Source organism: Pseudonaja textilis, chromosome 5 (assembly GCF_049901715.1).
Source record: "Pseudonaja textilis isolate UNSWEBS1 chromosome 5, rPseTex1.2, whole genome shotgun sequence".
Taxonomy (NCBI): Eukaryota; Metazoa; Chordata; class Lepidosauria; order Squamata; family Elapidae; genus Pseudonaja; species Pseudonaja textilis.
The window spans coordinates 74,982,377-75,113,453 of NC_141994.1; the positions used below are offsets into that span (position 1 = coordinate 74,982,377).

Consider the following 131,077-nt stretch of genomic DNA (forward strand, 5'->3'; position numbering starts at 1 on the left):
CAACGGGTTTAAAAAAGGCACGAAACAGCATCAGAGTCAGAGAAGAATTGGCGGTTTGGAACTTGTGGCACAAAGCACAGGCGATCCTTGACTTATGGCAGTTCATTTAGTGACTGAAGTGACAACAGCGCTGAAAAAATGGACGGCCATTTTTTTCACACTGAACGCCTGTTGCAGCATCCTCGGTCATGTGATCTACAGTCAGATGCTTCACCAACCGACTCGCATTTATGACGGTCACAGTGTTTCCGGCGGGGGTGGGTGGAGTCAAATGATTTCCCTTTTGGGACCTTCCAACGAGCAAAAGTCCACAGGGACACTTAATGACCGGGTGACTTAATCAGTGCTGCGATTTGCTTAATGGTAACGAGAAAGGTCGTAAAGCAGGGCAAAACTCTGTTATAAAATGTCTCCCCTAACGACGTAAATATGAGGCTCAGTTGCCGTAAGTTGAGGACTACCTGTACCGTGGATAGCCAGAGTGGAGATGCTGAATTACATAAAACCAGACACTCGAACCAGAAGCTAAAATCACCAGATTAAGTCCAGGGGTGCAATTCAGCTGGTTCGACCCGTTTGACCAAACCGGATGTTAAATTTACACCTGGTTCCCTGAACCAGTAGTTGAACTGACCAGCTGGCCCTGCCCGCCCTGCCCCTCCCCTCCCAGGAGTCTACAGGTGGCCCGTTCTGGATGCAGGTAAGTGCAGGATCCGTGCAGAGGCTCTGGAAGGGGGAAAAAATATGGGCCGACTCAGAAGTTCCAGAACTCCAGAAACGGGCCTGTTTCCTGCTTCCTGAGGGGCCTCCGGAGTCTGGGGGAGACCATTTTCACCCTCCCAGCGACCTGAGGAAAGCCTCCGGACTCTGGGGAAGGAGAGTAGCCACCCAGATGGCCACGCCCACACAGCAATTAGGTAGCGAACCAGTGGCTGCGATTTTTGAACCCCACCCCTGATGATGTCCGTTTACTTTGGACCGTGTCATGAATGCAAAATTCACCGGAAAAGTCAAGCGTTGCTAGGAATGGTTGGCGCAGGGGTCTCCAACTCCTGGGTCTGTGGACCACCACTGAGCCACGGCATGCCAGAAACCGGGCCACGCGAACGAGCGAAGCCCTATCCGTGGGATGCAGGCGGGACACGAAACCACGTCCCCCGCCCTCTGGTCCACGGGGGGGGGGGGACTCCACAGAACTGGTCCTCGGTGCCCAAAGAGTTGCGGAGGAGGGCGCGGAGTTAGTGGAGGAAGAAGAACGGGGGCGAGTGAAGACCACGCCGGCTGGATGGCACCCAAATGGATGCAAAAGTGGAACTTACGATGTCGATTGACAGGGTCGAGTGGAAGAAGATGCTAAGAATCGGACGCGGTTGGAACATTAAAATAACCAGCCTCAGTTGGATCCCAGGAGCCCTTGGCCTTCTGAGAGGGCCAAGTCCTCCTTGGGAGGGGGATGGTGGAAATAGGGGGGTCCAGCACATCTGGAGGGCAGCTGCTGCTAGTGCAGGGAAGAAGCTGGAGCAGGGGACCCAACGCCATTGAGGTCCATCACCAGTCCAGGTGGCCGGGACAGTACTTGGCTATCAAGCTTTCGTAGTAGGGCTTCAGCTGCTGCGGGTCCGGAAGCTGCTCACACTTGGTGTAGAGGTCAAATTTGCTGCAAGGGAGGGACAAAGAGTTGGGGAGGGGGTGTTATTGAAGAGGCGGGGCAGAGAGGTGGGGCTCCCTGTTATCCTGAAACCATACTGATGTTGGGTCTCTTCTGAACAGGATTTGATAAGCCAGGGAGAAGCCAACATTTTGCTCCAGACATCTCCCAAGGGCTTCTTGAGGCCACCAACGTGGAGGAGACTGAGACAGGAAGTGAAGCCTTAGCTAGAAAAAGGGCCAACAGGCCGTGTGGGAGGGAAGGAGGCGGCACCAGGCAAACTAACAACTATTAAACCAGCAATAAATCATTGTTGCAAATGATTACCTGCAAATCAGTGTTGCAAATGATTACCTGCAAATCAGTGTTGCAAATGATTATCTGCAAATCAGTGTTGCAAATGATTATCTGCAAATCATTGTTGCAAATGATTATCTGCAAATCATGGTTGCAAAGTTATCTGCTAAGCCAGGGGTCCCCAAACTTTTAAGGCTTGTGGACTTTAACTCCCAGAATTCCTCAGCCAGCTTTGGAATTCTGGGAGTTGAAGTCCGCACAAGTCTTAAAGTGGCCAAGCGTGGAGACCTCTGCGCTAAGCAGATGAGCTTCTCTGCACCTGAAATCTTGGTGCACAGGTACCTTCTTGAAGGTGTGAGACGGAGGTTGGGCGCTGCCATGCCTCCACTCTGGTCCAATGGAATAACAAGAATTGGGAGGGACCTTGGAGGTCTTCTAGTCCATCCCCAACTCAACCAGGAGACCCTATGCCATCCCAGACAAATGGCTGTCCAGTCTCTTCTTAAGAACCTCCAGTGATGGCGGCCTTCACAACTTCTGTCTCACCGATGAATTGTTCTCACTGTCCGGAAGTTTGAGGGTGGAGAAACAACGGCTGGAAATGGAGCAAGCAGAGAAGCCACCGGACAGTGAGAACAATTAACCAGTGGAACTGCTTGCGCCAGAAGTTGCGGGTGCTTCAATAATGGAAAGTTTTAAGAAGAGACCGGACAACCACTTGGGATGGGATGGGAGAAGGCAGAGATCTCCAAACTTGGCAACTTTAAGACTTCAACTCCCATAGCTGGCTGGAGAATTCTGGGAGTTGAAGTCCACAAGTCTTAAAAGTTGGCAAGTTTGGGGACCCCTGGTATAGGGGTTCCTGCTTGAGCAGGGGGTTGGACTAGATGACCTCCAAAGTCTCTTCTTGTTCTATGTTTCTCTCCTTGATGAGTCTCCACCTGTTGTTTCTTCTCCTGCCTTCAGAGGCTTTGGAGGATAGCTTGACTCTCTCGTCTTCGCTGGGGCGGCCCCTGAGATATCTGAACACCGCTATCCTGTCTCCCCTGGTCCTCCTCTTCCATAGACGAGCCATGGCCAGTTCCGGCCACCGTTCTTTATAAGTTTTAGCCTCCAGTCCCCTAATCAACCTTTGTTTCCCTTCTCTGCACTCTTTCTAGAATCTCAACCATCTTTTTAAATATCGCGGAGGCCGAAACTGGATGCCAATACTCCACGGGCGCCCTTACCAAAGCGGTACTAACCATTCTGGAAAAGTGCTGAAATGGCATTCCCCGCTCCCAACCCTGGTCTTTCGATCCCCTCCGCCCCCCCCCCACCCCCACCCAATGGCTTGGAGCTTCTTACTTGAACTCTTGCACCCAGGGTAACATCTGGAGATCCTTGGTGTTGCACAGGTGCATGTAGTCCCCTCCGGTGTGCCAGGGGTAGAAGGAGTGGAACCGCACCATGTAGTAGGCCTGCGGACAACAAGGAGAAACATTGCAAAGACCTGGGCAGGAGCTGATCCCACCTGGACCTATTACCAAGAAGTTGCTAAGAACGTACAACTCGATTGTCCAAAATCCACTGAGCAGCCGAGCATCCATCAGAACGTTGAATCTGGGTTCATAAAGACCCTTGGGGGGAATCTGTCCTGACTTTGAATCGCCGCTAAGCAAGTCCTATGTTGAGGATTACCTGTACGGCAAGGGACAATCGTGTGCCCCTGGGTTTGGGGGGGGATCTTGAGGTTTGCCGGCAGCAGGTGCCAAAGGCTGAGGTCTCGGAGAGCGAGGACTCAGATTCGGGGCCTGCGTGGGATGCAGGGATGGGGCCAGGACCTTCAGGGAGTGGAGTGCTGCCTTCGGAGGTGGTGGAGGCTGGCAGCAGTGAGGAAGAGGCCCCCGAGGAGCCTGTGCCCAGAGCATGTGTGCGCAGGGCTGCCCGAAGGAAAGAGCAGCTGCAGCAGCACGGGCAACTCGGGAGTAAGGCTGCAAGGTGATGGCCCCTCCCTTAAGGGATAAAAGCCAGCTGAGAAGCCAGAGTTCTGTGCAGGAAGCAAAGAAGTTTTTGCACTCAAGCCTTGTGGACATTTGAACGATCTTGATTGGTGTTTGGAGACTCTGTGTTTGAAATATTTCTTTGTAACTTTATCTAATGTTCTTGGCAGCCTTGCACAACCTTGGCAAGGCTCGTTCTTCTCAGAGTCTATTAGTTTGGAACAGCCTGGTAAGCCCAGGAGTAGCACAATCAGCTAGAAGGTAGGTTGCGACAAAGTGTGGTTCATACTTCGGTTGGGTTGAAAGCCACTGAACCACAGAAAAACCCGTTTATTTTTGGTGCAGGGGGCGTGTCTCCAGAGCATCCTTTGGCATCACGGGCACCAACTCAACACTTGTGCCAAGAATAGCGGGCTGGGCCACACCCTGCTGTCCTCTTTCTGCTAGATCCGTTCTTCCGTTCAGGGTGTGGGGGGGTGAGATTCTTCCGGTTCGGACCGGTTCTATAGAACCGATTATGATTCTGCACAGTTCAGAAAACCAGCAAATTGTGCCCCTGGCTGGCCCCGCCCCTCTCCTCTCCACCCAATCAGTCCTTATCACGCATGCACGACATCACTGACTGCATTCTCCCCTGCTCAGTCACTCCTTAAGGTATTTTCCCCTCTCTCCCAACGATCAGCTGTTCCAATGATCAGCTGTTCCAAGGATCAGCTGTGCCAACGATCAGCTGTGCCAACGATCAGCTGTGCCAACGATCAGCTGTGCCAATGATCAGCTGTGCCAATGATCAGCTGTTCCAATGATCAGTTGTGCCAACGATCAGCTGTGCCAACGATCAGCTGTGCCAACGATCAGCTGTTCCAACAATCAGCTGTTCCAACGATCAGCTGTTCCAACGATCAGCTGTTCCAATGATCAGCTGTGCCAGGATCCCCCTCTTCGCTGTCTTACTGCTTCACCCAGGAGGTTTCCCTAAGGCCCAGGAGGCAAAAAAAGTGGGGGGGGGGTTGCTGCAAAAAAGAAGCAACCACGCCCATACAGTCCCCTGGCCATGCCAACCTGGCCACACCCACCTGGCCATGCCCACCTTGTCATGCCCACAGAACTGGTTGGTAAAACAGGTTGGAATCCCAGCCATGTTTCTATCTTTGCAACTCCTCATCGGTGGTGGGTTCCCAAGCCCGAGATTTTAATCATCCTCAAGGATAGTTCAGTTGGACTCCTGCGCAAAGCCGGGAGTTGGGACCTCGAGGCCCGTCTTGGATATTTATGGACTTTGACAACACCGTCTCCTTTGAAGATGCCTCAATTCCCATCTTCTCTTGCTTGAGGATCTGAGATTCTTGGGCCTTCAGATATCCGAAAGGAGCTTTTCCAAAAGACAGTTGGACTTCCTTATTTATTTTTTTTCTTTGAAAACGTTTTCCCTACTCAACCAAGAAGCTTCTTCAGTTCTGAAGGACCAAAGGCCTTCTAGACCCCGAGGAAGCGGCTCGTAATGGACTTAGAGGTGTGAGCGTATTCTCCAAACGTGTGTAACTCTCTGCCACTACAACTGGACGCTTGATAGGGTTACCTATACAAGAGAACTGAAGAAGCTTCTTGGAGGAAAACTTTTTCAAGGGGGGAAACTTGAAACCAGAATCAAGTGAGTTGCCTTCTGGAAAAGCGCTTTTGAGACAGCCATGGCCTGCATGGTTGAGAATGTCTGTAGATATTTGGCCTTCAGGTAGTTTTGGGGTGAGATCAAAGCAACCTATCAAAGGTCAACCTGGATCAGGAGAAGGATAAATCTCCCAAAACACACGTTCACAGCCTCCCCATCTTGAGTGAGGCGAGTAAACTGCAGTGAAGGCGGCTGGAGACCTGAAATTCAGGTGGTGCCCTCGAAATCCCACCCCCAAGATAAAAGAAACTCTGGGGATTTGTTCCCCCACGTCCACCTCAAGGAGAATCAGGAAGTCGAGTGGCCTTCTCAGTCGCCTACCTCCTCTGGAAGGGCAAATTTATTTTTCTTCATCACTTGGTACATGTACTCTGGAGCAGGTAGGAAAGAAAGAGAGAGAGAGAGAGAGAGAGAGGATAGGAAGGGGAAGAAAGAAGGAGGGAGGGAGAAAGGAAGGAAGGAAGGAAAAGGAAGGAAGAACGGGAGAGGGAGGGAAGGAGGGAGAAGGAAGAGAGGAAGGGAGGGAGGGAGGGAGGGAGGGAGGAAAAGGAAGGAGGGGGAAGAAAGAGGGAGGGAGAAAGGAAGGAAGGAAAAGGAAGGAAGAACGGGAGAGGGAGGGAAGGAGAAGGAGAGAGAGGAAGGGAGGGAGGGAGGAAAGGAGGGGGAAGAAAGAGGAAGGGAGGGAGGGAAAAGGAAGGAAGGAAAGGAAGGAAGAACGGGAGAGGGAGGGAAGGAGGGAGAAGGAAGAGAGGAAGGGAGGGAGGGAGGAAGGAAAAGGAAGGAGGGGAAGAAAGAGGAAGAGAGGGAGGGAGAAAGGAAGGAAGGAAAAGGAAGGAAGAACGGGAGAGGGAGGGAAGGAGGGAGAAGGAAAAGAGGAAGGGAGGGAGGGAAGGAGGGGGAAGAAAGAGGAAGGGAGGGAGGGAGAAAGGAAGGAAGAACGGGAGAGGGAGGGAAGGAGGGAGAAGGAAGAGAGGAAGGGAGGGAGGGAGGAAAGGAGGGGGAAGAAAGAGGAAGGGAGGGAGGGAGAAAGGAAGGAAGGAAAAGGAAGGAAGAATGGGAGGGGAGGAAGGAGGGAGAAGGAAGAGAGGAAGGGAGGGAGGAAGGAAAAGGAAGGAGGGGAAGAAAGAGGAAGAGAGGGAGGGAGAAAGGAAGGAAGGAAAAGGAAGGAAGAATGGGAGGGGAGGGAAGGAGGGAGAAGGAAGAGAGGAAGGGAGGGAGGAAGGAAAAGGAAGGAGGGGAAGAAAGAGGAAGAGAGGGAGGGAGAAAGGAAGGAAGGAAAAGGAAGGAAGAACGGGAGAGGGAGAAGGAAGAGAGGGAGGGAGGGAGGAAGGAAAAGGAAGGAGGGGGAAGAAAGAGGAAGGGAGGGAGGGAGAAAGGAAGGAAGAAAAAGAAAGAAAGAAAAAGAAAGAAAAAAAAGGGTAGAGAGTTATTTGCAGAATTGCAAACTGCCAATGTGAACCACCCAATGTGATGTCCAGGTAAGTTGGACTTCAACTCCCACAATTCCTCTGATTTTGTAGCATGAGGAAAACACCCAATCAGAGAAGGCAGAAGTTGCAGTCTAGCCTCAACCGCCTTCCTCATTGCTCATTCATCTGTCTTACTGCATTGCAGCCTCTACAGAATATCCAAGTTGGAAGGGACCTCGGAGGTCTTCTAGTCCAACCCCCTGCTCAAAAAGCAGACCCTATACAGTTTCAGATAAATCGTTGCCCGGTCTCTTTCTGGAAGCCTCCAGTGACGGAGCACCTACAACTTGGGTGCAACCATAACCTGGATGACTGTGACAGTCATCCGTGGACAAACAAGGATCTGTTTTGGCTTCCACTTAGGGGTGTGTTGGTGGGTGTGTTCTCTGAGTGGAGGGCTTACCATCGTGACCCCAGGACATCAGGACATTTTCCAAGCCACAGTGGGGCTGATACATCCCGTACTTGGTCCTGAGGAGGTAAAAAGGGAGAACGTCTCAGCTGGAATTCTGTGGAAACTTCTGGAATTCTGTGGAAACTTTAGCAAGAGGGAAGAAGCGGGAAGAGCCGGTGTCTCTCATTGGCATTTGGAAGAAGGTGACGAGAGTTTGGAGGGCCACCTGCAAGTGGAATATCAGGCATTGGCCAAGTCTTTGACAAATGCCAACGGTAGACATCCTTCATGCCTCTGGTTTCACAGGCAAACGTGGTGGAGCCTGGTTGTAGGTCCAAGGAGATGCAGAGAACAGTACTGGTACAATGGCTAGTAACCCTCACTAGATATTGTCCCAAATGTGCTTGTTTTCCCCCAAGAGGCAACTGGACTTTCTGATGTTTCTCTGAAGACATTCCGCTTCTCATCCAAGAAGCTTCTTCAGTTCTGACTGAATGGCGGAAGGATTTATGTTCCTTGCAAGTCCTCTGGGCGTTAGCGCGCTTTCTGAGAGTCGTTGAGGCCACTCGGAGTCCCAAAGGGGCAAAGACAACCTTGCTTTTTCAGGAGGCAACTGGACTTTCTGGTTTGTCTTCGAAGACGTTTTACTTCCCACCCAGAAGCTTCTTCAGCTCTGACTGAATGGTGGAGGATGGAAGGATTGATGCTCCTTGCAGACAGCTGGTCATTTGCATCCTTTTAGCAAGTCGTTGAGGCCACTTGGAGGTTTCTCTGTGTCCTCGAGATCACACCTGTGTGATGCAAATAGGTGTGAAGCCTTCTTGGAACTGTTGAACGGACTGTGTTGCAGACTGGAGATGGATGATGTCATATCCCTCCCCCTCTGTTGAGAGAGAGCTGTTCGGTGTTGACATAGATGGCCTCTATGACCCCTCTTTCAAACCAGCTATCTTCTATGTACCAAAATGTGGACTTTGCTGTCTTCAAAAGAGTGACCTTTGTCCGGCTTGGCAGAGGAGAGGAGAGGTAGAACAAGGAAGAGGGAATTTGGAGGAAGACTCAGGCCCACCCCCTCTTCATCCTAGGGCAAGCAGGGAGGAACGGAGAAAGGAGCAACCTGGGTTGCATGGCTTACGGGGGAGGAAAGGGCCCTGATTCCCTTCATTAGCCACACCTGGGAATGAGAGCTTACAAGAAATGCAGGATGCGTGTGGCAGCTGCTGGGAACAAATGTGAGTTTATCTTGTGTTGACTTTGGTTATCTGCATTCCTGGCTTCCTCCCAACCATGTTGAATTACTGCCATTCCTTCACATCTGGAATTTTTGTCCCTGCCCTGTCGAACTAATGACCTCATTTTGCTTGGGCTTATAGTTACAGTTTTTGTGGACCATGTTTTGGACTGAATTTCCTCCACTTAAAGGCTGTTCCTGGGAGAGTTTTTCTCTAGCCCAGAAGGTAACCTGGACATTGGGGGCAAAGTTGGAGATAGTCAAGGGACTCTTCTTGCTTATCTGACTGTGTTGCCTTTGTGCCACGCCCCTTGGGGTCATCACAATTGCTGTCTGGGTGTTTTGCCTGTTTTACCATTTCCCCAACCATCCAGTCAGAGGGGAAGAAGCTCCTTGGATGGAGAAGCGAAACGCTTTCAAAGAAAAACCAGAAAGTCCAGTTGCCTCTTGAAGAAGCACCTTGGCAACAACCATGACCTGATGGATGACTGACAACCTCCATAGACACCTCGGCGGATAAGTTCTTCCATCAGAGATGGAGAGGCCACTGTGGAAGGAGGACCGGGGAGACTAGGAGCCAAACTTCTGCTGATCTCAGGGTCAAGAGAATCGGCCTTGCTGTCAGGATTCCAGCGATCGCCCTCATTCAATCAGGATCCTTGAGCCAAACTTCAACAACCTTCAGAGAATTCATGAGGCGTGACATACTGGCGTGACCCGTATGAAGCCGATTCTGGCATACGAAATTACAGTCCCCGGTGACTCTGTTTTTCCCCCTTTCCTCCCTGGGTGTGTCATAAATCAGTTTCTCCAATTAAGCACATAAACAGGCGAGGCATCATCCATCACATTCTCCAATTAAAGTTTTTTCCTTGGCAAAAGCTTCAGTCACTTAGCTACAATCTTTTTAAAGATAAAGTTGGAATGTGCTTCTAAGTCCATTTGCCACATACTTCTCCAGTCTTTCCCCCCGCCCTCCTTTCTTATGCCAACTTGGGGACAAGTGTAGGAATGTTTTACAAATTGACACTCAGCTCCACATGTCCTACCTACTAGCCCTCTACGTCAATGACGGGATTCAATTTTTTCTTTACTACCATGGCTTGGTGGGCGTGGCAGGGGAAGGATACTGTAAAATCTCCAGCCAGAGGTGGTGTTTACCGGTTCTCCAAACTACTCAACCTTTCTGCTACCGGTTCTCCTGAACTGGTCAGAACCTGCTGAATAACCACCTCTGTTCTACATCCATCCAAGGGTGGCCTCCAACGTCAAGCAAGGTCAAGCCAGAACTTACGTGTACAGAGGATTCCTTGTGTCCGGATTGTCGTGGAACGTGGAGTCCCTGAAAACGATGGAGTCCTCCAGCTTGCAACCCACTGGGAAGGTGTCTCCTACCACAGCCCACTGTAGGAACAACCAAGATCAGAACACCCCGTAACACCTCGGTTCCTCTTTGTTTGATACGGTTGTCCTTGGACCGAACCACGTTTTTCTATCCTCGGTATCGGCAAGCGTGCAACCAAACCCCCATTTCATTTAGTGCAGGTGGTCTCCAAACTTGGCAATTTTAAAACTTGTGGACTTCCACTCCCAGAATCTAAGTGTTCTGACCCAGCTCCCCAAACGCAACAAACCCTCTGTATTTAAATCAACGGTTCCTTTGTTAGGAGTTCCTGGCAAAACGTTTTTCAATGCAGGTTAAAAAAAGTCTGTCCATCCAGAAGATGATTAGTTGTCTGTCACATCTATTCATCTCCGTCCCCTGCCTTTTATCCCCAGAGCTCAAGTAGGGCTTCTCTAGCAGTGGTGGCTCTTCCGTCCCGAGGGCCGGCCCATAGATTTCCATTGCTCTCCTCTCCTCTCTGCCTTTTGCACATCCACGCGTCAGGCATTGGACCCGGCTGTTCCTCCTCTTCCCCTTCAGCCACCTCCAGACCTGGGGGCTGTTGACTCTCCATCTGAGGGTTGATGGACAGCCCAGGCTCCACCCCCCCCTCTGACAGCTCCACCCCCTCTTCCTCCTTGTAGCTCCCAGGTTGCCTTGGTGCTGACCTTGACTCCCACACCTCCTCCTCCTCCTCCAATTCAGCTGCTGGAGGGGCTGGTGGCCAACAGACCACAACATAAAGGTGCCAAGTTTGGAGACCCTTGATTTAGGGATTCCTCAATGTGTATCGATTAGAGATCCCAGGACTTTAGGTTCTTCACCCACCCATGAGCATAATTCTCATTTTTTCTGCCCCCCCAATAAAGACTGGATATTAAGGGGCAGGGCTTGGGAATGTGGAGACTCTTCCACAACCCTTGTTCTTCATCTCACCTGTGGTTCGCCAGACAGGGCCAGAATTTTCCCCAAATCATGGAGCAGTCCGACCAGGTGGAACCAATCTAGAGTGGGACCAGAGAGAGCGAGAATCTGTTTCTTGTCCTTGTCAGGTCCCTCCGACCTCAGTTGGGACTTTCCGCTTAGGCACCCGGTGCCTCATGGAACCTCTTGATGCCAGGATCAGAGCCTGACCTAACTAGGTGGAAGATCTGGAGGGCGAGGAGGAAAGGGAATCTCACAGAGAAACATCCAGCTGAGCATTGTCCTTTCCTGGTGATAACAAGGGGTGCTGATGGCTCCCTGGAAAACATCTCTACTCTGCTTGAGGTCTTCATGTGTTGAAGACACACTGAGATGGCGTCGCTCAATGATCACCAATGGACCCAGAGCACCTCCTGCCGTGATAGATGGGGAGTTATGGATGATGGACTCCATCATCTCTTGGAATTGGAAGCTAGACATGACCTGACATCCAAGTAATTTGATCCTCCTAATTTCTGCAGGACCCCAAACCGCCTCCTTTGACTGTCATCTTCTGCATCTGTATAGAAGTGGGGAGAGCCTCTTGTCCTCCTAGGGACTATAGTTCTAACCAAGGAGTTCACCTTTCTCTGGATGTTTCTCCCGAATCCCCTCTGCTGTCTGGTAGGCGTGGTAGGAGTTGGGGAAGTCCACATCGGGGTCCGATTCATCCACCACGTTGTCCAGCAACTCCAGGGCCTCCATGATGGTCATCTGACGGAGGTTGCAGCCACCATATTGCTCGTTCTAGGGAGAGGGAACTGTGAGGACACTAGGATGGGACTAGAGCTATGATGCCCTCTTCAAACTTGAGGGAACTAGGTAAGTCTAGTCCAAGTGTTGGCAACCCGCAGCTCTGGAGCTGCATGCGGCTCTTTGGTCCCTCTGCTGTGGCTCTCCGTTGGGCGATCCCACCATTGGATGGCCACGCCCCTCACCCTCCCCTCCCAGTCACTCCTCGCAATACCTGAGAAGGTATTGTCTGGGGTGTGTGTCATGTGACTGGGTGGGAGTGGCATTGAGTTGGCCACGGCCACTCAGGTTTTGTGGCTCGCGATGTTTTATTTTCTGTGGGAAACGGGTCCAAATGGCCGTCAGGTTTCCAAGCTGCATATAAGTCAATTTCGGGTGTGACAATGGCTCTTTCAGTGTTTAAGGTTGGAGAGCCCTGGTCTAGTTTAATGAGTACTAGGTAGGATATGGCGACAGTCTTCCAAAACTTGAGGGGCTGCCACAAGGAAGAAGGGGCCAACCCTTGAAGGCAGGACAAGAAGCAACGGATGGAAACTAACCAAGGAGAGAAGCAACCTAGAACTAAGGAGGAATTTCCTGAGGGTGAGGACAATTAACCAGTGGAACTGCTTGCCACCAGAGGTTATGTGTTCTCCATCACCGGAGGCTTTCAAGAAGAGACTGGACAACCACTTGTCTGGAATGACATAGGGTCTCCTGCTCAAGCAGAGGGTTGGACTAGAGGACCTCCAAGATCCCTTTCAAGCCTATGGTTCTATATTCTGTTAAGGAGAATGAAGGAGAAATTTCCTTTGAGCGAGAACAATTAATCAGTGGGACCGCTTGCCTCCAGAAATTGTGGGTGCTCCAGACACACTTACCCAGGTTTTGTGGCTCCCGGTGTTTCTCTCTCTCTCTCTCATTCTCTGGTTTGGAGCAGCGGGTTGGACTAGAAGACCTCCAAGGTTCCTCCAACCCTATTATTCTATGTTCTAACTCAGGGCTCTTCAAACTTGACTTGACTTTAAGACGTGTGGACTTCCACTCCCAGAATTCCTCTTCCAGTCATGTTAGCTCAGGAATTCTGGGAGTTGGAAGTCCACACGTCTTCAACTGGCCAAGATTGAAGTCCCTTGTTCTAACGGTTTCGGCAAATTTTGAAAACGAGGCAGGATCTTAGGAGGAGCAACTCATTTGAGACTAAAATGGCGGGAAACCCAGCAGGTATTCTTTGGGAGGGAGGGACGGGGGGAACAGGCTATTGCTGGCAACACTTGATATCCATCGCAGAAGTGGGAATTCAGTTCTGACCAGTTCTGGAGAACCGGTAGCGGAAATTTTGAGCAGTTCGGAGAACCAGCCAATCCCGCCTCTGACTGGCCCCGCTAACCCCATCTCTCTTCTCTACCTCCCGTTGAGTCCCCGCTGATCGGCTGGGTCTCCTTTGGTTGCCCTGCCCAGGAGAACGGAGCTGGAAAGCAGGTTAGCGGGGTGGGGGGAGAAGGGGGATTTTGCAGTATATCCTGACCCTGCCACGCCCACCAAGCCACGCCCACAGAACCAGGAGTAAACGTTTCTGAATCCCACCACTGATCCACACAGCCTCCAAAGAACTGGAGATAGGCCTCTCTTGTTGCTGGCATCACCTGGATGTATGGAGCCATGCTTGGTGCCCAAGAGACCTTCCCCAGAGGAGAGGTGGGCTCTACCTGGGCAAACGCACCTTCTTCTGCACAAATTCCACCGTCTGGTTGGTGTGCATGAGCAGGTAAGTGTGGTAGACTCGGTCAACCAGCGCCCCCTCCTGAAATGACAATTCCGAAGTATTGCGGCGAGTGACCATCATTAATCCAAGGCAGAGGTTGGCTTCCCCACTGCCCCCCAACTTCAAGATGGGTGGGCTTCCATTCCCAGAAGAGGTGTTGTCCCAAAATGCTCGAGAATTTCCCGGAAGCCGGGCACTCGGACAAACTGACCATCAACAGGCGCAGAGAGTGAAACAACAGCTACCTACCATTCGAAAGAGGCGATCGCAAAGCTAAAAGAGCACAACGCCTCCTGACCGGCCATCTATATATCCTGATAATCAGAGTTTAACACCAACTGGTAAGCAAGGCCTCCATCAAGAAACTACCAATTCAGTAAAGGACAGATTAACCAAGGAATGACCAAGAATACTCCCACCAACACGAACAGGGTAAGCCACTAGTATATAAGCAACAATCCCTTCTAGCACTGATGATGTTCCCTAGTTGGGTCAGAAAACATCTGCAAGGAAACCAACGTGGTCAGGGAGCACTAAGGACCCCACGGTTCCCCTCCTCCTGCTCCTGCTCCTCCTCCTCCCTTCCTTTTCCTCTCCTCCTCCTCCATCCCTTCTCCTTTTCATCCTCTTCCTTCTCATCTTCCTTCTATCCTCCTCTTCTTCTCTTCCCCCTTCTCATTTCCTTCCTCTCCTCCTCCCTTCCTTTTCCTCTACTTTTCCTGCTCCATCCCTTCTCATCTTCCTCCTTCTCATCTTCCTCTATCCTCTTCTTCCCTTTCCCCTTTCCCCATTCTCATTTCCTCCTCCTCCTCCTCCTCCTCCTCCTCCTGCTCCTCCTCCTCCTCCTCTCTCTCCTCCTCCTTTAGCACTGATGATGTTACTGAATTGGGTCAGGAAAACCATCAAGCTCAGAAAGCACCAGTCTTTCTTCCTCCTCCTCCTCCTCCTCCTCCTCCTCCTCCTCCTCCTGCTCCTCCTCCTCCTGCTCCTCCTCTCCTCCTCTCCTCCTTTAGCACTGATGATGTTACTGAATTGGGTCAGGAAAACCATCACGCTCAGAAAGCACCAGTCTTCCTCCTCCTCCTCCCTCCTCCTCCTCCTCCTCCTCCTCCTCCTCCTCCTCCTCCTCCTCCTCCTCCTCCTCCTCCTCCTCCTCCTCCCCCCTCAACCTCTGGTTCTCCGTCTCAGAACAGACTTTACACACTTTTGCACTACGGGCGGCCTCTAAAGTATGAAATGTTTTCAAAATATGTTCATAGTTTTCACTCCAATCTCCTACCCAGCATTTTTTTCCTCCTGGTCCTCTGGGACAAAATAGAGACACGGTCCATCTGCCCCTGGATTTCACTGACCTTGAAATTCCTGAAGTTTTCTTTGGACTTTGGGTTCTCCAGAGGATCATCAGCCCGCGGAGGTTCTGAAGACTGACATGCCTGAGGGGAAAAAGGGTCTCGGAGAGGTTAGCTGGACCAGCACATCCTTGGTTTGCTATAATACAACATCAATCAGAGTAGAGCTGGAAGGTACCCTTGAGGTCTTCCAGTCCAACCCCCCTGCTTAAGCAGGAGATCCTATGCCATTCCAGACAAATGGCTGTCCAGTCTCTTCTTAAAAACCTCCAGTGACGGAGCAGCCACACCTTTGGGAGGCGAGCTATTCCATCTATCCACTTTTTGTCTGTATATTTTATCTCTCTTTCTCTCTCCCTCTCCAGTATCTATATTTTATTTATTTTATTTAATTTGTCAATTATTTACAAGATAATAAGTATAAGTGTATACATAGTTATGAATACATGAAATGGGTACATATAAGAAAAAGAAAAGAAACAATAGGACAGGGATGGTAAGCATGTTGGTGTGCTTATGCACGCCCCCTACAGTCCTCTTAGGAAAGGGGTGAGGTCAATAGTAGACAGTCTAAGGTGAAAGTTTTTGGGGTTTGGGGAAGAAAGTACAGAGTCAGGTAGAGGATTCCAGACATTGACCCCTCTGTGGCTGAAGTCGTATTTCCTGCAATCAAGCTTGGTGCGGTTAACCTTGAGTTTGTATCTGTTGTGTGCTCTTGTGTTGTTATGGTTGAAGCTGAAGTATTCATTGACAGGTAGGACATTGCAAGGTATGATTTTATATACCATGCTTAAGTCAGACCGAAGACGGTGTAATTCAAGGTTTTCTAGTTCTAGAATTTCAAGTCTGGATCCATCTATCCATCCATCCATCCATCCATCCATCCATCGATCATATGTATCTTAAGTGGCTTCAGTAGCTGCTACCACAATTTTGGGGTCAATGATAGGGACACAGGAGGCCTTGTTCTGCTGCCATGACTTGTCACCATTAACCATCCCCTTGCAAAAAAAGAAGCTTTAGGAAGGGGTGAGATGCTTTCACGGTTTGATAATAAGACTTTATACTGCGTTTCTAAGACCACCCTTGGAATATTTCATCTGATTTTGGCCACCATGATGTAAAAAAAGGTGTTGAAATCCCAGAAGGGGCGTGCAGAGAAGAGCAACGAAGATGATTAGAGAGCTGGAGGCTAAAATGAATGAAGAAGGGTGGCAGGAGTCGGGCAGGTTTAGTTTAAAGACAAGAAGGACATGTTTGCAGTCTTTCAGTCTTTGAGGGGCTGCCCCAAAGAAGAAGGGGGGTCCATCTATTCTCCAGAGCCCCAGAAGGCAGGACAAGAAGCAACAGGTGGAATCAAGGAGAGGATCAACCTAGAAATAAGGAGAAATTTCCGGACCCTGAGACCGATGAACCCGTGGAATAGCTCCCCTCCGGAAGCTGTGGGTGCTCTTATCACTGGAGGTTTTCAAGAAGAGGTTGGGCAGCCATTGGTCTGGAATGGTGTGTAGGGCCTCCTGCTTGAGCAGGGGGTTGGACTAGATGACCTCCAAGGTCCCTTCCAACACTTTTTTTTAAAAAAAAATAAATTGTATTAATGTTCTATTTATTACATTTCTTAGTGCTTAATAAACACCGTGTTGTCTGAATATTAGAAAAATTTTAAAGCTGTGCTAAATGGAAGAGTAAAGCAACAACGTGGGAACTAACGGAAGCAATAAAAAGACAGAAAAATGATAAAAAACCCAGGCCCAGGACGGGCTCCCGGCGGAATTAAGGGGCGTGCATAAGTGCCCCATCGTTGTCCCCATTTATTCGTACCTATTTCCTGTATTCTTACTCATGTTTATACTTATACCTATTATCTTGTAAGCGATTGACAAATCAAATAAATAAATAAAATAAAGGAAGGAAGGAAGGAAGGAAGGAAGGAGAAGGAAGGAAGGAAAAGGAAGGAATGGAGGGAGGAGAGAAAAGAAGGGAGGGAGGGGGAGGAAGGAAGGAAAGGAAGGAAAGGAAGGAAAGGAAAGGAAAGGAAAGGAAAGGAAAGGAAAGGAGAGAATACGCATTCTTAAGAGGTCTGTAAGGGGTGTGCATAAGTGCCCAATCGTGCCTATCGTCGCTGTCCTATTGTCCCCATTTATTCGTACGTATTTCCTGTATTCTTACTCATGTTTATATTTATATCTATTATCTTGTAAGCGATTGACAAATCAAATAAATAAATAAAATAAATAAAGGAAGGAAGGGGGAAGGAAGGAGAACAGAGAAGGGGAAGGAAGGAAGGAAGGGGGAAGGAAGGAGAACAGGGAAGGAGAAGGAAGGAAGGCGAGAAAAGAATGGAGGGAGGAGAGAAAAGAAGGGAGGGAGTGGGAGGAAGGACGGAAGGAAGGAAAGGAAGGGAGAGAATATGCATTCCTAAGAGGTCTGCAAGGGACCTCCCTAAGTGCCCCCTCCTGCCTCCCGTCCCTGTCCTATTGTCCCCATTTATTCATACCTATTTCCTGTATTCTTACTCATGTTTATACTTATACCTATTATCTTGTAAGAGATTGACAAATCAAATAAATAAATAAAATAAATAAAAAAAAGGAAGGAAGGGGGAAGGAAGGAGAACAGGGAAGGAGAAGGAAGGAAGGAAGGAGGGAAAAGGGAGGGAGGGAGAGGGAGGGAGGGTGGAAGGAAAGAAGGAAGGAAGGGGGAAGGAAGGAGGAAGGGGAAGGAGGGAAGGAAAGAAGGAAGGAGAGAAAAGGAAGGGAGGGAGGGAGGAAAGAAGGAAGGGAGCAAGGGGGAAGGAAGGAGAACAGGGAAGGGGAAGGAAGGAACAAAGGAGAGAAAAGAAGGGAGGGAGTGGGAGAAAGGAAGGAAAGGAAAGGAAAGGAAAGGAAAGGAAAGGAAAGGAAAGGAAAGGAAAGGAAGGGAGAGAATATGCATTCCTAAGAGGTCTGTAAGGGGCCTCCCTAAGTGCCCCCTCCTGCCTCCCGTCCCTGTCCTATTGTCCCCATCTATTCGTACCTATTTCCTGTATTCTTACTCATGTTTATACTTATATTTATTACCTTGTAAGTGACTAATAAATCAAATAAATAAATAAAATAAAAAAAGGAAGGAAGGGGGAAGGAAGGAGAACAGGGAAGGAGAAGGAAGGAAGGAGAGAAAAGAAGGGAGGGAGGAGAGAAAAGAAGGGAGGGAGTGGGAGAAAGGAAGGAAAGGAAGGAAAGGAAAGGAAAGGAAAGGAAAGGAAAGGAGAGAATACACATTCCTAAGAGGTCTGCAAGGGGCGTGCATAAGCGCACCATTGTGCCTCCCGTCCCTGTCCTATTGTCCCCATCTATTCGTACCTATTTCCTGAACTCTTATTCATGTTTATACTTATATCTGTTACCTTGTAAGCGACTAATAAATCAAATAAATAAATAAATCCAATAAATGTTTTTTAGACACCTTAAGCCCACCACTGAAGATCTCCTCCAACACGGGTTATTCTACGTTCTCTAAGTTTACCAAGCTGCGTGGTCCAGCACATTGTACGAACGCTGCCTCTTGTTACCCAACCGGGATCCTTCCTTTCCTCTTACTGTGACTTCTACACCAGAGACTTGTGTGTGTGTGTGTGTGTGTGTGTGTGTGTGTGTGAGAGAGAGAGAGAGAGAGAGAGAGAGAGAGACTTACTGAGCCAAGGACCTTCATCCTTGCAGCTGGGGGAAGAGGCACAGGAAGGCAGCTGTCTTAGGAAAGACTCTATCTGTTTGCCTGCTTGCTTTTCTGGGGTTTACAATGCTTGGTTTTATGCAAGAGAAGCCGGTGTTAACGGGACAATAAGTCATTCGTTAACCCACCGGGGCCAAACTCCTCTTGGGCGTGGGTCCCTGAGCAAACGATTAATGCCTGACATTTACTAGAAGGAGAAAGGCTCCACAGGAGACCCTCCTTGCCCCCGGGATTTGAGCCATGGCTACCTCCAAGCCAAGCCAAGGTCGGGACTCGGTCACTGCCTTCGCCAGGGCACGGGGCAACCAAAGGAGCATGACCAAGGCCTCCGTCCATGAGGCTGGACTGGGTTCAGGTGTTATTTACTCCATGTAGGTCAAGGGGGTGCAGTTTAGAGGAGGAAAACAGGACAAAATTCACCAAGCCACCAAAGAGTCTTCCAAGAAGACCAGATTCACGTAGTGTGTTGTGCTGAAGGGAGGTTGGGCCATTGGTGGAAAACTTCATGAGGACATCACATGAAACCAGGATTTCCATCGTGGGGGGACAGCAATGTTGCTTTGCTAATTTTGTGGGAACCCAGAGGAAGGTCCTCACCGCGGCCCAGATGCTTCCGTGGAAAGAAATTTATTTGATTTAGGGGTCCTTTGGTGCTCTCTGAGCTTGGTTGCTTTCTTGCAGACATTTCATGGTCCAACAAGATACCAGCATCGGTGCTAGAAAAAAGGGGGTTTGCAAAGAGGAGGAGGACAGATTACAGATAATCAGAGTGGGAAGGGACCTTGTAGGTCATCTAGTCCAACCCCCTGCCCAAACAGGAGACCCTACACCATTTCTGACAAATGGCAGTCCAATCTCTTCTTGGAAGCTTCCAGTGATGTTGCTCCCACAACTTCCGAGGGCAACATCTGTTCCATGGGTTGATTGTTCTCACTGTCAGAAAGTTTCTCCTTATTTCCAATCTCTCCTTGTTACGTTTCCATCCATTATTCCTTATCTGATCTACAGGTGCTTATAAAATAGCTTGACCCCTTCCTCCTCCTCTCTGGGGCAGCCCCTCAAATATTGGAAGATGCTCTCCTGTCTCCCCTGGTCCTTCTCTTCCCTAGACCAGCCAGGCCCAGTTCCTGCAACTGTTCATCATAGGTTTTAGCCTCCAGTCCCCTAATCATCCTGGTTGCTCTTCTCTGCACTCTTTCTAGAGTCTCAACATCTTTTTTAGAGTGTGGTGACAACTGTGGCGTCCTTGGTGGTCTCTGAGCTTGGTTGCTTTCTTGAAGATATTTCATTTACCAAACTAGATAATATCATCAATGCTAGAAAGAAGTGGCAGAAGACTTTTAAGCGCTGATGATGGTCCTTTGGTAGGGAAGGCTGGTCACAAATACTATAGGTCTTAGCATATGCGCTGATATGGGCTTTGGGATTTTCTGCTAGAAAGGATCCATCACCAACAGCATCTGTTATGGTCTCTGGAGTCCCGAGTACTGCAAAACGGTGGCCATCTGCTGAACGAATGTGTCACAAGGTCTCAATCTTGTGGCTGAGAACACTAAATAAAACTCACATTCTCCTTCCTGTTGATGCTTTTGTCAAATGTAGAGAGAGTGGTTATTTTAACGCAGAATGTTCAGAGTTCAGATTATGAAACCGGGTGTAATTTGTTCCAGAGTTTACTTTTTTGGATTAGAGGTTTCCTCGCGCTGGTTCCTGACCCTTCGGTGTATTTTCTGAAAGAAAGACCTGTATTTCCTGTGCCAACCAGAATCTTTGGAGATGAAAGTATGCCATAATATTTTGACAAACGCCTGGATTTTCTCCAAGAGGCCTCCAGCCAGCAGAAATAATGGATGCCGTGAAGCAAAAAACAACAGTGGAAGTAGATCTTTAATTTTAATTCCAACTTTAGTATTAAGGGAAAGTTGAATTTAGCAGGATGAAGAACCTCCAGACTGCAAGATCTAATCTTAGATCATCTAGACCAGAGTTTTTCAAACACAGTGACTTTGAGATGTGTGGATTTCAGCTCCCAGGAATTGCTTCAATGGGAAATTCTGGTTGTTGAGGTGGTCTTCTTCTTCTTCTTCTTCTTCTTCTTCTTCTTCTTCTCTTCTTCTTCTTCTTCTTCTTCTTCTTCTTCTTCTTCTTCTTCTTCTTCTTCTTCTTCTTCTTCTTCTTCTTCTTCTTCTTCCTCTTCCTCTTCCTCTTCTTCATTTCCCTTCCTCCTTCCACTTCTTCCTCCTCCTCTCCTCTTCTTCTTCTTCTTCTTCTTCTTCTTCTTCTCTTTTCTTTCTTCTTCCTCCTCTCCCTCCCTCCCTTTCCTCCTCCCTCTCCCGCTCTTTCTCTTTTTTCCTTCTTTCCCTCCCTTCCTCCTCCTTTCTTCCTCCTCCTCCTCTCCCTCTCTTTCCTCCTCCCCCTCTTTCTCCTCTTCCTCTCTTCTTCTTTCTTCTCCTTCTCTCCCTCCCTCCCTCTTCCTCTTCTTCCTCCTTGCTGGCAAAATCTGGGAATCGAACCCCCCATCCATTTAACCTAATCATTCAAAAATCTGGCATATTTACTTAATTTTAACCTCTCTTGAGCTTGGGTCTGTTTATTTAAAATGGGTTTATGCAGTTGGGTACTTAGCCAATTTATGCCTCAACAGATTGGGTGATCCCAGAAAACGGGATAATTTCAGGGATGAGGATAAGGGCGGGTTGTACAACAGCTGCTTTGGAGATTGACAGGGACACTGTGGGAGAAATTAGCTTTGAAGAGAAGTCACTGAAAGTGGGAAGAGAAGAAGCCAACAGAGGTCTATTCTGAGTTGCTTTGTCGATGGCTCCTTCCCAAAATGGCTTCCCTTAAGACAACTGCAACAGAGGCAGGATCATCCACGTAGGCCTGTTGGCTGATTCTTCAGCTCCAAACTGTCCCCCACCCCACCCCTGTGAATGGCTAATAAATCACTCTGCAATGAGGAAAACAAATCTTTTTTCTCTCTCCAGCTGCTTATTTCTGCAGAAGCCTCACATGCTTGGGACAGGAGTCCATCCCAAACTCAGCACATAAAAGCTGGCTCAGATATTTATTAAAGGAAATTTTGTTATTTACACCCTGCCGATCTTTGCGATTGGTTGCACAAGATTTGTGTTCACACTCGGTCAATTTCCTTTGCCATGTTTGAGCCAAAATTGCATTTGCCCTCCTTGGTACAAGATGATTCACAGCCGGCCTTTGAAAACTTACTAATCTGACCGATGGCATTACCGAAGGTTTCCTGATGCCTGTTTTTGTGTCTTAGTTGTTGTCAGTTTCACAAGGAAGCTGGCAAAGAGAGGGGAGCCCAGTCAATCATTTCTAATTTTTGCTGGCTTCTTGGTACATGTTTTGATTAATACCTGGCTGACTTGGTGTTGAAAATGTTGTTTGTGAACTTTTATAGTAATCAATGTGATTCTTTTCCTATAGAATAGAATAGAATAGAAATTGGAATGAAGAATAGGATAGGATAGGATAGGATAGAATACTAATAGAATAGAATGGAACAGAACAGAATTGAATATAGGGATAGAATAGAATAGAATAGAATAGAATAGAATAGAATAGAATAGAATAGAATAGAAATTGGAATGAAGAATAGGATAGGATATAATAGAATAGAATACTAATAGAATAGAACGGAACAGAACAGACTTGAATATAGGAATAGAACAGAATAGAATAGAATAGAATAGAATAGAATAGAATAGAATAGAATAGATATTGGAATGAAGAATAGGATAGGATAGGATATAATAGAATACTAATAGAATATAATGGAACAGAACAGAATTGAATATAGGGATAGAATAGAATAGAATAGAATAGAATAGAATAGATATTGGAATGAAGAATAGGATAGGATAGGATATAGTAGAATAAGAATAGAATAGAATACTAATAGAATAGAATGGAACAGAACAGAACAGAATTGAATATAGGAATAGAATAGAATAGAATAAAAAAATAGGAATAGAAATAGGATAAGATAAACTAGAAAGGAATAAAATGGAATGGAATAGAATAGAATAGATATTGGAATGAAGAATAGAATAGGATAGGATTTCATAGAATAATAATAGAATAGAATAATAATAGAATAGAATGGAACAGAACAGAACAGAATTGAATATAGGAATAGAATAGAAAATAGGAATAAAATGGAATGGAATGGTATGGAATGGAACGGAATAGAACAGATATTGGAATGAAGAATAGAATAGGATAGGATAGGATAAAAGAATAAGAATAGAATAGAACAAAATTGAATATAGGAATAGAGTAGACTAGAAAATAAGAATAGGAATAGGATAGGATAGAATAGAAAATAGGAATAAAATGAAATGGAACGGAACAGTTTCCACCCGTTGCTTTTTCTCCTGCCTTCAGGTGCCTTGGAAAATAGCCTGACCCCTTCCTCCTCCTCTCTGGGGCAGCCCCTCAAATATTGGAAGACGGCTCCCCTGCCCCCCCCCCCAGTCCTTCGATTCTCTAGACTGGCCCAACCCCTCCGCTTTAACTCCCATAGGTGTTGTGAGGATGGCCCGTGCAGCCACCTCCAGACTCCGTTCTGCTGCAAAACCCTGAGAATGACAGGCAGCACAGTATTTTAACCAGTAACCCGTATTTCCCGTTTTCTGGGCCCAGCTATGGTGAAAGTCCAGCGGACGGGGCAAAGGGGCAAAGTTAAGGAGAATTTGGGCCTGGATTAGTTCTGGCCAGACAGACAAGCCGGGACTGGTTTCCCTGCCTCAAGGACCCCCCGGCCCCCATTCTTTACTTCTTGGTGGCTTCCTGACCACCAAGTTGAATTTCTCTCCCTTCCAAACTTCCCTTTTCTCTGGTTTTTAATATTAAGTGTTTAAACTACAGGTGTGTTGTTGTTGTTTTTAAAAAAAATAAAAATTGGCCCCCTTTAAGATGGGTAGACATCATCTCCCAGAATTCCCCAGTTACGAGGACTTAGAGCGGGTGGTTCAGAAATCCAACCACCAAATTTCATTTCCCAGAGAATTTGGTGTGAAGAAGCAACTGTAGAAGCCACCTTGACCCATAAAGAAGAGCAAGACGGGGGGATTCTGGGAATCGAAGCCCACCCAGCTTCAAGTGGGCCAGGTTGAGGGGAATTCCCATCCCAAGACTGAGGAGGGTCTGCGTTTCAGAGGAGAAACCCCCCCTGGCCTGGGTCCAGCTGTTGAGTTCATTGGCTCTACATCTTTCCCCCCTCCTGTTCACACCTGGCGGAGTGGGTGGGGATGCGATGATGGACTACAACTCCCACCTGGCTGGGGATGTGGGAGGCATCTGTCTGGCACTGCCATGCGGAAGGTTGGCACTGGGAGAGGGTGTAAGGGAGGGGATGCTTGGTTTGTCGATAGAAGGTTGATTGACGCCTCCTCGTGTATGTTTGGAGTACGTGTGTGAGACAGTTCACGCCTGTGATTCTTTTATTTCTCTTTCCTCTTTTTGTTTCCTTCCTTTTTTCTCCCTCTATTCTTTCCTTTCCTCTTTCCCTTCCTTCCTATCCCTCTCCCACTTTTTCTCTTTTCCTTCTTTCTTTTTTCTCTCTCTTTCCTTCCTACTTTTCTTTTCCATCTCTTTTTTTTTTCTCCCTTTTCTTTCCTTTTCTCTTCCCCTGCCTTCCTATCTCTCCCTTTTTCTCCCTTTTCCTTTTCTTTCTGGCCTTTCCTTACATTTTCATCTCTCTCCCTTTCTTTTTCTCCCTTTTCTTTCCTTTCCCCCTTCCCATCTCTCTTTTTCTCACCTTTCCTTTCCTTTTCCTTACATTTTCATCTCTCCCCTTTCTTTTTCTCCCTTCTTTCCTTTTCTCTTCCCCTTCCTTCCCATCTCTTTCTCCCTTTTCCTTTCTTTTCCTTACATTTTCATCTCTCTCCCTTTCTTTTTCTCCCTTTTCTTTCCTTTTTTCCCCTTCCCATCTCTCTCTTTTTCTCCCTTTTCCTTTCCTTTTCCTTACATTTTAGTCTTTCCCCTTTCTTTTCTCCCTTTTCTTTCCTTTTCCCCCTTCCCATCTCTCTCTTTTTCTCACCTTTCCTTTCCTTTTCCTTACATTTTCATCTCTCTCCCTTTTTCTCCCTTTTCTTTCCTTTTTCCCCTTCCCATCTCTCTTTTCTCCCTTTTCCTTTCCTTTTCCTTACATTTTCATCTCTCCCCTTTCTTTTCTCCCTTCTTTCCTTTCTCTTCTCCTTCCTTCCCATCTTTTTCTCCCTTTTCCTTTTCTTTTCCTTACATTTTCATCTTTCCCCCTTTCTTTTTCTCCCTTCTTTCCTTTTCTCTTCTCCTTCCTTCCCATCTTTTTCTCCCTTTTCCTTTTCTTTTCCTTACATTTTCATCTTTCCCCTTTCTTTTCTCCCTTCTTTCCTTTTCTCTTCTCCTTCCTTCCCATCTTTTTCTCCCTTTTCCTTTTCTTTTCCTTACATTTTCATCTTTCCCCCTTTCTTTTCTCCATTCTTTCCTTTTCCCTTCCTTCCTATCTATCTCTTTTTCTCCCTTTTCCTTTCCTTTTCCTTACATTTTCATCTTTCCCCCTTTCTTTTTCTCCATTCTTTCCTTTTCCCCTTCCTTCCTATCTATCTCTTTTTCTCCCTTTTCCTTTTCTTTCTTGCCTTTCCTTACTTTTTCATCTGTTCCTTTCTTTTTCTCCCTTTTCTTTCCTTCCCCCTTCCTATCTCTCTTTTTCTCCCTTTCCCTTTTCTTTTCCTTACATTTTCATCTCCCTTTCCCTTTCCTTTCCTTTCTTTTCCTTCCTTCCTCTCCCTTTTTCTTTATTTTTCTCTTTCTTTCCTTTCTTTTTTCCTTCCTTCCTTCTTATCTCTTGCCCTTTGTCTCCCTTTTTTTTCTCCTTTTCTTTCATTCATCTACAAAATCTGTTGAAAAGGGTTGATTATTAAATAAATTTTAAAAAATTAAGAAATAAATAAATATCAAAAATGATTTTTTAAAGCTTTTCTGCCTTTCGAAGCTTCGTGGAATGGCCGAGGCGAGACCTCAAATATTAACATAAATTAACATATGCAAATCGATGCCCTCACCCTCCACTGGACGGGGACGGTTTAACTTCTTTTTTTTCCCCTGCCCACCCCCTCCGACTCCGATTGGTCTCTTCTTCCAGGCGGCGCGGCCGCCGATTGGTTCCGAGCGGCACGAGCGCCTTCTTCCCATTGGCTTCCTTTGGTTTGTTTTGGTGCGGGCAGGGCGGTGCCGAAGTGCTTTTGTTCATTGGTGGAAAAAGAGGCGTGACCCGGGCAGCCCTTCTGCCTGGCGAAACCACAGCAACAGGCCAAGCCGCGCCGAGCGATTGGACCACGAAGCGGTCTGTCTCGACTACGGTCCATTCCTATTGGTCAAGAGCGGAGAGAAAGAGGCGGGGATTGGAAGTGAGGCAGCCGGAAGTGCCGAGAGGCCAGAGACCGGGGCGCTTCCGGTGCTGATGTGGCCGGAACCCGGCGGCGCGTCGGAGCGGTGAGTCTCGTCCGGGGTCGCCGCTTCTCTCCGCCTTAAGGCCCCCCCGCTCCTCAAGGCTCTGGGCGGAGGCCGCAATTCTGCAGGAGCAGCTGCCGGGGCTGCACCGGTTGGGCTCCGGCCTGCTTCGACCTCGGGGCGCCCTCCCGGCCAGGGGATCCAGAGGGCGCGGCAGGCAGAGACCCAACCGGTGCAGCAGCAGCAGCGCCTCCCTCCCTTCCCTCCCTGCAGGTGGATTTTAAAAGAAAGCTCCTCGGAAGGCCGGGGGTGGGGAGGAGGAGGAGTAGGGCGGCCTCTGCGGGGACCGGCTTGCGGACCTCGGGGTGTCCCCTTGGGATACGCGCCTCCTTCTGCCCAGGAAGCCTTCGACCCCCACCCCCCACCCCTTCGAGCACGGATGAGATTACCTAGTTTGGCCGCGAAACGTCTGCAAGGAAAGGACCAAGCTCAGAGAAAGCACCAGGGAGCCCCCCCCTCCCCCTCCTCTGTGTGTGTGTATGTAGATATATGGATAGATGCATATATGGATAGACACAGACCGAAAGAAGGTAATAGATAATTACAAATAGATGATAGATTACATAGATTGACATAGACAGAGAGATAAATAGATGGATGATAGAGACAGACGGATTTTATATAGAGAGATATAGACATATAGATGGATGGATGGATAAATATATGGATAGACACAGACCGAAAGAAGATAATAGATAATTATAAATTAGATAGATTGATACAGACAGATAAGATGGATGATAGAGACAGACAGATTATAGATATAGATGGATGGATAGGTAGATGGATAGACAGACGGATAGATGATAATTATAGATGTTAGATAATTATAAATATAAATTGATGGATAGACAGACAGACTGATAGATGATGGATAATTATAAATATTAGATGATAGATAAATAGATGGGTGATAGAGACAGACAGATGATATATAGACATATAGATAGAGAGATGGATGGATAAATAGATGGATAAACACAGACCAAAAGAAGATAATAGATAATTATAAATAGATGATTAGATAGATTGATACAGACAGATAAGATGGATGATAGAGACAGACGGATTATAGATATAGATGGATGGATAGGTAGATGGATAGACAGATAGATGATAATTATAGATAGATGCTAGATAATTATAAATATAAATAGAAGATAGATAGACAGACTGATAAATGATGGATAATTATAAATATTAGATGATACATATAGACAGACATATATAGAGATGGATGATAGATTAGACAGACAGACTGACAGATAGATAGATATCATATCTTCCTTTCCTATCAATTTATAGAAAGCGTTCTGGCCCTCAAGGTAATGAACTAGCCCTAGCCTCAATTTGTGTATGACCCTGTATGCAAATAAATGGCATAATATGTGCCCTCTTGCTCATCTTTTCTTTAGGGCCATCCTCCAATTGCGACTAGGACTAGTTCATGATGTTGAGGGCCAGAATGCTTTCCATAAATTGATACGAAAGGAAAGTAGGATGAGTTATCACTTTGTGACTAAACAGTGTATGATATTCCTGTGCCTTTTATACCTCGTTTGAATGATGTGACTTCATGTGAGCAGCTAATCTGAATCCGTGCCTTAAGCAGTGACCTAAAAGCTGACTCTGTTCTTTCCTTTTGAAGAGGGTCCCCTCTGTGAGATGAAATGGGTCAGATCTGATGAGAACTAGCGCCTTGCTGGGGACTTCCTTTCCTTCCACCAGAACGTACTGTGGCTCTCCAGGATCCTAGCAGTTTAACTGTGTTGGAACTTTTATGGCTCTTTTATTTAACCTTGGCGGTGTGAGAGCATAGAATGGATGGGATTCGGGGAGAACCTTGCGGGCGCTCTCCCAAAATGGCTGCCAGGGTTTTGCTGCATTCATTGCAGGGCTTCCCAAACTGGTGGCTATACAGGTGGCTGTATGTTTTTCCAGGACCTCGGTCTTTTTTCCCTGGGCAATGGGCATATTTCATTGAATTAGAACATCCAGAAGCTCCAGTTGGTGCAAAATGCAGCGGCCCGCATGGTTTTGTGCAGAGCACACGTGTCACCTCTCCTGCGGGAGCTGCATTGGTTGCCGACTTGCTTCCGGGTGCAATTCAAGGTGTGCTGGCTGTCACCTTTAAAGCCCTCAATGGCTTGGAACCAGGTGATCTGAGGGACCGTCTCTTGCCGGCCACATCTACCCGACCCATCAGAGGCAGGGAATGCTGTGGGTCCCACCCCTGAGGAAGATACACCTGGTGGGACCCAGAGGAAGGGCCTTCTCTGTGGTGGCTCCCTCTCTCTGAAGTATCATTCCCCCAGGGATTAGAATGGCCCCCTCTCTAATACTCTTCCGGAAGGTGCTGAAGAAGACCTGGTTCTGCCAGCGGGTCTGGGGAACCCAGAGTGGGATGGAGCCTATCAAATGGCTCGTGTGATCTACTGTCATCGGGGCGGGGTGAGAGTTGGGGTGTGTGTGATTTTTTATTGATTTATTTTCCAGATTTTGTTCTACTCTACTAATTTATTTGAATATGTATGTATAAAATATGAATATATATACATACACACACACACACACACACACACATATATATATATATATATACATACACACATACATACAGACATATATATATATGTGTGTGTATATATATGTGTGTGTGTGTGTGTGTATATATATATATATATATATATATATATATATATATATATATATATATATATATATATGGATGGATCTTTGGTTATTCGGGTTTTCTCCACAGAAGATTGAAGTATCTAGGCAACGTTTCATGAAGTCTCATTCATCATCTTCAGGCTTCTGTCTTCGGCTCTGTGCTTCTCACTCTGAGAAGCACAGAGCCGAAGACAGAAGCCTGAAGATGATGAATGAGACTTCATAGAAACGTTGCCTAGATACTTCCACCTCAGAAAACATATATACATATACATATACATACATACACACACATATATATAGACCTTGAGAACCTCAGAAAACAAATATGTATATGTGTATATATATATTTGTTTTCTGAGGTTCTCTGGTATTTGTATGTGGATCTTTGGTGGTTCGGGTTTTCCCGCGTAAGATTCAAGTATCTATCTCTCTGAGAAGCACAGAGCCGGAGACAGAAGCCTGAAGATGATGAATGAGACTTCATCGAAACGTTGCCTAGATACTTCGAATCTTACGCGGGAGAAAACCCGAACAACCAAAGATCCACATATATCTATATATATATATAAAAATATGGTTTTACATTCTGTAAGCCGCCTCAAATCGCCCCGGGCGAATAGGCGGCAATATCAATTCAATAAATAAATAATATTTCACCCGAAGTCACTTGGGTGGCTATAGACACTGAAATGGAATAAATTAGCCAAACGAAGGCCGAGTTGCAGGCCTTTTCTAAGGATGTGCACAGGAAATCTTTCACTCTGGGACATCCACACAGAGCTGGTGTTTGCTGTGTAGTGTGTCAGCTTTTACTTGGGGTTAAATTATGATTGTTGTTGCAGAAAAACCGACGGCCAGGGGGAAAAAAACCCCGGTGTGCACCTATTGGAGCCTATTGGAGACCCCCGGCTGCTTGCGAGCTGTGACTCCTTCCTTCTCTGGACCTTCCGCACTCCTTTTATGCTCCAACTGAGGACCTCCTCCTCCTCCTCCTCCCTCTGTGCCGCTGGTTGCCCGGAGGGTGAAGATGCTCAGCCGTTTGTCGGGGCTGGCCAGCACCGTCCTGCACGAGCTCTCGGGGGAAGGAGAAGATGGCGGGACAGCACCGTCCCCCGCCGTAAGTCGACTGTTCTCTCCCGGACCAGTTTGGCAATGAGGAAGTTGGTCCAATCCAACTCAGTCTCTCCTTAGAAGCCTCCAGTAAATGGAGCACCTACAGCTTCAGTGGGGATAAAGCTGGAAGGGACTTTGGAGGCCATCCAGTCCAGCCCCCTGCCCAAGCAGGAGACCCTGTATCGTTTCAGACAAGTGGCTGTCCAGTCTCTTCTTGGAAACCTCCAGGGATGAAGCCCCCACAACTTCTGGTGGCAAGCAGTCCCCCTGGTTAATGGTCCTCACTGTTAGGAAGTTTCTCCTGAGTTCCAGCTTGCTTCTCTCCTTTTCTAGTTTCCATCCGTCGTTTCTTGACTCGCCTTCTGTCGTTTCGGAGAATAGCTTGACCTCCTTCTTCTTTGTGGAGGCGAGTCATTCCACTCATGAACTGTTCGTACCGCAAAGAGGTTTCTGCTTAATTCTAGGTTGGATCTCTCCTTGCTTTGGGGCAAGTCAGCCAACCATTACTGGCCACCTTTTATACAAAGCCAGCCTTCTTCACGGTTCTTGAGTCAATTGGATGGTGGAACGTGGACAAAGCAACTGGTATCAAATTGAATGGCTGTGTCAACTCTCTAAATTAAGTAACTAAAGATAAGACAATCTTGAGTCCTTTGGAGCTGCCCAGAGTCACCTTATCGGTGGGGCAGCATATAAGTATAAATAAAGGGCAACCTATAGAAGTATGAGAAATAAATAAAACAGTGGTACCGTGGCCTGGTGGTGGAGCTCTCGCCTCACCATCAGGAGGCTGTGAGTTCGATCCTAGGTAGAGGCTGATGTTTCTCTTTCTGAAAATATATCTGCTGAACAAAACTCCACATTGGTGACAGGAAGGGCATCCGGCCAGTAAACATTCAGCGCCGTTCAGTTGCCCAGATTCCACCCCACAAGGGATCGTGGGCGCGTCAAAAGATAAACGAAATAAAAGTTAAATAAATAAAAAGATAAATAAAGCAGCAGTCAGCACCGCTTAATAATCTAGCAGGCAACCTATTCCACGTTTATATTTAATTTTAATTTTAGTTTGATTTAGTTATCTTAGCCCTCGGCTTCAGAGGAAATAGGTAGCTTTTTAAACCTTTGAGAGTTGCTCATTTGTGGCAGAATGGACAGGTTGACCTTTTCGGAAAAAAGAAAGGGACAATGCAGGGTACCTGGGCACTGTGTCTGACCCCCCCCTCCCTAGGCAGCACTAAATGAATGGTGGGCCCCTTGTTCCTTCTCAGTTCCTTCATGTGACACCAACCCTTGTTTGGAGACCGAGAGCTTGGAAAGCTCCGGGGTGACTTAAGAACTTCTGCTTCCTGTTTCCCTCTCCTCCTCCCCCCCGCCTGCCCCCCAGGGACCGGAGTTTGAATCCAGCCAGCAGAACATGGAGGAGGAGAGCCCAGAAGATGTGCTGGAACGGCTGGCCCACATGGAGAAGCTGGTGGCGCAACTGAAGACACTGTTGCGGGAGAAGGACGCTCAGCTCCATCAGAAGGATGCCATGCTTGAGGTGGGTGGAAAACGGATGCCCTCTTTTCTCCGGGACAGGAACTTCCGTGTGTGTGTGTGTGTGTGTGTGTGTGAAGATGGGACTAGAACTCACAGCCTCCTGGTGATTGGCCCAAAGTCACCTGTTGTCATGCCCCTGTCGGAGTCTGAATCCGAGGAGGAAGATGAACAGCTGACAGGGAGCGGGAGTGTGGCTCCGTTGGCTATGGAGGAAACTGGGGAAGGGCAAAGTCCGTCTGGGCAGAGCAGGGGAGAGGTAGAACAAGGGAGGGGGGTTTCGGAGGAAGACCCAGGCCCACCTCTTCTTCATCCTAGGGCACGCAGGGAGGAACGGAGAAGGGAGCAACGTGAGTTGCCTGGCTTACGGGGGAGGAAAGGGCCCTGATTCCCTTCATTAGCCACTCTTGGGAATGAGAGTTTAAAAGAGATGCAAGCTGAGTGCAGTGTCTTCTGGGAACAAACACGAGTTTATCTCGTGGTGACTTTGCTTATCTGCGTTCCTGTCATCCTCCCAACTGTTTTGAGTTATTGCCCTTCCTTCACATCTGGAATTCCTTCTCCTGCCCTGCCGGATTAATTACCTCCTTTTGCCTTGATTGGACTTATGGTTAACAGTTTTTGTTGACCACGTTTCGGACTGGATTCTCTGCAGCCAAAGGCTGTTTACCTGGGAGAGGTTTTCTCCAGCCCAGAAGGTAACCAGGACATTTGGGGCAAAGTTGGAGCTAATAAAGGAATTCCTACTGATTATCTGACTGGGTTGCCTTTGTGCCACGCCCCTTTGGGTCCTCACACCTGTTGGCTTTCATGCCTAAAGGCGAGACTAGAACTCCCAACCTTCTTCTGATTGGCTCAGATTCACCCAGTTGGCTTTATTTATGACAACTGGTGTTTACTTCTGGTTTTCAGCAACAAATACCCTATATTGAATAAAGAATTAACTTAATGGTGGGGTGGAAGTTTTAGCAGTTATCAGCAATGGGCTGTGCCTTGCCCCAGACTGTGCTGTTACACTTGGACAAGGTTGCCCCCCCTATTTCCTGCTGCATTTTGGGGGATGCGGGGGGGACATAAGAAAATTAGGATGGGTAGCGGGCTTGCTATATTTAAAAGGTGAAAAGCGATTCCCTAGAAGGAATTTTTTATTGAAAAAAAAAACAGAGGCTGGAAATCTTTCATGTGAAAACTTTGGCTACTGTAATATTGTACGTTTTTAGTTCAGCTGCAGCCGGTCCTTGACCTGGGACTCTAATGGAGCCTGCCTGTTCCAATTGTAACTTGTGACGGTTGTAGAGCAGGTCATCAAGTGACCGGACCTGATTTGATGGCCTTTTGAGTGGCCCCTGTTAAATGAAAACCATGATTGTTTAAGGAGGCTCCTTAGTTTGCTATGAGGCGTTGTTGCAAAAAAACAGAAGTAAACATTGGTTTTAGTAAAAAAAAAACCATCAAAAATAAAGCCAGCTGGGTGACTTTGAGTCAATCACCAGGAGACTGTGAATTCTACTCCTACTTTCGACATGAGTGCTGGTTGGGTGATTCTGGGCCAATCCTCACGAGGTGGCGAGTTCTAGTCCCACTTTAAGGCAGGAAAGGCTGACTTTCGGCCAATCTCCAGGAGACAGGGGGTTCTACTCCCACCTTTTGGGCCAATCCCCGGGAGGTGGTGAGTTCTAGTCCCACTTTAAGGCAGGAAAGCCTGCTGGGTGATTTGGGGCCAGTTCTTCTCTTTCGGCTCAACCCACCTTACGGGAGGGAGAATAGGAGGAAGGTGTGCTGGATACGTTCTCCCTTGTGCCACTCGTGAAAGTAATAGCGGTGGGATATAAATCAATAAATAAACTGTAGGGGGGAAGTAACCAGGAATCGCCCCTAAACACCCTCAGCTTGTCCTTCTGGGCTGAAAGGGCCGGATCTCTCCTTCCCCTGGTGCAGAGGACATCACTCTCTCTGCCCAAACCCTTCCGCTCGGATCAGGGTCTCGGGACGTCCTCCTCCAAGGCTGCCCCTGAGACCCTCGGGACCCTCGCCCCCGTGTGTGTGACACGTTGTGGCTCCCCTCCAGGAGGAGAGGCAGGCGGCCGATGCGAAACTGCTGAAGCTGAAGCTGCAGGCTAAAGTGAAGGTGGCCCACCTGAACAAGCGCATCGAGGAGCTGACGGCCCAGGGAGGGGCAGCACCTGACGAGGGCCAGCCGGAAGAGCCCCCGCCTCCTGTCCAGGTGAGCCTCCCCCACCCCTCCACAGGGACCAAGTCATCCACCTCCAAGCCAGGCGGCCAAAACCTCCCATGAAGGGGACGAAGGAGAAGCTTTCCTGCCGATCAGCTGCCCCTCCTAATGTCTTTTTTTTTTTAAAAAAATATATTTTTATTGAGTTTCTTTTTTTTTACATCGTAGTTTCGATAGCGTTCTTGGCATCCATACAGGTTTTTGGTTTAAGTATCATCATACGTTATATTACATTTGTCTAATATTAACGAATAACTGCAACTATGATTACTATCCTTATATCTTTGTATAATTTAAAAATTTATGTTTCACTCTCTTAAGGACTATACCAGTTAGGTTTCTTGTCTCACTTCTTAGTTCTGTTTGTTAACCATTTAGGCCCTCCCAGTTGTCTTTCTTGGCTAACAGATGGGGTCCCACTCAGCCACGGGGCCCCTTCCCATCCAGAGAGACCCTCTGCCCACTTCCGCTGGCCAACGTATCCCCCTCCGATAACACATGGACCCAGGGGAGTTTGGGCTAAAACATGAAACCATTTGAAAAGTCCAGGGCTGCCCACATCTTCTCCAAAAACTCCCCTACTTCTCTTCTCTTCTGCGCCATCAGGGCGACCACAGCCTAAGCGAGGGGCCGGTGGACGAGACGGGCGCTCAGGAGGCAGCTTCAGGAGCAGGAAGAAACGGTGAGGGAGCTCCGAGGGCAGCTGCAGGAAGCGACGGGAAGACTCGGGGATGCCCAGGCCCAGGTAGGGTATCCGAGATGCTCCCCTGGGCCTTTTTGGGGTGGTTTTCTGGCCTCTCGGGATCTTCTTAGGCCGATATTGGCAAGGGAACATGAATAGAGTAGAGTACAGTAGAGTACAGTAGAGTAGAATATTCTTTTATTGGCCAAGTGTGATTGGACACACAAGGAATTTGTCTTTGGTGCAAATGCTCTGAGTGTACATAAAAGAAAAGAGATATTCATCAAGAGTCAAAAATCTAATAATAGTTGTAGGGTACAATAAGTAATCAAATCATACTAGGAAACAGTCCATATAGATTGTAAGGATACAAGCGACAAAAGTTACAGCCATACAGTCACAAATGGGAGGAGATGGGTGATAAGGAGTGATGAGAAGATTAACAGTAGTAGTAGTGCAGACTTAGTAGATAGTTGGACAGGGCTCAGGGAATTATTACTCGACGACAGTAAATTATAGATTTCCGGGTGTTTTCTCTTGTGAAATTCGTATAATTTGTCCAGCAATGCTCTGGCATTTCCGTACACAGTTTAAAATCGTGGTCCAAAGTTGTCTGCTAAAGCATGCTGCCAGTTTTGGTCTAGTGGTTAAGATGCCAGGCTAGAAAGCGGGAGAATGTGAGTTCTAGTCCCACCTTAGGCATGAAAGCCAATTGGCTGACTTGGGGCCTGTTAGGGATACACCCTAGCAGAATGTGCACGGCAGTCAGGCAGGCAGGCAAAATATGTGAGATAAACGTTTTTGTAGCTTACACTCAGTAAAACAGATGCACTGTGCTAGTTAAATAGTTTATTCCAGTAAGAGTTTTAGCATAGTCAAAACAGTCCATATATCATTCACTAGTTCAGTCCGTCCGGGGATTATTCAGTTGCAAAGTCCAGTGTCGAAAAAGAGGTCAGTAAACTTACAAATATCAGTCCAGGAATATATCTCCTCACAGTAGAGATATGAAGAAGTCAAACCTCCTTTCTTCCTTCCACGTTCAAAAACTCAGCAGTAGGGAAAACACGCAGTTAGCAAATCATCAATCCAGGCAATCCAGCAATCGTCAGTAATCCAGCAGGTTCTCTTGCTCCCTCTTATGGCGGTTTCACAACCGCACCCAAAATTAACATGCTTTGCAGTTTAAAGTGACACACACTTAAACTTACTATCATCGTTTATATATATATTATTTTACCCAAACTACGTTAGGTAACCTTGTTATTCCTAAGAGGGCCAATCCCCAGGAGGTGGTGAATTCTAGTCCTGCCTTTGGCATGAAAGCCAGCTGGGTGGTCTTTAGGCCAATCACTCACTCACTCTCTGCCAACCCACTTCACAGGGTGGTGGTTGTGGAGACAACAGAAGAAGGAAGGTGTGTCGGACGTGTTCCCCACCTTATCTGTAGAAATAATAAAGGGGCGATACGAATAAAATAATGCATATAACAGGAGCCACAGCCTCTCAAGAGGCACCCAGTGGATGAGGGACACCCTGTATGGGAGAGTTTCGACTCCAGGTGCCTGGCACCGTTGTCCCCAATTTGGGTCTGAGCCCGGTGCCGAAGCCAATGGTGGACGCCAGACAGGAGGTGCAGGTTTTGCTGATTGCTTTTTATTGGAGTATACTCCGAGGAAAAGGAACTCCTGGTCAAAATGCCAAGAGCCCAGCACAAAGGATAGAGCAAGTTTTATACATTTTCTCTAAGGGGGAAAAGGGTGGGACGAAGCGAGATAATAAGAAATATCATCTAATAAACATTTCAGTAATAATTCTACAATTGGTTCTATTGGTCTCTAGCTGTCCCTATTCCCAAGTCTTGGCTAATGAAATCCCTGGGAGTTACCTAATACACATTGGATTTGCTCCAGGCCTAAGTTTTAGCTGAGGTCTGCAAGTTGTCAAACTCGTGTTAACTTTCATCAGCTCTCTAACTAGCCAGGATTGTTACGAGATTTACGCACGCATGTCTCTTGTGGATAAGCATTCTTTGTTCTAGCCAGGCAGACTCATTCTAGCCAGGGGATCATTTTAGCACTGTCTCTTTTCCACTCGGGGGCTCCAGTGGTCGCCTCGGTTCCCCCGAGGCTTCCCCATTGTAATAATCCTCACTGTATTTTATTCTTCTCTCGGCAGATCAGCTGCCTTCAAGGGGAAGTGCTGGAGAAAGAGTCACTCCGCGAAGAACAGGCTCTCCAGCTTCAGGCGGAAATCCACCAGGCAGAGGCCCGCCAAGCTGAAATGCTGCAGGTGGGTTGGCCTCTGGGAAAGCTGCCCGCGATTTACGGGCGGTTTTCAACTTGCCGTAGTTCATGTAGGGACCGAAGTTACAACGGCGCTGAAGAAAAAAAAAATGTGACTCACGACTGTGTTTCACAGTTAACGACCGCTGCAGTATCCCCATAGCCCAAGGGTCTCCAAACATGGCCAGTTTAAGGCTTGTGGACTTCCAGCTCCCAGAATTCCTGAGCTAACATGACTAGAGGAGGAATTCTGGGAGTCCACAAGTCTTAAAGCTGTCAAGTTTGAAAAGATAAAGAGAGGTAGAATAGAGAGAGAGAGAGACAAAGAGAAAGAATAGATAGAGGGAGAGAGAGAGAGAGAAAGAATAGATAAAGATAGAATAGATAGAGATGGAATAGAGAGAGAGAGAGCGAATAGACAGACAGACAGACAGACAGACAGACTAGATCAAGGGTCTCCCAACATGGCCAGTTTAAGACTTGTGGACTTCCAGCTCCCAGAATTCCTGAGCTAACATGACTGGAGGAGGAGGAATTCTGGGAGTCCACAAGTCTTAAAGCTGTCAAGTTTGAAAAACCCCTGGAATAGATAGAGAAAGAGAGGTAGAATAGAGAGAGAAAGAGAGAGACAAAGAGAAAGAATAGAGAGAGAGAGAGAAAGAATAGATAAAGATAGAATAGATAGAGGTAGAATAGAGAGAGAGAGAGAGACAAAGAGAAAGAATAGATAGAGGGAGAGAGAGAGAGAGAGAAAGATAGAATAGATAGAGGTGGAATAGAGAGAGAGAGAGAATAGACAGACAGACAGACAGACAGACAGACTAGATCAAGGGTCTCCCAACATGGCCAGTTTAAGACTTGCGGACTTCCAGCTCCCAGAATTCCTGAGCTAACATGACTGGAGGAGGAGGAATTCTGGGAGCGGAAGTCCACAAGACTTCAAGCTGTTACGTTTGAAAACCCCTGCCATAGCCACACGATCAAAATTCAGAGGCTTGGCAACCGACTCGAAGTTACGACGCTTGCAATGTCTATGATTCCCCGTTTGCAGCCTTCCAAAGAGCAAAGTCAGTTGGCTTTGGGAGCCAGTATTAACTAACTAAACAGCTATAACTTTCGGCCACTAAATGAACTGTTTGTAAGTCAAGGACCACCTCAGCTTCCAAGCGCTTCATTGAGCGACTGTTTGACGTTTCAGTGGCCCTGAAAAGGGGGCAACACATAATCCTCGTGCTTATACACTGGTACACCACAGAGTTGTGTGTGGAGTCCCTTACTCTATACTCTTTACGTGCATGACTGCATTTCCACTCATGCTAGTAATACTAGTGCTAAATTTGTAGATGATGCAATAGTGGTGGGACTCGTCTCCAGGGGGCAGGATGAGTCTGCCTACCGAGACGACGTGGACCAACGGTTGCTTTCGTGGCGTGGAGACAATAACTTGGTCCTCCACACCAATAAGACCAAGGAGCTGATAGTGGACTATCTAGAAAGAAGAGATCAGACATCCAGCCCTTTGCTTCTCAAGGGAGACTGAGGGGACTCAAGTGGCCAGTTTTAAGTTTCTGGGTGTTACCCTAAAAGAGGACCTGACCTGGGGCCCTCACATTGCAGCCCTGGTCAAAAGGACCCAGCGGAGATTATACTACCTGGGACTTCTCAGGAAACAACAACGGAATGGGAAACTGCTGGTGACCTTCTGTCGCTGCACCAGAGAGAGTATCTTAACTGACTGCACCTGTGTGTAGGGTTTGCCAATTGCACAGGGGCAGATAGGACAGCACTCCAGAGGGTTAATGTCATTGCCCAGAAGATCATGGGTTGCCCTCTCCCCTCTTTGGAAGAGCTTTAGAGCTCCCACTGCCTTAAGAAAGTGCAAAACATTCTCAAAGATCCATCTCATCCTGGGCACCTTTTTTTTTGAACTATTACCACCTGGCAGAAGGTACAGGAAAATAAAAACAAGCACAAATAGGTTGAAAAACAGCTTCTATCCCAGGGCAGGAGCTCTTGAATTCTACTGTATGGTGCAATATTAATGCAATATCAGGAGTTTTCAATTCGATGTATAGAATGCCAAAGATGTGTGTTTGTGTTTATTTTCATGGTCATGATGTGCACTGAAGGTGGTATTTAATTTTGTTGTATGAGGTGCAGTGACAGTAAACTAAACCTATGACCTATGGTCATGTGATCAAAATCTGGCTGCTTGGCAGAAGAATCAAAATTTGGATCTCAGCCACCGGCTCCTACTTATGATGGTCACACAGTGATCCCCTTTTGGGACCTTCTGACAAGCAAACTCAAGGGGGGAAGCCAGATTCGGTTAACGACCGAGCTATCAACTGCGGAGATTCACTTACCCACCGAGGCAAGGAAGGTCGTAAAACGGGACAAAACTCACAGAACAAATGTCACTTAACAACCTAAATTTTGGGCTCAGTTGTTGTCATAAGCCGAGGACTCCCTATATCTCTCCAGAGGCAAAGCCAGCTGTGAGAAAAATCTGTATTTTAGTCGTGTGGCTTTTGAACCCCCCTTTTTTTTGTGTGTGGGGGGTGTCCCTCTTTCTCTCTCTCCACAGAATCTGAGGCAGCTGCAGCGAAAAGTGGAGGAACAAGAGGAGGCTTTGCTGGGCCGGACACAGGTGGTCGAGCTGCTGCAGCAGGAACTGAATGTCATTCAGGGGGAAAGACAGGTATCGCCCCGAGGTTTTCCCAACCCCCCCCAAAAAATCGCATTTTATTGCATGCCGGAGCTGCCCTGGAGTCACTCTCGGTTTGCAAAATAATAATAATAATGCATGCATCCAGGGGCAAAACTCCTCCCTGTCTTTTAAATAAAACAAATCAACATTTTGATATTGACCTGCGGTCAGGCGGAAAAAAACAAACGACCATTGAAGACTTTGTTTTAAAAACAGGACGTTTGTTCAGAGTATCGTAGCGTAAATTCAGCGCTAGAAAAGCAAACACAGATGGCTGAGGCTTCCTTTAACTTCTTTATCAACACAAGAAATAAATTTTACAATACCAGTGGTAGATTTCTCCAGCACAGAGCAAACTCAAACAGAAGCAGATATGTTGCAGGTTCAGAGTGGAGCTCTACTTTTCAGCAAGCAAGTTAGTTTCTCTCTCACTTTAGAGCTAAGCACAGGACCCAGGTAAATCATGTCCAGATTTTCTCTTTTAAGTTTCAGCCTTCAACTCAGCTCTCATTGGCTGACCTCGTGACTCAGCTCGATTCCAGTTCATGAATATACTCTGACAAAGCCTCCGCTGGACTTTTGGCTGAAAGAAAAAAGAAAAAAACAGGGGATTTAGGGATTTGAGGATTAGAAAGGGTTAGAGAGGAAAGAGGTGGCAATTCCTTGATGCGAGGAAAAGCCAACGTTCTATGTTTTCTTCCTCTTTTTTTTTAAAAAAATCCTTTTTCTGATTTTTGTATTCGTTTTTGTTTTTTTTAAAAAAAAACTTTTATTGTCTCGTGAAATATCTTTTTAAGAAAGCTCTTTACATTAGAGGCATAGTTTTCTGGATTTGATATTTCCACCCTGGGCCATCTTGGCTGCGTTCTGACCATGTCAGGATGTGCAGTAAACCGCCACCCATCCAGCAACGTGGCTTTTGCAACTTGTATGCACAAAGCTCCCTTCTTCTATCCCCAGAATACCCCATGCGGGCTCCTGAGAACAAGAAGGGGAAATTGTTGTGGCCCTCCAGCGGCCAGCGGAGCTGGTGGCAGAGTCGGACACTGAGGAGGTTGGGGAGGAACCTGGGCCAGTCCTGGAGTCTGGGGGAGGTTCTGCGTCGGAGGCAGAGATGGGGACCAGGGCCGTCCGGCAGTTATCAGCTGCCTTTGGAGTTGGAGATCAGTGGGGCAGAAGAACAGCTGGAGCCTGTTCCCAGTGTGCGCATGCACAGAGCTGCCAGAAGAAGGGTCTGGGGGAGGCTCGGATGAGGGCTCTGTGTCGGAGGCAGAGATGGGGACCAGGGCCGTCCGACAGTCCAACTGCCTTCAGAGTCAGAGATCAGTGAGGAAGAAGAACAGCTGGAGCCTGTTCCCAGTGTGCGCATGCACAGAGCTGCCAGAAGAAGAGCACAGTTAAGGGAACAAGGGAGTAAGGGTACAGGTGGACAGTGAATGGCCCCTCCCATAGGGAATAAAAGGGGAGTGGAGGTTGCAGGAGACATTTAGTTCGTTTAATTAGTATGAAGATCTGTTCCTGCATTCTTGCCAAGTCATTGGTTTGGAAGGTATCAGCCTGATAAAGGTCTGTCATGGTGAAATCTCTTGAAAGACCGGTTGCTGGGACTTTGCTGGACAGGAATTCCCTTTAACCTAAATAAAAGGGGTTTTATCGGGACGAGGAGTCGGCTTCATGATCTCGGGAAGCTGAGGTCAAAACAGAAATGACGATTCCCTCCCCACCCCCAAAAATTCCTCTGCTGTCCATTTTTGTTGTCTTGTCCTTAGGGAAGATGGTGTCCTCCATCTTGGGCTGAGCTCCACGCTTCCGTCTTTCTCTCCCCTAGAATCTCCTGGAGAAGTTACGAGAGGCAGAGGCGGAGCTGGAGACCTCCAGAACTGCCCTGGCTTCTGCCCAGGAGGAATCCCGCAACCTGGTCAAGAGCCTGGAGCGGGAGCTGGCCGAGCAGAAGACGGCTTTCGAGCGGAGCCAGGAGGAAGTTGAAGAGATGCGCCGAGAGCTGGCCCGGGCAAAGGCGGCCCAGACCGAGTGGGATCAGGAGAGGCGGGCTGAGGTGGCCAGGCACGCTCTGGAGGTGGACGAGAAGAACCAGGAGATGGTTGAGCTTCAAAAGGCAGAGCAGGACCTCCGCGCCAGTTACGAGGCCGTCCAAGCGGAGAACGCCCGGCTGTGGCAGAAGGTGGAGGCGCCAGCGGAGAGCTCGCCTGACGATGCGCCTGCCACGCCAGGTCAGAGAAACCGCCTGTCAGGAGGCAGCGGCGTCCTCCAGAAGGAACAGAAGTATCAACAGGAGAGAATCCTTTGTGGCTCCGGGTTGAGATGAGGGGCCTCTGGGCTGGGTGGCTTTCTTGCAGACGTTTCCTGACCCAACTAGGGGACATTGTCAGTGCTAGAAGGGAGTGGGGTTTGTGGAGAGGAGGAGGAGGAAGAGGAGGAGGAAGAAGAGGACGAGAAGGAGGAGGAAGAGGAGGAGGAGGAATAGGAATGACTGTGGGGTCCTCAATGCTTTCTCTGAGCCTGGGGGCTCCTTTGTGGCTCCGGGTTGAGATGAGGGGCCTCTGAGCTGGGTGGCTTTATTGCAGACGTTTCATGACCCAACTAGGGAACATCATCAGTGCTAGAAGGGAGTGGGGATTGTGGAGAGGAGGAGGAGGAAGAGGGGGAGGAAGAAGAGGAGGAGAAGGAGGAGGAGGAGGAGAAGGAGAAAGAAAAAAAAGGAGAAAGGAAGAGAAGGAGGAGGGCGAGAAGGAAGACTAGGGAACTTGTTGCTCTCTGAGCTTGGTTTTCTTGCAGACGTTTCATCACCCAACTAGGGAACACCATCAGTGCTGGAAGGGAGTGGGGATTGTGGAAAGAAGGAGGGAGGAAGGGGGAGAAGGAAGAGTCTGAGGTCCTTGGTGCTCTCTGAACTTAGTGGTTTCCTTGCAAACCTTTCGTGACTAAACTAGGGATTGTGAAATAAGAGAGAGGGGTTTGCAAGCAGAGGAGGGGGAAAGAGAAGGAAGGAAGAGGAGGAAGAAGGAGGGAGGAGGGGAAGGAAAAAGAGAGAACTCTGGGGTACTTGATGCTCTCTGAGCTGGGTGATTTTCTTGCAGACGTTTCACGACCCAAGTAGGGAACGTCGTCAGTGTTGGAAGGGAATGGGGATTGTGGAGACGAGGAGGAGGAAGAGGAAGAGGAGGAGGAGGGCTATGGAGTCCTGGGTGTTCTCTGAACTTGGTGGTTTTCCTGCAGGCGTTTCATGACCCAACTAGGGAGCATCCTCAGGCTTAGAAGGGAGTGGGGGTTTGCTCTCTATTTACATACTAGTGGGAGTCTTCTCCATGGCTCTTTGATCAGGCTATAGTTTATTGTTGGATTGTTTGTCTTGAGTTGGTGATTCCTAATTGAGGTATTGTTTACTGCTGGATTCAAGGAGGTTACCCATTCAGACAAACAAGCCAACAATAAACAATCATTTAACCAAGTGACCCAGAACAGTCCCAGCATCGGCTAATAGTATATAAATAAAGAGTAATGCCTATTTGCAGGGATCCTCATTCTATTCCCGAGACACCTGGACAGATTCTCCATCAGATGGTGGGTTTTTTGCTTTTTCTGGTTAGGTTGTCAGCACCTTAAACCCCACATTTTGATTGATCGTAAAATGTCAACCACTTAATTGGAATAGAGCTGGAAGGGACCTTGGAGGTTCTGTAGTCCAACCCTCTTCCCAAGCAGGAAGCCCTATGCTATGTCAGACAGGTAGCTGTCCAGTCTCTTCTTAAAAACCTCCAGGGTTGGAGCGCCCAGGACTTCTGGTGGCAGGCTGTTCCACCGGTTAATTGTCCTCCCTGTCAGGAAATTCCTCCTTAATTCCAGGTTGCTTCTCTCCTGGATTAGTTTCCATCCTTCGCTTCTTGTCCTGCCTTCTGGTGCTTTGGAGAATAGGTTGACCCCCCACCCTTCTTTGGGGCAGCCCCCCAAATCCTGGAATACTGATATCATGTCCTTCATTTTTTCTCTCTCTAGACTAACCAATTCCTGCAACCGTTCTTCACACGTTTTAGCATCCAGTCCCCTAATCCTATTTGTTATTCCCCTCTGCACTTTTTCCAAAGTCTCAACATCTTTTTTGTAACGTGGGGACCAAAACGGGATCCAGTGTTCCAGGTGTGGTCTTAACTTATTAGGTTTTATAAAGCGGTGCTAATCCTTCCCGTGATTTGGATTCGATGTCTCCGTTGATACGACCCAGGATGGTATTGGCTTTTGGGGCTGCCGCCGCGCATGGCTGGCTCCTGTTTAAGGGATCGTCCATGAAGACCCCAAGGCCCCTCTCACAGTTACTGGTTTTTTTTTTTTGAGCCAGGTTTTGCCTAATTTCTGTTGGTACCCTTGAGGGGTTTTCGCCTAGGTACAAAATCTTGGTTTTTCTCCACGTTAAATTTCTTTTTTTTAAAAAAAAATAGATTTTATTAAATTTACAATTTAAAAACACACCGACAATACATTTACAAAGTAGAAAGAAAGACGGGTAGGGGGAAAGAAGGAAAACACCCGGCCTAGCACACCGGATAAAGGCTGGTTGGGGGAAAGAGAAAGGATATAGAGGGAGAGAAGGGAAGGGAAGGGGAGGGAGAATAGGGTAGAAATACAATTAAAACGAACAATATCTTTTTGTGACAGTCTGTAAGGATCATTTCTCTTCATCATATCCAATCTACTCCTCTTTTCCATTATGTTTAAGTTACTTTTTATCATTTACATAATTTGTCTCTGTGTAAGCCAATTATACCATGAGTCCCAGTTGTCATAAAATGTTGAGGACTCTTTGTTTTTTAATGCTATCGTTATAAATTTCATGGTGTTGCATAGGGGCCCCTTGTTCAGTGCTCCAACACTGGAGGTTTTAAGAAGAGACTGATTTGGAGAATTGGGAAAAATTGTGGTCTCAAAATTATAAAATGACAATGTCAACAGCTTATAAAGAAAACTTGTATAAGATGTTTTACAGGTGGCATTTTCCCCCGACAAGAATTGCAAGAATGTTTAAGAACAAATCTGAAAAATGTTGGAAATGTCATCAGATACCTGGCTCATACTACCATATGTGGTGGACTTGTGAGGACGCTAGAAAATATTGGACTAAAATACGCATATGGTTGGAAAAATGACAAAGACACATATAGACTTGAAACCAGAGATTTTTTTATTGGGAATCTTACCGGATATATATAATAAAAATTTGAAGTATCTGATTGTAAATATATTAACAGCGGCTAGGATTGTATTTGCTAAGAACTGGAAGAGTGAGAAAATTCCATCAGAAGAAGAAATTATTAAGAAAATATTGGATTGTGCTGAAATGAGCAAATTGACATTTGAAATCAGAGAACAAGAAGATAAACAATTTTATGAAGTTTGGGATCTTTTTTATCAATGGTTAGATAAAACATAATGATAGAATATTCAGATTTAGCATAAAAAAAAATTTTTTTTTCTTAATATTATCTTTATAAAACATTATTAAGGTAGATTTGGTATGATCTTTATGATTTATTGCAAAATAAATTAAGCAAACTATAGTTATCTCGTTAAAATATGAATTAACAAAATTAAAAATTTTTTTTTTTTTTTTTTTAGTGATGATATTAGGTTATACAATTGTTGATTGATAATATGAGCTATTATGTAATATAATTATACTGGTGACTAGGAAATGGATGCACAAAAAAAAAGTGGTAAACCAATCGATGCACTGTATGTAAATTTATGAAGAAGGATCTTTTATGTTTTTTGTGGTATGTTTATGTTTATTTTGTTATGTATGTTTATGTTTATTTTGTTATGTATGTTTATGTTTATTTTGTTATTAAAAATAAAAAAAAAATTATTAAAAAAAAAAAAAAAAAAAAAAAAAAGAAGAGACTGGACAGCTACCTGTCTGACATAGCATAGGGTTTCCTGCTTGGGAAGAGGGTTGGACTACAAAACCTCCAACCTTTTGGATCCTGAGCTTGTCTTCTGGGGTGTTGGCTATTCCTGCCAGCTTCATTTGTCGTCTGCAAATTTGATGAGTTCCCCTTCTTTTCCCCTCACCTAAGAGGATCCCCTGTTACTATGCTACTATCTATTACAATGCTACTATGCACATACTACTACGCTCGGACACTATGCCAGTATCCTCTGCTCAGGAACAGCCCAGCAGGTCAGTGGTGCCCATGGCAGCCGTCAGGATTTTAAGTCCTTTCCATTGTTTGCCAAAGGAAAACGTCCCCCCACAGTCAGGCTGCTCCTTAACAGAGCAGATTTAAGGAATGGGCTTCAGTTGGTGGCTGTTTTCTGCTTATCTCAGCTTGGGGTATGTGTGTGTGTGTGTGTGTGTGTGTGTGTGTGATTACACTTTTGGGGGAAAACTCATGTTGTGTTTCCTGCCTCAGGTGAGACCCCCGAAAGATCCCCGGAGCTCGGCTTGTCTCAGCCAGAACTGGAAACGGCTACAGGGGTCCCGTCTCCTGCCCTGAGCCAGGTAATTGTTTCCATCAATACCTTTGCAGAAGAGGTGGCGAGGCCAGGTTTCCTGGGAGGAGACCGCAGGGAAGGCACGTAGTAAAATAAAGTAGATAAGGTAAAAGGTCTATGGAGATCCTCCGTCATTCCGGACACCGTTGTCCCAAAGGTGCTTTTTCAAGAGGCAACTGGACTTCCTTGGCTTTTTCTCGGAAGACGTTTCGCTTCTCATCCAAGAAGCTTCTTCAGCTCTGACTGGGTGGTGGGGAAAGGGAGGGTTGATACTCCTGGCAGACAGCTGGTCATTTGCGTCCTTTTTGAGGGCCGTTGAGGCCACTTGGAGGTTGAACAACCTTCCCTCAAAAGAGAGGGAGGGATATGACATCACCTACTTCCAGTCTACAACACAGTCCTTTCAGCAGCCCCAAGAAGGCTCCACGCCTATTTGCACTACTCAGGTGTGACCCTGAGGACACAGATAAACTTCCAAATGGCCTCAACAACTCTCTAAAGATGGAAATGACCGGTTGTCTGGCAGGAGTAAAAATCCTTCCATCCTCCACCCTCCGGTCAGAGCCGAAGAAGCTTCTTGGATGAGAAGCGAAACGTCTTCAAAAACAAACCAGAAAGTCCGGTTGCTTCTTGAAAAAGCACCTTTTGGGACAATGTAAGGTCAGGTAGAATAAAGAAATAGAATAAAATATAAAATAAAGAAATAATGTAAAATACAATATGAAATAAAATACCCGATTCTTGTAGTGACGCCTTCTTTTTTCTTCTTTCAGTCCGGCACAGCTGGGACCCTGGAGGATCCGCTGCCGGCCCCACCGGACAGACAGCCCGATCTCCTGGAATCCTTTGCTGACGAGAAGCAGCGCGATCTGTCCATCCTGCTTCTGGAACTACAGGAGGCCCAGGAAGAGATCGCCTTCCTAAAGGGGCAGCTTCCCCTCTCGAGCAGCCTGGAAGATGACGCCGGGCGCTCCCAGGGAAACGACGCCGAGAGGGAGGGAGAAGGGACCGCGGCCGTCCAGAGCGACTCGAGCAGCAGCTCCCTGGTCACTGTGGACATCCAGGACTCCCCTTCTGTTCTGGGGATGCTCTTGGGACCGGAGGAGAATGAAACATCTCAGGGACCGTCTGCAGACTCCGAGCTGCAGTTGCAGAAAATAGCCAAGTTGGAGCTGGAAGTTGCTGAACTGCAAAGAAGGCAGCGGGAAGCCACGGAAACCCACCGGAGAGTCTTGGAGGAGAAAACCGCAGAAATTGGCCAGCTTCAAGAACAGTTGGAGGGCTCCGCCAGGGCCATGCAGGCCCTGGATGCCGAGCAGGACCAGCTCCTGTCCCAGCTGAAGGAACTCTGCTTCCTGGAACAGCTGAAGGATCAGCTGGAAGGCAGCCCTGCTGCCCACCCGGAGCTGCAGCCTCAGCTGCCCAACTACGAAAGGGGAATCTCTCACCTGGGCTTGCTGAAGGAGCGGATTCAAAGCCTGAGGAACGAGGCCCAATCCAAGGACGTGAAAATCGTGGCCCTGCAGAAGGACCTGGACGAAGCCCAGCGTCGGCTCTCGGAGCAAGAGATGGCAGGGAGGAACCTCCTTAGCCAGCTCCAGGAGGAGCAGCGGAACGGCCAAGCCCTGGTTGAACAGGCGCGGGAGGCTTCCGCGAAGGCCGAGGAGCAGTCCCAGGCCCTGGCCTCGAAGGAGCTGGAAGCCGCCAAGCTGGCGACGCTCCTCTCGGAGAACTCCCTGGAGGTGGAGAGGCTCCAGCAGGAAGTGGTGGAGCGGGAGCGGAGGATGGCCGAAGTCAGCGTGGGCATGTCCGACCGGATGGTGCAGCTCAACGAGGAGAAGTTCGCGCTGGGGAAGGAGCTGAGGAGCGCGATGGAGCAGCTGAGCGTCCTGCAGCGAGGGAAGGAGACCAGAGGGCAGGCGGTGGAGACGGAGGAGAGGTGGCCGCCGACGGAGGAGCGGCCCGCCGACGAAGCCGTGGAAGTGCTAAGGAAGGAGAACGAACTCCTGAGGAAGAAGCTGCAGGCTGCTCTCCTCAGCAGGAAGGAGCTCCGCGGCAGGGTTCGCCAGCTGGAGCAGGAAGGAAAAGGGGAGGACAAGATTCCCGCCGAGGGCCAGGACGGGGTGGCTCGAGAGAACGGAGGAGGCGGGCCTCCCTCCTTGAGCCCTAGTGGCCAAGGGCATCCTGTAAGGCGGGGCAGGGCTGCCTCGCTGAACCAGCTGCTCTCCGTGAAGGAAGCCGCGACGCGGGTCAGCCTCGAGGAGGAAGAATGCACGTGGCCGCGGACCGTGATTGCCGAGTTGCAGCAGCGTCTGCAGGAGAAGGACCTCCGGATCAACGCTCTGCAGGCTGAACTCGAAGGCTGCCAGTTGTCCCCGAGAAACGGAGTCCGGCGGATCAGAATGTGGAGGGGTCCCACTCAGCAGATTCCAGGAAGGTGGAACAAGCAGCAAAGCTGACCTTGGCCCAGAAGGAGAAAATAAGACCAACCAAGAAGAGTTTTCGGCGCTGGTCCAGGAGAGAGAAGAGCTCCAGAAGAAGCTCCAGGAAGCTCTGGCCTCGCGCAAGGAGACCGTCAAGAAAGCCAAGGAGAAGGACCGTCATTATCGCGAACTGCTGAAGCAGCAGAAGGAGGACTACAACTTGCTACAAGAACAACTCGAGCAGCAGAGCCGGGAGAAGGAGAGCCTGCAGGACCAACTCCAGACTCTGTCCGAGGTTCTGGAGAGCTTCCCTCCTCCGAAACCTGCTGGAGATGTTTCTTCTGAAGGTCCAGCGTCAGGCCTCGTGCAGGAGTTTGGCCAGGAGGTGATTGAAGAAGGTGCTTCCTTAGCCACCGAAGACCCATCGGTGCACCAGCTGAAGGCAGACTTGGAGAAGCTTCAGGCAGAGAAGAGGGAGCTGGAAGCCCACCTCACGCGCCTGCAAGGAGAACTTGATGGCAAGTCTGAGAAGACGCGGCTCCTCCAGGAAAAGGTCGAGCAACTTCTCGCCGAAGTGGAGGCGGCCAAAGCTGCCTGCAGTCAGGCAGAAGCCGACGTGGAAAGCCTGAAGGGGGAGTTGCAGGAGAGCCGGGAAGACGTTTCCAGGCTGGAGAAGCTGAGATGCCACCAAGAGGAGAAGGAACTCGGCCACAGAGAAGAAATCCAAGGCCTTCGCTCCCAGTTAGCCGATAAAAACGAGTCCCTGGGTGGCCTCCAGTTAGAGCTGCAAGAGAAGGAGAACAGGATCCAAGCATTGCAGGGACAGTTGGACCGAGCCCACCAGCTGCAGGCCGAGCTTCAGGCGAAATCGGCAGAAGAGTCGGCAGAGACCCAATCCAAAGCCCACCTCCAGAGGAAGCTGCAGGCAGCCCTCATCTCCAGAAAGGAAGCCCTGAAAGAGAGCAAGGGGCTGAAGGAAGAGTTGTCCAGCACCAAGGCCGCCTTGGAAAGCACCTCCCTCCGTCTTCAAGAAACAGAACTTCGGGCGTCTGAGCTGAACAAGGAGAAGGTGGTCTTGTTGGAGAAACTGGCGACCCTCAAGGAGGAGCGGGACAAACTCATTTCAGAGGTGGACAACGCCTTGGTGGAAAACCAGAACGTGACCGGTTCCTGCGAGAGTCTGAAGTTGGCCCTGGAAGGGGTGACACGGGAGAAGACGAGGCTGGAGGAGGAAATGGGCTTGGCGGACGCAAGGCAGGCCCAGGAGCTCCGCGAGTGGCAGAGGAAACACGAGGAGCTGCAGAAGGAGTACGAGACGCTCCTGCAGTCGTACGAGAACGTCAGCGATGAGGCCGAGCGGATCCAGCGGGTGATGGAAAGCGTCCGGCAGGAGAAGCAGGACCTCTTCCTCAGACTAAAAGAGGTGGAGGCCGAGAAGAAGGACGGGGAAGCTCGCCTGCAGGGAGCCGAGCAGGAGATGGAAGGCATGAGGGAGAAGATGAGGAAGTTTGCCAAGTCCAAGCAGCAGAAGATCTTGGAATTGGAGGAAGAGAACGAGCAGCTGAGGTTGGAAATCCACCCCGGGGACGGTAGGACAGGGTGGGACCAATTCTGCTCTCCGAGAAGAGCTGGAGACCTCCAAGAAGAATTGCCAGGCTCTTTCCGAAGAGATGGACGCGCTGGTCGCCGAAAGGGACCTCTTGAAGCAGGAGGTCCAAGACTTGAGGCAGACGTTGCAAACCAAGGGAGATCAGAGCAGCATCCAAGAGGAGAAGTTGGCCGGAAGCCACGTAGTCAATTCCACCAGGATGTCTTCTTCAGAGGAGGTGGCTGAGGAAGGAGATACAAACACGGGTTCTGAGGTTCTCACCGCCGCCACTCCAAGCCTTGAGGACAAGAGGGAAGATTCTGGCACAGCCGGGCCCTTGCGTGATGAAAGAACTGGGGATAGTCAACACGCGGCAGAGCTCCAGGAACAAACGGCGGCGCTGGAAAATGAGAGGGAGATGGCGGTAGAGGAAATGAACAAGGCCCATAGAGATTTGGAGGTCCTGAAGGAAGAGAAGAACCACCTGGAGGGCTTACTGGGTCTGAAAGGCCAGGAACTGGAAGCTCTTCAAGAAAAGTTCATCAGGATGGAGGAAGGTTGGGGGCAAACCAAGGAGCAGCTAGCTGAGGTGTTGACGTTGAAAGAAGCTTTGGAAACGGAGAAGGATGACCTTGAAGAGAGGCTGATGAACCAGCTGGCCGAGTTGAATGGGAGCATTGGGAACTACCAGCAGGACATGGCCCACCTGGAGAGCCAGAACCAGCAGCTCCTCAGGGAGATGGAAAGTCTTCAGGGGGCCCTGAGCCGCCTGGAAGACGAGAAGCGGCATCTGTTGAGGGAGAAGCTTGAGGGGGAAGCCAAGAAGAAAGAGAACGTGGAGAAAGTCAAGAGTGCCTGGAAGGAAGGAGACGGCCGGACTCAGACCCGAGAACTTCAGGAATTGTTGAAAGAGAAACAGCGAGAAGTGAGGCAGCTGCAGAAGGACTGCATCCAATGCCAGGAGAAGATCAGCGGCTTAGAGAGAACCGTCAAGGCCCTGGAGTTTGTCCAGAGCGAGTCCAAGAAGGAGCTGGAGACCACCAAGAAGAGCCTGGTGGAGGCAGAGGAGAAGACCCAGAAGGTCCAGGCTGAGTTGGCTTCCTGCAGGGTCTTGCTGGACGATACTCAGAGCGAAGCCGCCCGAGTCGTGGCGGAGAGCCTGAAGGTGAAAGAGGAGCTTCAGACCACCCGGGCTCAGGTCAGAGGTCAGCTGAGGGAGAAGGAGAAGGAGCTGGAGAGACACCTGGAACGAGAGAAGGCCAAGCACCTGAAGGAGATGAGGAACGCGGACGAGAGGTTGGAGGCCCTGCGGAAAAAGCAGGCGTTGGCGGAGGAGTCGGCACGGGACCTCCAGGTGTCCCTGCGCCAGAAGGACCAAGAAGCCAAACAGCTTCAGGGTGACCTCAACCACACCTTGGCCCAGCTGGCGGCCTTCACCAGGAGCATGTCCTCCTGCAGGACGACAGGGACCGGGTGATCGACCAGTCCAGGCAGTGGGAGAAGAAGTTCAGCGAGGCCATTGAGAAGAAGGAGGAGGAACTCTCTGCTCGGGAAGAGGCCTGCGCCGCCTTGCAAGACCAGGCCAAGAAGATGGCTCTCCAGGTGGAAGACCTCCAAGGCCTCGTGGCCAGGTAAGACAAGAGTTGGACCCTTCCGAGGCTCTTTGGGGGCTCTTGCATCCAGTTTTGGTCTAGCAGAACTAGACCAAACTAGCAGAAGCAGAACTAGAGTATGTGAGCTTAAGGGGAAGGACCTAGATCTCCTTACCCCCATTTCTTCTGTGCTCCTTTTAGTGTGGGAGATGATAACAGAGAACAGATAATCAGAGCTGGAAGGGACCTTGTAGGTCATCTAGTCCAAGCGGGAGACCCTACGCCATTTCTAACAGATGCTAGCCCAGTCTCTTCTTGAAAGCCTCCAGGGATGAAGCTCCCACAACTTCTGTTCCATGGGTTGATGGTTCTCACTGTCAGAAAATTCCTCCTTATTTCCAGGTTGAATCTCTCCTTGTTCAGTTTCCATCCACTATTCCTTGTCTGGCCTTCAGGTATTTTGGAGAATAGCTTGACCCCCTTCCTCCTCTTCTCTGTGGCAACCCCTCAAATATTGGAAGATGCTCTCCTGTCTCCCCTGGTCCTTCTCTTCCCTAGACCAGCCAGGCCCAGTTCCTGCAACCGTTCATTGTATGTTTTAGCCTCCAGTCCCCTAATCATCCTTGTGGCTCTTCTCTGCACTTTTTCCAGAGTTTCAACCTCTTTTTTATAGTGTGTTGACCAAAACTGGATGCAGGACTCTAGGTGTGGTCTTACTAAGGCTTTATAGAGTGGTATTAGTACTTCACTTGATCTTGATTGTATCCCTCTGCTAATGCAACTTAGGATTGCATTGGCTTTTTTGGCTGCTGCTGCACACGGCTGACTCCTATTTAGCTGGTTGTCCACTAAGACTCCAAGATCCCTCTCCCAGTTCCTGCTTTTGAGCCTGGTTTCACCCAGTCTGTATGTGTCCTTTGGGTTTTTCTTGCCTAAGTGTAGGACTTTCCTTTTCTCATGGGGGTTGGATTTGAGACTGTCCTCTTGCAAGCAGATTTTCTGCTGGGCCTTCTTTGTAGCACAGTTCACCGTAATGCTGTTTTGCCCATATGAAGCTGTCTCTGACGCTGAAGCCACCAAGGTGGCTCAGGTCATGGGTCAAGGCTTGGAGATGTAGAGAAACCCTTTGCAGAGAAGGAGCATCCGGTTTCTCCTTGGGCTGAAGCCCTCTGGCTAGATAAGGATTAAGGAGTAGATAGAGAGTATGCTTGGTGCTCTCTGACCTTAGTTATTTTCTAGCAGATGTTTCATGACCCAACTAGGTAACATCATCAGCGCTAGAAGGAAGTGGTGTTGAGGACTGGAGGAGAAAGAGAAGGACTGTGGGGTCCTGGGTGCTCTTTGAGCTTGTTGGTTTTCTTGCAGATGTTTCACGACCCAGCTGGGTAATATCAGTGCTACAAGCTTCTAGCACTGATGATGTTATCTAGTTGGGCCATGACACGCCTGCAAAAAAAAACCCTACCAAACTTCAGAGAACATCAAGAACTCCATCATCCTCTTCCTCCTCCTCCACAAATCCCACTTCTTTCTAGCACTGGTGACGTTACTTAGTCGGATCACGAGATGCCTGCAAGAAAACCCTGTGCTCAAGAGAGCACCAAAGACCTCACAATTCAACCCTGAGTTACAACGGTTCTATTAGTAGGTAGAGACTTGGCAGAAAGTCGCTGGGTCACCCAAGACCCAACCCAACCATATTGGAGAAGGTCCTCCTTCACCTTAAAGCTTTGTGAACCGGGAAGAGTCCAACCCATTCTTCGAAACTGCCCTGGAGAGCCCATTCCATCCTTTTCTCCCCGTCATTCGGTTTTGGAAGCTTTTTGTCAAGGGTCAGCAGATCTAGAAGTTTGTTTCTTTTCTGACTGTCCACTGGTCCACCCTCTACATTCCCTCACGACTGGGCAGTTAAATACGGCCCAGTCTCCATCCTGACTTCATGGGAATATTTCCCAGAACCCTTCTAAGGTTCTGCCAGTAGCAGAGAACTCTGTTAGCATTTTGGGTGGCTGGTTTGGAAGGACGGCATAGTGAGGAAAAACGAAAGGAAGTGTTGTGGCCCGTCAGCCGCCGACCCCTCCAGCAGCCGAATCAGGAGGAGGAGGAGGAGGAGGCGCGGGAGTTAGGGCCAACATGAAGGCAGCCTGGGAGCTCCAAGGAGGAAGAGGAAATGGAGCTGGCAGAGAGAGAGAGGCAGGGGCAGAGCCTGGGCCGTCCGTCAGCCCTCCAATGGAGAGTCGACAGCCCCCAGGTGCGGAGGTGGCTGATGAGGAAGAGGAGGAACAGCCGGGTCCAGTGCCTGACGTGTGGATGTGCAGAAGGCAGAGAGGAGAGGAGAGGAGAGCAGTGGAAATCTATGGGCTGGTCCTCGGGGCAGTGAGCCACCGCTGCTAACGAACCCCCTTCCTAGCTCGGGATAAAAGGCAGAGGGCTGGAGACGAACTAGAGGTAGCAGAGAACTATTCCTCTCCCTGACAGATTGGTTAGCCTGCGGTGAGAGAGAAACTTTACTTATTTTTTTTACCGGGGGCTCCTAATCAAGAAATCTTGAGTTCACTTCAGAGGGTTTGTCACGTTTGGGGATCTGGGTCAGAACGGGAACGTCGACGGGGCTCTGTCCGATTCTGCCCTTTCTGCTTGCAGCTTGGAACGCAGCCAGTCTGCGCAAGAGTCCCGTGCCCAGATGGAGCTCCAACACCACCGAGAAGAAGTTGGGTTGCTCCAGGAAGAGAAACAGAGACTTGGACTCCGGCTGGAAGAGGCCCAGCGGCTGCTGAGCAACTCCCAGAGCCAGGTCCTCCAGCAAGGGGCAGAACTCGGGTCTCTGAGAAAGCAGCTGGCTGATCTTCGGGCCTCTTTCGAAGACTGCGACCGGGCACGCCTTGAGATGTCCAAGACGGCAAAGAGGCACGAGGCCAGTCTTTGGGATTGCAGGCTGAGTCTGGAGCAGCTGGAGGCTGATCTGAGGGCTTCCAAGGAGCTGACGGATAGGCTGCACAACGAGATGAGCGACAAGGAGCAGAAGATTGTCGCCCTTGTGGCTGCCAAGGAAGAGGCTGTAGCCGAAGCCCTGTTAGAAGCCCAAGAGCAGCACCAGGAAGACCTGAAGGACTTGGAAGACCAGGTGGCCAAGATTGAAGCCCAGAAGGTGGCCCTGGAGGCCGAGAAGGCAACAGCTCAGGAGAAAGTGAAGGGTCTTGTGGAGAAGCTGAGAAAGGTCCACGAAGAGAGCAAGCAGCACAAAGCTCAGCTAGATGCCTTCACCAAATCCATGTCTTCCCTTCAGGATGACCGGGACAGGGTCCTAGAGGACTATCGGCAGCTGGAACAACGTCACCTGGCTGCCATTTTAGAGAAGGATCAGCTCATCCAGGAAGCGGCCGCCGAGAACAATTCCTTGAAGGAGCAACTTCGGAGCCTCCACGGCCAGATGGACGACTTGCACGCGGAGAATGCCAAGTTGGAGGCCGAATTGAGACGCTATCGCGAAGACCTGAATCAAGTCATCTCCATCAAGGACACTCAGCAGAAGCAGCTGCTGAAGACCCAGCTCGACCGGATCCAGGTCCTGGAGAAGGAGAAGGCGGGCGTGGAAGGCCAACTGCGGGAGTCGGAGCTTCGTTTGGCGAACCTACAGCGAGCCGCGGAGGCCCAGGGAGGGAAGGCTCCGGAGGGTTCCCTCTCCCAGTTGCGGGGCGAGATGCCGGTCCTGCGGGAAGGGGGCTCCCTGTTGGAACTCCAGCTGCAGTTGCAAGAGAAAGTGGAGGAAATCCAGAGGTTGGGTGGGCAGCTGTCGCTGGCACATCAGCGGGTGGCGGGCCTTGAAGAGGAGCTGGCTGGTCTCCGCCAGAAGCTGCAGGACGCAGAAGCCAAGATGAAGAAGGAGCTCAAGAGCTTCCATCATGACACGGGACTTCTGAGGAACGAGACCGAGACTGCTGAAGAACGGGTGGCGGAGCTGGCCAAGGACCTCCTGCGGATGGAGCAGAGCCTCCTGGGCGTCACGGAAGAAAACCAGGATCTGAAGGCCCAAATCCAGTCCTTCAAGAAGGCCATGAGTTCCCTCCAAGACAGCTGGGACCAGCTGCACGAAGAACGGCGCGCCCTGGAGAAGAAATGCGCTGCCGACCTGGAAGAGCAGGGGCAGCTGGTCCAAAACCTCCAGCGGGAGAAGCGCCATGCTCAGGAGGCCTGCGCCGCCCTGGAGAAGCAGAGGGACGGCCTGACCGCCCAACTTGCCGCCCTCCGAGACTCGGCGGAAGAGAAGGGCTCCTCGGAGGCGCTGGAGAAACTCAGCCAGCAGCTGCGGTCCAAAGATTCTCAGCTCGCTCGCCTCTCGTCGGAGCTGGAGGGGGCCTCTGGCCAAGTGAAGGCCTTCTCCCAAGCCATGGCCAGCCTGCAGGCTGATCGAGACCGTCTGTTGGGCGAGCTGGACAGAAGCCGCCAGGTGGAGGAGGTGAAGCTGCAGTCGGCCGCCAGTCTGCCTCCGAGTCTTGCCGAAACGTCCAACCTCAAGAAGGCACTCTCGTCCCTCCAGAACGACCGAGACCGGCTGGTAAGTCTTGCCTCTCCGCGGTGTGGGCAGAGTAGCCGAGTCAGAAGGGACCCTCGTGGTCTGCTAGTCCAACACCCTTTTGAAGCGGAAAAACTACACCGCTTCAGACAAATGGTTGTCCAATCTCTCCTTAAAAACTTCCAGGGATGGACATTCACGACTTCCAGTGGCAAACTGTTCCACTGGTTAATTGTTCTCCCTGTTAGGAAATGTCTCCTGAATCCCAGGTTGCTCCTGTCCTTGACTAGTTTCCATCTGTTGCTTCTTTCTCCTGCCTTCAGGGGCTTTGAAGAATAGGTTGGCCCCTTCCTCTCTGCGGCAGCCCCTCAAATATTGGAACCCCGCTATCAGGTGTATTGTTGTCCTCGTAAAGATGTGTGATATTGTTAATGATGTTGTTACGGGACGCGTATCGTTGTTACGATAGCGCTCTTTCAGTGCTATCTCTGTTCTATGTCGCCCCTCATCCTTCTCTTCGGTAGAGTAGACACACCCAATTCCCGCAAGCTTTTGCGGAGACGTTTTATGGGGTCCTCGGAGGTCCACCAGGGAGCGCCTTCAGCGCCAGCTCTGGTGATGCTCCCTAGTTGGGTCGTGAAAACGCCTGCGAGGAAACCTCCAAGAGCACCTGGGAGCCTTCAGTTCAATCCCAAGCGGCTAACGATAATTCTCTCCCGTTGAAGTCGGAATCTTTTGTGGGGGGATCCCTACACCCCGCCCCCCGCTTAACCTGCTTTGGAGAAGTGGCCGGTCCCATTGGGAGTCTTGACCGGCAGGTTCTCCTCTCCTTGCCCTCCAGCTGGTGGAGCTGAAGAACCTGAAGCAGCAGGTGGAGGCGGATGCGGCCGAGATCTCCCGCTTGAAGGCCCAGCTCCAGCGGAAGCAGGAAGAGGCGGAGCAGCAGGAGGAGGCGTTCCAGGCGAAGCTGGAGCAGCGGAGGGCCTCCGTGGAGCTGGAGCTCCGGCAACTCAGGTGAGGCCCTGCGGCCGTGCAGGTAGACCCTTCGGCTGAGCCCCTCCCTCCCTCCCTCCCTCGGGGCGGGGACGGGGACAGGAACGTCTTGCTTCTAAGCAAGGCGGTTGCGAACGGAGACGTTCCTGACTTTGCAACCCGATTTGTTCAATAAATCATCACCGCAGTTGTTAAGGGAATCGAGTTTTTCTCCCAGCGACTTTCACTCTGGGGGCTTCATTTTTTTAATTTTTCAGGAAGAAAAGGCAGGTTGGGAGCAGGGCAGGTGGCAGAGCCCCCAGCAGCAACGCCCAGGTGAGTGGCTTGGTCCGGAGGGCCCCCCCGAGGGGCGTGTATTTTATTTTGTTTTTATATTTTATATTACTCCATATTTTATATTATTTTATATATATTTTTTTTTATTTGATGTTTTATATTGTTTTACATTTTATATTATTTTATATTTTATATTATATTTTATGTATCATTTTATATTATATATTATATATCATTTTATATTATATATTTTGTATTATATATCATTTTATATTATATATTTTTTATTTCATATTTCATATTTGATATTTTAGATTATTTTATATATTTTATATTTTAGGTTTTAGGTTTTACCTTTTGTATTATTTTATATTTTATTTTATATTTTATATATCATTTTATATTATGCTTTATATTATATATCATTTTATATTATATATTTTATATTATATATAAGGGCAGGCAAGCCCTGCTTCGCGGATTCCATCCGTCCTCGCTCCCACCCACCCACCCAAACCCACAAAGTCCCCCAATCGCGCAGCCCAGAATCGCCCTCCCCTCAGGGGGCAGCAACGACGCCCGGTGTTTCCTGAAACAAGAAGCTCCGCCGTGCAATGAAAGCGCCCTGGCTCTAGGCTCAGAAAGCAACGCGAGCCGAGGTGGCGTTTCCTCAGCCCTGGCTGCTTTCAGTCCGCTCGGGAGGAGGAGGAGGAGGAGGAAGAGGTGGAGGAGGAGGTGGTGGCAGCGGCTCGCGTTGTTTTCTGAGCTCTAGGTTCTAGGCTCGCGATCTCAGTAAACAACGCGAGCCGAGGTGGCTTCGTTTCCTCAGCCCTAGCTGCTTTCAGTCCGCTTGGGAGGAGGAGGGGGAGGAGGAGGTGGCGGCAGCGGCTCGTGTTGTTTTCTGCGATCGCGAGCCAGAGCTCAGAAAATAACGCGAGCCGCTGCCACCCCCTCCTCCTCCTCCTCCTCCTCCCGAGTGGACTGAAAGCAGCCAGGGCTGAGGAACGAGCCACCTCGGCTCGCGTTGTTTTCTGAGCCTAGAGCCAGGGCGCTTTCATTGCACGGCGGAGCTTCTTGTTTCAGGAAACACCGGGCGTCGTTGCTGCCCCCTGAGGGGAGGGCGATTCTGGGCTGCGCAACTGGGGGACTTCGTGGCTTTGGGTGGGTGGGTGGGAGCGAGGACGGACGGAGTCTGCGAGCGGGGCTTGCCTGCCCTTGCTGGCTGCCTCTGCTTCCTTAGGGGCGGGAAGGGGGCTCATTTGGACCAAGGGTGAGTCTCCCCCTCAGTTTTCCCTGAAGGATCTTCCGTCGCTTTTGCCTTCTCCCAATGTCTTCCCTCTGTTAAAATCACCCCCCACACACACTTATTTTCAGGCGGATAGATTTCGTGTCTGAGCATTCTCACATGACGGTGGGTCTTTCCCCCCTAAAAACAGTTAAATAAAGAAAAAAAACAATACATCTTCGTGCAAGAACTTTTCTGCTTCCGATTACCTCCATACTTACAAGTTGCAAAGGAAACACGGAAGCAGGGAAGCGACTGCCCAGCTCCGGAGCTCCACACCATTTTTATTTTTTCAGAGGGAATCTCACTCGAGTATAAGCCGAGGGGTTTTTTTTTTTTCAGCACAAAAAAATGTGCTGAAAAACTCGGCTTATACTCGAGTCAATAAGTTTTCCCAGTTTTTTGAGGCAAAATTAGATGCCTCGGCTTATATTCGGGTCAACTTATACTCGAGTATATACGGTATATATATATATATATATATATTAAACATGAAATTAACTGCCGCTAAGCTAATGAGAAAACCAGAGCAGCTTCTTCGGTGCTAACTCCCCGAATGGCGAGGTGCCCCGAATCATCTGGGCCAACGGCTGAGCTTTCTCCTCCCTTTAAGCTGGTCCGGCCCTCCTGTGGCGGTGAGATGGTTACCTGGTCAGTCAGGGTATTCTACCTGCAAGTATCTCCCTCGTGGATTCCTTCTGTTTTTATTCTGTAGCATTTCTCAGTGCAGAATACTTTCAGTAGCAGTTGACCCCACGCTAAATTTGTGTTCAGAGTTTTGCAGTGTCAATTTAGCGCCAGAAGAATAAAAAAAAAACACAGATGGCTGAGGCTTCAGTTAACATCTTTATAAACATATTCAGTCAATTTTACAATACCAGTTGTAGATTTCTCCAACACGGAGCGAACTCAAACAGAAGTAGACCTGTGTTACAAGTGACTCAACTTCAGCGGACAAGCAAGCAAGTTAATTTCTCTTTCAGTAGACAGACTCAGAGCTCAACGGTAGCTTCAGAGCCGCAGAGCCACGCCTAGGCTACTTCTAGTTTCAGTTTCCAAACGGTCCTCATTGGCTGACTTAGCGGCTATGCCTGTTCGTTGGTTGACCTTGTTACCGTGCTCTATTTCAGTCCCTGAATATACTCTGACAATTTTTGTTAATCTTTTCCCCTGTATGCTCCCGTTGTCTTAGGAACACGTTTTGCAAGATTATTACACCTGTATATTTATCTAGGATGCTTAAGTTTACATTCTTTTTTTTAAAACCGTATTTTGCTGAATGTCACACCAAAGGTTCTGGGCTGACTTGTTCGCGTAAAGGCTAAACCATCCAATGGATTAGGCACACCCTTACGACCCTTCCTCAAACACACATCCCCTCCCCACCCCCCGTTTTTATACAAGCTCTCGGCGTCTGTCTCACGTTTGGCTTCTGGACCGCAACTCCCATCATTCTGCGTGTCCTGAGAAGGTTTGGAAGCCGCTTACGAATCATCCCAGGCTAGAATGGATGGTTGGGAGGGTTGTTTTTTTTTGCTGGACAAAATACGACTGGGCCTTTCCACAGGGGTCTTCGGGGAGTCCGGTTCTGGCCGAGACACATCTGGCCAGATGGTGTCCATGGAGGACCTCCAAGTCCAGCTTGAGAACAGCTTGAAGCACCTGCATCAGAAGGAGCTACGTGTCCAGCATCTGAACAACAAGGTAGGGCGGAGATCTGGGGGCGCCTTTCGTTGCGTCAGGGCGAGCTTCTCCGGGTGGTTAACTAGGGAGAGAGGGTGTCCTTCCTGAGAAGCTGGCTATCTCCTGTCCAACCTCTGGTGGGTGGTCCAAGCACCTTCTGGGTCTCCAAACTTGGCAACTTGAAGACTTGTGTCGGAGCCTGAATCTGTGGGGGAAGAGGAGCTGGAAGTGGAGCCGACGGAGATCGAGGTGGCGGCTTTGTTGCTTTGGAGGACCCCAGGGGAGAAGCAGGCTGAGGCAGGCAGCTTCCAAACAGTCCTCGTTGGCTGACGTAGTTGCTAGGCCTATTCACTGGCTCTGTTCCAGTTGATGAATATACTCCGACATTTTAGCCGTGGTTTGTTGAGGGCCTCCCATCGGTCGAGGGGGGAATCGCACTGAATCCAGCCCAACGCCGCCAATATCATCACAGACACCTGTGAACCTAGCTAGCTACTCTCGGGCCTCCCTTGGGGACATGATGCTGGCTTCCCACGGCGGGGGTTGGTGGGCTTTTGAGGAGACCCCCTCCCCAGCCTCATCCTCTGGCTCATCTCTCCAGCTCTCTCAGGTCTTCGAAGAGAAGAATGCGCTCGCCCTCCAACTCCGGGGAAGCAGCCGCAGCCTCCGCGAGAGTCACCAGCAGCACAGCGAGGCCCTGTCCCGTTGCGCGGCTCTCGAAAAGCAGCTGCAGGAGTGGCAGGGTCCGGCGAAGACCACGGTAAGGGCCAGGGAGAGGGTCTGGGGTCCCCCATCTCGGGGCCCAACCGCGTTCCATCCCGGGTCAGGAGGGGCAGAGGATATAGGTCCAGGATACAGGTCTCTGCTTCTGCCACCCCTGTGGCTCCCAAGAGACAAGAGAGAGAGAGAGAAGGAATCTGGGGTCCGAGAGAGAGAGACAGAGAGAGACAGAGAGAGAGGGAGGGGTCTGTGGCTCCCAAGAGAGGAGAGAGAGTGGGAAGGGGTCTGGGGTCAGAGAGAGACAAACAGACAGAGACAGACAGACAGAGACGGGGGGTCTGTGGCTCCCAAGAGAGAGAGAGAGAGAGAGAGAGGGGGTCTGGGGTCCCAGAGAGAAACAGACAGACAGAGAGAGACAGAGAGAGAGAGAGAGAGAGAGGGTCTGTGGCTCCCAAAGAGAGAGGAGAGAGAGAGAGAAGGGGTCTGGGGTCCCAGAGACAGAGAGAGAGACAGAGAGAGGGGGGGTCTGTGGCTCCCAAGAGAGAGAGAGAGAGAGAGAGAGAGAGAGAAGGGGTCTGGGGTCCCAGAGAGAGACAGACAGAGACAGAGAGAGACGGGGGGTGTCTGTGGCTCCCAAGAGAGAGAGAGGAGAAAGAGAAAGGGTCTGGGGTCCCCCATCTCAGGGCCCCTACGTGTTCCACTTGGGTCAGGAAGGGCAGAGTGGAGAGACAGCCTCCAGCATCCATGGAGAGAGAGAGAGAGAGAGATCTGGGGTCCCCCATCTCATGGCCCAACCACGTTCCACCCATATCAGGAGGGCCAGAGCCTGGATCCTGGAGAGAGAGGGGAGGGTCTGGGCTCCCCAAAAGAAGGGAGAAGGTCTGGGGGGGGCCCCATCTCACGGCGCAACCACATTCCACCCTTGTGACCCCCCAAAGAGAGAGAGAGAGAGACCAGCTGCTTTGCACACGGGGGGAGGGGCCATCCTTTTCCGCCTCACGCGGTGAGCACATCTGGTTTCCACGTGGTCCAGGTTGCCTGGCGCAAGCTGCCCCCCCCCCTCCGGTCGAGTTTGGGCTTGACACCGGTGGACGGTGAAGGCAGAAGGAGCAGAGAGCGGGTGGGTGGGTGGGTGGGCGGCACGCTGGGAGCCCCCCCTTTATGCCGCGTTTCTACCCTAGGGCCCCCTCCTGACCGATGCCGCCCCCGGGGCCCCCCAGGAAAAGGACGAGACCAATGCACGGGAGCTGCAGGACCTTCAGGCGCAGTGAGTGTGGCGGTCAAGTGAAATTTGTGCGGGCTCCTGGGCCACCAGCTCCCCTTCACCCCAATTTTCCACTGACCTCGGGAGCCTCTGCTCCACTTCCCCCCCCTCCGCCCCCAGGTGGGACCCCAACGGAGGTATCGGGTGCAAGGAAACGGGTCCGCTTACTAATAGCCGAACCAAGCAGTTTTATTGGCCTCGGCCTATCCAGGCAGTCCTTGACTTACAACAGTTCTTTTTAGCGACCGTTCGAAAGCGACCACGGCACTGGGAAAAAAGGGACTTATGGCCGTGTTACACACCGCTCTAGTAGCATCCCGCGAGGGTCCCGCGATCAAAAGTCAGAGGTTTGGCAACCGGCTCGTATCTATGACGGTCGCAGCATCCCTGGGGTCACACGATCGATCCCCTTTTCACGACCTTCCGGCCAGCGAAGCCAACGAGGGAAGCCAGAACCAGCTGAACAACCCTGTGACTTAAGTTAACCCCTTTTGTGACACAAAAATAACCGTCACAAAAGCAGAATAAATTCCCTTTCATGGCTCCAACTTGGCCCCCAATGTCCAATTATCCTCGGCTGGAGATCCAACTCTTCCAAAAAAACAGTCTGTGAAGGGAAGGAATGCAGTCCGAACCCAAAGTAAAGATAATTAGAAATAAAAAAAAAGCAACACAAACCACACTGAAGTAATTAACGCGGCAGGCCAGGATGATGAATTGCAGACTTTCAAAGGATAACGCAACAACCACAGTTGGGAGGGCGCCAAAACCCAGATAAGCCTCGACCAAGATAATGCAGGCTTTGCTTTCAGCAAGGAGCCGTGTGCAAATGCCCCACTTATAGCCTGTTCTCCCAGCTGCAACTCATGAAAGGGATCAGGGCCCTTTTCTCTCCCGTAAGCCATGTTGCTCCGTTCCTCCCCGCATGCCCTAGGATGAAGAGGGGATGGCTCTGGGTCTTCCTCCGAATGTCCAGCCGGACTGTGCCCTTCCCCTGTATCTTCCACCGCCACCGGAGCCCCACTCCCGCTCCCTGTCGGCTGCTCGATCTCCCCCTCAGAGTCAGACGGCAACAAGGGCACGACACCCTGAAGTGTGATTCACTTAACAAATGTAAAAAAAGGTCGTAAGAATGGGGCAGAATTCATGCCCCGCTTAACCATAGAAAGGTTGCACTCAGTTGAGGTCCTAAGTCGGGGACTGCCCGCGTTTACAAGAATCTCCCCGGATGTCTTGTCTTCCCCTGGGAACCAGCAAATAAGGCTTCCTGGGCGATAGGTTGGGGGCGGGGCTTCAGACTGACTCCTCTTGCAGCTTGTCAGGGTTCCGGCGATTGCCCTGTTTAAATCGTGAGCCTCGAGCCCAGCTTCAAAAAAAAAAAACTCAAAAGATTTATTAGGAGCAACGTGCCGGCATTAACCAAAACGAATCCAACTCTGGGATACGTAATTCACAGTCCCCTATGACCCTGTTTCCCCCCACCCTGGGTGTGTCGTAAATCAGATTCTCCAATGAAGCAGAGTTCACGGGCTGGGTGTCGTCAATCACATTCCCCAACTAAGGGTTTGCAAGGGCAAAAGATCCCGTAGCCTAGCTACACTCTTTGTAAGATCAGGGTGGTAGGTACTTCTGATTGTAAACTGCCATACTGCTCCTCCAGATTTTCCCCCACCCACCCCCTTGTGTATGGCAACTCGAAAACAGGCCTAGGAATGCTTTATGAGTTGACCACAGCTATGCAAGGATGGAAGGCTACTTCCCTGCTTGACTCCTCCTTCCAGCCTGGCTGGTAGTTGCCCAACTGGTGGATCTCTTCCCTCCCGCCTCTGATCCCCGAGCTGATCCCGGGGAGGTCCAGGCCTGGCCTGCTTCCCTTTGAAGAGTCGGGGTCCGTCCATCCAGCCCCCCCACCCCGCACCCCACCCCCACACCCCACCCCCGTCTCTCTCAGGGGGTCTTTCCTTCCATTTCCAGGCTGTCGGAGGCCAAGCAGCAGCAAAGCCTCGCCAGGCAGGGCCTGAGCCAGCTCCAGCAGCTGCTGCAGGAGGAGCGGGAGAGGCGGCTGGCGGCTGAGGAGCAGATCCGCAGGTATCGTTGGGGCGGGGGGGTACGACTCTCCCCCTCCCTCCCTCCCTCCCGGCTGTTCCAGGGACTCCGCTCCCTCTGCTTTGCTCCCTGGGGGTCTCGGCCCAAGGGAGCCGTTTCCCAGGCTGATTGGTGAGAGGGGGTAGGGGGTGCTTTGGGGTCTCTGGGGAGGGGCTGTCCAGGCCTCTGGGGAGCAGCAGTTGTGTGTGTGTGTGGGGGGAGGAGGCCAGGGCCCCACAGGTGGCCTCAGGGACGGGGCCCTGATACCCAGGCCTCTTGCCCCCCAGGTGGGAGTCGGAGGAGTATGCGCAGTCTCTGGAGACCAGCATCGCCATGCCGGCCAGCCCTGAGCGCACCCGGCTGCTGGGGTCTGCAGAGAGCGCCTTCGGCAAGGTAAGGGGCCACACAGACACCCCCCACAGCCCACGGTTGAGGATCCCTGTGATGCCTATTGAGAAGGCACCTCTGTTTAGTCCGTCCTTTCCTCCCCTCCCTCCTTCCTTCCTTCCTTCCCCCTCCCTCTCCTTCCCATCTCCTTCCTACCTTTCTTCCTTCTTTCCTTTTCCTCCCACCCTCCCTTTCTCCCACTTTTCCCTTTCCTTTCCTCCCCTACATTCCTCCCCATTCCCTCCCTCCTCCCCTCCCTCTCATTCTCATCTCCTTCCCTTCCTTCCTTCCTCTCCCTCCCTCCTTCCCTCCCTTCCTTTTCCTTCCTTTTCCTTCCTTTCTCCCTCTCCCTCCCTCCCTTCCTTTTCCTTCCTTCCCTTCCTTTTCCTTCCTTCCTTCCTTCCTTCCTTCCTTCCTTCCTTCCTTCCTTCCTTCTTCTTCCTTCCTTCCTTCCTTCCCTTGCTTCCCTTCCCTTCCCTTCCTTCCTCCCTTCCTTTTTGTTCCTTCCTTCCTTCCTTCCTTCCTTTTCCTTCCTTCCTCCCTCTCCCTCCCTCCCTTCCTTTTCCTTCCTTCCTTCCTTCCTTTTCCTTCCTTCCTTTTCCTTCCTTCCTTCCTTTTTCTTCCTTCCTTCCTTCCTTCCCTTCCTTCCTTTTCTTTCTTTCCTTCCCTCCCTTCCTTTTCCTTCCTTCCTTCCTTCCTTCCTTCCTTCCTCCCTCCCTCCCTCCCTCCCTCCCTTCCGTCCTTCCTTCCTTCCTTCCTTCCTTCCTTCCTTCCTTCCTCTCCCTCCCTCCCTCCCTTCCTTTTCCTTCCTTCCTCCCTCTCCCTCCCTCCCTTCCTTTTCCTTCCCTCCCTTCCTTTTCCTTCCTTCCTTCCTTCCTTCCTTCCTTCCCTCCCTCCCTCCCCTCCCTCCCCCAGCCTTACCATCTTCCTCTTCCTTTCACTCACGAACAGAGTGCGAAGTCCACCCCCTCCCGGCACGGACTGTCCCTCCCGTCAGACAGCGTCCATCACCCTCCCTTTCCCCGCCTCCCTTGGGGGCAGCCGGGCTGGGGCTCTGGGGTCGAGGCGCCCTCCTTCTCTAACTCCTCCTCCCCCTCCCTCCCTCCCCCCTCCCCACAGGCTCGAGGGCCCGGGGCCCCCGCGTGTCCTGCGCTCTCTCTTCTGCCCCCGGAGGCTCTTCTCCCTCCTGGCCACCCTCTACCTCTTCGGGATCCACTTGCTGATTTTCCTGCACGCCGTGGGACGCCTGTGAGAAGACCAAGGCTCCGGAACTTGGCTGGACCGCCGACCCCGACGCCTGGCGGCAGGGGTGGAGGGGTGACCCTGCTGGTCTGGACACAGGGTGGGTGGGTGGGCTTCCTGCAGCCTGGTTGAGGCCTCCAGGGGTCAAGCTCAATCCTGGTTAGTTAAAGCAGGCGACGGCCTTCCTCGGCGATGCAGGGTTTGTGCCGCTCCGTCCAGGGAAGCGCCAGGGTTTCGCCGGCTGACTTGGCGGTTTCGCATCAGTCCACCGTTGATTTTTGGGGGGGGGGGGGCAGGAAAAGGCGGAGAGGCGAGCGATGCCCGCCTCCCTTTGGGTGGCGTTAATCATCATTAGCGAAGGTGGGGCTCCTGCAGGAGAAGGCCGGGATCCTGCTCTTTTGAGACGGGGGCGAGTGAAGACGCACATCTAACTCACGCTAAACCTCCGTTCTCTCTCTTTCTGCACATTTGGGGTGGGGGGTGGACACGTTTAGCCCCCACACCCGGGGGGCTGGAAATTCTGCCCCTTAAGGCGGGCTTCCCCAACCTTGTCTGGATTCAGGGACCAACCCGGGGGAGAGAGGGGGAGGAGGGATCCCTGCAAGCGGCCCCCGTGTGCTCGGACCTCCCATTTGTGCGAGTGGCGGGCAAGCATGCGCACCGTTCTTGCTGGCTGCTGACACAAGTGGGGGGGGCCTGCGTGCCCGCCACTTCCGCTGCCCGGTTCCGAGGGGGTCAAGACATGGTAGTGGGGTGTGGGGAGATTTTGGGGACCCTTGCCCTAAAGGGAGGAAGGGGGGTGTAACCCTGTTCTGTCCTGTTCTGGAGAGTCGAGAAAGGAGGATCTGTCTGAGGTCCCTGGACAGCGTCTGACCGTCCAATCTCCGCACCGCCGGTGCTCAGTTAATGGAAGGTTAATGGAAGCCACATCCTCGGCTTGAAGGGGAAAGGGGTCAGGATTATGGGCCAGGGGGTTCCCTTTCTGGCCACTTTGAGAAGAAGAAAGACAGGCCTCTCTTGGTCTAGCCTAGGATCTGCCTCTGGGACCCCGTTGGACACTTAATGGGGGTCCCCACCCCATGGTTCTGGGGGGGGGGTTCCCTTTATCCCCTCGGCCTGGCCTTCTGGGTCTCTGCCGCCCCTTTGTTGTGCAATAAAGATGTTTATTTTTCTGAGCGTCTCGCGTATGAGTGGCTTCTTGTCCAAAGGTCATCGGGAAGGCGTTTCCGTCAACTCCCAGGTGGTCATAAATTGGTCGTGACTTGCATATGTCGAGGACTACGACTGGTAAATGGTTTTCTTTTAACAACCCTATCATCCCCTGTGGGGTGGAGTCTAGGCAATTCAACGGAGCTGAGTATTTACTGGCCGGATGCCCTTCCCTGTCACCAGTGCGGAGTTGTATTCAGCAGATAAATTCTCATCTCATATCTGCCTCTCCGTAGGATCGAACTCACAACCTCCTGGTTGTGCGGCGAGAGCTCCACTTCCAAGCCACCGCACCACTCAAGGGCTATGACTAGTAAATCATCTCCTTTGAACGACCCCATAATCCCTTGCGGGTGGAGACTGGGCAGTTGAACGGAGTTAGCAGAGTGTTTTAATGGCCAGATGCCTTTCCTATCGCCAGCGTGAAGTTTTGTTCAGTAGATATATTCTCATTGTGCCCAGAGAAAGAAATTTCTGCATCTACCTAGAATCGAACCCACAGCCTCCTGACAGTGAAGCGGAGAGCTCTACCTCTAGGCCACCGCGCCACTTGAGGACTGCAACTCCTAAATGCTGGCTGGGAATTGTGGGAGTTGAAGTCCACCGGCCTTCCAAGTTGCTGGGTTTGAGAAACGCCGCCAGTGCAAATCCCCGGATCTCTAGACGTAGCTTAGCCCCTTGGGCCTCAGAAGGTTCCCACCTCCCTCGGGACATTTCTAAACGGAGCAGAATTAATTAATGAGGTCGCTTTGAAGTCCTGCCCTACGCAATTATCGGGACCTTAATGAGGTCCCTCTTGAATCCCTGCAAAAACCCAACGTGGGATTGTTAATTAATTGGTAAGGCGTCGGCAAAAGCATTGAAAAAAAAACAACCACAACCTGACAAATATCTAAAGCAGGGATGTTCACGCTTGGCCGCTTTAAGGCCTGCGGACTCCAACTCCCATAATTCCCAGCCAGCATTTATTAGTTGTAGTCCTCGAGTGGTGCGGTGGCCTAGAGGAAGAGCTCTCGCCTCACAATCGGGAGGCCGTGGGTTTGATTCAAGGTAGAGGCAGACATTTCTCTGGACATGCTGAGAATATATCTGCTGAACAAACCTCCTCATCGTTGACAGGAAAGGCATCCGGCCAAGAAACACTCAGTTCCATTCACTTGCCCTGAATGTCCATAGGTCTTAAAGCGGCCAAACATGGACACCTCTGATCTAAAGGTAAGTCTTTTTTTAAAAGGATTTTGGGTGACTTGAAGCAATTTTGGGAACAAGCTGGCTTTGCTTGGGCGGGGGGCAACTTTCTCACCTGCGGAACAGGTAGCACCTGCAGGCAAGCCCTACACAGGTAAGCGCTTTGGCTGCGAAGAAGCGCGTCGAAAGCTGAAGATGCTTTGGCCTTCCTTGACGTGCGTCCTAATTTTTCCCTCTCCATCGTGCCTCGTTGAACCGTTGCCTCTCTGGTTTGCTTCTGAACATGCGCAGAGTTATTATTCCTATTTATTTATTTATTTATTTTAGAACAGAGGTCTCCCAAACTTGACAGCTTTAAGACTTTGTGGACTTCAACTCCCAGCATTCCTCCTCCTCCGGTCATGTTAGCTCGGGAATTCTGGGAGTTGGAAGTCCACAAAGTCTTAAACTTAGCCAAGTTTGAAGACCCCCTGTTTTTTTTTTTCGGAGGTTGCTATCGTGCCACCTCTTTGGGAATTTCCACCGCTCCCCACATCTCGAGTGGGCTCAGATGTAGACCCAGGTTGGGTAGGGGAGAACTGAGTATCCCTCCCTCCCCTCCCCTCCCCTCCTCCTCCCCCTCCCCCACAGGCCCTTGGTCGCCTTCTGAGGCCCAAGAAGTAAAAAAAAAAACCTCTTCCTGATTTGGTGAACTTCAAACAGGAACTTGGGTTTGCAAGTGAAACCAGGGTGAGAGGAGAGGAAGCCGAGCCGAGGCGCTGCCAGAAGCGGAACCGACGCTCCGGGCAAGGTATGGAGGCTTGAAGGCGCAGAGCAGTGGTGCTTCTGGGGGTTCGTGGCTGAGCTATGGGTGGTGGTGGGGACACACACCAAGTCAACCTCGCTTGCTCCAAGATGCCCCGTGGTCTTGTCCCATCTCCGGAGCGGCTGGGAAGACGGGCAAGGTTGCTTCGACCCAGCAAGAGGACGCAGCAATTTGAGCCCTCTTGGGCGGTTGGGAAGAGGCAGCCGCGGGGAGCGGATTAACAAGAGTTGGGAGGGACCTTGTAGGTCATCTAGACCAACCCCACCCACCCCCCTCCGCCCAAGCGGGAGATCCTAACCCATTTCTGACCCAAGAGGCCAGTCCAGGCTCTCCTCGGAAGCTTCCAGCGGTGAACTTCTGAGGGCCACTTCTGCTCCGTGGGTGGATTGAGGGCCGGGGGCCAAAGGGGTTGAAAAGCCCCCCCTCACCCCCCCCTCCCTTGGCTCTTGGGCTTCTCTTCTGCAGAGCTTCCCATCTCCAGCGGCTGCCTAGCTGCCCCCTTGTACCCATCGGTGGTCTTCTGGGCTTCCACGGGGCAGCATCCGGAGCAAAGTGGAAGGGGGGGTGGGAAAGGGACCTGTTTGAGATGGGGGAGGGAAGGGGCTCCTGCAAGGGGTGAGGGAGGGACAGGGAGGGACGTCTGGCGGAAGTTTGGGCCTCTGAATTCGGCACCGGTGTTCTCTGACTTGCCCTTTTTTTGGTAAACGCTTTCCATGAAGATTTTTAAAAGCTGCAGCAAAGTCCTGGCAGATCTGTGATCCTGGTGCTTTGGAGAATAGCTTGACCCCCCCTTTTTTCTTCGGGGCAGCCTTCTGGAGGCGAGTCGTCCCACTTGTGAACTGTTTGTACCGCAAAGAAGTTTCTGCTTAATTCTAGTTTGGATCTCTCCTTGCTTTGGGGCAAGTCAACCTACCGTTACTGGCCACCTTTTATTCAAAGCCAGCCTTCTTCACGGTTCTTGAGAAAGCTGGAGGGTGGAACGTGGACAGGGTCAAGCTGGTCCCTTTTAGATCAACAAGAGTTGGAAGGGACCTTGTAGGTCATCTGGTCCAACCCCCACCACCACCCTCTGCCCAAGCAGGAGACCCTGCCACCTTCATGTGCAAAGCAACTGCTACACCATTTGAGTAGTTGTGTAAACTATTTTGGGCTTAGAAAGTTTTACTGTAGTTCTAGGTCTCATTCCAGGGGTTTATGCCCCCAGCTGGTTTTCTTTTGGAGCTGAAAAGCACACACACACACACACACACTAACCCCTCCTTGGAGACGAGGGGCTTTGGATACTGGCTTCCACTGCTGGTGGTGTTGTGACCACAGGAAAAAGGAAAAAAAAAGCTGAATTGGTGCGTGAACCCACAAGAGATCTCAGCCAAAGACTGGTATATCCCTCATTTGCTGCACAATGCTTGCAACCGAACGATCGCTTCCTTTCGACTTACATCCGGCTGACTGTAGGATGGGTTAGCCGAGTTTCCATCTCTGGCCTGCACCGCAGTCCAGAGCGAACAGCCATTTAAGGAAGCGGTTTCAAGCGATTTCATTGTAAACATGACACCAATAATGATAACCAATAAGGAACCACAAACTGTCCATAATGGAATTGCCCTTGATTCAGGGTTTTTTCTTCTTCTATGTTGTGTACATGTTTGTTCATTTGTTTTAATTGTACAGTCAATAAAGTTTGCTTTTAATTTTTTTTTTTTTAAAGGAAGCGGTTCAAGACCCCCCCACAAAAAAGAGTCCCACATTGGCGCAGCCTGTTAGGGATACACCCTAGCAGAGTCTGCACGGCAGGCAGGCAAAATATGTGAGATAAACGTTTTTGTAGCTTACACTCAGTAAAGCAGATACACTGTGCTAGTTAAATAGTTTATTCCAGTAAGAGTTTTTAGCATAGTCAAAAACAGTCCATATATCATTCACTAGTTCAGTCCGTCCGGGGATTATTCAGTTGCAAAGTCCAGTGTCGAAAAAGAGGTCAGTAAACTTACAAATATCAGTCCAGTAATATATCTCCTCGAAGTAGAGATATGAAGAAGTCAAACCTCCTTTCTTCCTTCGACGTTCAGTAACTCAGCAGTAGGGAACACGCAGTTAGCAAACCATCAATCCATCAAACCAGCAATCTTCAGCAATCCAGCAGGTCTCTTGCTCCCTCTTATGGCAGTTTCACACCGCACCCAAAATTACATGCTTTGCAGTTTAAAGTAACACACACTTAAACTTACAATCATAGTTTATATATATTATTTTACCCAAACTACGTTAGGTAACCTATGTTATTCCTAACACAGCCCATAAAATTTCATTTTATTATTCATCGTGCAGTCAGTCAGATGTTCAGGCTGGGTGTGGCATTTTTGTGTACCTATTGAGTCCCCACCAAGGACCAAATCTGGACATTTGATGGTGTTACAGATATTCTTGCAGGATGGAAGCTGTCCCAAGTAAAGCTGCCTTCTGCAATTGACCGATGACAAATTTGTCCATGCCACTGACGGTATTCGAGTGGTGCTCCAGTTGTTTTGGGACTGCGCCCAAGGCACCCATTACTATTGGTACTACCCTTCCTTGCCTTTGCCATAGTCGTTCTACTTCTATTTGTAGGTCTTTCTATTTTGTTATCTTCTCCAGTTCTTTCTCTTCTCTTCTGCTCTCTCCAGCCACAGTCACATCCACTATTCTGACCTTTTTTGCCTTTGTTGTCGACAACCGTTATGTCCAGTGTGTTATGTGGCAGGTGCCACTCTGTCTGGAGTCTGAAGTCCCAGAGCAATTTAACTTTTTTTTAATTTTCTATGACTTTTTTCTATTTTGTGGTCCCACCAGTTCTTGCCAATAATATTTCCTGCAGATCTTCAAGGTCAACATGTTTCTGTCTGAGTTTGCTCCATGTTGGAGAAATCTACAACTGGTATTGTAAAATTGACTTCATGTGTTTAAAAAGAAGTTAAACGAAGTCTCAGCCATCGGTGTTTATTTTTCTGGCACTGAACTTACGCTATGATACTCTGAACAATGATTTCTTCCAACAACCAGTTCACCAAACCACTGAGAAAGTTAACAACCAGTTCTCCCGAAGTGGTGCGAACTGGCTGACTCCCACCATTGGGTATGGGGTCTCCTGCTTGAGAAGGAAGCTGGACTGGAGGACCTCCAAGGTCCCTTCCAGCTCTATCCTGATTCAAGTTCTTATCAGCTCCATGAAGGTCCATGACGTTATGACTGCAAAGATATGACCACAGAAATGTCTTCGGACAGTGGTAGCTCGGTGGCCGGAGATGAGCAGCGCCCCTTATGGTTGGCAACAACTAGCAGAGTTAAATCCCCAGGGACTCCTTTAAAAAAAAAGTAGCTCCTGTCAGATGGCATAATTTAGGGGAAGGGACCAGGACCGGGCCCACCCTGCCTGACCAGGTAGGAGGGATAGATGTCCTTAAAGAGACACGGTCAAACTGATAACCTGGCCCTCTGCTTTTAAAGGCGAAGGCCATAAATTGCACCCAGGAAGAAACTGGAAGCCAAGGCAATTCACACCACAAAGGGGTTACGTGTGGGCCCCTATTACTATTCCGGCAGTTAAGGGAAGAACAACAGAACGACAGAGTTGGGAAGGGACTTTAGAGGTCTTCTAGTCCAACCCCTTGCTCAAGCAGGAAACCCTGACAGAATTAGAGAATAACTGAGATGGAAGGGACCTCAGAGATCTTCTAGTCCAACCCCCTTTTCAAGCAGGAAACCCTGGCCATTCAAGACCAATTGTTGTCCAGTCTGTTCTTAAAAAGTGGAGCAATGGAGCAACATCCGTGGTGCAGAAAAAGACCAACGTGGCTCCCCTCGACAGGACAAGACAGTCTGGCAATGGCTGTAGAACCTTTATTTGTTTATTTGATTGATTGATTGATTGATTGATGGGCCAACCATCTCGTTTAGCAACAGGTCTGTTGCTGAGGTCCACGTCCTAATGCAGTACAGCAAGGGTGCAGGTAGTCCTCATTTTGTGACCGTCATGGAATCTTTGACGATGGCAAAGCGGGTGACCACACGACTGGGCGCGATTTTTTTTTCTTTTTTAGTGGCGGTCCTTAAAGCAAACATTGCGGTCATTAAGCGAATCCACTATTTGCCCTGGGCATTTTTTGTTTTGTTTTTGGCCAGGCGCCAGAAATAAATGCCCGTTTCTGGCAAACACATTGCTAACCCATCATTTTCACGGAAGGACGCTGCAAAGAGTCAGCTGTAAATGTGGTTGGTTGGATTCTCTCTCCTCCCAGATGTGGAAAGCCGTAGTGGGCCACAACGTGTCCGCAAAGGTGGAGACCCAAGAAGACGATTGGGACACTGACCCGGATTTTGTGGTAAGTCTTCTTTGCTCCTCGGTTGCTTGTGGTTCAGGAGCTCCAGACCCATGGGGCTGTTCCTGGCTCCCACAGGGGTGGGTACGGCTGCCTCTCAGGAGGCAGAAAGGACGGTCTTAGGGGTGAAATTCAAAGAAGCCAAGCGGTGGTGGGATTCAAGAACTTTTACCAATGGTTCAGTGGGCGTGGCTTGGCGGGTGCGCTTCGTGTGCATGCGTGCGCCAAACGTGCACATGCGCATTCCACCTCACCTCCTGCAAGCCTGCTCTCTCCCGGTCGCTTCAGCAGCTGCCACGCGGCACTTTCCTGTGCCGCGAAAAGCGAATGCGCTTCAAAAGCGGAGGATAACGGTGAGTATGGAACTGTGGTGGGATTCAATTTTTTTTTTTACGGCCGGTTCTCTGGGTGTGTCTTGGTGGGCGTGGCAGGGGAAGGATACTGTAACATCTCCGGTCGGGGCTGGTATTTGCTGGTTCTCCGAACTACTCTAAATTTCCGCTACCGGTTCTCCAGAACCGGTCAGAACCTGGTGTATATCACCTCTGCTATGGGAGCCCAGGCGGGCAGGTGGGCCCAACAGCGGAGAATTGGAGAGAACTGGTTCGATTTCTTCTGCTCATCGTCACTACTGGCTCGGCAGAACCGGGCCGAACCAGTAGCATACCACCACAGAAGCCAAGATGTTAATCATGACTGTGAGTGAATGAATGAATGAAATAATTCATTGATCAATTAATTTGTCAGGATTCCAGAGATCGCCCTAATTAAATAATGAGCCTCAAGCCAAACTTTCAAAAACCCTCAAAGGATTTATTAGGAGCGACATGCTGGCATGACCTGTACAAAGCCGACTCTTTGATACATAATTTACAATCACCGGTAACCTTGTTTCTCCCACCCCTCTGGGTGTATCATAATTCAGATTGTCCAACGAAACACGAGCATAGCCAAGAGTCATCCATCATGTTCTCCAACAGGCATAGGAATGTTTTGCAAGTTGACAGAATTCTTTTATTGTCCAAGTGTGATTGGACACACAAGGGATTTGTCTTGGTGCGTGTGCTCTCAGTGTACATAAAAGAAAAGATACGTCCGTCGAGAATCATAAGGTACAATATTTAATAGGGAAAACTCTTAGGTCAGCGGTAGAGACAAGGGATCTGAAAAAAAACAATTATTGGAACATTTTTCTTTAACATAAATGAGTGCTTAATAAACAGTGTATTGTCTGGGTCAATTTACTTAGACAGAATATCCATAATAATAACAATATTTACTTGCATATACTGGTATTCCTCCAACTTCTAATTTCTACCTTTATTGTCTAACCATTTGTAAAACAAATCCCATGGTTAAAAAATATTCCGTATCTTCTTTATCTTTAACATTAGCCGATCCATTTCCGCAGTCTAATAATTTTTTTAAAAAATTACATTTTCATCTGTAGGAATATCCTCATTTTTCCCAGTACTGTGCAAATACAATTCCTGCTGCTGTCAACACAAATAATATTAAATATACCACCCCTTTGTTCATATTTTTGTTCTGGTAATATACCTAAGAGAAATATTTCTGGCTTTAGATCTATATCCGAAGGTCTCCAAATTTGGCAACTTTAAGACTTGTGGACTTCAACTCCCCAGAATTCCTCAGCTAGCATAGCCTAGCTGGCTGAGGAATTCGGGGAGTTGAAGTCCACAAGTCTTAAAGTTTGGGGACCCCTGATCTATAGGTAGGAAAAGCCCATTTGAAAAGACTTCTGGAAGGTTGGTGGAGTTGAAGATAACCTCACCTTGGGGAGACAGATGGGCACTGGGAGACCCTCTCCTGAATCCCACCAGGTGTAAGACAGGGGTGGGGTACAAAAATCCCAGCAACCGGTTCTCTACCTGGTTGCTGGATGGGCGTGGCCATGTTGTGGGTAGCCTACCGGAACTTCCAGGAGGATGATTTTCCACTTTTCCCCAGAGTCCAGAGGCTTCCCTCAGGCCTCTGGGAGGGTGAAAACGGCCTCTCCCAGGCTCTGGAGGCCCTCTGGAAGCCAGAAACAGGCCTGTTTTTGGACTTTTGGTACTTCCATAAGGCCCATTTTCCCTCCTCCCAGAACCTCCTGCACTTACCTGCATCCAAAATGGGTCGCACGGGAGGGGACAGATGGGTGGGGCCAGCTGGTTGGTTCAAATACGGGTTCGCTGAACCAGGTGTAAATTTAACAACCGGTTTGCCTGAACCGGTCCAAACCAGTAGAATTCCACCCCTGGTGTAAGTTCTTATCTCCTCTCATCGACAGAATGACATTTCGGAGAAGGAGCAGCGCTGGGGGGCTAAGACAATCGAAGGCTCTGGCCGTGCAGAACATATCAAGTGAGTGGCTTCTTCATCCCGTCTTCCCTTTCGTCTAGATTCCAGACCTCAACTTCTGCTGGGCCAAAAGTAGGCTGTGACCCTCCCCGAAACCCTTGGCCTCAGTCCTCCAGTTACAACCATAATGGAGCCCAGAGCCATGTTGAAAGGAGGGCCTTTGTGTCTCACACACATTGGAAGAAGTACGGGAGCTAGACTGAGGTTCTAGTTGGACTTCTTCTCTTGGTGGTTACCATAGCAGGGCCTGCTTCTCTCAGGAAAAGGAAACAGTGTCCTCACCCAGATGTTGGCCAAGACTTTTGGCGGCCCACTACAGTGGAAGACGGAGCTACTAGTGGGAGCTGAGGCTGAGGAGACTAAAAGCAGTGTTTCTCAATCGTGGTAGCGTGAAGATGGGTGGACTTCAACCCCCAGAATTCCCCAGCCAGCTGAGGAATTCTGGGAGTTGAAGTCCACGCAATGCTGGCTGAGGAATTCTGGGAGTTGAAGTTGACCCATCTTCAAGTTACCAAGACTGAGAAAAGCGAAGAGGACTAGCGGCTTTGTTGACTTTGAGCATTGGAGGTCATGTGAACAAGTGGAAAGTGTTATTTTGGGGGCACCGTTTCCCGCTCCGGTCTCTAAATTTGGGGGACCAGAAACCATTAGAAGGAGAAAGATGAACTTCAGAAGGGCTTGTTCTCCATCCTGCTCCACACATCTGTAGTCTCACAGCTCAGATCCTTGCATAAGACTTTATCCTACCCTGCCCTGTCCAGAGTCATTGGATAACACCACCCATCTTCCCCAAACAGCATGGAATTTGCAATCCATTTGGGATTGCATTAGGTTGGAGAACCTTGTGGGATTCCTCCAGAGAGACCAGGTGGTGCTTCAACTTGACCGTGAAGTTCTTCGGTGTGAATGGAATCCTGTGACCCAAAATTTATGTCGCTTCCTTGTTCTGTCCTCCAAAAACTGAGGAAGTGATGTCCTTCCTCTTTTTCAGACAACTTTTGTGTCTCTTATTTATGTTATCTATTTGGAAAAAGGCAGAAGTGCTGCTTTTCTTCCGCTTGGAGGACATCATCGTCCGCGCATTTGGTGGCATTTTTCTTCTTTCAATGCCTCCGCTGAGATTTCTCCTGATGTATTTGATTGATTGATTGATTAAATTTATACACTGCCCATTTCGCCATCAAGAGGAGATTCCAGGCGGCTTACAACCGTGTAAAAATGACAATATAAAACATGCTTAAATATTAAAAGTTAGCTAAGATACAAACCACTGGGGCCCTTGGTGCTCTCTGAGCTTGGTTGTTTTCTTGAGGCTGTTCCATGACTCAAAGTGGGTAACATCATCAGTGTGGGTGGCAAACGCCACACTCCTTCACACTGAGGATGTTACTTAGTTGGGTCATGAAATGTCTGCAAGAAAACAATCAAGTTCAAAGAGCATCAAGAAACCCATAATTTTTATTTTCCTCCTCCAACCTCCCCTGGACTGATGATGTCACTTAGTTGCATCATGAACCATTTGTGAGGCCCAAGGACACTAGGTTTCTCCTCCTCCTCCTCCTCCTCCTCCTCCTCCTCCTCCTCCTCCTCCTCCTCCTCCTCCTCCTCCTCCTCCTCCTCTCTTGTAGCACTGATGATGTTCCCTAGTTGTGTCATGAACCATCTGTGAGGCCCCAGGACACTAGGGTTCTCCTCCTTCTCCCTCCTCCTCCTCCTCCTCCTCCTCCTCCTCCTCCTCCTCCTCCTCCTCCTCCTCCTCCTCCTCCTCCTCCTCCTCCTCCTCTACACTTACCCTCCTCCCTTGTAGCACTGATGATGTTCCCTAGTTGTGTCATGAACCATCTGTGAGGACCAAGGACACTAGGGTTCTTCTCCTCTCCTTCTTTTTCCTCCTCCTCCTCCTCCTCCTCCTCCTCCTCCTCCTCCTCTCCCTCCTCCTCCTCCTCCTCCTCCTCCTCCTCCTCCTCTCCCTCCAAATCCTGCTATTTGATGTCTCCTTTCAGCATCCACCAGCTCAGAAGCAAGGTATCTGAGGAACATGAAGTTCTCAAGAAGAAGGAGCTGGAGATGGCACCCAAAGCTTCCTATGGCTACGGGGGCAAGTTTGGAACCGAGAAGGACCGCATGGACAAGGTACAAACTTGATGTGGGGCTCTGTTCTTTTTTTCTCCCCCTTCCTTTTTGGACCTTCTCATCTGATCCCTCCTTGGTCTTTCTCACAGCTGCTCTTCTGCAGGGCAGCTTGACCTTCTGGAGAACTTGTCCAAATAGCAAGCGTGCCAGGAGATAACCCTGGTTTTCTTTGGTTCTCCAGAGCGCCCTGGGCCATGAGTATGTTGCCGAGGTCGGCATGCACTCTTCCCAGACAGACGCAGCCAAGGGCTTTGGTGGAAAGTACGGCATTCAGAAGGACCGAGCAGATAAGGTTGGAGCTGTTTTATTACCGGTCTGCCTACCATTTGGGTTATAATACTTATTGTAGCATGAAAGGGAAGCGGAGAAGTTGGGTGGTTTTGTCTTCTTCCCATTCAACGTTTATTTATTTATTCATCAAATTTATAACCTGCTCACTTCACTAAGGGACTCTGGATGGCTCACCATTTTAAACAACAACAACATTGAGGGAAGGCAACCATTTGGTTGATTATTTTGAGCCGTCCAGTTATTGTTGATTCCTAGTGACCCGGACAACTGGCCGTAGTTACTCCGTCTCTCCCTTTCTCTTCCCTGCAGTCCGCGCTTGGGTTTGACTACAAAGGAGAGGTAGATGTACACACCTCTCAAAAAGGTAAGTTTTGAAGCAACCCCCTCCCGGCTTTCTGGGCATTTCCCCCTATACTTTCTCTAATTCCCACAGCCCTTCCCCAGTAAGAGGGGCCCAAGAATGCCAGTTCACTTTCATTGATGGACCCATCTCTTCCCAAGGGTGATGATGCACCCCAAATTCGTATTCTAGTCTCCTGGGACCCTGTGGGTGAAATGAATGGGTTTGGAATGCCAACTTTTCAGGCTACCCTGAAGGTGCTTTTTCAAAAGGTAGCTGGACTTCCTTGTTTTTCCTTGAAGAGGTTTTGCTTCTCATCCAGGAAGCTTCTTCCTTTCTGACTCAGTGGTGGGGAATGGAAGGATTAATACTCCTTGCAGTCATCTGGTCATTAGTAGTCTCTCTGAGAATACTCCTTCCATTGCCCACACACACACCACCACCATTCAGTCAGAACTGAAGAAGCTTCTTGGAAGAGAACATCTTCAAAGAAAAGTCCAGTTGCCAGCACCTTTGAGACAATCCATGCCCTGGATGATGGAGGATCTCCGTAGGCTTTCCTCACCATCCATGTCATCAACCTTCTGAAGAAAGTTGTGTTCTCCCACTTCAGACTATGCCGTTGGGTTTGGCGGGAAGTACGGTGTCCAGAAGGATCGTCAAGACAAGTCCGCCCTGGGTTGGTCCCACAAAGAAGAAGTCAAGCCCCATGAATCTCAAACAGGTCTGGTAGCTGCAAGTCAACTTTGGTTCATCTCAATTAATCTCTCATGGCTTTCTGAGGAACTTCATGTTCTTCCATTGCAGACCATGCTGTTGGATTTGGTGGGAAGTATGGCGTGCAGAAGGACCGTCAAGACAAGTCTGCCTTGGGTTGGTCCCACAAGGAAGAAGTCAAGCCCCATGAATCTCAAACAGGTCTGGAAGCTGCAAGTCAACTTTGGTTCATCTCAATTAATCTCTCATGGCTTTCTGAAGAACTTCATGCTCTTCCATTGCAGACCATGCCGTTGGATTTGGCGGGAAATATGGCGTGCAGAAGGACCGTCAAGACAAGTCTGCCTTGGGTTGGTCCCACAAGGAAGAAGTCAAGCCCCATGAATCTCAAACAGGTCTGGAAGCTGTAAGTCTACCATATTGCATCTCAATTAGCCTCTCATGGCTTTCTGAAGAGCTTCGTGTTCTCCCATTGCAGACCATGCCGTTGGATTTGGTGGGAAGTATGGCGTGCAGAAGGACCGCCAAGACAAGTCTGCCTTGGGATGGGCCCACAAGGAAGAAGTCAAGCCCCATGAATCTCAAACAGGTCTGTAGAAAAGACAGATGGGTTGAAGGGTTGAAACTGTGGCCTGATGGTCCTTCAGTTTGGCTGACCCCTGTCTTACTTGGGGACAATATGTACAAGGGGTTGCTTTTCTTCCTCGCTAGTCTACTACACAAGGATCTTCTCAAATCATGAACATGAATTCTAGAATTGGCTCAGGACAAGAACAAAAACTTAAGGATTCCAGAAAGATGGCTGTCCAACCTCCTCTTGGAAGCTCCCTGAGAAGGAAGTCCATCTGTCTTTGGGTCTTGGACTGGGAGCTGCAAGTCCATTTTTTCCCTATCCAAAAAGGGAGATAGCTTTGGTTGAGAGCTAAGGACCAGCTCAACCCACAAAGGAAGACTTAGAAAACTTTAGAACCGACTCACCTAGCAATATTTTGCCTCGAAGGGACGACAATATTTGTAGTTCAAGGTTGAACCGTGGAGTCCTTGGTGGACTCTGAGCTTGGCGGGTTTCTTGCAGATGTTTCTTGACCAAACTAGGCAACATCATCAGTACTCTATCCCCTTCATTATCATTGAGCTTGGTTATATTGCTTGCAGACATTTCATGATTCAGCTAGGTAATGTTGAATCATAAAATGTCTGCAAGCAAAACAACCAAGCTTAGAGACCACCAGGGACTTCACACTCTTCCTCATTTTCCTCCTCCTCCTCCTCCTCCTCCTCCTCCTCCTCCTCCTCCTCCTCCTCCTCCTCCTCCTCCTCCTCCTCCTCCTCCTTTCCATTCTAGCACTGATGATGTTAGGTCATGAAACGACTGTAAGAAAACCACCCAGCTCAGAGAGCACTAAGAATCCCACAGTCCTCCTCCTCCTCCTCCTCCTCCTCCTCCTCCTCCTCCTCCTCCTCCTCCTCCCTCCTCCTCCCTCCTCCTCCTCCTCCTCCTCCTCCTCCTCCTTATTTCCTTTTCCTTCTTTCTTCCTTTTCCTCTTCCTTTTCATCCTCCTCCTGCACTCCTCAAACCACCTTCCTTCTAGCACTGATGGTATTACCTAGTTGGGTCATGAAATAACTGCAAGAATACAACCAAGCTCAGAGAGCACCATGGACCCCACAATATGCTGACTATGTACACATAACCAGGTCACCAAACCAGATCAATTGATGATTTAGTGGCTCCACTCACACAGAGAACTAACTTTACTGATCTTGGTTAGGCTGTGCATTTGGGAGTGGCTTATTAGGTTGTACCAGGCTAGGCCATCTGAAGGTTTTGTGATTGTATCTATCCATCAAACTCAGAAAATGTCTTGTTTTCTGTTCTTTCCTTGGGAGCTGCAAGTCCCTTTGTTTTCTTCTCAAATAATCTCTCATGTCTCTTCGTCTTTCTGAAAAATGTCTTCTCATTGCAGACCATGCCGTTGGGTTTGGCGGGAAGTATGGTGTCCAGAAGGACCGCCAAGACAAGTCTGCCCTGGGATGGGCCCACAAGGAAGAAGTCAAGCCCCATGAATCCCAAACAGGTCTGGAATCTGCAAGTCAACTTTGGTTCATCTCAAGTAATCTCCCATGGCTTTCTGAAGAACCTCATGTTCTTCCATTGCAGACCATGCCGTTGGGTTTGGCGGGAAGTATGGCGTGCAGAAGGACCGCCAAGACAAGTCTGCCCTGGGTTGGTCCCACAAGGAAGAAGTCAAGCCCCATGAATCTCAAACAGGTCTGTGGAAGGAGATGCAGTTGGGCAACCTCTTAGAAGAGCATAGATATACAACATAGAAAGAAACCTTGTTCTGACATCTTTCAGCTAAGAATCACAAGATCCAGTTCCTCCTTCACAAATTTAAGCTCCCAGGTTCTTTTCCAGAACTTGAAAGAGATGGTGGTATTGCTGCTATACAGGGGACAACCAAGGGTAGCAGAGGTTGGGCTCCCATCGTTATTATTTTCAATTATGTTTTCTTCCTTTCTTAGCTGTGTATAGTTGTGTTTATTCGAGGGGCTGCCACAAAGAACACGGGACCAATCCATTCTTCAAACTAGCCCTTGAGGGACCTCAAGCTCGGACTTCTGAGTTCAACCCATGCTTCTCGCTTCCATAAAAGGTTGCCTGTTTTCTTTATTGCAGACCATTCTCAAGGCTTTGGAGGCCGTTATGGGGTGCAGAAAGACAGAGTGGACAAGGTAAATGGACGTTGAACCTGGGTTGGGCTCAGCTGGGGTCTTGATGGTTGGAAGAAGGTGCTGAGGAGGACATGAGCCCACTCAAACTCTCTACCACGAACGCTTCTAATTCTAGCCCTTTTATTCTCCTGACACCAAGGTTTCAGGAGAAGCTTCTCCAATGTTTTTCCCTGCAGATATGTTAGGCTACAGTTCCCATTCTTTAGACCCAAGGTGTCCATAACTTCCTCCTACCCTTTGGTAGTGGACTTATGCTACCTGGGGTACACAGGGAAGTAAAAGGAGGTCAAGATGCTGGCCACTTCTCCATGATGGAAGTCCCACTGCTTACTGTATGTCCATCTTGCATGGGGTCCATGCAAAATGTGTGTGTGTGGGAATCTGTGGGTCTGTGATAGTTGCTGCGTTCTTAAAGTGGTGCCATTAGCGGGTGTTACGGCCATTTTCAATCTGATGTAAAAGGAGAAAGACTTGTTTTCATGACCTACGGATTCTTCAGGGGAAGGATAAATCAGGAATGAGTTTAATAAATCTAGATTAGTTTGTCAATCTTAATAACGTGAAGATAGGTGGACTTCAACTTCAGTGCTAGAAGTGAGTGGGGAAACCACTGATGATGTTCCATAGATGAGTCATGAAACACCTGCAGGACAACAACCAAGCTCAGAGAGCATCAATGGCTCCACAGTCATCCTCCTCCTTCTCCTCCTCCTCCTCCTCCTCATAATCATCATTGTCCTCCTCCTCCTCCTCCTCCTCCTCCTCCTCCTCCTCCTCCTCCTCCTCCTCCTCCTCCTCCTCCTCCTCCTCCTCCTTCTCCTCCTCCTCCTCCTCCTCCTGCAACCCCACTTTCTTCTAGCACTGATGATGTTACCTAGTTTGGTCTTGAAACATCTGCAAAAAAGCCACCAAGCTCAGAGAGGACCAAGGACCCCAGTGTCCCCCCTCCTCTTCCTTCTCCTTCTCCTTCTCCTCCTCCTTGCAAACCCCACCCCTTCCAGCACTGATGATGTTCCCTACTTGGGTCATGGAACGTCTGCAATAAAGACACCCAGCTCAGAGAGCCCCAAGGACCCCACAGTCTTCCTGCTCCTCTTCCCATCCCCCCTACTTTGCAAACTCCCCTGCCCTCTAGCATTGATGATGTTACCTAGTTGGGTAATGAAATGTCTGCAAGAAAACCACCAAGCTCAGAGAGGAGCAATCCTGGGCTACGTATGTTTCCTTTTATCGGTTCCCTTCAACTTCTCTTTCAGAGCGCTGCTGGTTTTGGTGAAATGGAAGCTCCCGTTTCCTCGTATCAGAAGACAAAACCTGTAGAAGCTAGTAAGTTTATCCATGGGCAACTGGGAAGAAGGGGAAGATCTCACAGAGAGCAAAACAATGCCCCTTTCTCATCCCTGGCACGACGTACATGGATGCAGAATGTGGAATCTGTTCTGGGAGTTGAAGTCCACAGGTCTTAAAAGTGGCCAAGGTTGGACACCCGTGGTTTAAGGAGGCTTCATAGAGCTCTCCTGAAGACCAGTCAACCAGAGGACCTACACAATCCCAGCAGGGACAATTCTCTTCCTCCTGATTGGAGATGGAGGAAGCTTCTTCTCCCAATTCTGAAGCCCCTCTATTGAACCTTCTCATTGCAAACAGCTTCTGCTGGGATGGGTAACTTGAGACAACGCTTTGAAAACATGGCCAAGACAGCAGAGGAAGAGAAGAGGAAGAAGGCAGAAGAGGAACGAGCGCGTTGCCAGGCCCGGGAACTTCAGGAAACCCAAGAGAAGTCAAAGGTGAGGATCTCGAGTCTTGACTAGGCGTGTTCTTCACCAATCAACTCAAACCAGGTGGGGTTAAGTCCTTCTTGGTTTAGGATTGTTGCTCAGTGTTGTCATCACTTCACAGAAGTGATTTTCATGCATCTGGGGCCAATGTGATGAGCCGGGGCGTGGTACAAAAGCCACAAAGTCACAAAAGTAGGTAAAGTCCTTTTTAATTCCTCCAACTTGGCTCCCAATGTCCAGTTATCATTGGCCGGAGAAAAAACTCTCCCAAGAACAGTCTTTAAAAGGGAAGAAATTCAGCAATTAACGAGACGGGGCAGGATAAGGAATTGCAGAACTCAAAAGATAATGAAACACACACACACTTGGGAGGACGCCAGAACCCAGTTGACAAACAGAGATAATTCACACTTTGCTTCCAGCAAAGTGCTGTGCGCAAACACCCTCTTTATCCTGTTTCCCCAGCTGCAGCTAATGGAGGGAATCAGGGCCTTTTTCTCCCCCGTAATCCATGTTGCTCCCTTATCTGTTCTTCCCTGCGTGCCCTAGGATGAAGAGGGGGTGGGCCTGGGTCTTCCTCCGTATGCCCAGCCGGCCTGTGTCCTTCCCCTGTTTCCTCCACAGCCACCGGAGCCACACTCCCACTCCCTGTCAGCTGTTCGACCCCCCCCTCAGAATCAGAGTCCAACAGGGGCAGGACAGCCAGCTAGCCATGTGTTTTCACCTTCACCCCATGAGTAGACTTCTCTGTAGAGGTACTCCTTGAGTTATGGCCACAGTTAAGCCCAAAGTTTCTGTTGCTAAGCGAGTCAGCTGTTCAGTGAGTTTTGCCTCATTTTACCACCTTTCTTGCCACCTTTGTTAAGTGAATCCTGGCAGTTGTTAAGCGAGTCACATGGGTTGTCCAGTGAATCTGGCTTCCCTGTTGACTTTCTTGGTCAGAAGGTCGCAAAAGAGGAACATGTAACCCCAGAACACCGCAACCGTCGTAAATAGGAGTCAGTTGCCAAATGACTTAATTTCATTCATGGGACCATGGGGACGCTACGACGGTCATAAGGGTGAAAAATGGTTGTAAGTCCATTTCTTCCAGTGCCATTGTAACTTCAAACAGTCACTAAATGAATAATTGCAACCTGAAGTCTATCCATACTCTTCAATCAATCAGGATAGAGCTAGAAGGGACCTTGGAGGCCATCCAGTCCAGCCCCCTGCCCAAGCAGGAGACCCGATATCATTTCAGACAAGTGGCTGTCCAGTCTCTTCTTGAAAACCTCCAGGGATGAAGCACCCACAACTTCTGGTGGCAAGCAGTTCCCCTGGTTAATCGTCCTCACTGTCAGGAAGTTTCTCCTGAGTTCCAGCTTGCTTCTCTCCTCGATGAGTTTCCATCCGTTGTTTCTTCTCCTGCCGTTTGGGGCTTTGGAGGATAACGCTTCATCTTTGGGGCAGCCCCTCAAATGCTGGGATACTAAGGGTGTAGTTGAGGCCAACAAACTCCAGGAGACCAGCTGATCTCTACCCTGAAGGCCCTTTCCCAGGGCTGGGCCTTCAAAAATTTTAGCAACGGGTTCTCTGCCCAGATGTTGAGTGGGGGACTTGGCCTAGTTGGCCTCCTGCACCATGGCGGGAGGGGAGGGCTTTTCTCGAGCCTCCAGGAGGGTGAAAACGGCCTCCCCGGGCTCAGGAGGCTCCCTGGAAGCCGGAAACGGGCCTATTTCTGCCCTTCCTGAACTGACAGGAGGCCCGTTTTTTCACCCTCCCCCCCCCAAGCCTCCGCGCACTCCCTGCACCGCATACAAAATGGCCGCCTGGGGACTCCTTGGAAGGGCAGGGAGCGATGGGCGGGGCCAGCCAGGAGTGGGATTTGGGGGCTCTGCACAGAATCTTAGCTATCGACTCTCCCAAACCCCCTGCGAACCCCCTGACCTTTCCAGAGGGGGTCCCCCTCTTCAAGGGAATTGGAAATGTTGATTTTGGGAAAGAGATGGGCCCTTAATATTCTTTGCATGGTCGATTTCTTCTGCTACGGAGGGAAATCATGGAAAGGTTGGCCTGCAGGGACAAAGGGCTGAATGTCGTCCTCCTTTTAAGGAAATGAAGAAGAGTGAAGAGCGAGATTGGAGCCCTCCATCGGTGCCTGGACACGGGCCCCTAAAGGGCAGCCTGCCTCCTCTGCCTCCCCAACACCAGGTAGGGAGACTGAGAGCGTAATGTGTGAAGGTGAATTCACAGGTACGACGTTGCTGCCATCAAGGGGAACAGACTTACCGAGCCCTTGTCTCCATACTGCTTCTGTGCATCTGAGGGGTCCCTGGTGCTCTTGGAGCTTGGCTGTTTTCTTGCAGACATTTCATGACCCAACTGGGTAACATCAACAGATTGTCAGAGACCTCCTCCTCCCTCTCTCCTCCCTCCTCCTCCCTCTCCTCCTCCTCCTCCTTCCTCCTCCTCCTCCTCCTCCTCCCCTCCCCTCCTCCTCCTCCTCCTCCTCCTCCCCCACACTTACCCCCTCCTTGAGCACTGATGATGTTCCCTAGTCAGAGCCATCTGTGAGGACCAAGGACACTAGGTTCTTCTCCTTCTTTTCCTCCTCCTCCTCCTCCTCCTCCTCCTCCTCCTCCCTCTTCCTCCTCCTCCTCCCTCCTCCTCCTCCTCCCCCTCCTCCTCCTCCTCCCCTCCTCCTCCTCCTCCTACCTCCCTCCTCCTCCTCCCTAGTGTGTCATGAGCCATCTGTGAGGACCAAGGACACTAGGGTTCTTCTCCTTCTTTTTCCTCCTCCTCCTCCTCCTCCTCCTCCTCCTCCTCCTCCTCCTCCTCCTCCTCCCTCCCTCTCCTCTTCCTCCCTTTCTCCTCCTTCTCCACTTGACCAAACCCACCCTTCTAGCACTGATGATGTTACCTAGTTGGGTCATGAAATATCTGCAAGAAAATAACCCAAACTCAGAGACCACCAGACTCCACAGTCCTCCTCCTCCTCCTCTTCCTCCTCCTCCTCCTCCTCTTCCTCCCTTTCTCCTCCTCCTCCACTTGACCAACCTCACCCTTCTAGCACTGATGATGACCTAGTTCATGAAATATCTGCAAGAAAATCAAACTCAGAGACCACCAGACTCCACAGTCCTCCTCCTCCTCCTCTTCCTCCTCCTCCTCCTCCTCTTCCTCCTTTCTCCTCCTCTCCACTTGACCAACCTCACCCTTCTAGCATGACGATGTTACCTAGTTGGGTCATGAAATATCTGCAAGAAAATAACCCAAGCTCAGAGACCACCAAGTCCTCCTCTACCCCTCCCTCCTCAATTGTGGTCATAAGTCAAAGATTCCCAGTATCATATAGTGTGGACTGTTGCTCTCTGTCATTAAGAGTGAACGGTTGTCCCATCTGGTCCAATTCTGGTTCCTCCAGAAAAAAAAGTCGACTTGACAGGAAGCGAGTTTGCTGTTGAAGGACCTGGTTCTTCTTTTTCCAGGAAGAAGAGGAAGAGGATGAGCCTCCTGTCCTTCCTCCACGGGGCCTGGACTTGCCAGGTGACCCCAGAAGAGAACTTCCTCTCCCACCTTCTGGCCACCAAGGACAGGAGCAGCCCCTCTATACGGAAAGTGTTGAGGATGGAGGTGATTATGAGGAGGTGATTGGAAACGTGGACTACGAGGAACCTCCTCCCTTGGCTGACGACGATGACAGAGGGGATTATGAGGAAATGCCAGACCACAAGGACACCTCCAAAGATGACAGCGCTGTGGTGGACCAGGAATATGAGGAACTCTGCGGTGGCCAGCCTGGAGGAACGACTTCTTCAGGTGAGAGAAGGAGGGCGAGTTGGTCAGGCAGGGAGTTGGAAACTCAAGTCTTGACTTAAATGTGTAGTATGTGTGGTGACCCGGAGCATGGCACAGAGATAACACAGGCAACTGGCAATTCCAACCACCCCTTTATGGCTCCAAATTTTCCCAAACGCTCCCACGTTTCTGGCAAGACCCAGAGCAAAATGATGACAAACCCACCCACCCACCCCCGACACCTCAAGCAGCCTTTGGCTGCAAATACTCCACCCCGGCATGGTGTACACCAAGGCTACTCAGCAGTAAATCCAGCAGGGCAAATCAAGGAGTTAAGGGAACAAAGGATCGAGGGAATTAGTCCAGAAAGCCGGAAAGAATTCAAGGACTTTGGGACGTTCCAACGTCAGCACTCAACACTCCAGGAATTTAATGTTTGTTCCTGACAAATGTCCCTCCCCACAGCGTCTCCTTACGCCTCATTCCCCAGGTGTGCTTTGTGAAGAGGGGCGGGGCGCTCTCCTCCCGAGTAGCCTGCTCAGTCTGCACTGTTCCCGCCTTCTCTCCACTCTCTGTGCTCTCGGATCAGGAAGGGGTGGTCCTTGCTCCTCGCCTGAGTTCTGTCTCTCATGTTCATCCTGCCCCTGTTTCTCTGTTCCCTGTTCCCTAATCCTTGTTGTTGCTCTTCTCTGCACTCTTTCTAGAGTCTCAACATCTTTTTTTACATCGTGATGACCAAAACTGGATGCAGTACTCCAAGTGTGGCCTTACCAAGGCCGTATAAAGTGGTATTAACACTTCACGTGATCTTGATTCTGTCCCCCTGTTTGTGCAGCCTAGTACTGCGTTGGCTTTTTTGGCAGCTGCTGCCCATGGTTGGCTCATATTTAAGTGATTGTCCCCCAAGACTCTTAGAACATCAACCCTTTGAGATAGGTGTGCCTTGATTTAAATTCTTGAGCCATTGAGGGTGGGAGCAGTTGAGGTTCAAAACTCAACTTTTCAAGTTAAAGAGGCAGGATCATTCGGACGATGGTCATCATAAGAAACCCGCATCTCCACAATTTTCTTTCTCAGGTGTTGAAGAGCATATTTATGATGTGAGTGAAGGAAGCCTATCTGCCCTGGCCCTCTATGACTATCAAGGAGGTGGGTCAATTCTTCTGGATAACGGGGACTGGGAAGCACACGGAGGCGACCAGGGGTGGGATGCAAATATTTTTACCACTTCTGGTTCTGTGGGCGTGGCTAGGTGGGCGTGGCTAGGTGGGTGTAGACATGTGACTGGGTGGGTGTGGCTGCTTCTTCTTCTATTTTGGAAGCGGGGCATGCCCTGCGCTCTGTTTTTTTCACTTCCTGAGCAAACCGGTAAGACAGTGAGGGGGATCCTGGAACAGCTGATAGTCGGAACAGCTGATCATCAGGAAGAAAAAAGAAAACCTGAAGGAGTGACTGAGTGGGGGAGAATGCCATCAGTGATGTCAAACAGGCGTACAATGTCATGCATGCGCGATAAGGACTGACTGGGCAGGGAGGGGAAGGGTGGGTGGAAAGGGGAGAGGCCAGCCAGGGGCGCAATTTGCTGGTTCTCTGAACTGAGCAGCACCGTAACAACCAGTTCTACAGAACCAGTCTGAACCGGTAGAATCCCACCCCTGGAGGTAATTATGATGAGTGAGGAATAACAGACTAACAGAGTTGGAAAGGGCCCTTGGAGGTCTTCTAGTCCAACCCCCTGCTCAAGCAAGAGACCGCACACCATTCTAGATAAATGGTTGTCCGGTCTCTTCTTGAAAACCTCTAGTGATGAAATACCCACAACTTCTGGAGGAAAGTCGTTCTGCTGATTAATTGTTTAACTGTCAGGAAAATGCTTACTCTTGGTCTAAACAAATATTGCCTGCTAGTTAAGACCGTCTCCGTTTTGTTTTCCAGAGGGGGAAGATGAGATTTCCTTTGACCCTGGAGACATCATCACATCCATCGAACAGGTGGATGAGGGCTGGTGGCGCGGATCTTGCCGTGGTAGAGTTGGCCTATTCCCCGCTAACTATGTGGAGCTCCTTCCGTGAAGTTCTGCCCAAGAGCAGGCACCCATCCCTTTGCTTCTCCAGTACCCTCATACTTGCCACGTGACACCACAAACCACAACCCTGCCCCGATGTAGGGGAAGTGGAGAAGTGGACCTACTCTCTCTTCCGTGGAACAGTCAGATGCTTCTCCTTCCTGGAGCCGTTGTACATCCCCAGGATCTGTCTTCCTGCTTTTCTGGTCATGCGGTGATCTCTGAACCTATTCAGGCCGCACCTGGTTTGTTTAATCTCCATCAGTGGATCCCCACAACCTCCCCGCACCCAATCTTTCTGGGACTCCTAAGTCCATCTTGGCTAAGTCACTCAGGGACCAAGAGAAAACAGGCACGAAAGCTCCGTGGAGTTAGAAGGATGGAGATTAGTTCTGTTCGTGCAGGTTGTCCTTCCCTCACAGGGGTGGGCTTCCAACCATTTTACCAAAGGGTTCCCCGCCCGGTTTCTGGGTGGGCGTGACCATGGTGGGAGTGGCCTCCTTGGCCTCCTGCACCATGTTGTTGGTGGGGGCACTTTTGCCCTTCCCAGGCTCCCGAGGTTTTCCTTGAGCCCCCAGGAGGACGACAACCGCCTCCCTGGACTCTGGAGGCTCCCTGGAAGCTGGAAACGGGCCCAATTTCTGCCCTTCCTGAACTTCCAGGAGCCCCCCCTTTTTTGGGGGCCCTCCATGAACCTCCCTGCATGCCCTCCTGCGCTTATCTGCATCCAAAATGGACCCCATGGAGACTCCTGGGAGGGGAGGAGTTGGTGGGTCAAGCCAGGAGTGCGATTTGGGGGTTCTCTGAACTGCACAGAGTCTTAGCCAGGGGCTCCCCTGAACCCCTGCGAACCCCCAGCAGCCCATTCCCGCTTACAACTTTTCATTTAGCAACTAAAGTTTCAATGGCAGCCCAAAAAAGGGATGATCCTTGCATCTATGACTATCACAGACTCCCCACAGGGGCTGCTCTTCTGCTTTTGGGCAGGCGCCCCAAAATAGGCTTCCGGCATCTCTGAATGTTGGGTGTGAAACTATGGAAAGCTCTGCTTAACCTTTCACGTCTGTCTCTCTTTCCCCAACTTGGACTGAACCCCCACTGTTGGAGCTCACACCCCGCTAATTCCCGGTCAACACGCCTGGTGGGAAGCAGACCTCCTGGCCACTGATCCTCATAGCTGGCACTCCCGCCTGTGGCAAACAGAGGAAGAGTCATATTAAACCATCAGCAGCGTTAAACTTATTTCAATCCAAAGGGGTTTCATTTCCCAGTTACGTGTCCGTGTATGAGATGACATCCAATCTGCAAATTTATAGCTACTAAATGCAATGGGGAATCTGTTGATCTTACTGGTTAGTTCAATTGAAGCGTTATCATTTGTTGGATGGAAAATCCATCTCGTTCAGTTCCAAGCTGGGAGAAAGACGCCGGAAACAACATGGAGGCTGATTGGAAAGAAAGTTTATTGATGGACAGAACCAACAACATGCGGTTCTGGGTCAGCTGAACAATTAGCTAGATGAGTGTCAGGATTTTTATACAGATCCTGAAATGCTACTCCTCTCACTTCTCTCTCTCTCTCTCTCTCTCTCTCTCTCTCTCTCTCTCTCTCTCTCTCTCTTTCTCTTTCTCTTTCTCTTTCTCTTCTCTTCTCTCTCTCTGTGTGTGTGTGGGGGGGGGTGTAATGCCCTTAGGCAATTGTGCCATGTAGTGAGCTCCGTGTCTTCTGCTAAATGGTAGTGGGTTCATCTTATTATATCCTGAATGGTCCTGTCCAGTTCTTAGAATTTGGGTGGAGGGGAATCTAAAATTTTAATCCCATCCTTGGAGGTGAAGGTCTTTGGTTTTGTGTGTCAACTCACAAAATATTTCTATGGTCTTTTTAGAGTGGCCAACAGAAAGGGAGGGCGGAGCAGTGCGGCAGCTTGCAAATTCGAAAGTGCATTCCATAAATAGTTTTCAAAGATTGTAACTAGGTGACTGAAGTTTCTGCTGTGCAAAATTCTAACTGGAGAACATGATGGATGACTCTGGGCTACGGATGTGTCCCATTGGAGGATATGAATTACGATACACCCAGGGGGTGGGGGGAAACCCAGGGTCAAGAGTTAGAATGAATTGTGTGTCTCAGAGTCGGCTACACCCAGGAAGTGCCGGCATGTTTACTCCTAATAAATCCTTTTTAAGTTTTGGAAGTTTGGCTCGAGACTCATGATTTAAATGGGGGTCACTGCCGGAATCCTGACAGCTAGCTGACTCTCTTCACATGCTCATTGCAGCGAACCAGTTTGCTGCCAGCTGATCTTTGTAGTAAAGGGGTTCGCCCAAACCGATCCGAACTGGTAGAATCCCACCCGTGATGCTGGCCTAATCTTTCTTAATGGGCACAAAATGTCTGCTGGGGGCTGTTAAGGAAGACTGAATCTGCTTTCTGTCTTTAAGAACATGCTTCTCCATTTCTCCTTTAGGCAAGTATAATATTCTGCCTTTTTAACATCCCCCAAAATATTTCATTCTTCTTGGGGGGCTTCCCACACATTGAGGGTTCCTAAATTTTATAGCATTGGAGGTTCCAAGTGGAACAGTCTCACCAGTGTTCATTCAATTTCTATCGTCGCTCAACTCAACAAAGTGACTCTGGGCACCTCATGGTGTTGCACATTGGAAATGAAACCCATGTTGATATTTCAACTGTGTAGGGTTCTGATCAAAGTGAAACTCACCTGAGACTCTGCCTGAAGAAAGAGGTCTCGGTGCTCCACACTGAACACAACAAGCCAAACTGGAGATGTTGACCCTCCACACCAAATTGTTTTATGCCAGAGACATCAATAAAGACCCATTACAAATAAATCTGTAGGACTATCTGGGATGGGTGGAGACTTCTGGGAGTTGAAGTCTACGTATCTTCAAGTTGCCAAGGTTAAGGAGCTTCTCGTTCAGAAATTATCCTGCTGGCTGGGGAATTCTGGGAAATGAAGTTCACATAGATCTTCAAATTGCCAAGGTTGGGAAACACTGTCCTAACCATTCAGAAGTTTTCATAAGTATCACTGCAAGCAATTTTTAAGAGTGGCGGGACATCAGAGAAGATGTGATGGATTGTGGTGGCTCTACAGAAGACCAAACTGGTGGTCAAGGCAGTGTGAAGTGTGGAGTTTACAAGGCCCCAGATAGAATAGAATAGAATCATTTACTGGCTAAGTGTGATTGGACACACAAGGAATTTGTCTTGGTGCAAATGCTCTCAGTGTACATAAAAGGAAAGATACATTCACCAAGAATCAAGAATCATCAGGTACAACACTTAATAGCAACCAAATCATACTAGGAAAAAGTCAGTATAAATTGTAAGGATACAAGCGACAAAATTACAGTCATTCAGTCACAAGTGGGACGGGATGGGTGATAAGAAGTGATGAGAAGGTTAACGGTAATAGTAGTGCAGACTTTGTAAATAGTTGGAAAGTGTTGAGGGAATTATTTAGCAGAATGATGGCATTTGGGAAAAATTGTCCTTGTGTCTAGTTGGTTCTGGTGTGCAGGGCTCTTTAGTGTCGTTCACATCCATGAAGCCGTAGCCAGAGGGACTCGCACCTCCCTACTCAAGAGTTACATATAGTGCAAAGGTTCACAGATGGCCACATAGCAGTCATAGGCCATCACAGACAGCATCACACACTCAAATCCAGCACATGAGGAAGAACATCTGGGCTATGCACTCGTGGTAGGAGATGGTGGGCTGCTGGCATAAGAGGTTCACAAGGATCTTTGGAACCGTGACTGAGGAACAGCAAATGTCCAAGCAGGACAAATGGCTGATGAAATAGTACATGGGACTGTGGTGGCATGAATCCAGCTGGATGTCACATACACTGACAGCATTTGCACCAAGACAAATTCCTTGTGTGTCCAATCACACTTGGCCTATCAAGAACTCTCTCGGTCTCTCCTCAAAATGAATATCATTGAGTTGGCCGCCAAGGTGATGAATTAGATGGCCAGAAATGAAAGAGGACGGGGCGTCCTCTGAGCATGCCAGAGAAACCCAGGAACAAGAACTCGGTCACCTGCAGGGTCTGATTTCTATTTTCCATGAGGTCCGTAAAGCTTTGGTGGACAACACTGAAATGCAGCAGATTTCAGGAATAGTCATCGATTTCAAACCACAGCATGAAGAAGAAGCTTCACAAGTGGATTAATTTATATTCCTTGTGGACAGCTGATCATTTGCATCCTTTTAGAAGGTCATTGAATGACTGTGCAAAGGGTGTAAATTCTTCAACAACCCTCTAAAAGGATGCAAATGACCAGCTTTGTCTGCAAGGAGTATGAATCCTTCCATTCCCCACCATCCAGTCAGAGCCGAAGAAGCTTCTTGGATGAGAAGTAAAATGTCTTCAAAAGAAAAAACACCTTTGGGACAACCATGACCTGGACGACTAAGAATCTATACAGACTTCCACAAGAGGTGGTTTCTGACCCCAGCATTTGGGAGGGTTTTATGTCAAGAATTATAACCTTTTGTAATTATGGAGGTGCAAGCTGCCTCCGATCACTCACTAGTCTTTGTATGCACAACAATCTAAGTCACTTTACAAAACTAACTCCTTTTCTGGGTGTCTACGGTCCCTGATGTGGCCACCATCTCACTACTGAGCAGGGTCCCTGCATCCGGAGAAGGACCGAAAGCCAAGATGAAAATTAGCCCAGCATTGCAGCCACTTGGTTGTCCTCAAGAAGACAGAAAGGAGTAACTAACTAAGTCCTGAGCCCAGTGGAGCACCAAGGACCCCACAGAGAATCCTCCAATGGATCCACCACAACAGGAGACAGGTCTTCTATACTTTCCTCACCTCAGGAAGGGACTGAGACCTGCTGTGTTGCCTGGCGAGTAAGTCAAAGGCAGCGGAGAAGCTGGGATGGAGGCTCAGTCAACGTGAAGGCCTTCCCTGGAGGATCAGCCCCTCTGGCTTCATTGATTTGTTTGTAATTCTGTTCCCATGGAGTTTCCCCCCAGAGCCCCTCCTTCTGGGTGTGGAGGATGTCCTGACTTTGAGCTCCCACCCGTTGCCCTTCCGTCCAACCAAGGAGGAATCCCTGGTGTGCAACTAGTACTACACATTTCTGCTTCTACTCCATGTTGCTCTCCAGGGACATTCAGACGACGTAGCAACAATCTCTCTTCTTCAGAAGATGCTAACCTAGGGAAATTCAGAATCCCCCTAACCCAGGATAGGTAGCTTCATCTTATGTCTTGGATGTTCTGGGTTTAGTAAAAGCAGAAGATGCTCAATTGTCCCCCGAGAGTCCCTCCTCCTGGGAAGGTTGTCCTAAGATCGAGCGCTCACCCTTTGCCCTTCGCTTCAACCTTTGCAGGGAAGGAATCCCGAGTGTGCAACTCCCTCCCTTTTCTGCTTCTGCTCCGTGTTGATTGATCTCCAGGGACGTTCGGATGCCACAGAAATCACCTCTCTTCTTGAGCCGACCTTGGGCTCCGGGGGTGACACAGAACAAGATTTAGGGCGCCTGATCCCTCAAAGACGCTGGGAAGAAGAAGAAACAAAGATCTCTTCAAGTCAGAAAAAGACACCAGGCAGAGCTTGCAAAGCCCCCCCCTCCCTTTCTCTCCCCCTCCTCTGGAGCCCCCTTGGACCCCACCAATGGTCACGTCCACCGCAGAAGGAGGAGGAGCAGCTGGATGTGCCAGCTTCAATCTGGAGGCCGTTACAAGGTGAGGAGGCCGCCAAGAAAGGGCACAAAGCCCCCTTCTGCAGCAGGGTAGGTGGGTGGGCGGGGTGCTGAAGGGGATGTTTACCACGCAACCTTTTCAAACCTGTCTTTTTGTTGCTCAGTCAGGTACATAAATTGCACCTGATTCAGGTTGTTCAACGAAGCCTCGTTCTTTTCGGATGCCCGAAAGAGGGAAAAATGTCTAAAAAATGATGGGTTGGTGGTGAGGAGACAGCCAAGGGCCAGAACCTTCTCCCTGGAGACCTCTTGACGCTAAACACGAGGATGGTGAAAGTGGAGTTCTTGCTGTCAGGTCAGATATTTTGGGATGGGGCTCTTGGGTCATTTCCTGAGGACCAAACACCCCAGGCCTCTTCACCTCCCCTTTCCACAGGCACACACACACACACACACACACACACACACACACACACACCCCAGTGAAAAGCCCTTTCTAGATGGGTTTGAGGAAGAAGTGGCAGGTGAGGGAAAGAGCCCAGCATTGGTGAGGAAGCAACGGGCATTTTGGGGGGGCGAGGAGAGGAAGAGAAATCCCAGAGGAGGAATTTCTGGCCAGGAGAAGAAGCTCAGGCCAGTCCTGGATTCCTCCTGAGTGAGGACCAACATGGGGCGGTCATTGATCACAGCAAGAAACAACCAAGGACCTCGCTGGTCCATCCAAAGGAGGGTTGAGGGGGGGTCCACCTGGAGGAGATGTAAGTGTGGTTGCAGAGAGGGAGGGATGACACCCAAGGAGGACCATCTCCCCATGGCTGCTGCTTCACACAACCCACTTAACAAGAAAGAGGAGACTTGCATCATTTGGGAGGTCAGTTCACACACAGAGCACGTCTGTCAAAATGCTTGGGGGGAGAGTTAACTGGAGGGACCTGGATGTCACGGACTGTCCCCCCCCCTCACTGAAAGGGACCCATAAACCTCCCCAGAAGCATCTCCCCCCCCCTCCCAATGAAGGCTAAGCATGCAAAGCAAAGTTGGCTCCTTCCAGAGGGTCTTGGAGAAGTCCAGGGGGGTCTCTCTTGCTCCTGAAGCTCCTTCTCAAGGCTGTGATTTGAAATCTCCCCAAAGAAACCTGTTGTGGGGAAACCCCTCTGAGAGGACGGGGTGTGTGGCAGCCGGACAGAAACGCAGGAGGAATGTGTGAAACTTGGGGCAACCTTGAACTCCCCATTTCTCAGAAAACTTCCTGTTCTCAGTAAACTTTATCAAACCTTCTGTGGAAACGTCACCGATATTTTTATTTGTAGCAAGGCAATATTTTTCGGTAACAAGTTCTTATTTTATTTTATAACCTACAAAAATTCCAATTTCAAATTGAACAGTGTGTTGTCTGAGTACAAATCATTTTAGGAAATAATCATCACAGGATTTACAACAAGATTCATTGCTTTAAGATCCATAATAACCGTAATAACAATACCATTTGTTTAACCAAGTTAACGTTTCTTCCTTATACCACTAAACCTTTCATATATTTCCCTGTTTCTAGCTCCTCTTTTTGTCACTGATTATTTTGAATATTTTTTTCCTGGGTGATAGTAACAGCAGCAGAGTGGAGAACGAACTTGAGGTTTGGTTATGGTCAATATCTAAACTCACCTCACCTCTTATTTATGCATTTGTGGGACTGTCACTTTCTCCTCCACACTCTTGAACAAATATGGCAGTGAGGCTGGATTATGGGTTTGGGGGTCCTGAGTTGATTGCAGACTAGCCCACTCAGTTGTTTCTCCTTGGTCTTCCACGGCAGCTCAACCAGCCCTGAAACCACCCAGAGATGTCCAGGCTCTTTGACACTCAACCGTGGGAGATGCTGCTTTCTCCTGAGTAACCTCAAAGAGCAATTTCACCTTTCACTCCGACCCCAAAGGCTGTGAACGGAGGAGCCCAAGTAAGTGGATCGATGCCCCTGAGAGTGGCCTGGCCTTCTTATGCGGCTTCTTCGGAGAAGGGGATTTTAGTGCAATTTTATTTTTCGTGGGCTTTACCTTCAAAGCAGGAAACAATCAACTTCAGAGTCAACTCTGAGTCAAATAGAACTCCCAGGCTAATCTTCCTGCTCCTATTGAAGTCAATGGATCAGGAAACCCATTTCTGCTTAACTACGTTTTTTTTCCCCAAAGCACAATCAGCTCAGTTTGGCTCTTTTAAGAGGAATTAATGACTACACTCTTTTAATTTAATTAATGGGAAGGTTCTGGCAAACGCCGATGTTTTTATCTCCATGTGTGTCACCATTATTATAAGGAATCTGCGCACTTCCATTGCTCCTGACTGAATTCTTCCATTTTCCAATCTTTTCCTGGCAGATAACTTTGAGGGACCTCATGGAAGGCGCCAATCAGACCCTGCAGGTGACGGAATTCTTGTTCCTGGGTTTCTCTGGCATCCCCAGAGGTCAACCTTTCTTCTTTCTGCTGTTTCTGGCCATCTACCTCATCACCTTGGCGGCCAACTCGGTCATCCTCATCCTGATCCAGCTGGATTCACGTCTCCACAGTCCCATGTACTATTTCCTCAGCCATTTGTCCTGCTTGGACATTTGCTATTCCTCGGTCACCCTCCCCACCATCCTGGTCAACCTCCTGCGCCAACAGCCCACCATCTCCTACAACGAGTGCATGGCCCAGATGTTCTTCCTCATGACCTTTGCAGGAACTGAATGCGCACTGCTGGCTGTGATGGCCTATGATCGCTATGCGGCGATCTGTGAACCTTTGCGCTATACGCAACTCATGAGTAAGTGGGTGCGAGTCCCTCTGGCTACAGCTTCGTGGGTCTGGGGCGTGATTGACTCTGCCATTCACACTGCCCTGGTCACCGATTTGGCCTTCTGTGGAGACGTCAAGATCCATCACATCTTCTGCGACGTTCCTCCAATCTTGAAAATTGCTTGCAGTGACACCTATATCAACGAGATGGCTCTTCACACAGCAAGTATCTTTGTAGGGCTGTGTCCTTTCCTCCTTGTTGTCATTTCATACGTCTTCATCTTATCTTCCATTCTGGAAATCCGCTCTAACAGTGGAAGGAGAAAGACCTTCTCCACCTGTGCTGCTCACCTGGTTACTGTCATTATTTTCTATGGGATGATCAACTTGAATTACAACCGTCCCAGTGCAGGCTACTCTTTGGAGGTGGACACCTTGGTTTCCACCCTCTATTGCATCATCACCCCCATGCTGAACCCCCTAATCTACAGCCTCCGAAACAAGGAGGTCAAAGGGGCCCTACAAAAAATTCTGGGCACTCAGGAGAAGGAAGATGCACCACCTGGAAAGCAATGAAGGAAATCTTGGTTTCCTTCCTACCTTCTCTGCTTTTCTATAGAGCAACAATTTTGTGTTCCCAAACGAGGGGTTGTGTAACTGCACATTTCCATATGGCTCATTGGCTCGATGTCTCTGGGATTCTCCCAGCCGTTTCCTTCCTTCCCATGTGCTCATTGTGGTTTAACCATTTAAGGTGGGAATGGGGGAAAAAAAATAAAAGATCTGGAGAACTTCCTCCCACCTATTTCAAAAACATTTTTGAGGTATTTTCACAAGGCAAGGATGTCCGACTTCACAGTTGTTTATAGTAGAGGTGGGAATCCAAGGTGACCAAAAATGGGTGTAAAAATAAAATAAAATGTGTAAACTGAGAAGTGTTTGTCCAAATTGCCATATCCATCTCCAGTTCCAGCTCCCCTTTGCTAGATCCCAGCTTGCCATGAACCAATGGGGAGGGAGGGAATTATTTGAATTGGGGGGAGCTGAAACTATTCATACTACCATCCTGAGCCATCGGTTCAACACCCCAAGTCCAGAGGCCTCTGATGGAAAGCAGAACAGCTCACCCTCTAGTCTGCCCTCGCAGGGACCATTTGTAAATCAAATTCTTCGAATGTAACGGGACAAGAAAGTGATAACGGGGGGTGGGAGGAATGGGAAAAAGAAAGTTAACTGGAGAAGCTTCATGCGCATGTACTTTAGTAAAAGTATACCTTTCGCACAAATGAAGTCGAGGAAACCAGGGCAAGAGAGGTGTGACACTTTCTCTGATGATTTAGTTGTATTTCTGCAAGACCCAGAAAGGACAATGGAATATCTTTGAGGAGGAAACTCAATGACTTTGGAGTTTTAGCAGGTTTCTAACTAAATAAACAGTAAACAAAAATGCCGGCTAAGGATATCACTATTCAAGATTGTGAAACTTTGACATGAATGTTGGAAATGGAGAAAAAGATGGAATATCTTGGGGGCTAATGTTGATCAATCTAAGCTATCAATGGTTTTAAAATAAATGTGTGCCTGTTTTGAGTAATATTTTAAAAAAACCTACTATAATCAGATAAATTGCAATATCTTTACTGGGTAGAATTTCCATAATTAAGATGAAGGTTTGACCAAAGATGTTAATATGGATTTGAGATGTTAACTGATATTGAGAGCTGTTGTTCCATTTAAACAACGGAAAAAAGGATTTTTCTAAGTTTATGCTGGCAAGATTCGTTAGCCCAAATAGGATTAATATTTATTTATCCCTAAGCAAGAGGAGGCACCTCATAGATAAGAGGTGAAGAGCAACTTAGAAAGATAGAGAATAATTTTATATACAGTTCAAATATATTGGGTTTGGAATGTGTTCTTCCATTGGTCAACATCATTTGATTCAATGGTGATGCACTGGGATGACTCAGTAGCTTCGTATATGTAGCAGTTCATATGATCCCATAATATTCTAAGCATGCTCTTGTTAATGATCAATTGTAGATTCAGTAGGTTTGGCTTTTTACATTGTAATAAGTAAAGTTTTCAGATTATTAAAGTTTCACTCTTTGGGCAATTCTTGTCTCTGGCTGGTTTGAACTGGTCCTTGTCAGAATTTCACGTTCTTGCTTATTACTTCAAAGACCCAGAAACATGAATCAACAGGTGTTCCTGGTTACCGAAAACATTACTCAAAGAGTCCTTCTTCTCCTGCTCCCAACAGCATCGTGCTGGGGATAGATTGGCTCTGGTTACCATTTGACTGGATGGTCTCCTGCCTTTAGCATGGGGTTGGACTAGGCCCCTTCTAGCCTTATGATTCTATGATATAGATTAGAAAATGGAATAGATACATTAGAAAGATTTGATTAGAATGATTAGATAGACAGATGGATGGATGGATGGATAGATAGATAGATAGATGATAGGATGATACATAGATAGATAGAATGGATGATAGATAAATAAAATAGATGATAGATATATAGATGATCAATAGATAGACAGAGAATGGATGATAGATAGAATAGATAGATAGATAGATAGAATGGATGATAGATAGATAGAATGGATGATAGATTGATAGATAGATAGATAGATAGATAGATAGATAGATAGATATAGATGATAGGATGATAGATAGACAGATAGATAGATAGATAGATAGATAGATAGATAGATAGATAGATAGATAGATAGATAGATAGGATGATAGATAAATAAAATAGATGATAGATATATAGATGATCAATAGATAGACAGACAGATGGAGAATAGATGATAGATAGATAGAATAGCTAGATAGCTAGAACGGATGATAGATAGAATGGATGATAGATATATAGATGATATAGGTAGATAGATAGATAGATAGATAGATAGATAGATAGATAGATAGATAGATAGATAGATAGATAGATAGATAGATATGGATGGATAGATAGATGAGAGAGAGGGGGAGGGAGGAAGAGAGAGAGGCGGATCAGCCTTCCTCCCAGAGTTGTGCGTGCTCCATCACTGGTGGGTTTCAAGAAAAGATTGGACAACCATTTGTCCAGAATGGTACAAGGTCTCTTGCCTTGAGCAGGGGTTGGACTAGAAGATCTCTGAGGTCCCTTCCTGCCCTATAATTCTAGGTTCTACATAATCCAAATATTGCTCAGGGTTGAGGAATCATTTGTTTCCCATTATGGAAAGGTCAACCATTAAAAACGCTTCTCCCCACAACAATGTCCAACACAATTATACTGCTGGGTTGTGTGACTGCAGAGTTAGGATTAGCGTGAGTCCCATGGAAGGAACGTCTGGATGACAATTTGATGGAGGGATTTGGGGCTCAAATAAACGCAGCAATGCAAAGTATTTTAAAGATTTTATTTCATTTAGGGGAAATAGTTTGTTGAGGAGGAATACTGGGCAAACACAAATGGTTAACCTTATCATGAGATACTAGAATTTTGTCAAGGGGAATTAAAAAAAAACCAAGAAAAGAACCTGTTGTAGACAAGTGTGGATTCAGCCGGTTCGGGCTAGTTTGGGTGAACCGGATGTTAAATTTACACCCGGTTCGCCAAACTGGTAGTTGAACCGACTGACCGGCCCCTCCTGCCCCACCCATCCCAGGAGTCCCCATGTGGTCCGTTTTGGATGCAGGTAAGTGCAGGGTCCATGCAGAGGCTCTGGGGGGTACAAATACTTCTCTCCTGGAAGTCTGGAAACAGGCCTGTTCTTGGCTTCCAGAGGGCCTCGGGAGCCCAAGGGAGGCCATTTTCTCCCTCTCAGAGGCCCGAGGGAAGCCTCCGGACTCTGGGGAAGGTGAAAATGGCCCTGCCGGAAGTTCTGGTAGGCCACACCCACCATGGCCATGCCCACCCAGCAACTGGGCAGAGAACCGGTTGCTGGGATTTTGGAATTCCACCCCTGGTTGTAGAGGAATATAGTTGTCAGTGATTCTCTTATGTACAGCTACAGGTAGCCCTCGACTTGTGACTGCAATTGAGCCCAAAATTTCTGCTGCTGAGTCAGTTGTTAAGTGAGTTTAGCTCAACCGTATGACTTTTCTTGCCACAGTGAATCAATCACAGCAGTTGTTAAGTTAATACATGGTGGTTAAGTGAATCTGTCTTTTCCATGGATTTCGCTTGTCAGAAGTTTGCAAAAGGGGATCGCGTGACCCCAGGGATATGGCAACCGTCATAAATATGAGTCAGTTGCTGAGTGTCTATATTTGGGTCACATGACCATGAGGAAAGTTGTGACGGACAAAAAAAATGATTCTAAGACACTTTGTTCAGTGTTGTTGTATCTTTGAATGGCCATTAAACAAACTGTTGTAAGTTGAGGACTATTAGGAAGATTTAAAGTAAGCTGGGACACCTGGGGTGTTGCACAAAGGCAACACAGCCAGAGAATAAGTATGAGTCCCTTTATTAGCTCCAACTTTGCCCCAATGTCCCAGTTACTCTCTGGTCTGGAGAAAAACTCACCCACGAACCTGCCTTTGGCTGCAGATATTTCAGTCCAAATGTTGTAAACAGAAAACTTTAAGCTATAAATCCAACAAGACAAGATAAGGTAATAAATCCACAGGGCAAGATAAGGAGTTCCAGAAGTGAAGTAACACGGCAGTAAATTAAACCAGTTGAGATTATGCCAGGAACTCAGATAACAGCAGTCAACACAAGATAAACTCAGCGTTGGTTCCTGACAACCACCACTCCCATCTGCCTCTCCTTTAAACTCCCTTCCCAGGTGTGCCTTATGAAGGGAATCAGGGCCCTTTCCTCCCTTGTAAGCCATGCCACCCACGTTGCTCCCTTCTCCGTTCTTCCCTGTGTGCCATAGGATGAAGAGTGGGGAGGCCTGGGTCTTCCTTTGAGCTCCCTCTCCCTTGTTCTACCTCTCCCCTGCTCTGCCCAGCCTGACTTTGCCCTTCCCCAGTTTCTTCCACAGCCAATGAAGCCCACCCACTCAGGGCTGTTCATCTTCCTCCTCAGTCAGACTCTGACGGGGGCATGACACAGGCAAAATAATCAATGGTTTTCAATGTAGAACTGAGTTCGAAACAGGACTGGGAACAAATTATGAAAATGCAATTGCTGAAAAGCATATACAGTATTTTTTTTAATTGAAATTTGAAACAGAACAACAATTATAAGAATGGGTTGAAATTTTTGGTTCCAATATATGTATGGAAGGATTGAAAAATAGGTGCCAGAAGAGACTGAAATATACACCATGTGATACTGCAAAAGAAAATTTTTATAAATTAATGCACTGTTGGTTTATGTCACCAGAGAAATTGTCTAGAGTGTATAAGGGCTCATCAAATTCATGTTGGAAATTCTCATGCTTGATAGATGTGCAAAAAAAAGTAGAAAATTCTGGATTCAAATACATCTGTTGTTGATGTTTTCATGTTTTTAATCAACTTCTTAATGGAAGTAAGCCTCTCAGAGCCCTCACCAGGTGAGATGACCAGCATAAAAATAAAGTAATAAAATAAAATAATAAAATAAGTAAAATAAATAAAATAATAATATAAAATTATATAATAATACATAACACAACATAACATAATATAAAAATTTAAAGTGCTATGCTAATAGTAAGAGTTTACTCTGGCAAGATTCTGTCTGATTTGTGTAAGCAAATACATAACTGAACTCTGGTTTTGCCGTTCCACATAATTCTTGGATTTAACCTGATACATTGATTGCTTTGTTTGATTCCATGGATCCATTTGAATATTCTAAGCAAAATTCTTGGCTGTACCAAAGACGCTTTTTCAAGAGGCAACTGGACTTCCTTTGTTTTTCTTTGAAGACGTTTTGCTTCTCATCCAAGAAGCCTCTTCGGTTTGGACCGAATGATGGGGAATGGAAGGATTTATGTTCCTTGCAGTCATCTGGTCATTAGCACTTTCTCTGGGAGTCATTGAGGCCCCTTGGAGGTTTACCTGTGACCTCAGGGTCACCTGAATCAGATGCAAATGGGTGTGGAACTGCTGAAAGGACTGTATGGTAAACAGGAGGTAAGTCTTGTTGTACCTGACCCCTGAGAGCACAGATAAACCTCCAAATGGCCTCAATGACTCTCTAACAATAGGATGGCTGGAAGGCATATTAATCTTTCAATCTTCCATCCTTCAGTCACAACTGAAGAAGCTTCTTGAATGAGAAGCGAAACATCTTCAAGGAAAAAACAAAGAAAGTCCAACTGCCTCTTGAAAAAAGCACCTTTGGGACAATCATCCTCCATATCTCATCACTCCGTGCAAGACACAACAATAGAGTCCCATTGAAAAGAAATTAGTAGGGCTTTCTTTGTGGCTGGGGAATTCTGGGAGTTGAAGTCCACACATCTTCAAGTTGCCAAGGTTGGGAAAAACACTGTCCTAACCATTTAGAAGTTTTTTTTTTCTGTGTCTCACCTTTCTTTTATTTTTTTAACAATAAATTTTATTAAGCATTTTCCAACAATTTAAAAACATATTTACATTTCCAACAACATTGCAGCATCGTCAACATTCATATTCATGTATTAATTACTATGTTACTTTTATGTCTATTGTCTAACCAGATATACCAGGCATCCCAGACCAAATAATACTTCATTTCATTTTTATGAACCATTCAGAAGTTTTTGTAGGGCCCCTTTGACCTCCTTGTTTCGGAGGCTGTAGATGAGGGGGTTCACCATGGGGGTGACAACACAATACAGGGTGGAAACTAGAGTGTCCACCTCCAAGGAGTAGCCTGCACTGGGACGGTTGTAATTCAAGTTGATCATCCCAAAGTACAGGATGACAGTAATCAAGTGAGCAGCACAGGTGGAGAAGGTTTTTCTCCTTCCACTGTTAGAACGGATCTTCAGAATTGTAGATAAGATGTAGACGTAGGAAATGATGACAATGACAAAAGGACACAGGCCAGCAATGGCACTGGCTGTGTGAAGAGCCACCTCGTTGATATAGGTGTCACTGCAAGCAATTTTCAAGATTGGAGGAACATCGCAGAAGATGTGATGGATCTTGATGTCTCCACAGAAGGCCAAATCGGTGGCCAGGGCAGTGTGAATGGCAGAGTCAATCACGCCCCAGATCCACGAAGCTGTAGCCAGAGGGACTCGCACCCACTTACTCATGAGTTGCGTATAGCGCAAAGGTTCACAGATCGCCGCATAGCGATCATAGGCCATCACAGCCAGCAGTGCGCATTCAGTTCCCGCAAAGGTCATGAGGAAGAACATCTGGGCCATGCACTCGTTGTAGGAGATGGTGGGCTGTTGGCGCAGGAGGTTGACCAGGATGGTGGGGAGGGTGACCGAGGAATAGCAAATGTCCAAGCAGGACAAATGGCTGAGGAAATAGTACATGGGGCTGTGGAGGCGTGAATCCAGCTGGATCAGGATGAGGATGACCGAGTTGGCCGCCAAGGTGATGAGGTAGATGGCCAGAAACAGCAGAAAGAAGAAAGGTTGACCTCTGGGGATGCCAGAGAAACCCAGGAACAAGAATTCCGTCACCTGCAGGGTCTGATTGGCGCCTTCCATGGGGTCCCTCAGAGTTATCTGCCAGGAAAAGATTGGAAAATGGAAGAATTCAGGCAGGAGCAATGGAAGTGCGCACATTCCTTATAATAATGGTGACACACATGGAGATAAAAACATCGGCGTTTGCCAGAACCTTCCCATTAATTAAATTAAAAGAGTGTAGTCATTAATTGCTCTTAAAAGAGCCAAGCTGAGCTGACTGTGCTTTGGGGGAAAAAACATAGTTAAGCAGAAATGGATTTCCTGATCCATTGACTTCAATAGGAGCAGGAAGATTGGCCTGGAGGTTCTATTTGACTCAGAGTTGACTCTGAAGTTGATTGTTTCCTGCTTTGAAGGTAAAGCCCACGAAAAGTAAAATTACACTAAAATCCCCTTCTCCGAAGAAGCCGCATAAGAAGGCCGGGCCACTCTCAGGGGCATCGATTCACTTACTTGGGCTCCTCCGTTCACAGCCTTTGGGGTCGGAGTGAAAGGTGAAATTGCTCTTTGAGGTTACTCAGGAGAAAGCAGCATCTCCCACGGTTGAGTGTCAAAGAGCCTGGACATCTCTGGGTGGTTTCAGGGCTGGTTGAGCTGCTGTGGAAAACAACTGGGTGGGCTAGTCTGCAATCAACTCAGGACTCCCAAACCCATAATCCAGCCTCACTGCCATATTTGTTTAAGAGTGTGGAGGAGAAAGTGACAGTCCCACAAATGCATAAATAAGAGGTGAGGTGAGTTTAGATATTGACCATAACCAAACCTCAAGTTCGTTCTCCACTCTGCTGCTGTTACTATCACCCAGGAAAAAAATATTCAAAATAATCCGTGGTTAACTGACAAAAAGAGGAGCTAGAAACAGGGAAATATATGAAAGGTTTAGTGGTATAAGGAAGAAACGTTAACTTGGTTAAACAAATGTATTGTTATTACGGTTATTATGGATCTTAAAGCAATGAATCTTGTTGTAAATACTGTGATGATTATTTCCTAAAATGATTTGTACCCAGACAACACACTGTTCAATTGAAATTGGAATTTTTGTAGGTTATAAAATAAAAGAAGAACTTGTTACCGAAAAATATTGTCTTACTACAAATAAAAATATCGGTGACGTTTCCACAGAAGGTTTGATAAAGTTTACTGAGAACGGGAAGTTTTCTGAGAAATGAGGAGTTCAAGATTGCCCCAAGTTTCACACATTCCTCCTGCGCTTCTGTCTGGCTGCCACACACCCCGTCCTCTCAGAGGGGGGTTTCCCCACAACAGGTTTCTTTGGGGAGATTTCAAATCACAGCCTTGAGAAGGAGCTTCAGGAGCAAGAGAGACCCCCCTGGACTTCTCCAAGACCCTCTGGAAGGAGCCAACTTTGCCTTGCATGCTTAGCCTTCATTGGGAGGGGGAGATGCTTCTGGGGAGGTTTATGGGTCCCTTTCGGTGAGGGGGGGACAGTGCGTGACATCCAGGTCCCTCCAGTTAACTCTCCCCCCAAGCATTTTGACAGACGTGCTCTGTGTGTGAACTGACCTCCCAAATGATGCAAGTCTCCTCTTTCTTGTTAAGTGGGTTGTGTGAAGCAGCAGCCATGGAGAGATGGTCCTCCTTGGGTGTCATCCCTCCCTCTCTGCAACCACACTTACATCTCCTCCAGGTAGACCCCCCACCCAACCCTCCTTTTCATGGACCAGAGAGGTCCTTGGTTGTTTCTTGCTGTGATCAATGACCGCCCCATGTTGGTCCTCACTCAGGAGGAATCCAGGACTGGCCTGAGCTTCTTCTCCTGGCCAGAAAATCCTCCTCTGGGATTTCTCTTCCTCTCCTCGCCCCCCCAAAATGCCCGTTGCTTCCTCACCAATGCTGGGTTCCTTCCTTCACCTGCGACTTCTTCCTCAAACCCATCTAGAAAGGGCTTTTCACTGGGGTGTGTGTGTGTGTGTGTGTGTGTGTGTGCCTGTGGAAAGGGGAGGTGAAGAGTCCTGGGGTGTTTGGTCCTCAGGAAATGACCCAAGAGCCCCATCCCAAAATATCTGACCTGACAGCAAGAACTCCACTTTCACCATCCTCATGTTTAGCGTCGAGAGGTCTCCAGGGAGAAGGTTCTGGCCCTTGGCGGTCTCCTCACCACCAACCCATCATTTTTTAGACATTTTTCCCTCTTTCGGGCATCGGAAAAGAACGAGGCTTCGTTGAACAACCTGAATCAGGTGCAATTTATGTACCTGACTGAGCAACAAAAAGACAGATTTAAAAAGGTTGCGTGGTAAATATCCCCTTCAGCACCCCGCCCACCCACCTACCCTGCTGCAGAAGGGGGCTTGGCCAGACCTGATGTCCTTCGCTGTGCCCTTTCTTGGCGGCCTCCTCACCTTGTAACGGCCTCCAGATTGAAGCTGGCACATCCAGCTGCTCCTCCTCCTTCTGCGGTGGACGTGACCATTGGTGGGGTCCAAGGGGGCTCCAGAGGAGGGGGAGAGAAAGGGAGGGGGGGCTCTGCAAGCTCTGCCTGGTGTCCTTTTCTGACTTGAAGAGATCTTCGTTTCTTCTTCTTCCCAGCGTCTTTGAGGGATCAGGTGCCCCAAATCTTGTTCTGTGTCACCCCCAGAGCCCAAGGTTGGCTCAAGAGGAGAGGTGATTTCTATGGCACCCGAACGTCCCTGGAGATCAATCAACACGGAGCAGAAGCAGAAAAGGGAGGGAGTTGCACACTCGGGATTCTTTCCCTGCAGTGGTTGAAGGGAAGGGCAAAGGGTGAGTGCTCGATCTTAGGACAACCTTCCCAGAAGGAGGGACTCTTGGGGGACAACTGAGCATCTCTTCTGCTTTTACTAAACCCAGAACATCCAAGACATGAGATGAAGCTACCTTTCCTGGGTTAGGGGGATTCTGAATTTCACTAGGTTAGCATCTTCTGCATGTATTGGACTTTAGTTCCCATGCTGTCTCTCCCTGCCTGGCTGGGAATTATTGGTATGCAACACCAACTTTGGAGAGTCCCATACAGGGAGAGAGCAACAGAGATAGATATCATCTCCACAGTGAATTCTTTGCCTCTTCGGTTCTTCTGTACTCTGGAGATGTGGTGAGATGATTTCTTGAAGTCATCTGCATCGTCTAGCATTCCCAAAGACCCTTGGAGGCAGAATAGACCACCTTCAGAATAGCCAGCCTATTTCCCAAAGCACCAGAGGGCAGGACAAGAAGCCATGGGTAGAAACTACTCAAGGAAGGAAACATCCTGGAACTAAGGAGATCTTTCCAGTTAGAACAATTAACCAGAAATGGTTGGTGCTCCACCACTGGAGGCTTTCAAGAAGAGGCTAGACAACCGCTTATCTAAAATAGCATAGGTTCTCCTGCTTGAGCAGGGGGCTGGACTAGAAGACCTCTAAGGTTCTGTTCTATTCTATTCTATTCTATTCTATTCTATTCTATTCTATTCTATTCTGTTCTGATCTGTTCTGATCTGTTCTATATTCTATTCTATTCTATTCTATTCTATTCTATTCTATTCTATTCTATTCTATTCTATTCTATTCTATTCTATTCTATTCTATTCCGTATTGTATTGTATTGTATTATATTCTGTTCTATTCTGTTCTGATCTGTTCTATATTCTATTCTATTCTATTCTATTCTATTCTATTCTATTCTATTCTATTCTATTCTATTTCTATTTCTATTTCTATTTCTATTTCTATAGATATTTCTATAGATATTTCTATAGATATTTCTATTTCTATAGATATTTTGCCAGAAATAGAATATCATAGAATAACAGAATTGGAAGGGACCTTGGAGGTCTTCTAGTCCAACCCCCTGCTTAGACAGGTAACTCTATACCATTTCAGACAAATGGTTATCCAATCTCTTCTTAAAAACTTCCAGTGTTGGAAAATTCACAACTTTGGTGGCAAGTTTTTCCACTGGTTAATTCTTCTGTCAGGAAATTTCTTCTTAGTTCTAGGTTGCTTCTCTCCTTGATTGGTTTCCACCCATTGCTTCTTGTCCTGCCCTCAGATGCTTTGGAGAATAGCTTGACTCCCTCTTCTTTTGGGGCAGCCCCTCAAATATTGAAAGATTGCTGTCATGTGTCCCTCCTAGTCCTTCTCTTCATTACACTAGACATACCCAATTCCAGCAACCGTTCTTCGTATGTTTTTGCCTCCAGTCCCTTAATCATCTTTGTTGCTCTTCTGTGCACCCTTTCCAGAGTTTCAACATCTGTTTTACACTGTGACTACCAACACTGAATGCAGTATTCCAAGTGTGGCCTTATCAAGGCCTTGTAACGTGGTAGTAACACTTCACATGATCTTGATTCAATCCTTCTCTTTATGCAGCCTTGAACTCTGTTGGCTTTTTTGGCAGCTGCTGCACGCAGCTGGTTCATATTTAAATGGTTGTCCACTAGGACTCCGAGATCCCTCTCCCAGTTCTTACTATTGAGCAAGGCACCACATATCCTGTACTGAGATTGGAAGCTCTTTTAGCCCAAACATCTCAAACCAGGATCAATCCTGGTGCCGCCGTCGTGGAGAAAATAGGCAGCGCCTTTTCCCTAATAGAAACATATTCGGGGTGTAGCATCTCCACGTTGGATTCATTACCCCAAAACTAAAGCAAGAAAGGAGAAAACAGAGGAGCGGAAATATGGATGGAGAGCTCTGTTGGGTATGTCCTCTTTATCAATAAAGGAGGATCTTTGTAGCTCAGGGTTGAAATTAGGAGTCCCTGGTGCTCTCTGACCTTGCTTGTTTTCTTGCAGGTAACATCAAGATGATGTTATCTAGTTTGGGTAACATCCGCAAAGAACATAACCAAACTCAGAGAGCACCAAGGATGCCACAGTTCTCCTCCTCCTGCCCCTCCTCTCCTCCTCCCCTTCCCCATTCTAGTATGATGATGTTACCTAGTTTGGGTAATGAAATGTCTGCAAGAAAACCAGAAGCTCAGAGAGCGCCAAGAGCCCCTCGTGTCTTAATTATTTTTGTTTTTCTCTGTTCGTAGTGACTGGATCCCATCTTGGTTTGAGAAAAACGATAAATTAGTTTGATTTGTTTGGAGCTTGGTCACTCAACAGTGAGAGACCGGCGTAGCAGGCACAGCAGGGCCTTCATTTTCTGCAGGACATGAGAAAAGTACATTTTCCTTCTCCTGTCCTTACCATTTTCTCTCGTGGGACAATCGAGAGAGAACACGATTGCCTGATTTGGAAGCGTTACTACATCCCCTGCAGAGAGTGGTGAGGACAGCCGAAAAGATTAGTGGCAGTTCACACTTCCTTCTATCCAGGATGTGGCCTATAAGTGATGCTTGAGCAGGATCCAAATGATTGTTTGGGACACTACACATCCTCTCGATCACCTGGTTTCCTTGTAACCTTCTGGGAGGGGGCTTTGTGATATCCGAAGCAGACCCTCCAGATTCAGTCACAGTTTTGCTCCTTATAACATCAACTCTCAAGTCACCTCTTTCCACTATGTATTCAAACATGGGCAGTGATTAACATTCGGTGGAAAAAGTTGCCCCATCTTGCAAATGGGCTACCAGAAGCGGCTTCCATCCTAATTAAAAATTTTATTTATTTTATTTATTTGTCCAACATGTACAAGGTAACAAGTATAGACATGAACATAAACATGAACAAAGGAAGTAAATACAGAAAAATGGGGACATTAGGACAGGGACGGTAGGCGCATTGATGCGCTTATGCATGACCCCTTACAGACCTCGTAGGAAAGGGGTGAGGTCAACAGTGGACAGTCTGAGGTTAAAGTTTTGGGGGGTTTGGGGAAGAGACCACAGAGTCAGATAGAGGATTCCAGACATTGGCCACTCTACGCTGAAGTCATTTTTCCTGCAATCGAGTTTGGAGCAGTTTACCTTGAGTTTGTATTGATTGTTTGCCTGTGTTTTCTTGTGATTGAAGTCATTGACAGGCAAGGTGTTATAGCAGACAATTTTGTGTACTATGCTTAGATCGGACCTCAGTTCTAGATTGTCCAATTTGGGTCCCCAGGTTCTGAATTCCTGCTGTTCCACTCACGTGGTGATTTCTGGATGTATTTAAGGTGAAACCAATGAAAATTCAGAAAAACAAAGAGAGGTTTTGTCCAAGATATCCATCTTTTATTCCAATTGTTTTACCCATCATCTAGCTCCACTTATTGCCCCAAACAGTTTTCTCCTTGTAATTATAATATTAAAAACTAGTATTTTGGAATAATGGGATTCTTCTTGTCACATATCCTTGACTGGTCCCTGAACAGCTGATGGACATGCAATAATTTTTGTTTGACATTTTAAAAAATCTGGAGGAACCACAGAGAGGTGGAAGTCAAGGGGACATTGAAGAGGGAAAAGATCGTTCTGGAAATACCTTGAGTAGCATCTCACAGACAGGTAGGAGAAAGTGCTCCAGATCTTTTTTTTCCCTCTTTTCACTTTAACTAATTAAATCAAAATGAGAACATAGGAAGGTATGGGCAGGAGAGTCCCAAATGTCATTGAACCAATCAACTGTATTGGAATTTGCAATCATACAACCCTTCAGTCTGAAATAATTGTTGCTAGTCTACTGAAAAGGACATGCAGAGAGACTAGGAAAGAGACCAAAGTTTTCCCTTTAGTGCTTTCCAGGAAATGCATCTTCCTTCTCCTGAATGCTCAGAAGCTTTTGCAGGGCTCCTTTGACCTCCTTGTTTCTAAAGCTGTAGATTAGGGGGTTCAGCATGGGAGGGACAATACAATATAACATGGAGATCAGGGTGTCCACCCCCAAGGAGTAGCCTGCACTCGGACGGTTGTAATTCAAGTTGATCATCCCAAAGTAGACAATGACGGTAATCAAGTGGGCAGCACAGGTGGAGAAGGTCTTTCTCCTTCCAGTGCTGGAACGGATCTTCAGAATTGTAGAAAGGATGTAGACGTAGGAAATGACAACAAGGAGGAAAGGACTCAGACCCACAAAGACACTTGCTATGTGAAGAGCCATCTCATTGGTGTAGGTGTCACTGCAAGCAATTTTCAGGAGTGGTGGAACATCACAGAAGATGTGATGGATCTTGTTGGCTGCACAAAAGGCCAAATCAGTGGCCAGGGCAGTGTGAATGGCAGAGTCAATCATGCCCCAGATCCACGAAGCCATAGCCAGAGGGACTCACACCTTCTTACTCATAAATTGCGTATAGTACAAAGGTTCACAGATGGCCGCATAGCGATCATAGGCCATCACAGCCAGTAGTGCAGATTCAGTTCCTGCAAAGCTCATGAGGAAGAACATCTGGGCCATGCAATTATTGTAGGAGATGGTGGGCTGTTGGCGCAGGAGGTTGACCAGGATGGTGGGATGGGTGACCGAGGAATAGCAAATGTCTAAGCAGGACAAATGACTGAGGAAATAGTACATGGGACTGTGGAGGCGTGAATCCAGCTGGATCAAGATGAATATCATTGAGTTGGCCATCAAGGTGATGAGGTAGATGGCCAGAAACAGCAGAAAGAAGAAAGGTTGACCTCTGGGTATGCCAGAGAAACCCAGGAACAAGAATTCAGTCACCTGCAGGGTCTGATTGGTGCCTTCCATGAGGTCCCTCAAGCGTTGGTGGACAAGGTTGGAATGCAGCAGAACTGAGAAGTAGCGTCAGCTTTCAAATCACAGCATGAAGAAGAAGCTAAGATGAAAATACATACCTGGTTGTAAAAAATGATAAAACGGCATATAGACACGAAACCAGAAATACTCCTATTGGGCATTCTATCAGAAAAATATGATGAAGAGTCTATGTACTTGATTTTACAGGTACTAACTGTAGCTAGAACTGTATATTCTCAACATATACAACTGGTGCCTTGGAAAATAGCCCGACCCCTTCCTCTCTGTAGAGCCCCTCAAGTATTGGAAGACTGCTATGCTGGTCTTTCTCTTCCCTAGATTAGCTAGACCCAGTTCCCACAACCATTCCTCATAGGTTTTAGCCTCTAAGATGAAAGCCTTTCCAATTTCCCTCCAAGGCATGATAAAAAAGGGGGGTGAACTTCTTCTTACAAAAAACATGCAATTTATGCACCTTCCAGACAACGGTTTGTGTTGAGAAGGTGTATCTGAAATGGTTAGTGCCTTAATCTCCCTCTCTCCCCCATCCTCACACACTCTAGGTGGATCTGCAGTCCCTTTGCCCCCTGAGTTGCTCACCTGGATGAAGCTAGAAGGTATAGCTTCGTTTTTTCTTCCCTACTCCACTGTAGACCTTTCTGCCTTGAGGAGAGTCTCACTTCCTTTCTCAGCCTCTTTCAGGCATTGGAGATGCCATATCTTCCCTGCGTTCATCCTGTGTCACAGATGTTGATGAAAGAAGCAACACAATTTTTATGGTGCCTGACGTGTCCCTGGAGTTGGCTTGCATCACAAAGGAGGAAAAGCAAAGCATCTACGTGCTTCTCACTTGGGAGTTGCTTTTGAAAGCTTTGGGACTTTGGGATAAAGTCTGGAAGCTAAGAACTTAGACCCCCCCCCCAAACATGGCAACTTGGCAACTTTAAGACTTGTGAACTTGGGAGTTGAAGTCCACAAGTCTTAAAGTTGCCAAGTTTGGGGACCAAGTTTTCTTTATATGCTGTCGATATGGTTAATTTATAATTCCTGTCCCATAGCTCACCGGAAGCTTTCAAGAAGAGACTGGATTGTCATTTGTCAGAAATGGTGTAGGGGCTCCTCCTTGGGCAGGGGGTTGGACTAGATGACCTCCAAGGTCCCTTCCAACTCTGTTAATCTGTTAAATCTGATTATTTTGCTGAAGAGACTTAGCAGCCAAAGCTCTTGGTTTCCATGGAGCAGTGTAGCTCTGCAGATGGGTATGTCTGCTCTATAATTTGTGTCACGGTACACCTGGAGCTTCTGAGAAGGACGTGGCCAGAAGGTTTCTTGAGTCAACTCCACTCTGTGGTTTTTACATTATCATGAGTTTTCAAGTTATTAAAGTTCAATTCTTTAGGAAATTCTTGGCGAGTTTGAACCGGTCCTTATCCAAATTTCACATTCTTGTTCTTACTTCAAAGAACAAGAAACATGAATGAAATATGCCTTTTGTTACTGAAACCATTACTCAAAGGGGCCCCTCTTCTCCTGCTCCCATCACCAGCATGATAGGAATTGACTGGCTATGGTTACTGTTTGACTGGGATGATGGAAGGCCTCCTGCCTTTAGCTTTGGGTTGGACTGGTAGACCTCAAAGTCCCTTCCAGCCCTATGATTATATGAGATAGATTAGAAATAATAGATAGATGATAGGTATGTAGGTAGGTAGGTAGGTAGGTAGGTAGGTAGGTAGCAGAGGTGGGTATTCAGCAGGTTCTGACCAGTTCTGGAGAACCAGTAGTGGAAATGTTGAGTGGTTTGGAGAACCAGCAAATCCTACCTCTGACTGGAGATTTTACAGTATCCTTCCCCTGCCACGCCCACCAAACAATGCCCACAGAACTGGTAGTAAAAAAATTTGAATCCCACCACAGGTAGGTAGGTAGGTAGGTAGGTAGGTAGATTGATGGATGGATGGATAGATAGATAGATATAGATAGATAGATAGATGGATGAGATATATAGTATATGAGAGAGAGAAAGATAGATAGAGATAGATAGATAGATAGATAGATAGATAGATAGATAGATAGATAGATATGGAATAGATAAATAGAGAGATAGATATAGATAAATATAGATAGATAGATGGATAGATGGATGAGATATATAGTATATGAGAGAAAGATAGATAGATAGATAGATAGATAGATAGATAGATAGATAGATAAGATGTACAGTATATGAAAGATAGATAGATAGATAGATAGATAGATAGATAGATAGATAGACAGATAGATAAGATGTACAGTATATGAAAGATAGATAGATAGATAGATAGATAGATAGATAGATAGATAGATAGATAGATAGATAGATGAGATGTACAGTATATGAAAGATAGATAGATAGATAGATAGATAGATAGATAGATAGATAGATAGATAGATAGATAGATAGATAGATAGATAGGTCGGTGAGTGGAAGGATGGATAGATGGATGGATGGATGGATGGATGGATGGATGAATGGATCAGCCTTTCATCCTGCAGTTGTGGATGCTCCATCACTGGTGGTTTTCAATAAATGTTTAGACAACTCTTTGTCCAGAATGGTGTAGGGTCTCTTGCCTTGAGCAGAGGTTGGACTAGAAGATCTTTCTTTCTAGCCCTCTTTCTAGTCCTTACTAGTACCATGATTTTATGTTGTACATAAACTAGATGTACCCAGGAGTGAGGAACCATTTGTTTTCCATTATGGAAATGTCAACAATTGCAAGCTCTTATCTTCTCAATGATGTACAACACAATTATTCTGCTGCCTATCAAGGATGTGTGACCAGAGGATTAGGGTTAGAACATAGAATAACATAGTTGAATGGGACCTTGTGGGTCTTCTAATCCAACCACCTGATCAAGCAGGAGACCCTACACCATTTCAGATAAGTTGCTGTCCAGTCTCTTCTTAAAAAAACTCCAGTTATGAAGCACCCACAACTTCTGAAGGCAAGTCCTTCTCAGCGTCAGGAATTTTTTTTCTTTAATTCTTAATTGCTTCTCTCCTTGATTAATTTCCATTCGTTATTTCTTGTCTTGCTAATTGATAATTTGGAAAAGAGGTTGATCCTCTCTTTTATTTGGCAGCCTGTCAAATACTGGAATTCTGCTATCATATCCCCCTTAGTCCTTCTTTTCACTGGACTAGACATACCCAATTCTTCATAAATTTTAGCCTCCAGCTCCCTAACCATTGTTGTTCCTCTTCTCTGTACTCTTCCCGACATTCAACACCTTTCTGATATTGTGGTGACCAAAACTGGATTCAGTTTTCCAGGTGTTACCAAGGCTTTATAAAGCAGTACTGATATTTCACGTGATTTTGAATCTATGTTTATACAACCAAGAATTTATTAGCTTTTTTGGCTGCTGCTGCACATGGCTGGCTCATGTTTAAGTGATTTTCCACGAGGACTCCAAGGTCCCTCTCACAGTTACTGGTACTGAGTCAACTTTCATCCAGTCTGTACTTTTCTTGCCTAAGAGTAAAATCTTTTATCCACATTGAATTTTAATTTTCTTAGAGAGGGCCCAGTGTTCGGGTCTGTAAAGATCCTTTTGGATCCTGAACTTGTCTTGAGGGGTTTTGCCTATTCCTGCCAGCTTGGTGTCATCTGCACATTTGAGGAGTTCCTCATCTATCCCCTCATTTAAATCATTTATGAAGATGTTGAAGAGTCCTGGGCCTAAAACTACTTACTTCCCTCCGTGTTTATGTAGTTCTGCTGAGAATTACACATTGAGTATGGTATGTCAGCCAGTTACAAATCCATCTGGTGGTGATGCTGTCTATCCCACATTTTTCTAGCTTCCCAAGTAGTAGGTTGTGGTCTACTCTGTCAAAAGCCTTGCTGAAATCTACATATATTATGTCCACAGCATTTAGCTGGTCCATTAATGTAGTAATTTGCTCCAAGAATGAAATAAGATTTGTTTGGCATGATTTGTTTTTGAAGAAGCCATGTTGGCTTCGGATTATGACTTTGTTTGCATCTAGGTGTTTAAAGATTTGTTGACTGATCATCTTTTCTAAGATGTTCCCAGGTATCGTGGGTTGGTTTCATTACCAACTAGGTGACATCTTCAGTGGACTGTAGGGGAAGTCAGTGTTAGTGTTCTTCTATTTATAAGGCCTTCATGTGACCAGTAGATCTTGTGATGGAAAGGTCACATCAGGTGGGGGTCTTGTGATGGGTTAGGTGTGGGTCATGCTGAAGATGTTACTTAGCCTGATAACAAAACATTTGGAATTTGACCCATAAGCTCAGAGAATGAACCTCCATCTTCATCCTACACCTGAGCTCCAGATATTCCACACTATCACAAAGAAACAATGAAGAGTTTCCATCTCCAATTTCTTTGCTACCTTTGTCTTACTTGCCAAGTGACACAACAGTCTACAATCCTGCCTGAGGTAGGGAAGTGGAAAAGGGTTGCCTCATCTTGCAAATGGGAAGCTGCTTCTTCCTAATTAATTAATTAATTAAATTTAATTTATTTATTTGTCCAACATGTACAAGATAACAAGTATAGGCATGGACATAAACAGGAACAAAGGAAGTAAATAGAGGTAAATGGGGACAGTAGGACAGGGACGGTAGACGTGCTGGTGCGCTTATGCACGCCCCCTTTTGTGGTAATATATCCATCATATTCTGCAAGTTCTTGTACAGCTTTGTAAGATCTGGGGGTATCACAAACGCTCCTCATGAGGGCAGTAGTGTCTTTATGATGAGAGTTTGATCCTGTTATCTGCAAAGCTCAGAGGACAGGAATGTGTGTGGGAGTTCACAGTACCTATCCGAGCCATTCCCATGGGACCTTTGGTGCCCTGCTTTCTCACGGGAAATTTATCACCTTCGCCAAGGCCTAGCTAGATAATGTTGCTGAGCTAATGTTGAAGTCATTGTTTTGATTTTGTATTTGTATTTTCTTAATAAATACTGCTACTCGAGGGCTCTCGGGGCTGGCAGTTGCTCAGACGTCTTCTCTGCGTCTCCCGTCATTTTTTCAATTGCCAGTCCACCACACCTTTAAGGACCTCTTAGGAATGGGGGGAGGTCCATAGTAGACAGGTTGAGGCTGTTAAAGCTGTGAGGGGTTTGAGGCTGTAACCATGGAGTCAGGTAGTACATTCCAGACACTGACCACTCTGGGGCTGAAGTCGTATTTTCTGCAATTGAGTTTGGAGCGGTTTACCTTGAGTTTGTATCGATTGTTTGCCTGTGTTTTATTGTGGCTGAAGCTGAAGAAGTTGTTGACGGGCAAGAAGTTGTTCTAGCAGATAATTTTGTGAACAAGGCTTAGGTTGGACCACAGGTGGCGCAGTTCTAGACTGTCCAATTTGGGTCTCCAGATTCTGCCCTCCTACTGTTCCACTCACATGGGAATTCTGGATGTATTTTAGGGTGAAATCAATGAAAATTCAGAAAAACAAACAGAGGTTTTGTCCAAGATACACATCTTTTATTCCAATTGTTCTGCTCTTTATCTATCTCCACTCATTGCCCAACACAGTCTTCTCCTTATAGTTATAATATTAAAATGTAGTATTTTTGAATAATGGGGTTCTATTGTGACAAATCTTTGATTGGCTCCCAAAGAGCTGAGGGACAGTCAATAATTTTTGTTCCTCATTTCACAAAATCTGAAGGAACCACAGGAAGGTGGAAGTCAAGGGGACATTGAAGAGAGGAAAGATCCTTCTGGAAATACCTTCAGTAGCTTATCACAGGAAGGTAAGTTTTCCGGATCATTTCTTCCTCTTTCCACTTTAACTAATTAAATTAAAATGAGGACATAGGAAGGAAGTGTATGGCAGGTAGAATCCCAAACGTCATTGAGCCAATGAGACTTATTGGAATTTACATCTATGCAATTTGAATCCCACCACTGTGGAAAAACCATTGCTGGTGGTGAGTAGAATCGGATATACAGAGAGACTTGGAAAGAGACCAAGTTTTTCTTTCACAGACTTACAGGAGATGCATCTTCCTTCTCCTGAGAGCCCAGAAGATTTCGTAGGGCCCCTTTGACCTCATGGCAGAAGCTTCAGTCATCTAATCGGTGTTTGAAAAAAATATGAATGGAATGTACTTTTGATTCCACACTGCTGCCTGCTCTCCAAAACTCCCCCCTTCTTTCTGTTGTCAACTATGAAACATATATACAAAATGTTTTATGAGTTGACAACCATAGAGTAAGGGGTAAACTGATAATTTTACTTATACCTTCTGTAGAGAAGATTGGAATTAACTGCTTCCTCCCTTCTCTTCCCTTCCCTTCCCTTCCTTCCCTTCTCACCAGTGATAGAGCACAAGAGGGGAGCTAGACAAGGCACAACAGAGCCTGGAGATGAAGAGGTACAGACTTAGGGTCCCCTAAAAACCCCCCAGAATCTCCCACCCTTCCTTCCCCTGTGTGATGCCTTCCCCTCCAACTGTTGCTATTTTACAGACAAGAATATGCAGAGAGGGCATGAAGGTGATCAAATTTTTCCTTCATTGCTTTCCAGGTGGTGCATCTTCCTTGTCCTGAATGCTCAGAAGTTTTTGTAGGGCCCCTTTGACCTCCTTGTTTCGGAGGCTGTAGATTAGGGGGTTCAGCATGGGGGTGATGATACAATACAGGGTGGAAACCAGGGTGTCCACCCCCAAAGAGTAGCCTGCACTGGGACGGTTGTAATTCAAGATGGCCATCCCAAAGTAGACAATGACGGTAATCAAGTGGGCAGCGCAGGTGGAGAAGGTCTTTCTCCTTCCAGTGCTGGAACGGATCTTCAGAATTGTAGATATGATGTAGACGTAGGAAATGACAACAAGGAGGAAAGGGCTCAGACCGACAAAGATGGTTGCTGTGTGAAGAGCCATCTCATTGACATAAGTGTTGCTACAAGCAATTTTCAAGAGTGGGGGGACATCACAGAAGATGTGATGGATCTGGTTTTCTCCACAGAAGACCAAATCGGTCCCCAAGGTAGTGTGGATGGCTGAGTTGAGAAGACCCGAGATCCATGAAGCCACAGCCAGAGAGACTCGCATCTCCCTACTCATGAATTGAGAATAGTGCAAAGGCTCACAGATGGCCGCATAGCGGTCATAGGCCATCACAGCCAGCAGTGTGCATTCAGATCCAGCACATGTCATGAAGAAGAACATCTGGGCCATGCACTGGTTGTAGGAGATGGTGGGTTGGTGGCATAAGAGGTTCACAAGGATCTTTGGAACCGTGACTGAGGAATAGCAAATGTCTAAGCAGGACAAATGGCTGAGGAAATAGTACATGGGACTGTGGAGACGTGAATCCAGCTGGATTAAGATGAATATCATTGAGTTGGCCACCAAGGTGATGAGGTAGATGGCCAGAAACAGCAGAAAGAGGAAGGGGCGTCCTCTGGACATGCCAGAGAAACCCAGGAACAAGAATTCGGTCACCTGCAGGGTCTGATTGGCGCCTTCCATGAGGTCCCTCAAAAGGTAGAATTCATGGGTAGCCTCTGGTTTGAAACCAGCACATGAAGAAGAAGCTTCACAAGCATGAGTCAACCGCAGGACTTCCCCAAGGCCACCTGGAACAATTAAACAACGTATGGCATGAATAAAAAAATGTCAGCAATCCTGTTCAAAAAGGCAGAATCATGAATGAAGAAGAACTCTGGGAATGAGAAGCTGAATTCCTTCCCTGGGCTCTGTTCATCCAGGGTCCCTTACCTGTTTTCAGGGTCCACACCCCGGATTCATCCATGCATTCACTAAGTAGAGGGGATTGGCACAAGGTAGTAAGGCACACACAACGTACAAGGAGCGATACTAAGGAAATTGTCAGGGTTCCGACCAGTGGTGGTATTCAATTTTTTAAAGTTTAGTTTAATTCAGTTTAGTTTAATGTCATGCCACCTCGTACAATGAAATCAAGCACCATCTTCAATGCACATCATGACCATGAAAATAAGCACAAACACACATCCTTCACACTCCACACATTGAATTGAAAACCCCAACACCACACCAACACTGCACTATACAGTAGAATACAACAGAGCTCCTGCCCTGGGATAGAAGCTGTTTTTCAGCCTATTTGCCCTTGTTTTTATTATTCTCCTATACCGTCTACCAGATGGTAATAGTTCAAAAAAGGGGTTCCCAGGGTGAGATGGATTTTTCAGGATGTTTTGAACTTTCTTAAGGCAGCGGGAGCTCTAAAGCTCTTCCAAAGAGGGGATGTTCTGCACTGATAATAAACATTTAATTGATTGATTGATTGATTGTCTCCTGTCTGGTCCCTGAAGGAGCGGTGGAAGCCACTCTGAGATCAAACCATCCTGAACTCCAATCAATTATTGGTTGACCTTCATCTAGTCTATGCTTAGTAAGAAAATATTTTCCCCAAGAAAGAAGATCTGTACAACCCATGAAAGTGTTTTCAGAAACAGACTTGAAAAATGCCCCAAGATATCATTGGGTAGAGACTGGGGTCTCCCAACTGGAAGGAGAGGGGAGATTTTTCTCAGCAGCCATGTGGAATTTCCGCCTCTTCCTGACAGTGGCTGGTGCTGAGGTGCACCTGAAATGTTTGGCGCATGCGTTGACCCCCTCCCATTCGCCCCTCTCTGGCTGGATCCGAAGCCCCTTTGCCCCCTTGTGTTCCTCACCTGGTCAGAGGCTCCTGGATGAAGCGGACAGGTGTGGTCTTCCTCTCTCTTTCCTCTGTCTACTGCTTGCAACACCCCCGAGGCGCCTCCGTGTTAAAAATGCAGCACTGCAGACTGACTCTGCCCACTGCCAGGAGTTCAATCCTGACTCCGGGTTGGTTCTGCCTTCCATCCTTCCGAGTCCAGTAAAATCAGGACCCTGAGGGTTGGGGGCAAGATGCCAATAGCCCCTCCTCATTATAAACTGCCCAGAGAGTGACGGAAAGCATGATGGGGTGGTATCTAAGTCTACTGTTGTTGCTGGAAGAAGAGGCAGAGTTTTGATGGCATCTGGGTGTCCCTGGAGGTGACTTGCATCAGCAAAGAGGAAAACAAAGCATCTACGTGCTTCCCACTTGGGAGTTCCTTGCTGAGAACTTTGGAAGTTTAGAATAAAGGGTGGGAGCTGGAAACTTGGGCCGAGATCCACACAAAACAGAATTCCAGAGTCAGAAGGGACCTGGGGGGGATCTTCTAATCCAACATCTGCTCAAGCAGGAAACCCTCGACCATTCCAGACAGCTGGTTGTCCAATCTCTTCTTAAAAACCTCCAGTGATGAAGCTCCCACAACTTCCGAGGGCAACTTCTGTTCCATTGGCTGAATGTTCTCCCTGTCAGAAAATTTCTCCTTATTTCCAGGTTGAATCTCTCCTGGTTCAGTTTCCATCCATTATTCCTTGTCTGGCCTTATGGTACTTTAGAAAATAGCTTGACCCCCTTCATCCTCTCTATGGTGGCCCCTGATATATTGGAAGACACCTATCCTGTCTCCCCTGGTCCTTCTCTTTTCTAGACTAGCCAAGCCCAGTTCCTGCAACCATTTGTTGTATGTTTTAGCTTCTAGTCCCCTAATCAACCTGGTTGCTATTCTCTGTACTTTTTCCAGAGTCTCAACATCCTTTTGTATAATCTGGTGAACAAGACTGGATGCAGTACTCTAGGTGTGGTCTTACTAAGGCTTTATAGAGTGGTAGTAGTACTGCCCTTGATCTTGATTGTATCCCTCTGTTAATGCAAATTAGCATTGCATTAGCTTTTTTGGCTGCTGCCACAGACTGCTGGCTCCTATTTAACTGGTTGTCCACTAAGACTCCAAGATCCCTCTCATAGTTCCTGCTTTTGAGCCTGGTTTCACCCAGTCTATATGTGTCCTTTGGGTTTTTCTTGCCTAAGTATCGGACTTTACTTTTGTCTACACTGAATTTCAGTGAGAAAGAGATAGAGAGAGGGGGAGGGAGAGAGGGAGGGAGAGAGAGAGAATAGATAGATGATAGATAGATAGATAGATAGATAGATAGATAGATAGATAGATAGATAGATAGATAGATAGATAGATCACTGCTCCATCCTAGGTAGTTTTCAAACAAAGACTGGACAACCATTTGCCTAGAATGATATAAGTTCTCTTGACTTGAGCTGAGATTGGACACTAGAAGATCTTTGAAGTCCTTTCCAACTCTATGATTCAATGTTCTACATCAAGGGTCTTCAAACAGGGCAAGTTTAAGACTTATGGACTTCAACTCCCAGAATTCCTGAGCTAACATGACTGGAGGAGGAACTCTGGGAGTTGAAGTCCACAAATCTTAAAGCTGTCATGTTTGAAGAACCCTATTCTACATAATCCAGATATTGCTCAGGGTTGAGTAATTATTGGTTTTCCATTATGAAAATGTCAACCGTTACAACCTCTTTTCTCCCCAATCATGTTCAACACAATTCTACTGTGGCCCATCTGGGATGCCTGAGACCACCAAGTTAGGCTTAGTGTAAGTCACATGGAAGGAATGTCTGGATGACAATTTGAGGAAAGGATTTGGGGCTCAAATAAACACAGAGGAACAAAGAATTTCTAAGATTTTATTTGGTTTAGATAAGCATTTTGGAGAGGAGAAATAATGAGCAAACACAAATGGATAACTTATCACGAGCTACTAGAATTTGTCAACGGGAATGTAAAATAAGACCAAGAGAAGAACCGGTGGTAGAGGAGTATAGTTTTCAGTGGGTTTTTAAATTTAGAGTTATTAAAAGATTTAAACTAGACGAAATAATCTACAGTTTTGACACTGTGAAGACTAGGTTTGAAGCAGGATTGTGTACCAATGTTGAAAGTGAAAACAAGGGAACCTGTTGAGAGGGCTAAATTCTTGGATCAAATTAAAGACAATATCTAGGCTTATTACTAACTGGAACCCCTTATGGGGTGTTGAGTGAAGTAGAAAAAATTAACTTGTGATTTATGATTTTAAGAAAGAAACACGATACCCTGTAGAAAGAAGCACGTTGTAACCATTATCAGGATTCCAGCAGTTACTTCAATTAAATCATGAGCCTCGAGCCACATTCTCAAAACTAAAAAGGATTTATTTGGAAGTAACATTCTACATCCGGCATTAACCTGGGTGTAGCCAACTCGGAAATATGTAATTCACTGTCACCCTTGATCCTGCTTTGCCCCCCCACCCCCTCTTGGTGTATCATCCAATGAAAAAACATCCATAGCCAAAAGTCATCAATCATTTTCTCCAATGAGATTTTTTTCATGGCAGAAGCTTCAGTCATCTAATCGGTGTTTGAAAAAATATGAATGGAATGTACTTTCGATTCCACACTGCTGCCTACTCTTCAAAACTCCCCCCTTCTTTCTGTTGTCAACTATGAAACATATATACAAAACGTTTTATGAATTGACAACCATAGAGTAAGGGATAAACTTATAACTGTACCTATAATTCCTGTAGAGAAGATTGGAATTAACTGCTTCCTCCCTTCCCTTCCCTTCCCTTCCCTTCCCTTCCCTTCCCTTCCCTTCCCTTCCCTTCCCTTCCCTTCCCTTCCCTTCCCTTCCCTTCCCTTCCCTTCCCACCAGTGATGGAGCACAAGGGGGGAGCTAGACAAGGCACAGCAGAGCCTGGAGATGAAGAGGTAGAGACTTAGGGTCCCTAAAATCTCCCCAGAATCTCCCACCCTTCCTTCCCCTGTGTGACCCCTTCCCCTCCAACTGTTGCTATTTAACAGACAAGAATATGCAGAGAGGGCATGAAGGCGATGCCATTTTTCCTTCATTGATTTCCAGGTGGTGCATCTTCCTTCTCCTGAGTGCCCAGAAGTTTTTGTAGGGCACCTTTCACCTCCTTGTTTCGGAGGCTATAGATTAGGGGGTTCAGCATGGGGGTGATGATACAATACAGGGTGGAAACCAGGGTGTCCACCCCCAAAGAGTAGCCTGCACTGGGACGGTTGTAATTCAAGATGGCCATCCCAAAGTAGACAATGACGGTAATCAAGTGGGCAGCGCAGGTGGAGAAGGTCTTTCTCCTTCCAGTGCTGGAACGGATCTTCAGAATGGTAGATAGGATATAGACGTAGGAAATGACAACAAGGAGGAAAGGGCTCAGACCCACAAAGACACTTGCTGTGTGAAGAGCCATCTCATTGGTGTACGTGTCGCTGCAAGCAATTTTCAGGAGTGGTGGGACATCACAGAAGATGTGATGGATCTGGTTGTCTCCACAGAAGATCAAGTCAGTGGCCAGGACAATGTGAATGGCTGAGTTGAGAAGACCTGAGATCCATGAAGCCATAGCCAGAGGGACTCGCACCTCCCTACTCATCAGTTGAGAATAGTGCAAAGGTTCACAGATGGCCGCATAGCGGTCATAGGCCATCACAGCCAGCATCGCGGCCTCAGATCCAGCGCATGTCATGAGGAAGAACATCTGGGCCATGCACTGGTTGTAGGAGATGGTGGGCTGCTGGCATAAGAGGTTCACAAGGATCTTTGGAACCGTGACTGAGGAATAGCAAATGTCTAAGCAGGACAGATGGCTGAGGAAATAGTACATGGGACTGTGGAGATTCGAATCCAGCTGGATCAAGATGAATATCATTGAGTTGGCCACCAAGGTGATGAGGTAGATGGCCAGAAACAGCAGAAAGAGGAAGGGGCGTCCTCTGGACATGCCAGAGAAACCCAGGAACAAGAATTCGGTCACCTGCATGGTCTGATTGGCGCCTTCCATGAGGTTCCTCAAAAGTTAGAATTCATGGGTAGCCTCTGGTTTGAAACCAGCACATGAAGAAGAAGCTTCACAAGCATGAGTCAACCGCAGGACTTCCCCAAGGCCACCTGGAACAATTCAACAATATATGGCATGAATAAAAAACTGTCAGCAATCCTGTTCAAAAAGGCAGAATGATGAATGAAGAAGAACTCTGGGAATGAGAAGCTGAATTCCTTCCCTGGGCACTGTTCATCCAGGATCCCTTACCTGTTTTCAGGGTCCACACCAGGGATTCATCCATACATTCACTAAGTCGAGGGGATTGGCACAAGGTAGTAAGACACACACAACGTACAAGGAGCGATACTAAGGAAATTGTCAGGGTTCTGACCAGTGGTGGTATTCAATTTTTTTTAGTTTAGTTTAGTTTAGTTTAGTTTATTGTCATGCCACCTCGTACAATGAAATCAAGCACCATCTTCAATGCACATCATGACAATGAAAATAAGCACAAACAAACATCCTTCACACTCCACACATTGAATTGAAAATCCCAAAACCACACCAACACTGCACTGTAGAATTCAACAGAGCTCCTGCCCTGGGATAGAAGCTGTTTTTCAGCCTATTTGTCCTTGTTTTTATTATTCTCCTGTACCGTCTGCCAGATGGTAATAGTTCAAAAAAAGGGAGGGTTCCCAGGATGAGATGGATCTTTGAGAATGTTTTGAACTTTCTTACGGCAGTGGGAGCTCTAAAGCTCTTCCAAAGAGGATCTTCTGGGCAATGACATTCACCCTCTGGAGTGCTGTCCTATCTGCCACTGTGCAATTTGCAAACCATACAGAGGTACAGTAAATTAACATACTCTCTGTGGTGCAGCGGTAGAAGGTCACCAGCAGTTTTCCATGCGGTTGTTGTTTCCTGAGAAGTCCCAGGTAATATAATCTCTGCTTGGCCCTTTTGACCAGGGCTGCAAAGTGAGCCCCCCAGGTCAGGTCCTACTTTAAGGTAACAGCCGGAAACGTAAAACTGCCCACTTGAGTCCACTCAGTCTCCCTTGATAAGCCAGGGCTGGATTTCTGATCTCTTCCTTCTGTATAGTCCACTATCAGCTCCTTGGTCTTATTGGTATGGAGGACCAAGTTATTGTCTCCACGCCACGAAAGCAACCATTGGTCCACCTCATCTTGGTAGGCAGACTCACCCCCCCACCGGAGATTTTACTACTGGTTATGTGAGCGTGGCTTGGTGGGTGTGGCAGTGGAAGGAGACTGTAAAATCTCCAGTCAGAGGTGGGATTGGCCGGTTCTCCGAACTACTCAAAATTTCTGCTACTGGTTCTCCAGAACTGGTCAGAACTGGATGAATGCCACCTCTGGTTCCGACGGATGAGCCTCGAGCCAAGTTTCATTCCTGACTGGCTCTCGAGTTGCCAGAAATATTAATAGCTGTTAGTAGGTGAATGCAAATAGCCCCAACACAGTATGGGTGGCAAGAGGAATGAAGCCCAAGTCAGGAGACTAACAAGGCTGCAAACAGCTTAAACCAGTTGTAGCGCTGATTATTTTTAAAGTATTTTAAACAGTTAATCTGTCTTTTTCAATTTCATTGTACACATGTTCTGCACTGATAATAAACATTTGATTGATTGATTGATTGTCTCCTGTCTGGTCCCTGAAGGAGTGGTGGAAGCCACTCTGAGATCAAGCCATCCTGAACTCCAATCAATGTTTGGTTGACATTCATCTAGTCTATGCTTAGTAAGAAAATATTTTCCCCAAGAAAGAAGATCTGCCCAACCCATGAAAGTCTTTTCAGAAACAGACCTGAAAAATGCCCCAAGATATCATTGGGTAGAGACCGGGGTCTCCCAACTGGAAGGAGAGGGGAGATTTTTCTCAGCAGCCATGTGGAATTTCCGCCTCTTCCTGACAGTGGCTGGTGTTGAGGTGCACCTGAAATGTTTGGCGCATGCGTTGATCCCCCCCCACTCGCCCCTCTCTGGCTGGATCCGAAGTCCCTTTGCCCCTTTGTGTTCCTCACCTGGTCAGAGGCTCCTGGATGAAGCGGGCAGGTGTGGTCTTCCTCTCTCTTTCCTCTGTCTACTGCTTGCAAAATCTCCGAGGCGCCTCCGTGTTAAAAATGCAGCACTGCAGACTGACTCTGCCCACTGCCAGGAGTTCAATCCTGACTCCGGGTTGGTTCTGCCTTCCATCCTTCCGAGTCCAGTAAAATCAGGACCCTGAGGGTTGGGGGCAAGATGCCAATAGCCCCTCCTCATTATAAACTGCCCAGAGAGTGACGGAAAGCATGATGGGGTGGTATCTAAGTCTACTGTTGTTGCTGGAAGAAGAGGCAGAGTTTTGATGGCATCTGGGTGTCCCTGGAGGTGACTTGCATCAGCAAAGAGGAAAACAAAGCATCTACGTGCTTCCCACTTGGGAGATCCTTGCTGAAAACTTTGGAACTTTAGAATAAAGGGTGGGAGCTGGAAACTTGGGCCGAGATCCACACAAAACAGAATTCCAGAGTCGGAAGGGACCTGGGGGGTGGTCTTCTAATCCATCATCTGCTCAAGCAGGAAACCCTAGACCATTCCAGACAGCTGGTTGTCCAATCTCTTCTTCAAAACCTCCAGTGGTGAAGCTCCCACAACTTCTGAGGGCAACTTCTGTTCCATTGGTGGATTGTTCTCCCTGTCAGAAAATTTCTCCTTATTTCCAGGTTGAATCTCTCCTTGTTCAGTTTCCATCCATTATTCCTTGTCTGGCCTACAGGCACTTTAGAAAATAGCTTGACCCCCTTCCTCCTCTCTATGGTGGCCCCTGATATATTGGAAGACACCTATCCTGTCTCCCCTGGTCCTTCTCTTTTCTAGACTAGCCAGGCCCAGTTCCTGCAACCGTTTATTGTATGTTTTAGCTTCTAGTCCCCTAATCAACCTGGTTGCTCTTCTCTGTACTTTTTCCAGAGTCTCAACATCCTTTTTTATAATCTGGTGAACAAGACTGGATGCAGTACTCTAGGTGTGGTCTTACTCAGGCTTTATAGAGTGGTAGTAGTACTGCCCCTGATCTTGATTGTATCCCTCTGTTAATGCAAATTAGCATTGCATTAGCTTTTTTGGCTGCTGCCACAGACTGCTGGCTCCTATTTAACTGGTTGTCCACTAAGACTCCAAGATCCCTCTCACAGTTCCTGCTTTTGAGCCTGGTTTCACCCAGGCTATATGTGTCCTTTGGGTTTTTCTTGCCTAAGTATCGGACTTTACTTTTGTCTACACTGAATTTCAGTGAGAAAGAGATAGAGAGAGGGGGAGGGAAAGAGGGAGGGAGAGAGAGAGAATAGATAGATGATAGATGATAGATAGATAGATAGATCCCTGCTCCATCCTAGGTAGTTTTCAAACAAAGACTGGACAACCATTTGCCCAGAATGGTATAAGTTCTCTTGACTTGAGCAGGGATTGGAGACTAGAAGATCTTTGAAGTCCTTTCCAACTCTATGATTCAATGTTCTACATCAAGGATCTTCAAACTTGGCAAGTTTAAGACTTATGGACTTCAACTCCCAGAATTCCTGAGCTAACATGACTGGAGGAGGAACTCTGGGAGATGAAGTCCACAAATCTTAAAGCTGTCATGTTTGAAGAGCCCTATTCTACATAATCGAGATGTGCCCAAGGTTGAGGAATCATTTCTTTCCCATTATGAAAATGTCAACCGTTACAAGCTCTTTTCTCCCCAATCATGTTCAACACAATTATACTGTGGCCCATCTAGGATGCCTGAGACCACCAAGTTAGGCTTAGTGTAAGTCACATGGAAGGAACGTCTGGATGACAATTTGACGGAAGGATTTGGGGCTGAAATAAACACAGCGGAACAAAGAATTTCTAAGATTTTATTTGGTTTAGATAAACATTTTGGAGAGGAGAAATAATGAGCAAACACAAATGGCTAACTTATCACGAGCTACTACAATTTGTCAACAGGAATGAAAAATAAGACCAAGAGAAGAACCGGTGGTAGAGGAATATAGTTTTCAGTGGGTTTTTAAATTTAGAGTTATTAAAAGATTTAAACTAGACGAAATAATCTACATTTTTGACACTGTTAAGACTAGATTTGAAGCAGGATTGTGTACCAATGTTGAAAGTGAAAACAAGGGAACCTGTTGAGAGGGCTGAATTCTTGGATCAAATTAAAGACAATATCTAGGCTTATTACTAACTGGAAACCCTTATGGGGTGTTGAGTGAAGTGGAAAAAATTAACTTGTGATTTATGATTTTAAGAAAGAAACACGATACCCTGTAGAAAGAAGCACGTTGTAACCATTATCAGGATTCCAGCAGTTACTTCAATTAAATCATGAGCCTCGAGGCACATTCTCAAAACTAAAATGGATTTATTTGAAAGTAACATTCTACATCCGGCATTAACCTGGGTGTAGCCAACTCGGAAATATGTAATTCACTGTCACCCTTGATCCTGCTTTGCCCCCCCACCCCCTCTTGGTGTATCATCCAATGAAAAAACGTCCATAGCCAAAAGTCATCAATCATTTTCTCCAATTAGATTTTTTTCATGGCAGAAGTTTCAGTCATCTAATCGGTGTTTGAAAAAAATATGAATGGAATGTACTTTCGATTCCACGCTGCTGCCTGCTCTTCAAAAGTCCCCCCTTCTTTCTGTTGTCAACTATGAAACATATATACAAAACGTTTTATGAATTGACAACCATAGAGTAAGGGGTAAACTGATAATTTTACTTATAAATAACTTATCACGAGCTACTACAATTTGTCAACGGGAACGTAAAATAAGACCAGGAGAAGAAGCTGTTGTAGAGGAATATAGTTTTCAGTAGGTTTTTAAATTTAGAGTTATTAAAAGATTTAAACTAGACGAAATAATCTACAGTTTTGACACTGTTAAGACTAGATTTGAAGCAGGATTGTGTACAAATGTTGAAAGTGAAAACAAGGGAACCTGTTGAGAGGGCTAAATTCTTTGATCAAATTAAAGGTAATATC

The 131,077-nt window shown here is 47.9% G+C and overlaps 7 protein-coding genes and 1 pseudogene across 11 annotated transcripts; 3 read left to right on the forward strand and 5 right to left on the reverse strand.

Annotated features, from left to right (window-relative positions):
• Window positions 1–1,548: 1,548 nt before the first annotated feature.
• Window positions 1,549–15,881, reverse strand: MIOX (myo-inositol oxygenase). The gene is made up of 10 exons (XM_087935623.1): window positions 15,810–15,881; window positions 14,887–14,967; window positions 13,493–13,573; window positions 11,622–11,784; window positions 11,011–11,078; window positions 9,985–10,094; window positions 7,469–7,536; window positions 5,918–5,967; window positions 3,293–3,405; window positions 1,549–1,657 (listed from the first exon to the last, which is right to left on the reverse strand). The coding sequence occupies exons 1-10, from the start codon at window positions 15,879–15,881 to the stop codon at window positions 1,549–1,551; spliced, it is 915 nt and encodes a 304-aa protein (XP_087791749.1).
• Window positions 15,882–26,037: 10,156 nt separating this feature from the next.
• On the forward strand, window positions 26,038–67,081 carry LOC113451965 (golgin subfamily B member 1). The gene is given in 25 exon segments (XM_087935503.1): window positions 26,038–26,094; window positions 29,631–29,905; window positions 31,286–31,441; window positions 33,506–33,661; window positions 34,277–34,311; window positions 34,313–34,415; window positions 36,531–36,644; window positions 39,225–39,338; window positions 41,176–41,578; window positions 45,773–45,861; window positions 46,628–48,224; window positions 48,227–48,283; window positions 48,286–49,859; window positions 49,861–51,313; window positions 51,316–51,496; window positions 54,101–56,012; window positions 56,812–56,984; window positions 57,221–57,278; window positions 59,138–59,159; window positions 59,993–60,228; window positions 60,809–60,967; window positions 62,109–62,194; window positions 64,166–64,279; window positions 64,564–64,677; window positions 65,789–67,081. Coding segments are annotated over 24 exon segments (9,123 nt in total). The 5' UTR covers window positions 26,038–26,094; window positions 29,631–29,815; the 3' UTR covers window positions 65,916–67,081.
• A 1,902-nt stretch (window positions 67,082–68,983) lies between these two features.
• On the forward strand, window positions 68,984–91,861 carry LOC113452669 (src substrate cortactin-like). Of its 5 annotated transcripts, XM_087935403.1 has the most exons (19): window positions 68,984–69,092; window positions 73,382–73,465; window positions 75,756–75,829; window positions 77,830–77,959; window positions 78,141–78,251; window positions 78,560–78,614; window positions 79,204–79,314; window positions 79,398–79,508; window positions 79,592–79,702; window positions 79,786–79,896; window positions 81,275–81,385; window positions 81,469–81,579; window positions 81,988–82,043; window positions 83,300–83,369; window positions 83,691–83,830; window positions 85,916–86,014; window positions 87,292–87,622; window positions 88,679–88,750; window positions 89,537–91,861. In XM_087935403.1, exons 2-19 carry the CDS (start codon window positions 73,382–73,384, stop codon window positions 89,671–89,673), a joined length of 2,025 nt encoding a protein of 674 aa, XP_087791529.1. In that variant the 5' UTR covers window positions 68,984–69,092; the 3' UTR covers window positions 89,674–91,861. The 5 variants fall into 5 exon arrangements, with proteins under 5 accessions (XP_087791529.1, XP_087791532.1, XP_087791530.1 ...); XM_087935406.1 differs by lacking the exon at window positions 81,469–81,579; XM_087935404.1 differs by lacking the exon at window positions 81,275–81,385.
• A 5,814-nt stretch (window positions 91,862–97,675) lies between these two features.
• On the forward strand, window positions 97,676–98,707 carry LOC113454986 (olfactory receptor 5T7-like). Its single transcript, XM_026726296.2, has one exon. The coding sequence runs from the start codon at window positions 97,748–97,750 to the stop codon at window positions 98,705–98,707; it is 960 nt and encodes a 319-aa protein (XP_026582081.2). The 5' UTR covers window positions 97,676–97,747.
• A 6,087-nt stretch (window positions 98,708–104,794) lies between these two features.
• Window positions 104,795–105,802, reverse strand: LOC148125711 (olfactory receptor 5T7-like). Its single transcript, XM_087935504.1, has one exon. It carries the CDS (start codon window positions 105,800–105,802, stop codon window positions 104,795–104,797), a length of 1,008 nt encoding a protein of 335 aa, XP_087791630.1.
• A 6,529-nt stretch (window positions 105,803–112,331) lies between these two features.
• On the reverse strand, window positions 112,332–113,291 carry LOC113454517 (olfactory receptor 5T7-like; annotated as a pseudogene).
• Window positions 113,292–119,839: 6,548 nt separating this feature from the next.
• LOC113454741 (olfactory receptor 5V1-like) lies at window positions 119,840–120,799 on the reverse strand. The gene has a single exon (XM_026726079.2). The coding sequence runs from the start codon at window positions 120,797–120,799 to the stop codon at window positions 119,840–119,842; it is 960 nt and encodes a 319-aa protein (XP_026581864.2).
• Window positions 120,800–125,095: 4,296 nt separating this feature from the next.
• LOC113455127 (olfactory receptor 5V1-like) lies at window positions 125,096–126,055 on the reverse strand. The gene has a single exon (XM_026726416.2). It carries the CDS (start codon window positions 126,053–126,055, stop codon window positions 125,096–125,098), a length of 960 nt encoding a protein of 319 aa, XP_026582201.2.
• Window positions 126,056–131,077: the final 5,022 nt, after the last annotated feature.

Excerpts from the sequence above, each read along its gene's own strand:
- LOC113454986 (XM_026726296.2), top strand. The coding sequence starts at position 97,748 with ATGGAAGGCGCCAATCAGACCCTGCAGGTGACGGAATTCTTGTTCCTG.
- MIOX (XM_087935623.1), bottom strand. The coding sequence starts at position 15,881 with ATGGTTAATGGTGACAAGTCATGGCAGCAGAACAAGGCCTCCTGTGTC. Across the intron at positions 11,785-13,492 it reads TGGAATTTGTGCAGAAGAAG|AACGAGCAATATGGTGGCTG; the intron begins GTGCGTTTGCCC and ends CCCTCTCCCTAG. Across the intron at positions 11,079-11,621 it reads GGAGAAACATCCAGAGAAAG|ATTGGTTCCACCTGGTCGGA; the intron begins GTGAACTCCTTG and ends GTCCCACTCTAG.
- LOC113454741 (XM_026726079.2), bottom strand. The coding sequence starts at position 120,799 with ATGGAAGGCGCCAATCAGACCCTGCAGGTGACCGAATTCTTGTTCCTG.
- LOC148125711 (XM_087935504.1), bottom strand. The coding sequence starts at position 105,802 with ATGTGCGCACTTCCATTGCTCCTGCCTGAATTCTTCCATTTTCCAATC.
- LOC113452669 (XM_087935403.1), top strand. The coding sequence starts at position 73,382 with ATGTGGAAAGCCGTAGTGGGCCACAACGTGTCCGCAAAGGTGGAGACC. Across the intron at positions 79,509-79,591 it reads GCCCCATGAATCTCAAACAG|ACCATGCCGTTGGATTTGGC; the intron begins GTCTGGAAGCTG and ends CTTCCATTGCAG. Across the intron at positions 86,015-87,291 it reads CTCTGCCTCCCCAACACCAG|GAAGAAGAGGAAGAGGATGA; the intron begins GTAGGGAGACTG and ends TTCTTTTTCCAG.
- LOC113455127 (XM_026726416.2), bottom strand. The coding sequence starts at position 126,055 with ATGGAAGGCGCCAATCAGACCATGCAGGTGACCGAATTCTTGTTCCTG.